Genomic DNA, 144179 nt, shown 5'->3' with positions numbered 1-144179 from the left:
ATGCATTATTTTAAGTGAAAGAAACCAGGCTACGTATTTATTATTTCTTTTATATGACATTCTGGAAGAGGCAAAACTATAGGGACAGACAATAAATCAGTGGTTGCAAGAAGTTGGGTATGTAGGGAGGAGTTGACTATAAAAAGACATGGGAAAATTTGGGCGTGAAAAAACTATTCTATATCTTGATCTCATGGGAAAGGAGAGGTATTGAATCTGAACTATTTAAGCATTCCAACTGTTTCTAATGTACAGCCAAATTTGGAAAGTTTGCACTAAGGCAATGGTTTTCAACTGTGCTGTTTCCTCACTTTGATATGTCATAATCAGGCATGTGTACTTTATCACAATTAATGTGTTACTAATAACAAGTTAAGAAGTTTATAGTTGATATTTTAATATTTAAATTAGAGATGACTCAAATTTAATTCTAAAATAATGTCTTTTGCTTTATTTTCTTTCTTCCTTTTCTTTCTTCCTTGCCCATAAAAAGCCATTTTCAGTGGAAAAGACAAAAAGCAACCATAACCCAAGAAATCTAGGTCTAATGTGCATGATAATAACCACTAAGCTATGCAGAATTGCCCTTTCCACAAGAACTTAGTGATAAGATCTAAATCTGCAACATTACATACAATAATAGCTAGCTATCCACAATCAGAAAAAGCATTTTAAAAACCTCTCATTTTATTTTATCCAAACTATGCATGTTTTGCAGAAACAACAAAATGTAAATATAGTGAGATGGCACATGAAGCATTCCTATCTAAATGTGTTTGTGGGAATATGTGGTATGCGAGATATGTCTGTATATATGGTATGTGGGGAGGAATGTGTGTAGTGTATATACAGTGTGTGTGTGTGTGTGTGTGTGTGTGCGCGCGCGCGTGTGTGTGTGTTAAGGTGAGAATCAGTATATCTCTTTTGAAAATAGAAAATATTAATGTTTCTATCTCAATTGTGATCACTTTTAACCTCTAGGTAATTTACTGAACAAACTATGACTGAAATTTGAAATAAAGAAAATAGTTTTTGTTTAAAAAAAACTTTTCAAAAAACATGAAGACAGAAACAGTTTGCTAAAATAAACCGAAAGGGGAATATAAATCAAAACTGGACATTTTCCAATGATACTAAGGAAAAATATTTTAAATTTTTTTTAGTGTTTATTTTTGAGAGACACAGAGAGTGATCAGGGGAGGGGCAGAGAGAGAGAGGGAAACACAGAGTCTGACACAGGCTCCAGGCTCTGAGCTGTCAGCAGAGTCCAAGGTGGAGCTCAAACCCATGAACTGCAAGATCGTGACCTGAGCAGAAGTCAGATGCTTAACCTACTGAGCCACCCAGGTGCCCCAGGAAAATGATTTTAAATTCACAGCTGAAAAATGTAGAGGGCCCCCCCAAACAAAGGGCCATTATTAGGTATAAAAATCATCAAAAAATTCTGTCTGTACCGTATGCTGTGGTATGTTGCCCAGATTCCACCTTCTGGATAGATGCACTCATTCTCCCAGCTGCTAGCAGTATTGGCTGTTGATAATTCACAGCTGAGTCTCTCTCCAGGAGTCAGTTGGCTGACTCAAGGTTATATCCTTGGATATTGCTAGCAAATGGGAATAAGCTAATGCAAACTCAAAAAGTGGTAGTTTCAACAGAGCTGGTTTGCCAAATGTGGTATTTCTGCTTCAGCAGATCTGCATAGCCTCATGGGCATTGTATGTTGCCCTTGATCTGGCCAATGCTATATTTTCCATTCCTATCCAAAAGAAGGATCAGAAGCGCTCTGCATACTCATGAGATGAACAACAAAATGCATTTACAGTGGTGCCCAAAGGTCATGTTAACTCTCTTAGTCTCTGCCATGATATAGTTCAAAGACTCCTGCATCATTTGAACATTCCACAAAATATTTAATCGGTACATTATGTTCAGGGGATCATGGTCATCAGACCAGATGAGCAAGAAGGGGCAAATATAATAGAGGTACTGGTAAGAATCATGCACTCCAAGATAAGAAAGATAAACTCTATGAAGATTTAGGTGTCCACATCTTTGACATTTGGGGGATGGGGAAATTTCAGTGTTCTGGGGCATGCTGACACATTGCCTCAAGAATAAACGAAAAACTGGGGCACCTGGGTAGCTCAGTCAGTTAAATGTTGACTTGATTTTGGCTCAGGTCATGATCTCATGGTTTGTGAGTTGCAACCCTGTATTGGACTTTGTGCTGACAGCACAGAGCCTGCTTGGGATTCTCTTTCCCTCTCTTGTTCTAACTCTCTCAAAAACAAATAAATAAACTTTGAAAAAAAGAATAAATGAAAAATTATTACACCTCAGAACTTTCATCACCAGATAGGAAACACAATCATCTGGCAGGCCTTTGGATGTTCTAGGTACAGCATATTTCACACTTAAAAATACTGTCTTAATCCATTTTCCAAGTACTACAGAGGCATATAGCTTTGAATTTGGCTCAGAGCAAGAAACAGTTCTGCATCAAGTCCAGGTTATCATACAAATAGTTCTGCTACTCTGGCCACAATTTCTGGCAGATCCTATGGGACAAGAGGCATCTATAGTGGGAAAAGATGCTTCGTGAAGCTTATGGCAATCTCCAATAGGACAATCACAATATAAATCTTCTAGGGATCTGGTGCAAGACATGTCATCTTCAGCAAAGAACTATACATCTTTTAAAACATCTTCCCTGTTGCTGAACTCTAGGGAAAATGTAATCTCTGATCTTGGAAGATCAAAAGGCCATGGAACTAGAGCTGCCCATCATAAGTTGCATACAGTCAGATATACCAAGTCATAAGTAGACACAATAACAATATATCATATGAGGAAACAATAAATCTAGACAGCATACTGGGCATGGGTAAGGCCAGAAGGTGGAAGTAAGTACACAAGCGGTGGTCCAGACTTCCATGTCATCCACCACTATTCTATTTGTGCCTAACAGCTCATACCAATGACAATGGGGAAGGGGGGGTGGAAAAGGTGCCTTTATTACCAGGTGATGAATGAGAAAACTGATCTAGGTCTTCTCAGTATGTGTAAGCAAACTGAAGGTAGATGGTTGCTGCATTATAGCCCCACTGAGAGGTGGCTTGAAAGATAGCAGTGAGGAAAATCCTCTCAATGGGCAGAGATGTGGGTATGTATCTAGTCAACCACTTTGTTGGAATACAAGTGACCAAAGTAAGAATGTACATGAACTCATGGGCAGTGGTGAATGGCCTTACTGGTTGGTCAGGGCTCAAAGGAGAAAGATTTGAGGATCAGAGATATGAGGTGTAGGAAAGAGCTTATGGAAGAACCTAGAAGAGTGGACACAAAAATATGATAATCATTGTATTGCATTGTAATTCCTCCTGAAGAGCAACCACCTTAAAAAAAACAATAATCAAATATACCAAATGACTCAACCAGTTAACATCAGTCAGATTCTATCATCAGTCACCCCACTGTCATTGTTAAAGGGATGGAAACTGTGAGCCCAGCAGCACAATTTCCCTTCCCCTAAGGCTGATCTAGCTATAGCCACTGCTGAATGTCCAACCTTTGAGAAGCAGAAACCAATTCAGCACAGATACAGTACCAATACAATACAGAGCCCTGATACAACACAATACCCTACAGAGATCAGCTGCCCACTTGATGGCAAGTTGATTATATTGAACCCTTTCTTCCAAGTGTGAGTTTGCCTATCCTGCTAGCAGGACCTCACTCAGCATCACTATCTTCAGGGTTACAGAGTATTAGAGCCAACAACACATTTCACTGCAAAATATTGTCTCAGACCAAGGGACCCACTTTACAGCAAAGATCTGTAGCAATGGGCACATGATGATGCAGCCTACTGGTTCTTTCACTTGTCACACTACTCAATAGCTTTCAGCATGAGATAGAAGAAGGACTTTTTGAAGATACAGCTGCAACTATAATTGCTCCTGACCCTCGGCACAAGGTAGAACTGCTATTACACAGTGGGGTCAGGGAAAAATTATTTGGCAGCTAGGTGATCCATCACGGCCTCTACTGGTACTTCTTTCCTAATTTTGCTAGTAAATGTACAAGTGCAGCAATCACAGCCTGAGAAGAATATAGTGACCAGAGACTCAGACTCCTCATCAATGACAATCTAAGTCACACCACTAAGTAATCCCCCTAGCCTGATAGAGATGTTAGCCAAGGTGATGGGAATCTAGAATAGAAGGTTGAGGAAGGAGATAATGTATATTTGTTGCAGTCTCAAGGGTATTTTCAGTAGGTGAGGCTATAATTCATCTCACTAACCTTCCTCTTATAAATTTTCCCAGAAAAAAAAGACAAACCAGAACCCTGGGGGAAGTTTTACCAAATGGGATGAACTTAGTAGATGACCCATACATATTTGCCTAGTGCAAAGGATAGACTATAGTGGTTGCTGTGGACTGAGACATTCATGCCTCCAGAAACCAGGAATATTGGCTACTGATGTGGATGATTACAACTGTTCTTTGCTAAAGGAAACTGTTTCTCCCAACGTTGCACTCCCTCCCCAGCCCATATTCAATAATTGTTCAATGCAAAAATACAAAGACCTGGTCCCTTTGCCTCAGTTCCTTGCAAATCTAAAGGGCCCTAGCTCCACACTTTTCTGTAGAGTTGCCTGAGGTTTCTGCTGCTATACCCAATTCTGCTGCCCTCACTCCCTTACAAGTGCTATATCTGAAAGCAATCCCCCAATAAAATTTCAAACCCAAAATTTTGTCTCAGAGTCTGTTTGTTGGGGAATCTGACCTAAGAAACTCTTACAACTGCAAATTTCTGCCCAAACCTCCAAAACTAGGATCAAGAAATCTACAATTTTAATAAACACCCCAGGAGATTCAGGTACAGTTGGCCAGGGACCATACTTTGAGAAACAGTGCATTTAGTATACCCAAACCTATTGATTACCTATAACATAGTACTGAAAAAATAAACTTTCTGTCATCCTATTACCAGAACCCATGAGGCTTCCTCTATATCCTTACATTCAACCTCCAGAAGACACATGCAGTGAAGTCCCAGCTATAGTGCCCAAATTAAGCCCATGACTTTCCTAGAAGAATGTGGCCTACTTGAGCATCAGAGTAATCCCACAACTCCCCCTGATTTCTATAACCATGTTTCTTCTGACCCGATGATAGAGCCACCTTCTCAGATGGAGGAATTCCAGTGTCAAAATTTGGACATTATTATTTATTATTTGTCTTCCCATTCACAAGCTACTGCGATTAGAGCTTCAGGTAAGCCAGCTAAATCCAAAATATAAAAACAGAGTTATAGTTATATGTCCCCATCTTTCATTTTCCAATTTACTTTCCCCAGAACACCTAAGAGTCTCCAGTTCCAGCCTACAAGGTCAATTACTGCCATTGACCCTTTCCATTATTACTGCTAAGGATCTGAAATATCAGCGTCTTAATTTGGGTCTATTAATATTGCTGTCTTTTCTTAGTCATTCATAAAGTAACTGTTTTTGTCCATTTCTCCTTCCTGGGACTCTGATCTTATGTCTTTTGTCAAAATTGAATAATCTCCATTCATTCTCACAAAATCTTAGTAGCTCAATTTATTCATACATTCCTGAGCAAAGAGGAGAAAAATAGGGTCCATCTTTAATTTCTGAATCCAAAGTTTCTTCAAGGCTATATCTTCCTAACATTTCATCCATCATGACATATTTGATTATTTAAAACAGAAAGTGTGAAACTATGAGTGAGCTGTTAGTGATTCCTTAACTATTCATTCCAATCCAAAAAGACTAATATGAGGAGAAAGAGAAAAGCTATCCAAACCACAGAATTCTCATTCAAGTCATCTTTCAAAGGGACAATCAGGGGCGCCTGGGTGGCGCAGTCGGTTAAGTGTCTGACTTCAGCCAGGTCACGGTCTCGCGGTCCGTGAGTTCGAGCCCCGCGTCAGGCTCTGGGCTGATGGCTCAGAGCCTGGAGCCTATTTCCGATTCTGTGTCTCCCTCTCTCTCTGCCCCTCCCCCGTTCATGCTCTGTCTCTCTCTGTCCCAAAAATAAATAAACGTTGGAAAAAAAAAAAAAACACTCAAAGGGACAATCATTCTGGATTGGCAACATCCATTTTTTTCATAATTTTATTTACTTCTTACTTACTTTTCCAATCTCTTGCTTATTTTAGGCAATGACCAGAGTGATACATCTCAGGTTGATCCATTCAACTCATGCTTTCTCTGGCTATAGTCTTTGTGGGAACAGCATACTGATGAGAAGTACAGGTTTTCAGGGGCGCCTGGGTGGCTCAGTCAGTTAAGCATCCGACTTCAGCTCAGGTCATGATCTCACGGTCTCTGAGTTCGAGCTCCATGTCAGGCTCTGTGCTGACAGCTTGGAGCCTGGAGCCTGCTTCAGATTCTCTGTCTCCCTCTCTCTCTCCCCCTCCCCCATTCGTGCTCTGTCTCTCTCTGTCTCAAAAATAAATAAACATTAAAAAATTTGAAACAAAAAAAGGTACAGGTTTTCAAACAGACAAAATTCAAGTCGCAACTGTGCCATCTTAGACAAGTTAATTAGTCCTATTTCCTCTTTCTCAAATGGAAATATGGTATTAGTATTTAGTATTAGTAAATAAAGTAATACATATAATGTGTGTACCACTGACATCTAGTATTTGGGTGTTTTAATAAATAATAGCTGTTATTATTGTCATCTTACAATACTTACATCTTGTCAATACTTACAGCATTGTCATCAAGAGAACACACTGTCAAAATTTCATTAAGGAATGAATGAAAATCACCTGCAAAGAAACTGGGACAAGATCCCTGAAATCATTTTTAGAATGTTATCAAAAGTGCTGCTGAAGTCTGTAGGGATGGTACAGCTTCACAAAAAAGTCCTAGATCCAGTTATTTTTTTTTATTTTTAATAGTTCATATATTGGCAGTGCTTTTCTGTCCCCATTTTACATTCCTATAAGAATTTTTAAATTGCAGTCATCAAAGATATGCCCTCATCTTTTCATACGTTTTGGCTTTTAGTTTTGTTGAGAAGAATAAAAGCTTTTAATTATTCATTTAAGATTGTCTTTAATGCAAGATGTATTTAATGAGAAACCATCTGAATCAGAGTGTCTAAATACTAACATTTTTTTTAGTAAGGTCTCATCTCTTTTGCTGGTTGGAAATTAGCACAAATTCAACCAAGAAAATCTAAGGCATGATTTATCTAGACATCAAGAACATATTTGATTCAGTACCACCCCAAACAGAATCTGCAAGGCCAGCAAGTCTATTTGGCCATAAACTACTTCAGTGAGTAACACACTCTAACGAAGGATGAAGATGAATTATCTCGGTTAGTGGTAATGCTTCAGCATGGAGAGCCGAAATAAGTACCACTACAAATGACTATTAAGCTCACTTTCTTTTCCCCACTTTAAGGGACTGAAGAAAATAAATATTTAATGAAAGAAGAAAATGGGACACTATAAAACCAAGCTGGGAAGCTAGCAGAGCTTATTGAGAAAAAGTATTGGGTTCTAAAATCAAATACAAGCCAAAGCAATTCACACACTGGTGAACAGGGGCCCTGTATTTTCAATATCTTTGTAGCTCTTATTACCACTAGGGCAAAGTTGTATAGGCATTCATCAAATCATGGACACTGAAGTTGGAAGAATCATCTGGTCTGGTATTTCTAAACTTTTATTATTCTATAGCAACTTTTGTCACATCTGCATATAATATATATTCTGATTTACTCAATATTTTACCTTAAATCGACCCTATTTTTTGTTTTTAAAAGTTTATATTCAAGAGAAAACATACATTTTTGTTTTGAATATAACATATAATATGTTAAGGTACTAGTTATTTTGTACTAATACACATTAAAGCAAACACTTAACATTTAAGATTTATCCATTCACAATCTACCTAAAATTATCATGTATGAAACAAGTGGCGCTTGTAATAGACATTGGAAAACATTGGTCTAGTTCAACCCTCTATATGTGTAAACTACATCAGACACAAATTTGTATAACTTCCCAAGTTCCCTTGGAGACACCTGTTTCTTAGGCACTCAGCTACTTGATCTACTTCAGCCATCACTGCTTATGCCCACGGGATTCTTCCACCCGAGACCAACAAGCCACATGCTCAGGAGTAGCTGCTTCCCACATTTGGCCACCTCAAAGCAACATGGCTGACCAACCCCACACATGGAGTTACTGACTCCAACACTTCCAGATTGAGAGAAACCTCACACACAAGGCATGGGATCTGACACTGACCAGCTTTTAGAGATGTTGCATGATAAAACCTAGAGATGCAGGGAAGTTAACCTATAGAGCAAATTTTGACCTATAATTCCTCTATTTTTTTTTGTCCCCACAAACTAATCTAGGCAAAAATTCTCTTTAAAGTCTATCTTAAAATTTTCTCACACAAAAGAAGACTCACTAGTAAGCACCCTACTGTGTCTTTTTGAGGTCTGTTTTGAACTTTTACCTGATTTCTCATTGCTTCACAGCCCTCCTTGCCTCACTTGTCTTTTTCCTCACCCTCACTCTCTGCCCTAGTTTGACATCTCAAAGCATTAACACTTTAACCCTTTACTTGAGGTCTGTTTTCTAGATTAAGATCCAGATTAAGAAAAATGCCCTTTCAGTCCTTCTTGGCAAGCCACTTAATCTCTGCTTGAAGATCTCTAAAGACATACAATTTATTGACACACAAGTGATTCTTTCCAATTCACACAGTTGTCATTAGTAGAATGTTCCTGTAGTGAAATGTAATCTATTACAATCTCATTGAGTCTTTTCTCTGAGTCCAGTTCAAGTGGGCACTGACAGGGAGAATGAGAAGAATTTGCTGTGGTATTGGCCCTCACAAAGCATGCTAGGAAGGCACAATAAGTTTACATGAAATCACTAAGGCATAATATTTGGCTAGTACCAGTCTGTAAAAGCTTGTCCCAGGGTGCCTAGAAAATGAGAAAAAAGTGTGGAGAGTTTTTTTTATAAAATTAAGTTTATTCTTTTGTAGAACTATCCTTTATTCTGAGATTATGCCCTTCCTGCCTTTTTGGTATTTATTTAGAGTGCTCTCTCTTTTATTAAATGATGACAATAATAGATAAAAACAGCTTAAATGTTCCTCACTGACTATATAAAAATTGTGTTTTTAAATTTAAGGGTCTTAATGACTGAATAGACTATTAAATTAATAAATTTAAAAGTAAAACAGAATGAAAGTTGAGATATCAGATAAGCCAAACCGGGTATCTTATTATTGATATTAATACCCACGGCTAAGAGATTAGGCTGGATGTTCTAGTATATGTTCTAGAAAGTCTTAGTTGATATTTTCCCATCTAGATCCTTAAATATTTACCCAGATGAGAAATATTTGATCATATGTCACAGTTTTATGAGCAAACTTCAGCCCTCCATTGTTACTTATACTGGCATTCCAGTTTTCTTTTCAGCTTCATTTAACACTTGTACATGTAAGACAACTGTCATATCAGATTGTCAACAGTACACTTGTTATCAACCTGGTAATCATTTTCATTACTCACAAAATTGCTGTTGAATTCCTCCAAGAAATGATTGACATGCTGCATCTTGTTTTGACATATCACACTAATGATGAAGGGAAACAGTGAAGAAAAAAATTTTACTGATGCATTCTAAATGATGGAAATGTAGCTGCAGGGCAATGGGAAGTGATTACTGGCAATATCTGCTTCAGTTTAGACTCAGGGCACATAGGCAGGTCAGAACTTCCTCCAAAACAGATTCTCCTGATGCCAGATACCAAGACAGTTTCTGAGGCTGATGAGGTAAGTGACCTTATCTAAAAGTACAGCAATGACAGGGAGCCTGACCCCAAAGGCAACAGAGTCCAACTGCACCCATCTAATAACAACAACATAATAATAACAGTAATTTATTTAGCACTTATTATGTGCCACGCCATGTAGTGAGTGCTTTACATGCATTATATGATTTAACCCCATTGTATATTGTCTATCCGCCTCATAACAATGTAAGTTCCAAGGAGCATGGACCTGGCCTACTTTGTTCACGATGTATCCTAGATTCCTATAAGAACATCTGACACACAGGATAGTCTCAATAAATATTCATTTATAAAATGAATGAATGACCATCCCTTTCTTTTTTAAAGTTAGCACTCAGGGTCTTCAGATAAAACTTGAGAATTCTGCAGAGAAATCTGAAAAACCACTGAAGAAACTGAAAACAGGTTAGACAAACTATGTTTTTTAAAAACCTGTAAAGCTATAAGAGTTTCCCATCAACCATAAAATCTGAATCAATAGTGAATTTACATTTCAAACTAATTGAAAAATATTTTATTGTTATTTGTCATTTACCCCCTATATGGATGCAAGAAGAGTTTTTAAACAAAGATAATCAATGATGTAATGAGAGCTGGGATCATGTAACAACAGTGGACAGAACAGCTGCATTTAAACATGCAAAGTTTTCCTAAAATTGTTTGAAGAAGCAGCCCATTTGTCCTAATTCTTGTGAGTAAGATGCTCAATATATATGGGTGTGAACGAGCCTGGCTGTCTCCCAGACCTTCTCTATAAAGAGTACAACCAAAGCTGCCAGTTTATAGACATTTCAGAACCAAGAAGTTACCTTTAGCAGTGTCATTGGGAGTATCACAGACAAAATGAAATCTTCATAAATGATTTTGATGATGAAAAACTAGAGCTAGTGGTAAAATTAGCCACACTTGTTTTCAGGATTCCCCTCAAGATCATCCGAAGGTTACTAAGGGGTAAACATTGTCAAACAATGGGGTTATATTCTCTAATTATTGGGATATCAATTTAACCATTTCTGCTAGAACATTTGCTGTCCCTGCCCACACATTCCCATTAGGCCCAGGAGCCCTCACCTGGAGTACAGGCATCTTGCCTCAAAATTGCTCTTAGTTCTATCTGCCAAAATGTACCCTGTGATCCTTCTCCAGTCTTGCCACCACCATAAGCAGGGAACATAGAAGCATATCTTCCACCTCAGTCAAGCTATCATGATTGCAGTGCTAACTGACATCTTGACTACCATCTCACAAGGGATTCAGAGACAGAACCACTTAGCTAAAGTCTTCACATAGCTTCCTTTCTGTAACAGTGGAATCTTTTTTCAATCCAGGGGAAATCCTTTCTTTCCTCCTCTCTTTCAATAACGAGCTGGTTATTCCCATGCATCCGACTCCTTTTTAACAACTCTGCAAATTCCCTGAAATTCTCCTAAACCTCCAGCTTTTGGAAACCAACAACCAAAAATAATGTGTTGGCTACGTCTATTCTCTTTGCCCCATATCCCCCTGAGGCAACTGGGACATAACAAAACATGCTTGATGGGAAACAATGGAGAAGGAGAAAGAGATACAAAGGGAAAATGTCTCACATATTGACCCAATCTGACTTTGTCAAATTTCTATTAAAATAGGTACATATAGTTAAGTTCTGTTGATTCTTATTATTTTTAATTTCTTCCCCCCTTTTCATTTTATTACCACTATGTTGGCTCAGGGCTGTATCATTTACCTGGAGTACTACAAAAACTACCTAGTCAGGCCTCCTTGGGCTAACTTTATCACTGTTATCAGAGTGGTCTTTTTAACACAAAAAATCGAATTGACCACATTCACTAGCCTGTCTGAAATGGTTCAGAGCCCCAGAGTGGCTCCTATCCAAACATGAGACTCTTCATGACCCGGTCTCATCTTTTGCTACTCCACAGCACATACTCTAACTCAAAGCTGTAACCAGGAAAGAATATGCTGTTCCATTCAGAGTCTTCCTGCATTTATCCACTCTGTTCCCTCTTTATCCATTCCATTCCTTCCAATGTTCTCATGTTGAGCTAAATTATTCTTTCAGACTTACTTTCCTCTGGGATCACTCTTCCAGTAATTTTTCCCTGACCTTCCCTCATCTGTGATTGGGAGCCTCTTTTCTGAGTACCTATAGCAATCCATGCAAGCCACACCATTGTAATTGTGGTTTGCTAATCTCTCTTCCCCAGTAGTCCCTGAGCTCCTTGAGGTCAGGAATTCTCTTTCATTTTGTATCTCCAGGACCTAGCACAGTAACCTAAAAATAGTTAATGCTCTATAAACCACTCATGAATTACTATGTAATCACATAATTTATGCTATTATGATAAGACTGGTTTCTACATTATGTATCTAGCACAGTAGATATTTGTGTCAAGCAAATTAAATGATAATAAGTTTTGCTGATCAATTCTAAAGTGTTAATATTTTAATTTTTTCTAAGAACATTATTCTCATATTAGCTTAAATATCTGGAATTCTTTAATTCATCTTTGATATCAGTAACATGTTCTATTTTCTGACATTCCTAGGGAAAAATACAGTAAGTAAAACACATATGAGCATAACTTATACGTTATACTATACCTTAGTAAAATCTTACCCCTTTGGGGGGCAGCTGATTGATTGAAAATTAAATGAGAATAGACATTTAAAGTTATACTAATGGGAAGTCAATGGATTGAAGACATTTTCATATCAGACTGTCCTTAATTGCGCAGGACTTTTTTAATCGTCACTACATTACACTTTTCAAATGGCATTGTGCACTGTATATTTTACTAGATGCAATACTGTGTGATTATAGAATTATAGAATGATCACGATTTGGTTAATTATTTCAGATATCATATTAGATAAGCTAAACAAAGAAATTCAAATGAAGGTCTTGAAACATTATCTACAAGATATTAAATTTAATTTAAAAATTAATTTGATCTCTTCTTACATCTTTTATTCTTTGTTTATTAAGCCTTTAAATTCATTATCCTTGGATTAGCTGTTAGATATTCCTAATTAAAGTTATCCCTAAGTATAATGCAGGTAGAATTTTCAACTCATGATATAGTAAAAGGAGTATGGCTTGTATTATACACATATCAGTAGCCTTTTAAGTATACACAGCAAATTTTCAGCATTATTGTGGGGGTCAGAAAGCATCTGCCATTAGACAGAGGCTGACACCTGTGTATAATTATCTAGTGTGATTAGTGAAGAGGGAGATCAAAGTTTCATGCAATTTTAATTTTATGCTCTGGGCTTGATGTGCAAAGGATTTGTACTGGGTAATAAAGGAATATAGGTTCATTCTTATAAGCATGACAAATGAATGTTTTAAAATGAGTCTGACTCATTAGCTAGGTGTCTATAAACCTGTGTGACCCGAGTGCCCTTGCAGAATTTGGGGATAATCTTACTGCCTAATTATTAGTTGTGTGATAATATTTCAACAAATTAGTTCCTTTATAAAAGGCAAATATACATACAACTATTCATGCTGAGGTATGACCAAAACCAAAATGCTTTATAAAGAAAAGCATCTTTAGAATCAAACGCTAAATAATATTAACAGCAATTTTCCACAAGGCTACATTTTTAACATCTACTATGGGCCTCTGTAGACACTTTGACAAGAACGACATTTTGGCAAAATTAACAAACCAGGGAAAGAATGTGTGCTCTAGTCGTGACATGAGTGCTATTGAAATAAAAACACAGACAACACCGGATGCTGTGTTCAGCTACAAATTGCATTTCTGAGTTGTTGCTGATTCAACTTGATCTCAAGGTCCGTATTATAACAAGCTGGTCTGGTGCCTCCAGAGAATAGTATGAAAGCTCAGTAACTTAAATTAAGATAAAGTTTTCTTTTAAATAAGATCCAACGGATCTCCACAGTGTGAAGGAGAAAATTAACAAAAACAAAACAAATACAATATGAAATTCTAAATAATAGAATATGGAGTAGGAAACAACTTCTGGAATTTTTTCTGAGAATGGTTACTTGGCATTTTTTGAAAATAAGTCTCTGGTTGTTTGTTTGTTTAAGGAAACTCTTTTTAAAAATCTTTTTCAAGTGAAATCATGATGGAAGCAGGGACTCAGTGATCAATAAGATTGTCAACATGTTCCAGATCACGCTTGACCAATGTCATTGTTTTTTAGTTTCATTTTGCAGCATATACACCTTCGGCACTTACACTATGCTAAGTGCTGAAGGAGTAATGTATGAACACAGGCTTCGTCTTCAAGAAGTTCAAAAACTGGTCAGGGAAAAGAAATGCAAACATGTATAATGAAGGGCGGTCATGCATAAGTGCTATGGGAAAGGAACTAGCTAAGTACTGTGAGAATCCAAGAACACAAAGGAATTAGCAATTAATTCCCAGGCTTGGCAGACAGGAAGTTTTGGAGAAGGTTTTAGGAAGAATATGCATTCATTCATTCATCAATGAAACATGTATTGAGTACCAATGGCCCAGGCCTCTATTAGGCACTGACTGTACACAAGTGAATGAAATATAATTCCTGCCCTTAGAGATATCACGGCTCCACTTCCATTCTATCAATGAATATTATTACTTGGCCTTAAAAAATATTATGATGAGACAATCAGGAGTACAGACCATGGAGTTTACAATCTGGAAGAATATACTGACAAGTAAAAGGGCAGTCCTGATACTAGGAGATAATAATACAGCTAACTAACATTTATTTTTTGCTTAAATGAATTAGCTCATTTAATACTCTACACTGACCACCTGAGATAGATACTATTTAAAGCCCCATTTCAGGAAGGGAAAAACAAGAACAGAGAGGATGTTTCATCTATTCAAAATCAAATATCTAGGAAATGGCAGGGCCAACATTTGAACACAGGCAATGTAGTGGCAAGGCCTATGCCCCAGCCATGATGTCACATCCGTTCTCCAAGTTTCATGGTGGAAGAAGTACATGTAGGTGTGGTACAGAGAGATATAATCTAGGAGTGTGTAGGGTGTTAAAGACTACCTGGAAGAAGAAACGTCCACGTTGAAACTTGTTAATAATAGTGACAAATGCTTTTTAAGAAATGAACACATGAAGCTAGTAGACAGTCCCTACTGCATCTGATCCAAGACTATAAAGGAGGAGTAGAATTTGGACAGACAGGAAAACAGAAGAGCATTCCAAACTGAAGGAACATTATCGGCAAATGAAGGGAAGCTGACTTGACTAGTTTCTCCCTTTGGTAAAGTTCTTATACTTGCTGTCAAACTGCAGAATAACTGAACTTGATTGTCCACCATAAAAAATTCTGTGATGTCAGATCTTCCTAAAGAAAATTGAATCTATGTAAATGGACTGTTTGATTCTTGAACACCTCAGCCCATCAGGATTCCAGAATTACTTAGGACTATTTATTGTAGCATTTTTCCACTGCAGAAGGCTCTAACCACAAAAAGTGGCCTCAAAAAATTTGTTTTTTTGGATGTAAACATAAAAGAAATAGCTAATACTTATTAAGCAATAACTATGTGTCTGGCTTATACTTCATCATTTAATTGTGTGGTTTAAGTGAGATATGTACTATTATTTTCCACTTTTTGTGAGTGAGGAAACTGAAACTTAGAATGATTAAGTAATTTTCCAAAGTCAAAGGGATGAAAGAGCTGGGATGGAGACAAGGTCAGATATTAACCCATGCCCCTAACATTATGTTATATGCAGCTCGGTTCCACAAAATTTTTTACCTAAACTTTAAGTTGACACTGATGAGTAGAAACTGTATTATTTATTCTTTTTCTATTTTTTAATAGTGTAGTAGAGAGTAAAGAGAAGAAGGAAATCTTGATTTGAGTCCCAGCTCCACAACTTTCTTCTCTGTGACCTTGGGCAATCATATCACCTCTCTGAGCCTCAGTAGCTCATCTTTAAATTTAAAGTATTTGACTACAGGGCCACCTGGTTAAGCAACCAACTCTTGGCTTCAGCTTAAGTCATGATCTCATGGTTAGTGGGTTCGAGCCCCAGGTCACTCTCCACGCTGATGGTGGCACTAATGGTGCAGACTCTCCTTGGGATTCTCTCTCTCTCCCTCTCTCTGCCCTTCCACTGCTTGCATTCTCTCTCTCTTTCAAAATAAATAAATAAATCTTTAAAAAAAACAAATAAAATATTTGACTACATGATGTCTAGACTAAGATCTAGAATTTTGCTTTTTTAAAAGAAAAGAGCCATAAAAATCACTAGCTATTCTCACATTTTTGAAAAGAGAATTTAAAAATAGGCAGGATATGTTGAAATCTTAAAGAATTAAAATTTAGGTTTTTTTTTGTAAATACAGGTTAAAATCATTTGAGGGGCTGACATAACATTTCCAATATGCTGAATTATTTGCTGCAGTATGTGAGGCTAAACATCCACCATATTTTTCACTCATAAGTCTGAGGGCTAGTGACACAGTTCATTTCCTCATTTCAAAAAGATTAATTTCATCCCCAAGAAAAGGTGCACTTGGAAAAATGAATGTTTATGGGAACTGGGAGCATCCATTCTCATTCCGTTAAAGGATGAACTTATGTTTCACTTAAGCCTTGCTTACTAAATTCAAGGTTGCTCAGTCTTTAGGATAACGTGTTCATAGAAAGGAACAAGCTGTCTATTTTAATCCAAGAATGAAATGTTCAGATTCTTCAAGTGTCAGTTTGAATTTTAGTGCTCATGATCTTAAAGCACTTGGATTGTGTCTGCTCAGGGCTATGCCTCCAAGAGCTCTCAGTACACCTAGGTCTGGAGTCATAGGAACAGCAAAATAAACCAGAAAAATGGTTGCCAGAGGTGACTCTTTGACTCAAGAATCACTTCAAGGTCCACTTCCCACCAACCTCTTCAAACTTGATTTCTTGTCAAGACTCTCTGTTTCATATACCTCAAGCCCTCTTTCAGAGGGTTTCATTAAACTGGAAATCAGATCGAACCCTTTCCTGAGATGCAGCTCTTTTTTTTAATGTTTATTTATTTTTAAGAGAGAGAAACAGAGCTAGCGGGTAAGGGGCAGAGAGAGAGAGGAAGACACAGAATCCAAGGTAGGCTTCAGGCTCTGAGTTGTCAGCACAGAGTCCCAGGTGGGGCTCGAACCCATGAACCATGAGATCAAGACCTGAACCAAAGTCAGGCATTTAACCAACTGACCCATCCAGGCACCCCCTGAGATGCAGCTTTTAACAGCTGCTTTGACATCACAAATTGCCAGCTAGAGCCATCGCCTGCTTAATCATGCCCCATGTAGGCTTTCAAGAAGGTAGTAGAAAGACAACAGATAAAAGCAAAGTATGATAAGAAAAAGAAATCAAGTGAATTTCTTCCAAAATATGTGGAGCAAATTATAATAATATTCTTACATTTATGAGTTGTTTTCCTAAACATGAGCTTTTCTGATTTTCAGAATTAGGCATTCACAAGTGCTTTTAGCCCAATCTTAAAATGAGAAAGTTGACATTCAAAGGAGTAGTATAAGCTCCTATTGTTTTGTGAAGGCTATTTAATTACTGTGGCTGCAGATCAAGGTCTCAAGCACAATTTTGAGCAATAGAACTAACAGGATTGTAAGATCTCATATCCTAAAATTCATACCAAAACTGATGCAACTTCGTTCTTATATTAAAGTTTATTTAATCTTATTCACTTAAATATTTTCTCAGCCACCAACTTCCCCATCCTCAAAGACAATACAGGCTAAGTCTAGCTTTCTGTCTACTTCTTTTTACTTGGAAATTAGTGACAGCTCAATGATGCTGAGTAATTGCACCTCCACTAGCCCAAAAGTTGACTTTGTACAAATTGTTATACACACCTTCTTTCAAGATACTTTGTGATATATGCCAGATTATCATAATAACACTCCGAATATGATGACCATAATATAAAGGGTGCCCCCTGGAGTTACACAAAATGCAATTTGCAGAACAGAACAGAACAGCTTTGCCTCAGGGAAGATTTCACAACTCAAGAAAGAAAACTGAAAGGAAGATACCTGTTCCATAGACAGATGAAGAGGGAAAGTGTGAAGGAATAAGCACAATCAAGGTGAGGCTAGCGCACAAGTGGACTTGAATACAGCAGCCAATAATACAAATAATGATATAATAATAAACATTATTCATGATACAATAAACATTATTTATTGAGCATTGAATATGTGCCAGTACCTATGTTTTCCATGTATTGATTTATTTAATCCTCAAAACAGTCCAATGATAAAATCAATTATTATGAATGAAGAAACTAAGGTACACAGAGAGTTTAAGTAACAGAGACTATGTAGAAGGTATCACTGACTTCAGTTGCTTTGTAATCTGTGTATAAAATTATTAATAATAAAGAACTGTTTAACTAGGCCTCCTCAGTTATCTGTTTATTTGGAATAAGTAATGGAGACAACAGAACTTTTTTTTCTTAATGCTTATTTATTTTTGAGAGAGAGAGAAAGTGAGTGGGGAGGGTCAGAGAGAGAGAGAGAGAGAGAGAGATACAAAATCTAAAGCAGGCTCCAGGTCTGAGCTGTCAGCACAGAGCCCCACACAGGGCTCGAACTCATGAAGCGTGAGATCATGAGCTGAATTCAGATACTTAACTGACTGAGCCACCCAGGCTCACCTGTAATTTTTTAATATTATATTTTTATCAACATTCATCACATTGAAAAATTATCTAGGCTGAAAATATCTATTTCAACAAGCTTATATGAGCAGACTATAAATTAATTCCTTTTTCTTTTTTTTTTTTTTAAAGATCTGATTGGATTTATTCAATGATTCTTGAATCAAGCAGATTTCAACTAGCGAGTAGAAAGGAACTCTGGGAATTGTACAGAATGGAGGGCTTTTATAGGTATAAGGAGGCAGAAAAAGGAAGTTTCTTTTTTTAATTACATAATTAATATTCATTTTATTTTCTTATTTTGTGCTTATGTATTTCTAAAAATTACACACCTCACTTTCATTATAAGAAAATTGAAAGAAAGAAAAAAATACATTCTACTATATTGTCCTTGCCTGAAGAATATAAACTCTTCCTGTTTTCTTTGTTTTTGTAATTATTATTATTATCTTTTAATTTACATCCAAGTTAGCATATAGTACAATAATGATTTCAGGAGTAGAACCCAGTGATTCATAATACCCAGTGCTCATCATAAAAGTGTCCTCCTTAATGCCCCTTGCCCATTTAAGTTACCCTCAGTTTGTTCTCTGTGTTTAAGAGTCTCTTATGTTTTGTCCTCCTCCCTGTTTTTATGTTATTTTTTGCCTCACTTCCCTTATGTTCATCTGTTTTGTATCTTAAATTCCGCAAATGAATGAAGTCATATAATATTTCTTTCTCTGACTGAAATTTCACTTAGTATACCTTCTAGTTCCAGCCACATGGTTGCAAATGGCAGGATTTCATTCTCTTTGACAGCCGAGTAATATTCCATTGTATATATATACCACATCTTCTTTATCCATTCATCAGTTGATGGACATTTGGGCTCTTTCCATACTTTGGCTATTGTTGATAGCACTGCTATAAACATTGGGGTGTATGTGCCCCTTCAAAAGAGCACACCTGTATCCTTTGGATAAATACCTAGTAGTGCGATTGCTGGGTCGTAGGGTAGTTCTATTTTTAACTTTTTTGAGGAAGTTCCATATTGTTTTTCAGGGTGGCTGTGCCAAGTTTTCAGTCCCACAAACAGTGTAAGAGGTTTCCTCTTTCTCTGAATCCTCACCAACACCTGCTGTTTCTTGTGTTGTTAATTTTAGCCATTCCGACTAGTGTGAGGCAATATCTCATTGTGGTTTTGATTTATATTTCCCTGATAATGAGTGATGTTAAACATCTTTTCATGTATCTGTTAGCCATCTGGATGTCTTCTTTGGAAAAGTGACTATTCATGTCCTTTGCCCATTTCTTCACTGGATTATTTGTTTTTTGGGTGTTGAGTTTGATAAGTTCTTTATAGATTTTGGATACTAACACTTTATCTGATATGTCATTTGCAAATATCTTCCCCCATTCCATCGGTTGCCTTTTAGTTTTGCTGATTGTTTCCTTCACATTGAAGAAGGTTTTTGTTTTGATGAGATCCCAGTAGTTCATTTTTGCTTTTGTTTCCCTTGCCTCCAAGACATGTTGAGTAAGAAGTTGCTGCTGCCAAGGTCAAGGAGGTATTTGCCTGCTTTCTACTCTAGGATTTTGATGGCGTCCTTGTCTTACGTTTAGGACTTTGATCCATTTAGTGTTCATTTTTATGTATGGTATAATAAAGTGGTCCAGGTTCATTCTTCTGCATGTCGCTGTCCAGTTTTCCCAACACCATTTGCTGAAGAGACTGTCTTTATTCCATTGGATATTCTTCCTGCTTTGTCAAAGATTAGTTGGCCGTATGTTTGTGGGTCCATTTCTGGGTTCTCTATTTTTTTTAATTTTTTAACGTTTATTTATTTTTGAGAGAGACAGAGAGAAAGAGAAGCAGAGCATGAGTTGGGAAGGGGCAGAGAGAGAGGAAGACTCAGAATCCAAAGCAGTTTCCATACTCTGACTGTCAGCACAGTCTGATGCAGGGCTTAAACTCATGAACCGCAAGATCATAACCTGAGCTGAACTTGGATGCTTAACCAACTGAGCCACCCAGGCACTCCTCTGTGTTCTCTATTCTGTACAATTGATCTATGAGTCTGGTTTTTTTGCCAGTACCAGACTGTCTTGATTATTACAGCTTTGTAATGCATCTTGAAGTCTGGGATTGTGATGTCGTCAGCTTTGTTTTGTTTTGTTGTTTTCTTTTGTTTTTTCAGGATTTCTTTAACTATTGGGGGTCTGTTCTGGGTCCATACAAATTTTAGGATGGTTTGTTCTAGCTGTGAAGAATGCTGGTGTTATTTTCATAGGGATTGTATTGAATATGTAGATTGCTTTGAGTAGTATCAACATTTTAACAATATTTGTTCTTCCAACGTTGAAAAAAAAATAAAAAAAAAAAGGGGCGCCTGGGTGGCGCAGTCGGTTGGGCGTCCGACTTCAGCCAGGTCACGATCTCGCGGTCCGTGAGTTCGAGCCCCGCGTCAGGCTCTGGGCTGATGGCTCAGAGCCTGGAGCCTGTTTCCGATTCTGTGTCTCCCTCTCTCTCTGCCCCTCCCCCGTTCATGCTCTGTCTCTCGCTGTCCCAAAAATAAATAAACGTTGGAAAAAAAAATTAAAAAAAAATATTTGTTCTTCCAATATATGAGCATGAAGTGCTTTTCCATATTTCTTGTGTCTTCTTCAATTTCTTTCATAAGCTTTCTACAGTTTTCAGTGTATACATTTTTCACCTCTTTGGTTAGGTTTATTCCTAGGTATTTTATGGTTTTTGGTGCAATTGTTAAGGGGATCAATTCCTTGATTTCTCTTTCTGTTGTTTCATCATTGGTGTATAGAAATGATTTCTGTGCATTGATTTTATATCCTGCGACTTTGCTGAACTCATGGATCAGTTCTAGATGTTTTTTGGCGTAATATTTTGGGTTTTCCACATACAGTATCATGTCATCTGCGAAGAGCGAATGTTTGACTTCCTCCTGGCTAATTTGGATGCCTTATATTTCTTTGTGTTGTTTGATTGCTAAGGCTAGGACTTCCAACACTATGTTGAATAATAGTGGTGAGAGAGAACATCCTTGTCATGTTCCTGACCTTAGGGGAAAAGCTATGCTTTTTCCCACTGAGGATGATATTAGTGTTGGGTTTTTCACATATGATCTCGAGGTATGATTCTTCTATCCCTACTTTCTTGAGGGCTTTTATCAAGAAAGGATGCTGTGCTTTCTCAAATGCTTTCTCTGCATCTTGAAAGGATCATGCGGTTCTGATTCTTTCTTTTATTATTGTGATATATCACATAGATTTATTTGCAGATATTGAACCAGTCCTGCATCCCACTTGGTCATGATGAATGGTCGTGATGAATAAGCCTTAATGTATTGTTGGATCTGGTTGGCTAGTATCTTGTTGAGAATTTTTGCCTCCATGTGTATCAGAGAAATTGGTGTGTAGTTCTTTTTAGTGGGACCTTTGGTTTTGGAATCAAGGTAATGCTGGCCTCATAGAATGAGTTTGGAAGTTTTTCTTCCATTTCTATTCTTTGGAACAGCTTCAAAAGAATAGGTGTTAAGTCTCCTTTAAATGTTTGGTAGAATTCCCCTGGAAATCCATTCGGCCCTGGACTCTTGTTTTGGGGGAGATTTTTTTATTACTAATTCAATTCCTGTACTGGTTATGTCTGTGTTCAATTGTGCTATTTCTTCCTGTTTCAGTTTTGGTAGTTTATATGTGTTAGGAATTTGCCCATTTTTCCAGATTGACCAATTTATTGGCATACAATTGCTCATAATCTCTTATTATTGTTTGTATTTCTGCAGTGTTTGGTTGTGGTCTCTCCTCTTTCATTCTTGTTTTCATTTATTTGAGTCTTTTCCTTTTTTCTTTTTGATCAATCTGGCAAGGGGTTTATCAATTTTGTTAAACTTTTCAAAGAACCACTTCCTGGTTTTCTTGATCTGTTCTGTTATTTTTTTAAATTTCAATATTATTGATTTCTGCTCTAATCTTTATTATTTCCCATCTTCTATTGCTTTGGGACTTTCCTTGCTGTTTTTTTTTTCCAGCTCTTTAAGGTGTAAGGTTAGGTTGTGTTTCTGAGAGCTTGCTTTCTGCTTCAGGAGGCCTGGATTGCTATATACTTCCCTCTTATGACTGCCTTTGCTACATCCCAGAGGTTTTGAGCTGTCATGTTATCATTTTCATTGGCTTCCATATACTTTTTAATTTTCTCTTTAATTTCTTGGTAAACCCATTCATTCCTTAGTAGGATGTTATTTAATCTCCAAGTATTCGTGGTCTTTCCAAGTTTTTTCTTGTGGTTTATTTCGAGATTCATAGCATTGTTGTTTGAAAATATGCACGGTATGATCTTGATCTTTTTGTACTTGTTGAGGCTGATTTGTGTCCCAGCATGTGATATATTCTGGAGAATATTCCATGTGCACTCAAGAAGAATGTGTATTCTGATGCTTTAGGATAAAATGTTCTGAATATATCTGTTAAGTCCATCCGGTTCAGTGTGTCATTCAAAGCCATTGTTTCCTTGTTGGTTTTCCGCTTACATGATCTGTCCATTGCTGTAAGTGGAGTGTGTTGAAGTCCCCTACTATTATGGTATTATTAACAATGAGTTTCTTTGTGTTTGTGATTAATTGATTTATATATCTGGGCATTCTATGTTGGGGACATAAGTATTTACAATTGTTGGATCTTCTTGGCGGATAGATCCCTTGATTATGATATAATGCCCTTCTTCATCTCTTGTGACAGTCTTTATTTTAAAATATAGTTTGTCTGATGTAAGCATGGCTACTCTGGTTTTCCTTTGGTGACCATTAACATGATAGATGCTTCTCCATCCCCTTACTTTCAATCTGAAGGTGTCTTTAGGTGTAAAGTGGGTCTCTTGTAAACAGCACATCAATGACCTTGTTTTCTTAGCCCTTCTATTACCCTATGTCTTTTGATTGCAGTGTTTGGTCCATCGAAGTTTAGAGTACTAAAAGATATGAATTTATTGCCATTGTGCTGTCTGTAGAGTTGGTAGTTTCTGGTGATGTTCTCTGGTACTTTCTAGGCTTTATTGCTTTTGGTCTTTTTTGTTTTGTTTTGTCTTTTCTCCGCTCAGAGATTCTCCCTTAAAATTTCTTAGAGGGCTGGTTTACTGGTCACAAACTCCTTGAGTTTTTGTTTGTCTGGGAAACTCTTTATCTCTCCATCTATTTTCAATGGCAGCCTTGCTGGATAAAGAACTCTTAGCTGCATATTTTCCCAATTCAGCACATTGAATATATCCTTGCCACTCCTTTCTGTCCTGCCAAGTTTCTGTGGATGGGTCTGCTGAGAACCTGATCTGTCTTCCCTTATAGGTTAAGAATTTTTTTTCCCTACCTACTTTCATAATTCTTTCCTTGTCTGTGTATTTTGTGAATTTGACTATGATATTGCCTTGTTGATGGTCAGTTTTGGTTGAATCTAATGGGAGTTCTATATGCTTCTTGGATTTTGATGTTTTTGTGTTTCCCAAGTTTAGGAATGTTTTCCACTATAATTTACTCTCATAATCCTTCTATCCCTTTTCTCTCTCTCTTCATCTTCTGGGACTCCTGTGATTCAGATGTTATTCCTTTTTAATAAGTCACTGGGTTGTCTAATTCTTATATCATTCTCTTTTGCCCTTGCTTCCCTCTTTATTTCTGCTTCATTATTCCCCATAATTCCATCTTCTATATCACTGATTTGCTTCTCTGCTTTATCCATCCTTACCTCTGTGGCATCCATTAATGATTGCATCTCAGTTATAGCATTTTCTTATTTTGTCCTCACTAGATTTTACTTCTTTTATCTCTGTAGAAAGAGATTTTATGTTTTTTTAACCCCAGCTAGTATTCTTATTATCATGATTCTAAATTCTAGTTCAGCCATCTTGTTATATCTGTGTTGATTAAGCCCCTGGCTGTCATTTCTTCATGTTATTTGTTTTGGGGTGAATTCCTTCAATTTGTCATTTTGGAGGAAGAAAATAAAATAATATAATTAAATTTAAAATTAAAAAAAATTTAAAACACAAAAAATCAAATAAAGGAAGCTAGATCCTAGGTTTGTTTTGGTCTGTTTGTTGAAAGAAGCTTGATAGAATAGGGGGAAAAGAAATAAAAGAAAAAAAAGTAAGAAAAAGTTTTTTTTTAATTTTTTTTCAACGTTTATTTATTTTTGGGACAGAGAGAGACAGAGCATGAACAGGGGAGGGGCAGAGAGAGAGAGGGAGACACAGAATCGGAAACAGGCTCCAGGCTCTGAGCCATCAGCCCAGAGCCCGACGCGGGGCTCGAACTCACGGACCGCGAGATCGTGACATGGCTGAAGTCGGACGCTTAACCGACTGCGCCACCCAGGCGCCCCAAGAAAAAGTTTTTTTAAGTGTATAATAATATAGAATAAAATGAAATGAAGAGAGTGAAATAGAATTAAAAATTTACCCCAAAATAAAAAACATGGTAAATAGGTTTTTAATTTTAAAAAAAGGAAAATAAAAATAAATTGTTCTCTCTCTGTGTCGAAGAAAAAGAAAAGAGAAAAAAATAAATAGGTGGACCAGCAAATAGAATGAAACCCGAATGAAATTACATCCAGTTTCCCCTAGAACTCAAACTATGAAGCACTTTACAGTCCATACACTAAGCAGGTGGAGAGACCTGTGGTGGTCCTCTAGAATGTGCTTGGAAGGGTACAGTTGGTCGGGGCTTGGTGTAATGGCTCCATTCTCCACCAGGTGGCGCTGCTTAGCTAACCGGGATCTATCAGTGTGGGGGGTGTGTGCATGCGTGTGTATGCACATGCGGAGGAGACATAAAGATGGCTTCTGCCACCTTCCTAGTTTCTGGCACAGGAACTCTCTCTCACTGACCCACAATCAAGCACCCTTCCTTTGTCTCAGGTTTCTGTCCACTCTTCACTTCTACACTGTCCGGTTCCAAGCTGTCAGCCTGCCAGGTGGCATCTCCCTCCCAAATTTCATCTCAGATGGGGCTTTGTTTCCAAACCCCTCATGCCAGAGAACCCTGCAGCTTGGACCTGAGAAGAATCTTCCTGAGCAATGGCCAGGTACCAACTTGCCCCAGAAAACATTTGTGTGATCACGCAGCTGAAGAGGTTCAGGTATTATGGCAAATCACAACACACAGCCAGCATCAGGTTTCACTACATTCTGGCATCTTTGTTCCAATACCAGCAAATATGGCTGTTCTCCAGGGTCCACAGAGACCTTTGCCTGTGGCAAGGCCATATGACCTCCACCAAACACCCTCCATGCAGAGGAATTGCTTCTCCCTGTGTGTCCCATCGACCCATTGTACCTCACTGCTTGCTCCTGGGATTTGCCCTTCTTCCCCACCCGAGCATTGCCAGGTATCAAGCTCCAGAATTTCCAACTGTGCACTCCCCAGTTTATAGAATCCTAATGGTATTTTTCCTTTCTCCCTATCAATGACTTTGGAGAACAGATTTCTTGTTCAGTCCCTTGTGAGTGTTTCCACTCTTTCTCTCCAGCTACTTTCAGGGGAGTGCTTTTCTTGTTCTCCAGATGCACTGCACTCTCCCTTCTTTCTCTGTCCTTTCTTTGCAAAAATAGTTCCTTACCCTCCGTGGCTTCTCTCCCCCAGTTCACCTCTCCAAACCATGGACCTGCCAAGTTCTGTGGCTCCAGTTATGCAGATTATTGTATTAATCCTCAGATCAGTTTTCTAGGTATGCAAAATGATTTGGTGCTGATCTGGCTGCATTTCAGGGACAAAAGAAGCTGAGAACTCCCATGTTCTTCCATCATCTTCACCATCTCACAGAAAAAGGAAGTTCTAATTTCCTTTAATGATAATTTTAGGTGACACATTTCAAAATAATCAATTTTCACCAAAAATTATTTGCTTTATACACTATTTGAATTCATTCAAACATTGGGAAACAAATATATATTTTTTTTTTAATTTTCAATATTGAGTGTTATAAGTTACAGATTGCCCAAATTATAAACCTTTTATAATAGTCCTACACCAAAAGCCAGATGATTCCATTAACATAGATGACTCGATACAGAGTTGTCTTGTTTTAATACGCTAACAAATATTTTGATAAATTTTAAGCCTTTTTTAATCTATTTTTAAATTTAGAAGGCAAGGAAAGGCAGTGTAATTTTGAAGTTTCTGCACTCAACAGGGCAGTGCTCCCTTAAAGCTACTATAATGGTACTAGTTAAATTTGTAAAATTACAATACTGATTCCTACAGACATTCCCCAAATTCTAAGCCTTCCTCTTCCCTACACCTCTGTTTACTGGGAAAGATTATCACTTTGTAAATCTTTCCTTCACAAAACCCAGCTTCAGAGATAGCACACAAGAACCTAAGAATTGAGCTTAATTTAAGGTGCTCATAGTATATTATTAGTTCTTGAAAATTAGAAGAATTTGCTGAATGTATCTACTTAAAAATATGCGTAAATATGTTGCAAACACTACTTGAAGGAACAAATGGTCAGAAATTGTAGGGTAGACTTAGTCTAAATATCTGGCACAGAATTTTGCCTTCAAGCAGCTAAAGTACCCTCTATTTTGTAAAAATGAAGGTTTTAATGCACTTTAAAAATGGATTCAATTGACTCTCTGAAAAGCTAGTAGCTATTAAAAACCAAGATTTTAATTATTTAATGGTAAATGAACCATACTTTTATTGACTTTATTGCTCTGTGAGGGCAAATAAAGTTAAAATTTAAGACAAAATGTTTTTCACGATTTATGAATCCACAAAGCTACTTAATAGGTACAGATATTTGGCAGTGGATTGACTAACCACCTGGAATCATGAGGTCCTATATCTGAGGACAGAACCTCACAGTACTCTTAAAACATCAGGGGCAAGTAATTATACTTCCAAATGTCATATTCTTTGGGAGTTTTTAGTTACAGAAATTATGGTTTAACTCAGAGACAATATTTCTTACAAGCTGCTTGATTCCTCCTTACTGTCTACCAACCCTACAGATCTGCACCCTCCTCCATTCACATACTGCATGCAATGGAGCCAACCCATGACCCAGGGCAACATACAAACAGTTAAGCCTTTTAGTTTTAAGTCAGGCTTACTGTCCCACTCTGGCCTCTGGCCTCCAGTCCATTGTCCATATTCCCTTCATCTGCCTTGGCTTTTTGGAATACTCCTCAATCTCTGTTGCTGGATCTTCTGTGGGCTATTTCTCATGTAGACCTTAGCCTGGGACTCATATTTGTGCAGACTAAAATAACATGGCTATTGGCCCTGATGTGATCCAAGTCATCTTTAGCCTATGTTTCCATTGCTCCTTCTGGTTATCTGCCTAGGGCAAATCTCTGCTATAAATTGGCATTCCAGGCTCAAGGCCTTAGGGCAAGTATCTTTATAAATGATTCCTAAGTGTGTTCTATATTTAGACTTCTGACACCTGAAATCTCAGCACTGGTTTTCCAAATCCAATGGGTCTCACTATGTGAGTCTCTGATGATGGTAGTATGAGGAGGGTTGGGCTTGTTTGGGATCTATTTGGCCAAATAAATTTTTCAGGGAGTAGTCAGGATTTGATTGCGTTGAGGTCCCCCTTCTCCTGAAAATGTTTGCAAGAAAGAAGGAGTGACAGTAGAGCATTCGGGAACAGAGGCAGATAGCTGCTGGAAGAATGTTATTAAGGAAAACGGACTAAGTTACATATTCATAGGGTTAGAGTATAAAAAGAGAGTGAACCTCCATCCATGTGCTCTTCTATTTTTATTAGGAATATATTTTTCTCTTTCTTAAACTTAGAGATACTCTAAGGATAAAGCCATTGTTTGAACTTTTTAGAGATTCTCTCTTCTATTCATGATGTTGTATTAGTAACATTAGTAAAGTGTTTGCATTATGGACTATAAGTTCCAAGGGTGCTTACTCATGCATTTTTGGGAGGTAGAAGTGGGGTGTAGCTAGTAAGAGGACCATAGATGTGAGAGCAAAAAGAGGAAATATAGAAACAGGACTCAGAGTCTTGGTAATAGCTTCTAATGGTCAGGAAGCTAACTCTTTAGTGGACATGAAGGTGGAGAATCTTGATATGGTTACAAAAGTATCATTCAGTTACAAATGTTAGGACAAATTATGAAAGACTTTGAAGTATGCAAAAGATCACTGAATGTCCTCATAATGAAATACTGGGTGTGGTCTAGCAAATCCTTTGGAGGTATCTGATGCTATAATGGTCTTTATTTTTTATTGTCTTTGACTAGGCAAATGATTCTTGTCTGAAAAATGCAATTATATTTTGTCTAGTAAGGATAGAATAAATATCAACCCTATAGCAAAAATGGTTCCAAACATTACCTTAGTGCCCATAGGATGTTGAGTTTTGCATCTGTTAGCAAATCCATTTCATCATTCTAGATTGCCTATAGAGGTCTGTTTGTGAGGTTCTCCTTTGAATGAGTTGTAACATTTTAATGGTTCCTTCATTAATTAATAAGTTTAATAAAATCTTGGCATGTGTTCATTTTATATTTATATAAGTGCAAGATTTTTTATATTTTGAAGACTATAGTTTTTTTTAAGTTTTTTATGTTTATTTATTTTTGAGAGAGACAGAAGCAGAGTGCAAGTGGAGGAGGGACAGAGAGAGAGAGAGGGAGACAGAATCCTAAGCAGGCTCCAGGCTCTGAGCTGTCAGCACAGAGCCCAGCATGGGGCCCAAACTCTCAAACCGAGAGATCATGACCTGAGCTAAAGTCAGCCACTTAACCAACTGAGCTACCCAGGCTCTCCTGAAGACAATAGTTTAACAAAAATATGACTATAGAATTACAGTACTGTAGGGAGAGGTGGAGGAGTTAAAGAAGAGATTTGTGAGTTCTGTTGGATTTTTATTACATAAAAAATTACATTAATTATGTAATTTTATTACACAAAAATTTTATTACACAAAATTAAAGAATTGAGCATCTTTTCATTTCAAAAGTCCAGATAGGCAGCAATCTGTTTTGGCAGTATCTTGCTATTCCCCTAATCAATCTCTACCACTATTTCTTACTATCTTGTGAAGGATGTTCAGTTGAGAGATATTAGAAATTCTGTTCCAACTAAAGCTGGGAAGAGAGTGGCCAGCTATTTTTCCACTATACTTTATCAGTATAACCAATATTTCTTTGCACATGCTTATTCCCAAGCAAAAAGAACTTGATACCAACTAGATTCTTGTAGAAACCATTTTTCTGGTGATAGCCAAGAAAGATAAAAATCAGTAGAGGAAGACTGAGTAGAAAGATGAGTTATAGTCCATATAATGGCAATTGCCCTAGTATAGTGAAAAGGTTGGAAAATATCACTTTGCTACATAGAAGGTAACATTGTTTAGGGTCTCACTGAATGTAGTTGAATTATAATCACACTGCTTGCCCTCAATGGAAATATCTTATTTTGGCTAAGGTGGACATCAGATTTAATCACAAAAGATGCTGAAGAGTATTAGACAGTAATGATTCAGCAAATTTTATTCAACCATCTTATTAATTATTTTTAATAATGAGCACAATTAAAAACAGGAAATAACAAAGGGATTAGAATAGTAAACAACCTAAATCAATACAATTCCTAATATACTTTTCTATCAATGACATTTTAGTGCACTACTGTGCACTTTGTTTAATTGAATCAGTAAAGAAATATGGATCACAAATAGTTATAGCCCATAGTATTGCTTGTTTCAAACTTTTCAATAGGAGGCAATTCATTAAGCACTTTGTTTTGTAGAACTTCTTTTTCAATGAAAAGCACGGATTTAATTTGTCTAAGTTATATTTTTCTAAAATTAAAAGGCATAAGTCACATTTCTATATTTCACAACCAATTCACCACACACATCCAACTGGGAAAGATGGAAGAAAGAATGGCACATTACAAAATAACTGGAATCAACAGAAATCTATTAAAAGTCATTATGAAATAAATAAAATTTTCAAATTAGCTAGCTGCTCTGTATGATCATACCAATTTCAAGTGCTTTTAAAGTACTCTCTTATTGATTTATATATCACCAAGAAGTGGCTAATAAAAGTACTAGACTAGTCTGAAAATTTTAGCACCAAGAAATACAAACCTATGCATCTCATAAGATGTAAGCTTTTTAAAAGCTTGACACTTTTATTCTCCTCCTAGCTCTGAGAATGTCTGATCAAGACAGAAAACGGAGGAGACGGAAGAATGTGGAACACTAGGGGAAATGAATGCCAGGCACTTAAGGTAACCCTGCAAAAATTATGCTTGTAGTGGTAAGTCAAAATTTTGAATAGCACTTTTTAAACTAAAATGTGCTTCCACTTTTATTATCTTGTTTTGTGCCTCACAAGTAGGTAAAGCAGGGATATTTTCTTCCCATTATAGAGATAAAAAAACAACTTTGGAGAGATTCAATGACATATGCTTCTAGTGGGGAATTCAGAATTTGAACTGCACCCATCTGAGTCCAGGTTTTTTCCTACTACACCTGCTGCTCCACCACCTCCCCCATCCCCTATACCCCTTTCAGAACAAATTGCCATTTGGTAAATGACAAAAAACTTGGTAGCAACTTGAACTGCACTTGGCACTCTAATAAATGACCCAGGCACTTAATTGGGATACTTGCCAAGGAACAGAGTTAGTGCAGTGCATTTCCAATGGCTCTAAACAGCAGATGAATTGCACATCAATTTATTTAAGTAGCAAGACTGCGAGCCTATTCATGGCCATTACCAGGTGCAGATTGATGCCTGCTAGCAAGGATTTCCCACTGTGAAGCCCTTTAGTCACTCCATGTGGCTTCCCTACTCCATTATGTCTGTTAAATGAATCAATCTTACCTTAATATAATTCGTAAATATTTAATGCCAAGTTATAATGCCGCCTTTCAAAATCAGTTGGTAAAATAAAAGCAAAGATTGTTCAGCAGGATGCACCCCACCTCCTCAGCCTCCACTCTTCCACATGATTATTTACTGGGGTGAGCTGTTTGCCCTGGGGGTGGGCCAATTAAAAGGATTTATTTGCTTGTGTAACAATCTAAGCAGCAACAAAAGGAACTGTGGTTACAAAAAAAAAAAAAAAAAAAGCAATTTAAGGCTTACTTTTCTGGTGGAATCCATATTTGTTGTAATGCAGAGTTTGACCCAGAAAATCACTTCCAACACTTTCTCAGTGTGCACTCCTTTGTGAGAATTATACTGGGCCCTGGGAGGAGAAAAAGAGACCTCCCTTTCTGAAAGAATTTTCAGCCCTGCTTTTAGGCGATGTTAGATATTCAAATGATTAAATTGCTGGACTTCTAGACAACAAATATACTCAAGCCAAATAATTGAAATCAGCTCAGTTGTTCCAAAGAGTTGATCTGTGATTCCACACGGGGATATGGAGCTCTATGTTATCTTTCCTTCTTTCTACTTTACATCTGGCATTATTGAAATATACTTTTCAAAGTCTTTGCCTCTGTGTGTTCATTTGCTCCTGTGATGGATAGAGCAGTGTTTTAGTTCACAAACCTTTCCAATCCTTTATTTCTAATTGTTCTCATTTCACTATTTTTTTCTTTATATTTTTATGTATTAATATTCGTGTAGAAGAAGGACACCTAGTTATAAAATATGGGTTTTTTTTTCCAGCTATGTGGTTTGCCAAAGATCCTACATATGTGGTTGAAATTTGTAATTCCTCAATTATTTTTCCTATTAACTAAGGCATTCAGAAGTAATCAAGCACCTTTTAGTTAAGGAAAATATGAAAACAGTTCTATCTTCTAAGAAAAAATGTTAATGAAGTAAAATTCTCCAACGATTATAATTCACACCCTTTAGCATAGGTAGTAAATTGGATACCTTTATAATCTACACATATTGAGACTTAATGATGTTAAGTTTTGGGGATATGACAAGGCGAGAAAGGATGTTATAAAGTATTTAGCAAAGAGAAACAGTAAATCTGGCTTTTAGTTTGGGTTCTATTGCCAACTATCTACCTGACTGTAAGCAATCCTTAAACACCTATAAACAAGGGGTTAAACTAGGCCCTTTTTAGTTCAAGTGTGGTCACCCTAGATCCTATTAAACATACCAAAGAACCTTGGGCCTCACTCAGATGCACTGTATTAGAATTATTTGTTTGGGAAAACCTTTATCTCTCCTTCTATTCTAAATAACAGACTTGCTGGATAAAGGATTCTCGGCTACATATTTTTTCTGTTCATCACATTGAAGATCTCCTGCCATTCCTTTCTGGCCTGCCAAGTTTCAGAAGAGAGATTAGTCATGAGTCTTATAGGTCTCCCTTTATATGTTAGGGCATGTTTATCCCTCGCTGCTTTCAGAATTTTCTCTTTATCCTTGTATTTTGCCAGTTTTACTATGATATGTTGGGCAGAAGATCGATTCAATTTATATCTGAAGGGAGTTCTCTATGCCTCTTGGATTTCAATGCCTTTTTCCTTCCCCAGATCCAGGAAGTTCTCAGCTATTATTTCTTCAAGTATACCTTCAGCATCTTTCCCTCTCTCTTCCTCCTCTGGAATACCAATTATGTGTATATTATTTCTCTTTAGTGCATCACTTAGTTCTCTAATTTTCCCCTCATACTCCTGGATTTTTTATCTGTCTTTTTCTAAGCTTCCTCTTTTTCCATAACTTTATCTTCTAGCTCACCTATTCTCTCCTCTGCCTGTTCAATCCGAGCCGTGGTTGTTTCCATTTTATTTTGCATCTCGTTTAAAGCGTTTTTCAGCTCCTCCTGACTGTTCCTTAGTCCCTTGATCTCTGTAGCAAGAGATTCTCTGCTGTCCTCTATACTGTTTTCAAGCCCAGTGATTAATTTTATGATTATTATTCTAAATTCACTTTCTGTTATATTATTTAAATCCTTTTTGATCAGCTCATTAGCTGTTGTTATTTCCTGGAGATTCTTTTGAGGGGAATTCTTCCCTTTGGTTAGTTTGGATAGTCCCTGGAGTGGTGCGGACCTGCAGGACACTTCCCCTGTGCTGTGGTGTATAACTGGAGTTGGTGGGCGGGCCACAATCAGACCTGATGTCTGCCCCCAGCCCACTGCTGGGGCCACAGTCAGACTGGTGTGTGCCTTCTTTTCCCCTCTCTTAGGGGCGGGATTCACTGTGGGGTGGCGTGGCCCGTCTGGGCTACTTGCACACTGCCAGGCTTGTGGTGCTGGGGATCTGGTGTATTAGCTGGGGTGGGTAGGCAAGGTGCACGGGGGCAGGAGGGGCAGGCTTAGCCCGCTTCTCCTTCCGTGATCCACTTCGGGAGGGGCCCTGCAGCAGCAGGAGGGAGTCAGACCCACCAGAGGGATGGATCCGTAGAAGCACAGCGTTGGGTGTTTGCGAGGAGCAAGTTCCCTGGCAGGAACTGGTTCCCTTTGGGATTTTGGCTGGGGGATGGGCGAGGGAGATGGCGCTGATGAGCACCTTTGTTCCCCACCAAACTGAGTTCTGTCGTCCTGGGGCTCAGCACCTCTCCCTCCCTTGTCCTCCAGCCTTCCCACTCTCCAAGCAGAGCTGCTAACTTATAACCTTCCAGATATTAAGTCCCACTTGCTGTCGGAACACACTCCCTCTGGCCCCTCTACTTTTGCCAGCCAGACTCGGGGGCTCTGCTTGGCTGGGGGGCCGCCCCTCTGCCCCGGCTCCCTCCCGCCAATCCATGCAGTCCATGCAGCGTGTACTGCCCCTCTGCCCTTCCTACCCTCTTCTGTGTGCCTCTTGTCTGCCCTTGGCTCCAGAGACTCTGTTCTGCTAGTCTTCTGGTGGTTTTCTGGGTTATTTAGGCAGATGTGGGTGGAGTCCAAGTGATCAGCAGGACAAGGTGAGCCCAGCGTCCTCCTACGCCGCCATCTTCCCTAGGTCCTGTATTAGAATTAGAAAGTGATTCACATAGCTAAATTAACCAAATCAGGAGGTCATTAGACCGATGTGACTCTAATGCTGTTGTGACCTCAAAGTTTCTAAATCAAAAGGCTAAGGACAACCGATCAAAAACAGCCATCTTGGCTTTAAGCTATAGCCAATCAATAATTTCCTGACTCTGCTTCCACCTTTTCTCTATAAAAGTCCTTCTTCAAGCTCCTGTTGATAGAACACTCCTAACCACATCCAGTTTTGGCACTGCCTGATTGGAATTGATTTAGGGTCAAATAAAGTCTTGAAATTTTAATATGCCTCAGTTTATCTTTTAACAACATGCATGGAAAGTCTGAGAAGCACTGAACTCCAAAGCTCTGTCCTAAATCTAAAATTCTGGGTTTTTTTTTCTCATTTTAAATTAGTATCTTAAATATTGTTGTTGATGTTTGCAAAACCAATTGCTTGTATCTTTGGAAGCATACCCATGAAATGCCAAAATATGACTCCAGTGACCCCAGGTGGACCTGTACATGTTAAAGCCACCTGTTCTGTGAGATTCTTGTCTGGAGGTATTCAGAGTCATGAAACTTCCCATGGGAATACTGGTTCATTACAGCTTCCCAATTCAACAGAGCTGCCTTAGATTTGGAGACATGATGATAGCATGAGAGTCACTGTCTGCACCAGCTGCTGACTTATAGAAAATGTTTCTCCTCTACAGGTTCAGTCTGAGGAGGACTCTGGGAGCCAGGCTAAAGAAGTTCCCTTCTGCTCTCCTTACTATTTACTCAGTCCCACTGGGAGAATGGGCTTCTCCTGACACCTAGAGAAGACTCAGGCAGAATCATTCTTCAACTGCAAAAGTTCAAGGTGTCATTCCAAATACTTCCAATAAATCAGAACAGCAGAACTCAAGGGAAAAAGAAAAAGGAAGTTCAAAAATCACACACATACAGAGACTGCAGATTTATTATCCAGAGGTATGACTAAGGAAACATAACAAGGAGAATGCAATCAAATCTGAAACTCAAGATAGAATTACTTTGATTGACATGATGGGAAGGTCAACTTGACTTTTCAGAAAGTGAGATGCAGTTGTAAAAGAAAACTGTAAATTTTTAAATTTGTAAAAGAATGATGTTTGAAAGTGGAATTTGTTTCTTAGAAATTATTTTTATACATTCTTTCTTACCAGTTCCAAGTTTAAGAATGCATCCAAAAAGAATGCACAGAGGGATTTATACCACAGTGGGATAATTTCAATTTGGTTTTGCTCTCTTTTTAGGTAGACTTTGTTCCACTTGCTTATTCAGACATTGTGCAAGCAGTTTCTTCTATTGTTTTTGATAAAATCTAATGTTTCTCACTTTTCAGAACTTGCCAATGCAAAGCATGCTCTTTGTCTTTGCCACCTTTTTAATTCAAATGTTGTGGCTTTATATTGGTGTCTAGTGAATCTCCTGGTTATGATTCCACTTATGTATGGTCCGTTAAATTTCACTGGAATCCATTTTCTGAATCTTTAGTTTGGGAGTATCTGGGAAGTATCTGTATCAGAATGTGATTCTTTTTTCTGAGTGACCAGAAAATAGTTAATTTTTTCCCTTCACTCTCAGTTGGCACAGAGCTCTTATTAAACAGTACTCATAGACTCAGGCCAGCAGCCTGCACTGACATGGTTTTCCATTGCCCAGAGTTCTGTTTGTGTTTTACAAAGAGTGGGAAGTACTTTCTGAAACATGACAGTAAATCAGCATCCTACATATGCCAAACAAAAAAAAATATTGTTAGTCATATTGTGGATATTTTTAATAGTTTTTGGGAATAAGAATATCTCAAAGTTGATGAGTTCTTTTATTTGCAGATTCTGTGACTGAATTCACCTAGAAAGATAATAATAATAAATGAAATGTTATAGCTATGAAAACTGAAGCTCACCAAAGTATTTTGGCAACCATAGAGGTTTAGGACCTTAGGTGTCCTCTACTCCAATTATCTGTTTTTACAGATATGGAAATAAGTCCATAATAAGCAATTTAGGCTAAGCAACAAAAATAGGTTTTCATCTGTTTTGGCACATTGCTTTCTCTAGCTTCTGAACAACTATTATATCTGTTATCTGTACCTCTAGAATGTAATTACAGATAAAGCTTTGTGACACTTTTTGTTTGTGAATTGTGGCGAGCTGGCTCTAAAACTCATCAGCTTCCCTGTCCCTACTTCACAATTGTGATCCCCAGTTCTTAGTACTCATGCCCCTGTGTAATTCCCTTCTGTTGAGTAAGAACAGGACTTGTGACTTGTTTCTAACCACTGGAATGTAGCAAAGATAACAGAATATCATTCTGTGATTTCATTACATAAGATTGTAATTTCTGTTCTGCTAGTAGACATTCTTTATTGGTTCTCTCACGCCAGCTTTGATGAAATAAGTGTAGAGAAAAGAAAAAAATGCTCTCTATTCTCCTAGGTTTCCCAGCTGGAGCCCTATAAATTACACTGACAAAAGACAGATTAACAAGAGAAAAACAAACAAGTTTATTAACACGTGTATTGTACATACACATGGGAACACTCTGATAAGTAACTCAAGGGAGTGGTTAGAATTGGGGCTTATATAGCATTTTAACAAAAGAATAATATTTTTTTAGAGAAATGACAAGATAGAGGAAGATGAATTAGAGTTTCCAGAGGTGGCAAATTGTGGGTGGTAAATGCATGAAGGAACTAATGGAAGAAAAGGGCTAGTTAGTAGGATTTGTTATGTAGGTTTCTCTGGTGCCACTTTTGAGTTGATAAAGGTCTAGAATTCTTTATGGTTTTTTACTTCTAACTTTACTGGTAGAGAGGAGAGGAGACGACAACTTTACAAATTTATGGTCTTCTTTTAGGCAAATGGGGGAGGGAGGAAAGCTTTTCTTGTATCTCCTTTACAATTGCCTTCAGCTCAGAATAATCCTTATGCTAACATGGCATAGGATGGGGTGAGGGGTGTGTGTTTGTGTGCATATTTTTGCTACCCTTCATTAGCCACCAGACAGAGAAGACAGTGTGACAAGGAACTGAGGGTGACCTCCAAACAGCATCTGGAAAAGAGAGTAGTCCTTCAGTCTGGCAGTTCACAAGGAACTTAATTCTACTAACAAACACATGAGCTTAGAATCAGATCCTTTCTTATTCAAGCCTCAGATAAGACTGGGTTAAAATCTTGACTGTAGCCTCATGAGAGGCCTCAAAGCTGAGAACCAAGGTAAGCCATGTGCAGGTTCCTCACTTGCAGAATGTGTACAATGATGTGAGGTCTCAAGTGAACTGTCAAGAAAGAATTCTTGGGACACTTTTGGTGCAAAAAAGGTGTTTTTATTATAATAAGCAAGGGGACAGGACCCAAGGGTAGAAAGAGATGCACTTTTGCCATAAGAAGCAGGTAGTTATATGCTTAGTGTTTAAGGGGAAGGAGACATGCAGGAAGTATTAGATCATAAATGTTTTCTTCAAATTTCTACTCATAAAACTACTTTCACAAGATTTCTTTGGTTTCTATCATTCAGTTCAACATTAACTATCAGCGAGATGTCAGGCAGTCAGGAGACCCTATAAGGATTGTAGGAGCCAGCACATATTTGACCTTTATTGAAACTATGCAGGCTATAGGTCAGCCTTCTAGGCTAAAGGTGAACATTTTTTGGCTTCTATCTCTCATCATATCATAAATGTGTTTTAAGCTGGTAAATTTGTGGTAATGTGATAACTAACAATAGATAACCAATAATCATAGAATGATTTTTATCTAGTCAAATAATCTTTTCAGGGAGATAGCACTGCATAGAACTTCTAAACCAAAACATGAGATTAAAATAATTAGGCTCAAGATCTTGGATGCATCACTCTTTACAGCACTCTGTTATATAAGGCCTTTAAAGGTAAACTTCTGTATTACACTTCTTTGATCCCTAAGTACTTAGCAATGTTTTCTCAGAACATGGCAGCCACGAAAGGGATATTTTGTTAACAAATTAATTTATTCTCAACCAGAGTAATGTGAAGTTACACACTGAATACTCTTGAATAACTTGTTTTAAGGAAGATTACATTAAATAAAAAGAAACACATATAATATAATAAAGAAAAACTGAGACATTATGAATATCCATCAATGAGTTAGAAAAAGAGTTAAATTGTTATACATCCATACCACAGATTATCATGTCATCATTTCAAAGAATGAGAGAGCTGTTAATCTACCAACAAGATATATTATTGAATTTGGGAAAAAGGAATGGAATATTTTGTACATATGATCTAATTTTTTAAAATAACATTTCACATATATGTATACACACATAAACTGACTAGGAGATACATGCCAAACTGCTTACAGTGTTAGTAGGGAAGACAGGGGGAGGGAGGGAATTACCATTTAATTGTATAAAGATAAAAAAATACTCAATTTTTAAATGTATCTATATTATGATTGTAATTTTTAAAAATCAGCAAAAACTAAATTAAAAAAACCCAAAGCTCTGTATTCTTCTGATGTGCTTCTTTGCACTCCCCTCCATACTACAGAATCTGGAACAATAGACTGTTTCCCCCTACTTTGCATGGAACTCTTGGAAAGAAGTGAGAAGGAACTATATTCTGTGAGGTAGAAGCTATAAACATAAAAAAAATGTTACAAGCTATTACAAGCTATTCTTTGTTATATCTGTGTACTACATTTAACTAATACAATTTTTATTTTTTGGAAAATGTTTGGAAAGTGAGAAGTAGGCAGATAGTTGAAGTCAATGGTTTATAATAGCTATTTTTAATATGGTGTGATTGATTATATGATTTCTGGTTTAAATATAATACTTCAAGTTCTTATTTAAAAGTTACATGCTATTGGCTTGACCAAGTGGAAGTCATCTAGCAACAAAACAAGATCTGATTGTGAAGTGGATAAAATCTTACCATTTCTCAAAAAAAATGCACACAATTCTTTCGATTGAAGGTTAACAAATCTGACTCACTATTATAATAAGTAAATTTCAGTGGATCTTCTGCAATTTCATAAGATATGAAATTGTTCAAATAAAAACTTTGAATAAAAAACCCAAGGTTGGGCTAGAAGACCTAAAAGTTTTCAGCTGTGACACTCTGTGCTTTCTTGATTCCACAATTCTGTCTCTATGGTGATGTATTTATAATGTAGATCATGATTCCACTTAGGTGCTCCTGCACTTTTGACATACACAACCAAAGCTCCCAAGTTTCCATGGCTACTAGTCCCCAGTCTATAGTACACTATACTAAAATTAAAACATTTAGATTTGTTATGTCATTAAATAAGAGGTAATAAAGACTGGGGACTGTCCTGTTGCAAATTCCAGACTCCTCTCTATGTAAATCATTTTTTTCAAGTTTTTATTTAATTCTATTTAATTAACATATAAGGTAGTATTGGTTTCAGGAGTACTATTTAGTGATTCATCACATATATGTAAATCATTTTCTTAATAACACTAGTATAAAACACCATCTTTTATGCAACAATTGATTCAAATGCCATCTTAAATGAACCAACTTAACCATATACACGAGAACTTCATGAAATGTAAAATCCCTAAGACAGCTTTTAAAAGTAAACACAGTGCAATATATATTTAATTTATCTAGAAATGCATGGTAGAACAACTCTGAGACTAGTATTTTCATTGGCACAAACTGGGTACAGATGAGTCAATATTAATAAGTGAGAGTTAATATACCTACATAAAGCTACTGCCACTGGAAAAAGGGGGCTATTTTTAAGATCTTCAGCTAAATTTTTGTAATAAAAAATAGTTATTTCCAATGATATTTACAGCTTGAGCAAATCATTTTTATATGGGAAAAAAACCAAAATCTAAGTTAACATAGTTGCTAAGTTGAAATACCAGAAAAAAAAAAACTCTTATATTTTAGATGCAAGGATTTCATTGGAAAATATTATATCTCTGTATTTAATCATAGGTTAAATACTTTGTGACACTTTTTGTTTATGAATATTAGTGAGTAAATTCTAAAATGGCCCCGAGAAATCCACACCTCATTCATGCCCCTGTTTAATCCTCTCCCCTTGACTATGAGTAGGACTTGTGACTTATTTCACAATTGATTTTGTTGCTTATGATTCTAACTTCTGTCTAGTTAAAACAAACTAGTAAAATGTAAAAATGGATACATCATTCACATATGCCTTAAGTGCAGGAAATCATCAGCTATTGTGGTAGTATAAGGAAGTCACTGGAAACGCTTATTATTATTATTATTATTCTGCTTTGCAGTGTAATTTTTAAATCACTCAATAAAATGAAAACAGGTAAACTAAAGTTAGAAATGTTATCAGGATAACACCATGCCAATATCTATAAAAGAGCATTATTAAAATACATTTTGGTGTTAATGTAAAAAAAATCTAAAATAGAAACAGACTTTTAAGCTCACAAACATGATGAAATATCCCTTACTGGAGGGATTTTAAATAAGGAAACTTTAAAATCAGGGTTTTTTAGCCCATAGGAACAGGGAAAAATAATTTCTTATTAGAGAGTCTCATTTTTGTGTAATTCTTTGAGACAACACCATCTGCCAATACCTGTCCTTGAAGATGATATCACAGCACCAGGAATCAACCTCATCTGGTATTTTTGCAGTGGACTTTGGCACAAGTTGTAATAATTTTTTCGCCTATAAGCTCTCTTTATTTTAAAGTTAAATGTCAACCCCCTGAATTGTTAGATCCTTAGGTTTAAACTGTAACGAAGCAACAGATGCTTACAAATGGAACTGAAAGTGACTGGAAGATTGCCTGGTGACCTTGCATCCTTGGAGTTTATGAACCTGCTTTGTGAAGGATATTTGACTTTTTTTTTTTTTTCAGCATAACCTACTATTGCTGTTCTATAACCAAGCAATGAACTAGGAGAAAAGAATTTTGCACATTTGAATTTCTGACTTAAAAGTTAATTGGGAATAAGAAGCTCTTAAATGTTGCAATCAGAGAATTTCAGAAGAGGACTTTGAAGAAGAAACTGAAAATTTTAATTGTGGGAACACATGTAATTCATTTTATCTTAGAGGAAAATATGACCAGAGAAGTTAAGTGATCTGTTCAAGATAGCAATGCTATTATGTCAGAAAGCTATGATTCCAGCTTAAATATGACTCTAAAACTCTAAAACTGCCCATGACACCATTTTGCCTTTCATAAAAATCATCACAAGCAAGGATATGGCTTACAGAGATCCAAGAAGAGAGCTCTTTAGAAGAGAGACTAAAAAGACCATGTGTCAAAAATATAACTCATTAATGATGGAACCAACAGGGTGGGGAAGCTGGTTCAAAGAGCACTTGCAGAACAGAGGTTTATACAGTCAGTCAGGAATGTAGTGATGAAACAAGTCTATAAATTAGATTTTTGAAAACTGGTTGATGTCCTAGAGGGCAATAAAACCATAATCTCTTGGTGGTTTTTTTCTCCTGCTGGAAACAACACATTACATTTCTACTGGTAAAAATCATTTGTAATTTATCAGTCTTCTAACTATACAGAGTTCAGGCTCTAATTAATAGCAAATAGTAAATCAAACAAATGTATATTTCTCTAGAGAGTTAGATAATTATTCAGTAAACCTGATAGATAACATTCCAGAATGATAGTGAAATAACATATAATCATCATTTTGCCTATTTCTAAGCTTTGATAACTTTTTTTTTCTTTTTTTAAATGTTTATTTATTTTTGAGAGAGACAGAGCAGAATGTGAGTCAGTTAGGGTCAGAGAGAGAGGGAGACACAGAATCTGAAGCAGGCTCCAGGCTCTGAGCTGTCAGCACAGAGCCTGACACAGGGCTCGAACTCACCAGCTGTGAGATCATGACCTGAGCCAAAGTCAGTCGCTCAAACGACTGAGCCACCCAGGCACCCCTTGATAACTTTTCTTAGCAGGCTTCTTTGCCTGGGGACCAGAGACTGCTGAAGAGGGGAAGTACTGCATATCTATGGGCCATAAAGAGCAGCCCAGGTCCTAAACCCAGAGAAAAATGAAAGTACTTGGAAAGAGTTTGAAATGATGTCAACCCAATGTTCTTGTGCCAGAAAAAGCTTGGTTCAGTACCCCCTCCTCGCATGGCAAAAAGGATTGAGGCAAAAGGCCTGAATCAATCAAACTAACCAGTTATTATCTTTTATTCAGAAAGAACATATCTGATCTGATTATGCCAACATACACACTACACAGCCAGCACCTTAAGGAAAACAGTTAATTCAATAAAAGCAGTTCTATAGGAAGCCAAAGATAATGGTCGAAGAAATTACTCTTTGATGCAATGATAATGCAGAAAAGGATTTTAAGTTTCTATTTATGTGTAGAGCATGTCCTTCTGGTACTCCTCAGAGTTTTTGTTAGCTATCTGGAAACTGTTAATATTTCTTGAGCAGCACTTGAGGTAGAATTTTTTTATGTCAATTAAGTATAGAGCAAAGTATACTGATAATTAACTGTGTTGAGGATGGAGTTGACCTCATAAATGCTGTGGAGCTAAATAAAGATACGGACCATGCTACCTCCTGCCAGAGATGATCCATAGAAGCAACTTCACACAAGGCCATAAATCTGCTCTAAAAGTAATTTCGTGCACAACAGAACACAGTAAGTTGGAATTTAGCACCTGATAAAAAGTTCTGGGAACCCCAACACTATTTTCAGGGAAAATTGGTCCTTTTACTCAATTTCCGTCTTGTTTCTTGCCTTAAAATCTGTTCTTGCATTAAACAATCTAATCTCTGAGCTTTTCTCTTTACCCTGATTCCTAAATGAGGCCCTTGAATCTCCTAGCAGATTTGACCTACACTGTTTAAAATCATAAAGCTTGAAGGAAGAAAAGTCATCCTTTCCTTTTACCTCAGCCAAGACAAGATTGGAACTTTTCAAATGGAACATAAATTGTAAAGTAAAAGAAAATCCACAAAACCATACCAAAGAATGTTTATAAAGCATAGTCAATTTCTGATATGGCTTTAATTAACTTAAACTATAAATAATATTGCTCTTGGGAATGAAAGCCCCTTTTCCCTTTTCTCAGGTTTATCTGGGGGACACTGCCTAAAAAATAAAATAAAATAAATCAGTTCCTCCATCTTTACACTTTTCCCTTCCCCATTCCTTTTTCTACGTCCTATTCCTTTTCCCTAGCATGGTTTCAAAGAGGCTCCAGTGACCATTCAACTGTCTTGTCTTCTTTTCATAGTTAATACATTCAAAGGAAGTCACTAGATTCATTACTCTTTATTAATGTCTTAGATGAAAAAGAGAAGTAAATGCAAACTCCACATACATGTAACTATTCAACTGCTCTTCTAAAACTAGTGTGACTCTCTATACTACCAGTAGAATTGGGCCCAATAATGGTAATCGCTCCTGAAAAGCAGACTGACAGAAGTCTATCTAAACTTCTTAATGACTTCCTATTGCCCATCCATGTTCTAACCTTTACAACAACTAGAAAAGATAAATATCTATTTCTAAAAGTATACAACATAATGACTGAGGAGTTTGGAGAATTGAGACCACTGATCAAGATCCATTAGTGCCCTGAGGCACCTGGGTGGCTTAGTTGGTTGAGCTCAGGTCATGATCTCACGGTTCATGAGTTTGAGCCCCATGTTGGGCTCTGTGCTGACTTTCAGAGCCTGGAGCCTGCTTCAAATTCTGTGTCTCCATCTCTCTCTTCCCCTCCCCTGTTCATGCTCTCTCTCCCTCTCTGAAAAATAAATAAACATTTCAAAAAAATCCATTAGTGCCCTAGTAAACATTTATTGGCAGTAAATATAGTAGCAATCTTAAAACTTGATAGAATAGGGCACAGACCAAACACAGGCAGTCACACTTGAATTTCAAGGCAATTAAATGGGTAAATTTAAGTTTATAGCCCATACACAAAATGTAAAAGAATCTACATATGGTCTCTTTTCCCCCTGGAAATTTTTTTGTGTGTCTTAATAGAAAATGAACTCAACCTAGAGACTTAATACATCCACTTTTATTTGCCTATAAATATTAGTTTAATTCAAAATGGTCTCCCTGTATCTTTAACAAATTGAGTGAGTAAAAAAAAAAATAAATGAAAAATATGACAAGTCATCTACAAAAAGCTGATATGTTTACAAGATCTTCCTTCTGAAGTGGCAACTGTTAACTAAATTTTTAGTGAGCTTTTAAATTTTAATAAAAGGTGTGTATTTTTTAATGTTTATTTCTTTATTTTGAGTGAGAGAAAGCATGCAAGTAGGGAACAGGGACAAAAGGAGAGACAGAAAGAGAGAGAATCCTAAGCAGGCTCCACACTCACCATGGAGCCTGACACATGGCTCCATCTCATAATCACGAGATCATGATATATGCTGATATCAAAAGTCAGACACTTAACTGACTAAGCCACCCAAGCGCCCCAAAAGTGTGTAATTTTCATGCTTAATTTAAAATATTTGCAAAATACAGAAAGTTTAAAAAATCTTTTTTGAGGAAACAATTCTCAATCTTGCCTTCTTTATTACTATATTGGTCAGTGCCCTGCCTCCTCCCTGGCATTTAACCCAATAAATGTCCCACATTGTAGATTCTTCCAGCTGGAGAATCCCCAGAGAGTTTCTAAACTAGGGTTACTGTTTGATTCTTGGTTCTTCTTACACCAAAATTAGTGAGTCCTAGACAATATACTCATCCCAAAATCTCATCTTTTATGTTTGTTTGTTGGGAATATTTCCAGGCCCTGAATAACATTTATTAAGTTAATGAAATTGCCAAGTCCATAAGTTTCTAATATCTTTTCTTGCTACAGCAATGTATAATTCTCTTTTTAATGGCACTCTATTTCTCTGTAAGTTTTTCTCTCTTGTTCATGCAGTTTCAAATGAATGTTTTTGTTTTTGTTTCTTTAAACTTAAACTTGCCCATTGGAGAGCAACACCTTTTACTACATCAGAGTATATTCCTGTTTCTCTTCATATTTCCCATAATACTTATGTATTCTGTTTAAGATGTTCTTGGTATCAAACACCAAAAACAGGCTCCCTAACTTAAGTGGAAGGAAGATTTTATTGAAATGATCCTGGGGTATCTCACAGAATTGAAGGAAGAATTGAACAATTAAGACAGTAAATCAAGGAATCAAGACCTTCTCTGGATTACCACGTTTTGGATCAAATAGGAAAACAAGTCACTGTGCAACTGAAAAAGATATATTAATAAGAGGAGAAAAGAAGCTAAAAACTAGAATATACAATGAACCCAGTTTTGAAAAAGAAATAAAGAATAGTGTTACCTTAAGTGAACAGCATATAGAGTAATGGCTTCCTTCATTACATTTATTCTCAAAATACGTATTTTTGTATAGTCTTAAAAATTTTAAATTAATTTATTGTGGGATTAAAAATAAATGACTTACTGAAATTAGTCAGTCAGAGGAAGACAAATATCATATGACTTCACTCATAGGAGGACTTTGAGACAAAACAGATGAACATAAGGGAAGGGAAACAAAAATAATATAAAAACAGGGAGGGGGATAAAACATAAGAGACTCATAAATATGGAGAACAAACAGAGGGTTACTGGAGGGGAAGTGGGAAGGGTGATGGGTTAAATGGGTAAGGGTCATTAAGGAATCTACTCCTGAAATCATTGTTGCACTATATGCTAATTTGGATGTAATTTTTTTTAAAAAATTAAAAAAATAAAATAAAAAATAAATGACTTACTTTCCAAAAGAAAGCCAGAGCAGCCATACTTATATAAGACAATCTAGATTTTAAAAGAAAGACGGTAACAAGAGATGTAAAGGGCATTATATCATAAATAAGGGGTCTATCCACCATCTAACAATTGTAAACATTTTTGTTCCAAACATGGAAGCATCCAAATATATAAATCAATTAATCACGAACATACAGAAATGATTGATAATAATACCATAATAGTAGGGGACTTCAACATCCCACTTACAACAACAGAAAGCCCACCTAAACAGAAAATTAACAAGGAAACAATAGCTTTGAATGACATACTGGACTAGATGGACTTAACAGATATATTCGGAACATTTCATCCTAAAGCAGCAGAATACACATTCTTCTTGAGTGCACATGGAACATTCTCCAGAAGGGAACACATACTGAAACACAAATCAGCTCTCAACAAGTATAAAAAGATCAAGATTATACTGTGCATATTTTCAGACCACAATGCTATGAAACTCGAAATTAACCACAGGAAAAAATTTGGAGACTAAAGAACATCCTACTAAAAAACGAATGGACTAACCAAGAAGTTAAAGAAGAAATTAAAAAGTCATGGAAGTTCATTGACATGGAAGTCAATGAAAATGATAACACCACAGCCCAAAACCTCTGGATGCAGCAACCTCTGGTTTAAGAGGGAAGTATATAGCAATCCAGGCCTTCCTAAAGAAGAACGAAAGGTCTCAGATACACAGCCTAACCTTACACTTTAAACAGCTGCAAAAAGAACAGCAAATAAAACCAAACACCAGCAGAAGACAGGAAATAATAAAGGTTAGAGCAGAAATCAATGGTATTGAAACCAAAAAACAAAAAACAAAAAAAAACAAACAAACAAAAACAAAACAAAAACAAAAACAAAAAACAAACAACAACAACAACAACAAAAATACATTAGACCAGAGCAATGAAACCAGGTTCTTTGAAAGAGAAAAAAATTGAAAAACCCCTAGTCAGTTTGATCAAAAAGAAAAAGGGAAGGACCCAAATAAGTAAAATCAAGAATGAAAAAAGAGAGATCACAAACAATATTGAAGAAACACAAACAATAATAAGACAATAGTATAAACAATTATACATCAATAAATTGGGCAACCTGGAAGAAATGGACAAATTCCTAAAACATGTAAACTACCAAAACTGAAACAAGAAGAAATAGAAAATTTGAACAGATCCATAGCTAGTAAAGGAATTGAATTAGTAATGAAAACTCTCCCAGGGTGCCTGGGTGGCTCAGTTGGTTAAGTGTCCAACTTCAGCACAGGTCATGATCTCACAGTTTGTGAGTTTGAGCCTCTCATCCAACTCTGTGCTGACAGTTTGGAGCCTGTAGTGTGTTTCGAATTCTGTGTCTCCCTCTATATCTCTGTCTCATCCCCACTCATGCTCTATCCCTCTCTCAAAATTAAACAAATGAAAAAAAAAATCTCCCAGGGATGCCTGGGTGGCTCAGACAGTTGATTGTCAGACTTCAACTTAGGTCATGATCTCACAGTTCATGGGTTCAAGCCCCACATCAGGCTCTGTGCTGATGGCTCAGAGCCTGGAGCCTGTGTCGGATTCTGTGTCTCCCTCTCTTTCTGCCCCTTCCCTGCTCACACTTTGTCTCTCTCTCTCAAAAATAAATAAACATTAAAAAACATATTCCCAAAAACAAGAGTCCAGGGCCAAATAGCTTTCCATGGGAATTCTACCAAACATTTAAAGAAGAGTTAACACCCATTCTTTTGAAGCTGTTCCAAAAATTAGAAATGGAAGAAAAACTTCCAAATTCATTCTATGAAGCCAGTATTACCTTGATTCCAAAACCAAAGATCCCACTAAAAAGGAGAACTACAGACCAATTTCCCTGATGAACATGGATGCAAAAATCCTCAAGAAGATACTAGCCAACCAGATCAACAATACATTAAAACAATTATTCATCACGACCAAGTGGGATTTATACCTGGGATACAGGGCTGGTTCAATATCTGCAAATCAATCAATGTAATACATCACATCAATAAAATAAAGGACAAGGGGCACCTGGGTGGCTCAGTCGGTTGAGCCTCCGACTTCAGCTCAGGTCATGATCTCACAGTCTGTGGGTTCCAGCCCCGCATCTGGCTCTGTGCTGATAGCTCGGAGCCCGGAGCCTGCTTCTGGTTCTGTGTCTCCCACTCTCTGTCCCTCTCCCCCTCATGCTTTGTCTCTCTTTCTCAAAAAAAAAATAAACATTAAAAAATTTTAAAGAAAGGACAAGAACCTCATGATCCTCTCAATAGGTGCAGAGAAAGCATTTGACAAAACACGGCATCCATCTTTAAATTTTTTTAACATTTATTTATTTTTGAGAGACAGAGTGAGACAGAGCATGAGTGGGGGAGAGGTAGAGAAACAGGTGGGCGGGACACAGAATCCAAAGCAGGTTCCAGGCTCTGAGTTGTTAGCACAGAGCCCAGCGCAGGGCTCAAACTCAGGGACAGCGAGATCATGACCTGAGCGAAAATCAAACACTTAACTGACTGAGCCACCCAGGCGCCCCTCCAGCATCCTTTCTTGATAAAAACCCTCAAGAAAGTAGGGATAGAAGGATCATACCTCAATATCTTAAAAGCCATATATGAAAGACTCACCAGTAATATCATCATCAATGGGGAAAAACTGAGAGCTTTCCCCTTAAGGTCAGGAACAAGACAGGGATGTCTACTCTCACCACTGTTATTCAACATATTATTGGAAGTCCTAGCCTCAGCAATCAGATGACACAAAGGAATAAAAGGTATCCATATTGGCAAGGAGGAAGTCAAACTTTCACTCTTCACAGATGACATGATACTTTATATGGAAAACCCAAAAGATTCCACCAAAAAATAGCCAAAACTGATCCATGAATTCAGCAAAGTCACAGGATATAAAATCAATGCACAGAAATCAGTTGCATTTCTATACACCAATAATGAAGCAACAGAAAAATCAAGGAATCGATCCCATTTACAATTGCACCAAAAACCATGAAATACCCAAGAATAAACTTAACCAAAGAGGTGAAAAATCTATACACTGAAAATTATAAAAAGCTTATGAAAGAAATTGAAGAAGATACACAAAAAATGAAAAAAACATTCCATGCTCATGGATTGGAAGAACAAATATTGTTAAAATAAAGCAAATCTACATATTCAATGCAATTCCTAACAAAATAACACCAGCATTCTTCACAGCTAGAACAAACAATCCAAAAATTTTTATGGACCCAGAACAGACCCCAAATAGCCAAAGCATTCCTGAAAAAGAAAACTGAAGCTGGAGGCTTCACAATCTTGGACTTCAAGATGTATTACAAAGCTGTAATCATCAAGACACTATGGTACTGGCACAAAAACACACACTCAGATCAATGGAACAGAATACAGAACCCTGAAATGGACCCACAAACATAAGGTCAACTAATCTTTGACAAAGCAGGAAAGAATATCCAATGGAATAAAGACAGTCTCTTCCGTGAATGGTGCCGGGGAAACTGGACAGCAACATGCGGAAGAATGAACTGAACCACTTTCTTACACCATACACAAAAAGAAACTCAAAATGGATGAAAAATGGGTAAACGTATGATAGGAAGCCATCAAAATCCTACAGAAGAAATCAGGCAAAAACCTCTTTGACCTTGGCTGCAGCAACTTCTTATTCAACACATCTCCAGAGGCAAGGTAAACAAAGCAAAAATGAACTATTGGGACCTCATCAAGATAGAAACTTCTGCACAGCGAAGGAAACAATCTGCAAAACTAAAAGGCAACCAATGGAATGGGAGAAGATATTTGCAAATGACATATCAGATAAAGCGTTTGTATCCAAAATCTATAAAGAACTTATCAAACTCAACACATAAAAAAACAAATAATCCAGTGAAGAAATGGTCAAAAGATATGAATACTCATTTTTCCAAAGAAGACATCCAGATGGCTAACAGACACATGAAAAGATGCTTAACATCACTCATAATCAGATAAATACAAATTAAAACCATAATGAGATACAACCTCACACCAGTCAGAATTGCTAAAAGTAACAACTCAGACAACAACAGATGTTGGCAAAGATGCAAAGAGAGAGCCTCTCTCTCTCTCTTTTTTTTTTTTTTTATATTGCTGGTTGGAATGCAAACTGGATCAGTCACTCTGCAAAACAGTATGGAGATTCCTCAAAAACTTAAAAATAAAACTCACCTACAACCTAGCAACTGCACTACTAGGTATTTATCCAAAGGATACAGGTGTGCTGTTTTGAAGGGGTACATGTACCCCAATGTTTATAGCAGTACTATTGACAATAGCCAAAGTATGTAAAGAGTGTAAAAAGCCTAAATGTCCACCAACTCATGATTGGATAAAGAAGATGTGGTATACACACACACACACACACACACACACACACTGAAACTCTCTGGAGTATTACTCAGCAATCAAAAGGAATGAAGTCTTGCCATTTGCAACTACATGGATGAAACTAGAGGGTATTATGCTAAGCAAAACTAGTCAGTCAGAGAAAGACAAATATATGACTTCACTCGTATATGGAATTTAAGATACAAAACAGATGAACCTAAGAGAAGGGAAACAAAAATAATATAAGCAAAAATAATATAAAAACAAAGAGAGGGACAAAACATAAGAGACTCTTAAATACACAGAAGAAATTGAGGGTTACTGGAGGGTTAGTCAGTGGGGGGGATAGGCTAAATGGGTAAGGGGCATTAAAGAAGACACTTGTTGAGATGAGCACTGTGTCTTATACATAGAGGATAAATCACTAGAATCTACTCCTGAAATCATTATTGCACTATATGCTAACTAACTTGGATATAAATTAAAAATAAATAAACAAACAAAATTTTTAAAAAAGAGTAAATGACCTACTGAACACATTGTTCATCATAACTGTCCATGAGTGTTTGTTAACTTTTGGCTGGTGACCCAATATTATTTTAGACAGAGAGGAAAACCTCTGCTGTGTGCTCCTCTGTGATGCACTCACTCACTGCAGCTTTTGCATTGTCTGAAATTTGAATAAATTTCACTACCACAGGAAAAGCCCTGTCTCTTTTTTCTGCCCCTCTTTCCTGCTGCAGAAAAAAACGGAATATTATAGCATTCTATTTTCCATCCATTATTCTGCTATTCTTTCTATGTACTTTTCACAAGAACTCAGTTCTAGAGCACCCAATTTCTTCTCTAACATCTTTTTTTCAATCTTCAGTGGGTGTTATTGCCTGTCATAGGATGGGAAACGGAATAAGGACTGCCTTAACAGGAAAATAAAACTTTACAGTGGGTAATATTCATTAAAGAATGGCAAAAGAAACAGCACACAGTTTTGAGTGCAATTCAAATGATGCCAGGGATATGATATTATCAGTCCATTATTGAGAAAAAGCATGATATAAACAGTATATACACGATGATTCCATTTGTGAAAATATATTTATATTACTATCTTTCATTTGAGTCACCATAAATAAGTTTTTTATTTGTTAATCAGTATTTCCTAGTTTATCATTTTTTTCTTAGTAAACCTGTTATTTGTGTTATTATAAACATTAAAAAGGTAAAATGATGACTTCAGGTGGATTATACACTGGCAGGAAGAGACTGCATACATATAAACACCCTGCTGTATTTTCCCAAGTTACCAGCCAAGAATTCAGAAACTGTGAAAGTGAGATAACTACACAGAGCAGAAACAGACGCAGCCGACCTTGGCTTGGCTTTTCCCTACTCCTAGGTTCCCTACAGGGTATACACCTGGCCTGCAACACTTACTGGCCAGACAGAACCTTAACAGAACTGGGGGAAAAATAAAAAGTAGATTTTTGCTGTGCCACTGCCACACTTGATGAGATTTTGATTATTACTTTGGTCCTAGGATGTGTTTGAGAAAGCCATTTCCTCTAGTAACACTGAAACTGAGTCCAACAGCTCCCTAAAGTTTATTATGATTATTGTGGTTCATAAACATATATATCTTAACTTTTATCTAACATATCTTAACTAATATCTTAACTTTTGTGTTAGCTAATACCTTAAAACTACCATTATCCTAGCCAATGTAAGTGTTCCATTAGTCTCAAAGTTGGTACACAACTTTCTAAACTAGGTAAAATGGGGATAGGATGATGACTTTGTCATTCACTACTCCAAAAACCTACTCTTTCTTCAGCTTAGGGGATTTTAGGCTTTGAGTAAAAACCCACTACACTCAGTGAGCCCCAAGATTCCCCTTATTTGCCATATTTCCTGACCTGACTCTTTCCAGTGTTCTGTTCACTATAGTGTTCTTCTACCTGTTTAGATGCTCAAATTGGGCTTTAAAACATCAGCATGACCCTGGAAGATAGAGCAGTCTTTTCTTCAGTGTACACATAGCTGGCATGACTTGTGACAAATGATGGCAAGTGAATTGTAGTGATTGGCTGGGGGCAAGAAGTGAAAATATGTCTGCCAGTTCAATTCAGAAAAGAAAATGTCTTGAAAAGTCTAATTAATAGCGGGGAGGGGGGGACACCACCACAGTAGTTGTGCACCTCAAAAATGAGGCCATCAACAGCATGCTACAGCTTCTCATTTTGGAAAAATCTGAAGGTCACAGTACGACCTGCCATAGGTAAATATCTGTGCTTTTATGTAACAATATAATAAATAATTATTATCTTTTTTCCTATCTGTGTTTTCTATTTTTCTTAAATAAACCCGTATTCCTTCTGCCATTTTGAATATCTAGAAGGTAACATCATACTTTCAAAAGTGAACTTCATATCAACCCTCCTTACTATTAACTAATACTGGTTATTGTTAAATAACCTTATTAAATATATATCAGTCTTTACAGTGCTTAGAAAGTATGCCCTACTTCAGAACACGCACAGCAGCATCTACACCAGGAGCTGTGGGGACTGGGGTAAATAAAGAATAATCACCCTGTGCCAGGTGTTCATATAAACTATCTTGCCATCCTTATTTTAAAAATTCCCGTGGCTTAAGTACTAAACAGAAAGCCCTGTTCCCTTCTATTTCTCTTTCCCAATGAGCAAGTCCTACTCCCCATCCCACCCTCCTTTCAAGTATTCAATGCTCTCTGATGTTCTTCCACAGTTTCTTGTAGTTACAGCTGCGGTTTGGTTTCTTCTAGCTTCCACACGCCCCTTTAGGTGGTCCCATTCTTTCTCTATGCAGAACCAATGCTTTTTATTGGATTCTGAAGCCATATCAAATTGTAGTGGCTGACCAGAGGCATGACAGGGAACTGTTTCTTCTATCCTGAAAATATCTTAATTCGATTAGCTGAGATTGGAACTGACAGTTAAGTAGAGACATCACCAAATTAATAGTGTTCTTCCCCAAAACTATGCCACAGAAAGCATATCCACAGATTAGTAATATGGGAAAAACCAGGACACCAATAGCAAGAATTTGTCATCACATTTTATAAAAAGAGATACTTTCACACTTCTTCAAGCAAAGAGACATATGAATGGATTTAATCTCATTTTGATTATGGATATTTTTAATTACTCTCAGATAAATATGTATTATAGATGGTTTTATATTTTTATGGTGAAATATTACCTCTGAACCAGAGCATATTGCATTTGGTTAAAATCACAATCACAAATAAATTGTTGAACAGATCACCAACAACAACATCCATTAACCTTAGGTTGGTGGCAAGAGCTGGGTGCCCTGTTGCTAGTGGGGCCTGGGAATTCCACACCATAAGCTCCAACAGACTCCCTTTTTCTCAGCTTTCAAATTCCAAGCTTCAGGTAACTTCTACCACCACAGTGAAACACCAGACTTCCTTTTACTACCTCTTTTCATCTGATAACTAACCAGACTCTCTTTTCCTGGTTTCCCATTTCCTCCTGAGTTTCTCTTACCATTTCCACACAGGTATACTCTTATTTTCAAATGTCAGCATATTCCTTTAGGTGAGACCTAGTCCTATTTGCCTCATGTAAGGCTAGCACAGTTTGATCCTAGCATAAAATGAATGAAAATGCCTGCTTTGAGCTAGAAAGAGAATTGCCCCCTAATTTTGCTTCAAGGGGGGGAAGAAGCCTGAATATGATTAAATTTTGTTACAGCAAAACATAAAAAAGTACTATATTAGTAGATAATTCTAACCAAATGCATCTGAAATATACACAGCTCATTGCTTAGAGAAAAAAGCAGAACAAAAACTGTGCTAATATGATTTCATGTTTTGTAAAAAGAAATATCAACAATGGTATCTAATTTATGTGGAAATAAATTAACTTCTTTTTATGCCCATCTCTGTTTCCTAACTTCTTCAAGCCAACATGTGTCATATTATAATGTTTAGTATTTTAAAGGAAAGAATGTCACTAGCAGCATTCTATGTTACTGGATGTGGGACGAGACATATACTGTCCTATGCTTACTATATGCTCAATTTTATTTAGCCAATGATACAAACTTAACAAAACCACACAGAGATGGGGAAAATGCAATAATTCTTGGCCTAGCTTTTTCCTCATGCCTGGCTTCTTCATGGGACTGTTGGTCACTCTGATCATCATGGAGAAAATAGTCAAATTTCTATTATCAAAAAGACAAGAGATAAGTGTTGGCAAGGATGTTGAGAAAAGGGGAACCTGTATACTGATGGTGGGAACACAAATTAGTACAGGCACTGTGGAACACAATATGGAGATTCCTCAAAAAAGAAAAAAAAACTAAAAATAGAGCTACAATGTGATCCACAGGATCATATCCATGTGTACATATCCATAGGGAAAAAATTCAGTATCTTGAAGGAAAAAAAATCAGTATATCTGCATTCCCATACTCACAGTACCATTATTCACAGTAGCCAAAATGTTGAAACAACCTAAGTGTCTCTCAGTGGATGAATGGATAAAGAAAACATAATGTATATATACTTTGGAATATTATTCAGCAGCAAAAAAGAAAGAAATCCTGCCATTTATGACAACATGGATGAAACTGGAAGGCATTATTATAAATGAAATAAGACATACAGTAAGACAAATATTATATAGTACCATTGGATGTGGAATATAACAAAAAGAAGAAGAGGAGTAGGAGGAGGAAGAAGAGGAAATAAAACTCACAGAATCAAAGAGTAGGGTGGTGAGTGTCAAAGCCTGTAGTGGGGGTGGAAGAAATGGAGAGATATTGATGAAACAGTACAAAGTTTCAATTATAAGATGAATAAATTCTGAGGATCCAATATACAGCATGGTGACTAGAGTTCATAATATTATATTATATACTTGAATTATGTTCAGAGAACAGATCTTAAAGCACTTTGACCAAAAAAAAAAGGGGGGGGGAACAATGTGAGGTGATAATGTTAATTGACTTGATTGAGGTAATCATTTCACAATGTACACATATATCACATATCATAACATTGTACACTTTAAATATATACACTTTTATCTGTCAACTATACCTCAATAAAGCTGGGGGTTGGGAAGAAAACAACCAAATTCTTGGTATGCCATTGCTCATTCACACACAGATGTAATGTCACTTACACTAAGAAATAATAATCCATGTTTTATCAGTAGACTCTATTTTATTTTTTTAATGTTTATTTTTGAAAGAGAGAGAGAGAGAGAGCACAAGCACGAGAGGGGCAAAGAGAGAGGGAGACACAGAATGTGAAGCAGGTTCCAGGCTCCAAGCTGTCAGCAAAGAGCCCCATGCAGGACTCAAACCAAAGGACTTCGAGAGCATGACCTGAACTGAAGTTGGACTTTTAACCAACTGAGCCACCCAGGTGCCCCAGTAGACTCTATTTTTAGAGCAGTCTTGGGTTTTTGGAAAAATTGAAAACAAAAAGTTCCCAAATCTTTGTATTTTTGTTTAAAAAAATAAACATATCAGATTTTCCTAGAGAATTGGATTTATATGTTTACATAAAATGTGTGCACAAAGATGCATAACAGCATGATTGATTATAGCTAAAAAGTAGAAACTACCCAAATGTCCATCAACTAATGAATGGAAAAGCAAAATGTGGTGTATCTATGGCGTATTATTCAGCCATAAAAAGGAATAAGTTCTGATATGTGCGACAATACTGAATGAGTCTTAAAAACATTATGCTAAGTGAAAGAAGCCAGACACGGAATACCACAAATTTTATTATTCCATTTATATGAACTGTCCAGACAAGGCAAATCCATGGAGACAGAAATGAGATTAGATGGGAAGAGAAGGGAAGGGACAGTGCTAGCTATTGGGTGTTTCTGGAGTGATGAAATAATCAGGTGATGACTGAACAACCCGTGAACACATTGAAAACCACAGATATGCATAGTTTAAAAATAAATCAGATTCTCTATTTATTAAAGCAAAGTCTGATCAATGAGGTCACTTCCCCACTGGAGTTGGAGGAAAAAAACAAAGTCCTTGGCCAGAGGTCCCTAAGGAGCAACTCTGCCTCCAGCAGTACAGTGGTTGATACAGTCCAGGTCTCTCCCGGGCACCCCTGGCTCTGATTTCATAAATTTATACCAGAGCTTACTGTTAAGACCACAGAAATTAATTTGTTGAAATCCAAATAATCTCTCTGAATGAATGTCATTGACAGGAGGAGCTGCCTTTTTCCCACTCTTGGTATCTGTCTCCGTGTGAGGAGAAAGCAAACTCCAGGCCTCCCTCTGCATTTGTACCAGGGGCTTGGAGCAGGAGGAAGGTGGTAGTTGTGCTATGTTCTTCATGGTGCCTCATGCTCTTGCTGAAACTCAGCTTTCCTGTGAGGTTTTGCCATTCTTTTACATATGTACTTTTAGCTGGATTTTAAAACTTAACTTCCCTCTTTAGGTGAACTCATTTCTTTTCTATATCTCATGCAGAAGTGACACTGTTTGCTGGATCCCAGAGGGATAATAAATGGTAGTGATTAATTAGGAGCAGGAAGGAACTACCAAATTTAGTTTTTAAAAAATCTGAAGATTAATCTTGGTTAGAGTAGAGCACAAGAGATAGGCATTACATTAATAGAGTACTTCTAAAATCATGCCACAAAAAAGATGTTCATAGTTTGTCACAAAAGAAAAAACAAGACACAAACAATATGTACAGTGTGATCTCATTTCTGTACAAATAGATATCTATTTTCTATATCCAATTAGTACCATAGTGAAAAATCTTCTTTTTAACATATCTGTTTTCTACTCTTTTCTAAATTGTACACCTATGTCTTACATAATTCTTAAATTTCAAAAGCAAAATGGCACCAACGGAATTTCTCAGACATTTATAATGTTACAAATAAATGATTCTAATCTGATCATCATAGACAATCATTTATTAACCTCAAAGTGGATATATAATCCTTCCTATATACTTGAAGGTAGTTGACAGGCACTAGAGACACTGAGGGGAAGGATAGGCTAAAAGTCACACAAGAGTGGGCACTGCCTTCCAAGTACTCATGTTTTGAGAAACTGATGCTATACTTTAGAGACAGGGCTAATGTTAGGTCAGACTCTGCTGTGCATCATTTAATTAAGTCATTCTATTAAGCACAATTTATTGAATGACCACTTCTGAGGACATTGTCCTTGTTTTCAAGAAACCCAAAAGAACATTTGTTTTTTCTCTATTTTTCATGCTAAAGCAAGACTTTACTTGCTTTTATGGGGGTTAATGTCCCAGTCCCATCTTGCTTATTTATTTATATAATGCTATTAGATCCTGATAAGCTGCCAGACCTGGACATGCTTTTAAAAGTAAGTGATCCTGGTAGAGAATGAAGACCCAAAGGAAAAGAAACCCCATAAGATGCATATCCTAAATATCCCATTTCTTCTGTAAGCCCTCAAAGACAGGACTAGCCTCATATTTGTTCAGGAATAAACCTGCTTGTGTTCTCCCTGTCTAGCTTTCTCCACTGTCGATAAGATACTTTGATCACCTCAATACTGCATATACCCTAGTGTCCCTTAAGGAAACTCAGGCTACTAAAAATGTGTTGTTTGGACCAATTTTGTCTAAATTTAATTTTTAACACTACCCTGGGAAATATTTGATATTAGAGGAAATTCATAGTGTCTCTTCTATAAAGCAAAAAGCTATTTTTTGGACAAGTAATACTCCAACCCCAATTAACTAATTTACTCAAGCTGAATTGTATAGGAGTTTTTTCAAAGCGACGTTCATTCAGGGCTGAAACAGCAAAAGGGTAATTATAGAGAGCTATGTAAACCTCTACATGATAATAGTGTGGAAGTGCACTGAGACATGCATAGGGGATGCAGAATAAATGAGTAATTTGAGCAATGTTCTTTCTATGTGTCCCTTTGGAATATAATCCACATCTGCCAAGAAGCAGCTTTAGTGTGGACATTTAGTATTTAGGCGTGTTATCCACTTGCAGGAGAAAGCAGTGGAATCTGCTGAAAATGCTAAGGGTCAATTATTCATTTCTCTCCATCCTACTCTCTCATAAGATAAAAATGTAATCCCAAAATGACATTTCCCCACACAGATTTATTTCATAGACATTCAGTAACTTAAACATACATACACAATCTCCAATGTAAATCGTTTCCTCACTGTGGTATTTCATTCCTTATTCCTCTAGAAAATAGTATAGATGTCTTCTTCTGGAAAATAAAATATACTTCAAATTTTAAAATTTAAGTCTTCAAGAATACACAAGCTCTTTGACATAAAAATATAATTCAAGGAAATTCAAGAACTTTCAGGCAGTAATGTTCTTAGACTAACATTTCATGCAAACTTTTCAAATATTTTAGACACTAAAAAGTAGCTCTAGAATTGATGTGAATTTGAATGTCAACTAATTACATATGCATTTGCCTATCTATTATTAAAAATAACAAAAGTTATGTTTTGATCACACCACATATGAAAGTGTTGGTGCAAGACCACTAAACTTTGAATGCAAAACATTCAAGACTGGTCAAGAACCAGTGTTACATCCTTGAGCTAACCACTCACCCTCATCCTATAAAAGGAGTTGGGATCACTTGGCTAAGAGGTGGAAATGACAAAAGATTTTGTGAGAATTTTCATCTAACATCTACCCATGGAAGGGATCAGGGTACTTATTTCCTTGAAGCCCAGTGCAGAATGGCTTCTGGAACTAAGTATGTCTCCTAGAGTTTGGTAGCCATGGTGTATTGGTATCCTATTCATGACTAAGAAAGCTAAACAGTGAGATGCTGATTGGATTGACCTGCAGCAGTGCAGTCTCTAGAAACATTTTGAGAATAAGTGAACTCCCATTTACAATAGGTCAAAATTGCAGATTTCCTAGGGCCATGTGAGAGAATGAGAGAACATAGTTATAATTTCTTTATGATTGCATCTGACAATTTCTGCTATTTCAACATGCTAGTTGATAGGTATACATATATCCCTGTCCAATCTCCGGGTCTTTTCTGAGACACTCTTCCCTTTGGAATCTATCATAAATAAGTAAGCCTTCAATTTTCCTCTAATCCCTGGTTGACTGGTTCTCTGAGGCTAAATTTAATGTGAGATTGGATTGGATGACATTACCTTCACTCCCTCTCTCCACTGGTTCTTGCTATCCTTAACCATCCCACCAGAAGAATGAACATTCCCCAACAGTTCCAAAATCATCTTTTTCTCCATGTATTTCTGCAACTCAAACCTAATTCAATCCTTTCTCATCTCTTTACACTGCAGTGGTCAGCTGCCTCCTGCTCTAGCATTTGCTGAGACATAAGCTATGGCACTATGCATTTGCTCTTGTTAGTGAATCTGTCTCAGAGTTTTTTACCAAGAACTTTATGCTAGGTACTTTCCAAGCCTATTGCTTCAGAGATGAAAGGTGTTTCCTCAGCCATGTGAGTTCTCCAGACTTTGAGACATATTTTTCAGTGAAGCACTTTTCCTTTTCTAATATTTTTCCTGCTGTAGCAAGAACAGACTCTCCTATGGTGTTCATTTTCTATGGATGTGACTTTGCCATTTTCTCAGTTTTAGGTAGGTTTTGTTTTTTCATTTCTACTTGACTCATTAGGCAATCCTATTCCTTTTCTACCAAATATGAATTAACCCTTTGCTGGATGGAAGTATCCACCTCTCTCCCCATTATTTTATGTATTAATTAGTTAATACTTATTTGCCACAAGCTTAAATTCTTCTTTATATTTTAAGAGAAAAGAAGTATTATTTTAGTAGGTTACAGAGTATTCCATAATATGGAAAAAGAGTTGAACAACCAAGGCTTGAGCTTCTCTGGGATCTTAACAGCAGTTAGTTGTTGTATGTCTATCTAAGCTCCCCCCAGCACCCACTGGGAGAAAATTTATGCACAAAGAATTTCAACACAAAGGTATCTGCACTTGAAGGGGGAAGGGAAAATATGCACAGTAACCTCTACTGGTTAAGTAAGTTATTGCAACTGTACATATGAAACATAGTGTGGCCATTTCAAATGACACTTATGAAAACTGTAAAAACATGGAAATGCTTATGGTAAAATACAGTGAACCACAATTTGCAAATGTATCATACCTGTGGACATTCACTGTAAAAACATATGCCTAAGGTGCAAAACTATGCAGAATAAAGCTATAATTTGTGTTAAAATGGAGAAAGTACAGGGATGCCTGGGCGGCTCAGTTGGTTGAGTGTCCAACTTTGGCTCGGGTCATGATCCCACGGTTCGTGAGTTCAAGTCCTGCATCCCGCTCACTGCTGTCAGCACAGAGCCCACTTTGGATCCTCTGCCCCTGCTTGTGCATGCTCTCTCTCTCTCTGTCTCAAAAATAAATGAAATATTTTTAAAAATGGGTAAAGTACACATATTCATATGTATTTGATTATACATAAAAATATCTCCTGAAGGATAATAAAATATTAATAGGAGTAGTTATCTTTTGGGGTTGTGAGTGGAACTGAGCAGATGGGGCACAGAAATGGGCAAAATGCTTTCACTATATACCTTTTTGCATTTTGAACCATATGGATGCATTACTTATTCAATATAATAAATAAATTCATATATTGTATTGAATAAATATTTATTAAATAAATTTATATACATATTTGAAGACAATATACCAAGATCGTAATATAGTGGCTATTTTTCTGTATTGACAAATGGTTTATTTTCTGCTTTATACATATATCATTCAAATTTCCTCTAATGAATAAATTTTCTTTTTACGATTAAAAAAGGAGAGAAAATCAAACATTTTTGTCCAGTTTTTTTTAACCAATTCCTTGCCAGACAGCCTAAATTCAATAAAATTTCAAGAAGGAAGAAGGAAATAATCACTTGAGGAATTACAAAAAAGTGTCAATAATATTACAACGATCTCACTTGTTTTTCCCATGGTAGAACCAGCCAGAGCATTAGAAAGGAATCTAAACAGAATACTGCTTCCATGAGGCTCTTTCATATAAGATTAAGATGATGCTGCTCAGATTTTAGTCTCTGTACTAGTTACTTGGGAACCTGGTTAAAATGCAGATTTCAATTCAAAAGTTCTGGGTAGGGCTTGGGAGTCTACATTTCAAACAAGCTCCCAGGTGTTTTGGAGGGTGATGAACTGAAGACTACACTTTGAGTAGCAAAGATTTACTGCAACATAAGCCAGGCTGCTACTAGCACAACTCAGAGTCACCACCTTCAGGGTAGGCTCTGAACCATGGAGTAGCCAACAGATAATTTTTCTGGTAGAAATGATTAGCAATATTGTATTATTTATTGTACTTAGAAATTATTTTTTTAATTTTTAAAATAAATTAAAAATAAATAGATAAATAAAATAAGTAAATTTTTAAAATATAATTTATTGTCAAATAGGCTTCCATAAAACACCCACTGCTCATTCCAACAAGTGCCCTCCTCAATGCCTGTCACCCACTTTCCCCTCTCCCCCACACCCCATCAACCCTCAGTTTGTTCTCAGTATTTAAGAGTCTCTTAGGTTTGCCTCCCTCCCTCACTGTAACTTTTTTCCCTTCCCCTCCCCCATGGTCTTCTGTTAAGTTTCTAAAGATCCACATGTGAGTGAAAACATATGGTATCTGAATTTCTCTGACTGACTTTAAAATAAGTAATTTTTTTTAAATATTGTGTTTAGAAATAAAACAAATATAAAAAAAAACAGATGGGGAAGATGGCAGCGTGGGAGGATGCTGAGCTCACCGCATCCTGTGGATCACTTAGATTCCACCCACACCTGCCTAAATAACCCAGAAAATTGCCAGAAGACTAGCAGAACAGATTCTCTGGAGCCAAGCATAGACAAAAGGTCCACAAAAGAGGTAGGAAGGCCTGAGAGGTGGTGCGTGCGATAGGGACTGGCGGGTGGGAGCCAAGGTGGAGGGGCAGCCCACTGGCAAAGCAGAGCCACGAGTCTGGCTTGCAGAAACGGAGGGGCCGGATGGAGCGTGTTCTGACAGCAAGGGGGACTTAACATCCAGAAGGTTATAAGTTAACAGATTTGCTCGGAGAACAGGAGGGCTGGAGGACAATGGGAGGGAGAGTTGTTGAGCCCCAGACAATAGAGTGCAGCTTGGCAGGGAACAAAGGTGTTCGCCAGTGCCATCTCCCTCGCCCATCCCCCAGCCAAAATCCCAAAGGGAACTTCCTTGCACCGCACAAACACCCAACGCTGTGCTTCTGCAGATCCATCCCTCCGGCGGGTCTGACTCCCTCCCGGTGCTGCAGGGCCCCTCCTGAAGTGAATCTCCAAAGGAAAAGCAAGCTGAGCCTGCCATCCCGCCCCTGTGAACCTTGCCAATCCACCCCAGCTAATACGCCAGATCCCCAGCACCACAAGCCTGGCAGTGTGCAAGTAGCCCAGACAGGCCACACCACCCCACAGTGAATCCCAACCCTAGGAGAGAGGAAGAGAAGGAACACACCAGTCTGACTGTGGCCCCAGTGGTGGGCTGGGGCAGACATCAGGTCTGACTGTGGCCCCGCCCACCAACACAAGTTATTCAAGACAGCACAGGGGAAGTGCCCTGCAGGTCCGCACCACTCCAGGGACTATCCAAAATGACCAAACAGAAGAATTCCCCTCAAAAAAACCTCCAGGAAATAACGACAGCTAACAAACTGATCAAAAATGATTTAAACAATATAACAGAAAGTGAATGAAGAATAATAGTCATCAAATTAATTGCTGGGCTTGAAAACAGTATAAAGGACAGTAGAGAATCTATTGCTACAGAGATCAAGGGACTCAGGAACAGCCAGGAGGAGCTAAAAAATGCTATTAATGAGCTGCAAAATAAAAAGAGGACTACCACAGCTCAGATTGAAGAGGCAAAGGAGAGAATAGGTGAACTAGAAGATAAAATTATGGAAAAAAAAGAAACTGAGAAAAAGAGAGATAAAAAAATCCAGGAGTATGAGGAGAAAATTAGAGAACTAAATGATGCACTAAAGAGAAATAACCTACACATAATTGATATTCCAGAGGAGGAAGAGAGAGGGAAAGGTGCTGAAGGTGTACTTGAAGAAATAATAGCTGAGAACTTCCCTGATCTGGAGAAGGAAAAAGGCATTGAAATCCAAGAGACACAGAGAACACCCTTCAGAGGTAACTTGAATCAATCTTCTGCATGACATATCATAGTGAAACTGGCAAAATACAAGGATAAAGAGAAAATTCTGACGTGCTCTAACATATAAAGGGAGACCAATAAGACTAGTGACGGATCTCTCTACTGAAACTTGGCAGGTCAAAAAGGAATGGCAGGAAATCTTCAATGTAATGAACAGAAAAAATATGCAGCCGAGAATCCTCTCTCCAGCAACTCTGTCATTTAGAATAGAAGGAGAGATAAAGGTCTTCCCAAACAAAAACTGAAGGAATTAATCACCACTAAACCAGCCCTACAAGAGATCCTAAGGGTATCCTGTGCTATGAACTACCAGAGACATCGCTACAAGCATGAAACCTACAGACATCACAATGACTCTAAACCCATATCTTTCTATGATAACACTGAATGTAAATGGACTAAATGCGCCAACCAAAAGACATAGGGTATTAGAATGGTTAAAAAAAAACAAGACCCATCTATTTGCTGTCTACAAGAGACTCATTTTAGACCTGAGGACACTTTCAGATTGAAAGTGAGGGAATGGAGAACTATTTGTCATGCTACTGGAAGCCAAAAGAAAGCTGGAATAGCCATACTTATATCAGACAAACTAGACTTTAAATTAAAGGCTGTAACAAGAGATGAAGAAGGGCATTATATAATTATTACAGGGTCTATCCATCAAGAAGAACTAACAATTATAAATGTCTATGCGCTTAATACAGGAGCCCCCAAATACATAAAACAATTACTCACAAACATAAGCATCCTTATTGACAAGAATGTGGTAATTTCAGGGGACTTTAATACCCCACTTACAACAATGGATAGACCATCTAGACACATGGTCAATAAAGAAACAAGGGCCCTAAATGATACATTGGATCAGATGGACTTGACAGATATATTTAGAACTCTACATCCCAAAGCAACAGACTATACTTTCTTCTTGAGTGCACATGGAACATTCTCCAAGATAGATCACATTCTGGGTCACAAAACAGCCCTTCATAAGTATACAAGAATTGAGATCATACCATGCATACTTTCGGACCACAATGCGATGAAGCTTGAAATCAACCACAGGAAAAGTCTGGAAAACCTCCAAAAGTATGGAGGCTAAAGAACACCCTACTAAAGAATGAATAGGTCAACCAGAAAATTAGAGAAGAAATTAAAAAATATATGGAAACAAACGAAAATGAAAATACAACAATCCAAACACTTTGGGATGCAGCGAAGGCAGTCCTGAGAGGAAAATACATTGCAATCCAGGCCTATCTCCAGAAACAAGAAAAATCCCAAATATAAAATCTAACAGTACACCTAAAGGAAATAGAAGCAGAACAGCAAAGACAGCCTAAACCCAGCAGAAGAAGAGAAATAATAAAGATCAGAGCAGAAATAAACAATATAGAATCTAAAAAAAAACTGTAAAGCAGATCAACAAAACCAAGAGTTGTTTTTTTGAAAAAATAAACAAAATTGACAACCCTCTAGCCAGGCTTCTCAAAAAGAAAAGGGAGATGACCCAAATAGATAGAATCATGAATGAAAATGGAATTATGACAACCAATCCCTCAGAGATACAAACAATTATCAGGGAATACTTTGAAAAATTATATGCCAACAAACTGGACAACCTGGAAGAAAAGGACAAATTATATGCCAACAAACTGGACAACCTGGAAGAAATGGACAAACCCACACACTTCCAAAACTCAAACAGAAGGAAATAGAAAGCTTGAACAGACCCATAACCAGCAAAGAAATGAAATCAGTTATCAAAAATCTCCCAACAAATAAGATTCCAGGACCACATGGCTTCCCTGGGGTATTCTACTGGACATTTAAGGCAGAGATAATACCTATCCTTCTCAAGCTATTCCAAGAAATAGAAAGGGAAGGATTTTCCAGACTTGTTCTGTGAAGCCAGCATTACTTTGATTCCCAAACCAGACAGAGACCCAGTAAAAAAAGAGAACTACAGGCCAATATCCCTGATGAATATGGACGCAAAAATTCTCAATAAGATACTAGCAAATCAAATTCAACAGCTTATAAAAAGAATTATTCACCATGATCAAGTGGGATTCATTCCTGGAATGCAGGGCTGATTCAACATTCTCAAATCAATCAACATGATACATCACATTAATAACAAAAAGATAAGAACCATATGATCCTGTCAATCGATGCAGAAAAAGCATTTGACAAAATTCAGCATTCTTTCTTAATAAAAACCCTCGAGAAAGTCGGGATAGAAGGAACATACTTCAACATCATAAAAGCCATTTATGAAAAGCCCACAGCTAATATCACCCTCCATGGGGAAAAACTGAGAGCTATCCCCCTGAGATCAGGAACACGACAGGGATGTCCACTCTCACTGCTGTTGTTTAACATAGTGTTGGAAGTGCTAGCATCAGCAGACAACAAAAGGAAATCAAAGGCATCAAAATTGGCAAAGATGAAGTCAAGCTTTCGCTTTTTGCAGATGACATGATATTATACATGGAAAATCTGATAGACTCCACCAAAAGTCTGCTAGAATTGATACATGAATTCAGCAAAGTTGCAGCATACAAAATCAATGTACAGAAATCAGTTGCATTCTTATACACTAACAATTAAGCAACAGAAAGACAAATAAAGAAACTGATCCCATTCACAATTGCACCAAGAAGCATAAAATACCTAAGAATAAATCTAACCAAAGATGTAAAAGATCTGTATGCTGAAAACTATAGAAAGCTTATGAAGGAAATTGAAAAAGATATAAAGAAATGGAAAGACATTCCGTGCTCATGGGTTGGAAGAATAAATATGGTTAAAATGTCAATACTATCCAAAGCAGTTTACACATTCAATGCAATCCCAATCAAAATTGCACCAGCATTCTTCTCGAAGCTAGAACAAACAATCCTAAAATTCATATGGAACCACAAAAGGCCCTGAATAGCCAAAGTAATTTTGAAGAAGACAAAAGCAGGAGGTATCACAATCCCAGAATTTAGCCTCTACTACAAACCTGTAATCATCAAGACAGCATATTATTGGCACAAAAACAGACACATAGACCAATGGAATAGAATAGAAACCCCAGAACTAGACCCACAAAAGTATGGCCAACTAATCTTCGACAAAGCAGGAAAGAACATCCAATGGAAAAAAAGACAGTCTCTTTAGCAAATGGTGCTGGGAGAACTGGACAGCAACATGCAGAAGGTTGAAACTAGACCACTTTCTTACACCATTCACAAAAATAAACTCAAAATGGGTAAAGGACCTGAATGTGAGACAGGAAACCATCAAAACCCTAGAGGAGAAAGAAGGAAAAAACCTCTCTGACCTCAGCTGCAGCAATTTCTGACTTGACACATCGCCAAAGGCAAGGGAATTAAAAGCAAAAATGAACTATTGGGACCTCATGAAGATAAAAAGCTCTGCACAGCAAAGGAAACAACCAACAAAACTAAAAGGCAACCAACGGAATGGGAAAAGATATTTGCAAGTGACATATCGGACAAATGGCTAATATCCAAAATCTATAAAGAGCTCACCAAACTCCACACCAAAAAACAAATAATCCAGTGAAGAAATGGGCAGAAAACACGAATAGACACTTCTCTAAAGAAGACATCTGGATGGCCAACAGGCACATGAAAATATTCTCAACGTCGCTCCTCATCAGGGAAATACAAATCAAAACCACACTCAGATATCACCTCACGCCAATCAGAGTGGCCAAAATGAACAAATCAGGAGACTATAGATGCTGGAGAGGATGTGGAGAAATGGGAACCCTCTTGCACTGTTGGTGGGAATGCAAACTGGTGCAGCCACTGGAAAACAATGTGGAGGTACCTCAGAAAATTAAAACTAGACCTACCCTATGACCCAGCAGTAGCACTGCTAGGAATTTACCCAAGGGATACAGGAGTACTGATGCATAGGGGCACTTGTACCCCAATGTTCATAGCAGCACTCTCAACAATAGCCAAATTGTGGAAAAAGCCTAAATGTCCATCAACTGATGAGTGGATAAAGAAATTGTGGTTTATGTACACAATGGAATACTACGTGACAATGAGAAAGAATGAAATATGGCCCTTTGTAGCAATGTGGATGGAAGTGGAGAGTGTGATGCTAAGTGAAATAAGATGTACAGAGAAAGACAGATACCATATGGTTTCACTCTTATGTGGATCCTGAGAAACTTAACAGAATCCCATGGGGGAGGGGAAGAAAAAAAAAAGAGGTTAGAGAGGGAGGGAGCCAAAACATAAGAGACTCTTAAAAACTTAGAACAAACTGAGGGTTGATGGGGGGTGCAAGGGAGGGGAGGGTAGGTGATGGGCATTGAAGAAGGCATCTTTTGGAATGATCACTGGGCATTGTATGGAAACCAATTTGACAATAAATTTTATATATTAATAAATAAATAAATAAATAAATAAATAAATAAATAAAATTTAAAAAAAAGAAAGAAAACAAAAATAAAGATACCTAACAAAAAGATGTATTTCTTAAAGTCCTTGAAATATTTTTCTTCATACTCCTTAGTATAAGTTGACTGCTTTGGACGAGTGAGTGTGCTGCACTTCATTGTCCCAGCCTGTTCTAGTTCTTTAACACGACTTAGGTTGAAGAAGATAATCCTGGATCTTCTGAAATTAGGTGTCCTTTTCATCCAGAGACTGTGCCAATAGGACATTTGGTTTCTAGTCTTAGCTCAGTTATTTAGGAGTAGTATTACTTTGGGCAAGTCATTTCAGCCTTCAGGTGAATTTCAGACCTCTCATTTGTAAAGTGTGGCTGATCAGCCAGTGGTGATAAGACCTGGGCCACAACATCTGAGGCTGACTCCATTAACCAGGCAAGCTGCAGATGTCTGCCATGTTTGCATTCTGTACTCAGAGCCTTGGGGAGCTATTGAAGACTTAGAGAAAGGAGCATCATATAATGCTACAAAGCAGGACTAATACAAGGGGACAGAAAGAAATCCCACAGTTTGTTTGCCTAACAATTAATCAAATGATGTTTAACTCTGTGCAGCTGCCTGATAAAAGACAAATTTCAGCTACTATCACTAGCAGAAGAGAATCATTCCTAAAAGCAAGACCAGAACTCTGTTTGCACTTCAAGCAAGTAGTTGAGTTTAGCAAACAAAACCTTCATTAGAGATCGTTAGAATATCCATTATTACAAGTATTTAAATTTTTATAGACATGCTTTAATTTTATTCCATAAGAATTCCACATCTGTGAGAAACACTCTGGTCTTTTATATGCAAAGGCCTGTGATCAAAGCATAAAATCTGATTCTAATTACCATTTCCCTCTTGAAATTAGTAATAACTACTATTATTTATTAAGTAATCTCTTCTGTGCTAGGTGCTTTACATGCATTGTCTCAATTTACTCTCAAAGCAACTACAGTGAGATAGATATTACTATCCCCATTTATAAATAAAAAAGCAGGCTCAGGAGGTTAATTAACTTGGCAGAGGTTATACAGGTGGCTGAACTGGATTTTGAACTCTGCTCTGAATGATTTCTTGGCTCTTAACTTCAAACTCACTTAATAGAAAAAGAAAAGACAGACACAAATTTGCCAGTTGTTCATCATTCAGAAGTCACATGATATTCATCCTTTAACCATTACACATGCACATTAAATATATAAACTCAATATGTAACCACCCATGAATGTATCACATACTTGGTAAGAAGAGTCGCAATGTAACTGACATGCCATGTACTTTTAGGGTATTTGTCTAAAAATGAATAATCTTGAATACAAGCATATATATATATACCGTATTTTATATATATAAAATATATATATAAATATATATAGTATTATATATAGTATTATATATATATATATACATAATGTTTTATACTTCCTTTTGGATGTATATTATTAAGATTTCAATATACATCCAAACAAATATGTTTGCTTTCATATGTATGTAGTAAATATTAGATACCTATAAACTCACTTATCTCCTATGTGTGCTTCATTTCAGGATCATGTGCCTATGTATAAATCTTTTTCAATTGTTTTTTAAAAATAGGGTCACAGACAGATAAATAAATCTATGAATATATTTCATAGGTACCATAGTGACACCTTGTGGGAAAAGTGAGTTGAATTGCATCTGTATGTTCCTAAGTATTTCAAAACTACTTTCTCTATCTACAAAGTGGAAACAGTCATCAGACACAGTTTGAGTATTGACTACCGAAATATAGTTTGGTCCTATATAAATTTAAGATAGTGGGGTTGGTATCAATTTCCAGTATGTTGAAAAATAATAAATATTTCTGAATCATAAGTAGTCGAAATTGAGAGTTGTGAGAAGTGACCCTGATGACAATACTGCAAGAGCCTTAACTCAGTAGACTTTTAAAATTGTTATTGTTGCTTCTGTTTTTAAAATATAAGTGAAACAATTTCCTCTGGGAATGATTTTGAAATAATTTAATTTGAAAGCAGATAAATAATATTAATTTTCTCCATGATAGAAATTCATATTTCCCCAGCATAGCTTTTAAAAGACTCAATCAAGATTTATTAATAGAAGATTGTTTACAGAGTACAAAATAAATAAATAATTATTTATTGAGTGTTCACTATGTGCAAAGCATTATGAAAGCTTTTTTTCCTCAGTAAAAGCTACCGGTTTGATCAGCTGGCTAGAGCATATTTGTCCACGAGGCTGAGGGTTGATTGTATTCACATGAGGATGAGTTTTCTTATTCTGCTTCATGGGAAGTTGACATTATGAAATTATGACATTATGGAAAGACATTGGCCTTTTAAATTAAAAAAATTAAAAACATAAATGTTTTTTGTCTACTTCTATCTTTATTTTCCTTTTCTATATCTTAAACCAATTCTCAGGACACACACATTTGTTTAATTATTCCCTATACTTTATTCATTATGTATAAGTGTGTGTGTGTCAATATTCTTTTACTATTATTTTTAATATTACATTTAAAAAGGATGTTACATTTAAAATAAAATACAAAGAAATTACTCTATATTTTTAATTATATTTTATGTATATAATAATTAGAACAGATGTGGTTACTGATTGTAAAAAAAAAAAGCCACTACTGGATAAATCCACTTTGTTTTCACTTATTTTTTTAGTTACTATTTATCACCACTAGAGGGCATCAGAGGACTGAGCTAAGTACAATGCAATGCTGTGAATGAAACAAGCTTCTATTAAAACAAGACTACATCTTCCATCAAAAAGTTAATTGTATTTTGTGGCTTACATATTCAAAAGCTACTTGATGATAGTTCTATAATTAAGTTAGTAAATATGCATAAACTTCCTATTAAAGTGTTAAATTAAAATGCTTTCTTTTCAATACAATGAAATAGCTAATTCTGTAATTAGAATTAAATTTGCAAATGCCATCTGTAGTAATGGAAATTATTCATCAGATTGTATTTTCAACTACACCTCCCTACATTTTAAAAGTTGGTATGCAGTTAAAAACAAAACTATTAAATATCTGGAAAAGGATGGAAAATTAGCTAGGCAAAACTGGTCTTAATTATTATAAATCTCTAGCATGTAATCATTTTTAGTATTTGTCATCCAACAACAATGTTTAAAGTACCTACTATGTGTCAGGCATTATCAGTGTTCTGGGTTCACTGTCAAGGAGTTCCATTTGGTAGAAGAGATAGACAAGAAGACAGATGAGATGGACTATAATAACTAGTGTGCTGCTGGGACATGTGCAGCACAAACTGGAAATCAGAAGGAGGGAGAGCTCCAGCCTCTCCAGGTAGTTTTCTTTTGTTGGTAGGTACATGTCTCTGAATATAAAGATCTAGGCAAAAGGATAAGTGCTGACACACAAACGTGGTTTCCAATCCTTTTCCACATTGTACTAACTCTACGACCCTAGGCAAGTCTTTTAGCCTCTCCAAGCTTTGATTTCCCCTCAATAAACCTGTAATAATAAAAAATACAGGCTACCATAGAGGACTGTTGGGAGGAGCAAAGATAATGCCTTAATGTACTCGATGCAACAGTTGGCACATAGTGTATGTGAACTATCATTATTACTATTACTACTTTCATGTTATGACCAATAGACCTGGAATGGATTCCATGGGCTCAAGTTGGAGGCAACCAAGAATGCACAGAGAGTATTTTCTTTCATTGTGTCAATGAGAGTCCTCTGAGGTAAGAGAGTTGGTGATTACCCCAAGAACTTAGCTCCAATCTCTTCACCATACTAACCAACACATTTTTGTGTTTTTTCTCATTGCTGGGTTTCTCTCTGTGTGTCTCTCTTTTTTTCTTTCTTGCTACCCATGTCATTGCCACAGAATATCAAGGTGAGGTGTGAGGTGAAATAATCATTTTTCTCTGTTGAACATGGCATTCAAGAATGAAACATGTTCATTCTATGTCTGGTTGGGGTATTTAATACATGAGTCCTTAGTGTAATATCATACTCAGTCTGGATTTCCTAAAATACCTATTTATTTAGAGGGTTGGAAAGGATGAGATTCACAAATCATATTGTGTTTTTATTTTCTTAATATTCTTTTTTTTTTTACATTTGCTCAGGACTGGAGAGGCAACCACAAAACCAAAACCAGATGGGAAAAAGTAAGCCAAAAGAAAACAAAATTCTGATTACTAACAACTATTTATATCATATTTTATCCACCTGTGACTCAATAATAATGAGCACATATTTGGTGAGTATAATATCTCAGAACAAGCTTCTCTCTCTAATGTCATAGATATTTGTATCATGACAGAGAATGAAATAATCCAGCAAATTAAGGTGGAAAATTTATAGCTATTTTTCTCCCAGGTCTAGTAAATTAGTATCATGTGTCCCCTGACTATGTATAGAGTCACAAAACATATTTCTCCTTCAAAATCTTCTAGAAGGAAAGGACCTGCAGGAAGGTCTGACCCTCTTTTGTCTTAAATTGACATAGCATGGCTATATTTGGGAAGCAGCAAAACAGAAACAAAAACAAAAAAAATGTGGGAGTGATTTTGGCTTTCAGCTGGTGTGAGGATCAGGGTCTGACCTGTTTTAAATGGAACCCAAGTGAAAAGTTATGACAGACATCAAAATTATGATGTCTTTCTTCTGTCTCCATGTTAAATATCATCCTAGTCCCTATCTTTCTGATTAAAGACAAAAGGTTCCCAACACTCTTCTGATCAAATAGATTTATTTTCAGCTAACATATTCCAAGTTGATCAAACAGCTTCTTTGGTCAAAAAAACTGTGTGCAAAGAGATTGTGGGTTGAGCACAAAAGGGAAGGAAAGCTGGGTCAGGAAGAAAGAAGAGGAGAGTGTTATTTGATGATTTCTTTTATTGTTTATTCTTTCCCTGTAAATACAGTTGTAGCTAAAGCTATGTCCCTGTCTTAATGTATAAACTAGCTTTTCACAGGCAGTTTTATTTTAGTCATCTACATCAGGAATTCATTTCTGGCAGGAGCTGAGCACACCACCTCCTGTTAAGACTGGCTGCAGAGAAAGCAGGCCAGAGCTTTCTATGACAATGACAGTGACTGGACAAAAAATCTGGGTGGAAATGTCCCCAATGCAGCATGTTTTCCGTTCCTTCATGGGATACAGGAGAGGGTCATGGAATCAATAACTGTCTGGCAGGGAAACATACAGGCAGTAATTGTTCTGAGCCTACTACTTTGGGAGCCTTGCCTTGCTGTATAAAACCACAAGGGGGCCAAGCTTCAACTGGAAAACTTTGAGGATGGTAATCCTCACACTGGCACCTCTGTGATTTACTCTGTCTCATTATACCTTTAAGTATTTCTTTTACCCACATCACTCTTTAGAAGCTTCTTTGGTTTCTGATATCATCCAATCTTTTCCTACAATCAGCAGAATCCAACTTCAGAAATTTAGGAATCCTTTCTTTAACCAAAGACTGCTTCTTTTTCAGTCTTTCTAGTCAGCTGGCTGAGATCTAAGAGAAAACAAGTAGTAGACTTCAATCTATAATCACCCTGCCTTTGCCCCAACAGCCCTCACCTCACCTCAGCACTCACCTAACAACTCTTCTGTATACATCCTTAATTAAAAAGACATGTCTTTCTTGCAGTGTAGCTTATCAAACATGATCTCTCTATGCCAGGCAAGACAGTAAGCACTGCAGGGATACAGAGGTCACTATCACAGTTCCAGACAATAAATGGCATTCTGTACTGAATGCCCATTGGACAGAGTAGAGGAACTTAATTTGGGAGCCTAAGAATGGGATTCAATAGAGCCAGAAGGCATGAATCTCCTAAAATTGTGTGTGTGCCTGTATGTGTGTGTATATGTGCACACGAGTGCATATAAGCATTCTTCCAGGGAGAGGGTCTCTATCTTTAATACTGTGTAGGAGAAGATTGCCATGAAATACCAGATATGTCCTCTGATGTCTGGAATGTAAGGAAAAGAACCAAAACAGTGATGAGTAGGAGACTTGGCAGAGTCAAGGAGATGGATTTAAACATTAAGTAGAGCTATTATTTAAATACATAGTATTGCACTAATACTTAATCTGTTTCTTTCCTTATCTTCTCCCTATCATTTTCTCATTGCTGTCAACAGTTAAAAGAAAATAAGAAAACATTTGACAAAAACAAAATTCCATTTTTATGTAAAAATATTGTATAGGCATATAATTAAAAACAGATGTTACATTTATGTTTTGTTATACTTAATGCCTGGCAGCTTTTAAAAATGTTTCATTATGCCATTATGGCTTAAGCTATTTCTGGAAAAGATGTTTCATATAGCACTCCCCAACAAATGAGCACTTCATCCTCATTTAGACACCTCAGATACCTGAGGAAAGTGAATGATACATATAGCAGCAGAATTGTAAAGAATTAAAAATCATATACTGTCTCTGTTGCAGCATATTTAGGAGAACAAAAATAAATATTTAATTAAACCTTAATTCCTTCAGAAAAAAAAAGGTGAATCAAGACCTACCTCTGTTATGAGGATATTTTTCTAGCTCCATTTCAAGTGGCAAAGTTGGTTGGTAACATGCCTTTTTCTTTTGAGCCAAAATTATGTTTTAGTTGGACTGGCCTTGAAGCAAAAGGCTGGACTCTGAGAGTTTTACTGGGTTTGCACGTGGCAACATTCCCAGCGGTGTATGGAGCTCTGGCCTGATCTGCTGACTGTGATTCATGAGTCTTCCTTCCAGAACACTTCCTGAAAGGTGAAGCTAAGTTGACACAAAACTACTTCTCAATCTAGCAATTGATGTGTCATTTTTTTTTGCCTGGTCTCCTTCCTGACAAAATGTTTGCTTACTACCTGTAGGTGTCAGAGAAGGCATCCTGTAGGACTTGAAGCATGAGTAACCCACTGAGCAGTGCTTTCTCTAAGGTTGAATTCTCATCATCTTACACATGTCCACCTCCACCTCTTAGGGAGCTAAACATTTCCTCACCATATTTTGTTGAGAACCCTGAGTCCATGACCATCCTCCCCTCACCAACTGCAGCCCAGCCTTCATCCTGTTTGGACAGTAAGTCCTGTTGACCTCATGGATTCCTCCTGTTACTGTAGTTGTAGAACTCCTATAACTCCACCTAAAATGCAAACTTCTGGGATCATCTCTTCTTTCCTCTTATTGCCCTGTGCTGCTTCTCTCCTGAGTCTTCTTTCTATTGCCCTTCATTTCCCCCAAGACTTTCTTTTATCTACAGAATCACTTAATTGTAAATAAAACGCCCTAAACTTTGTCAAATGTTGCACAAAATGTTGTCTTCTCCTCCTTCATTCTTTAATAACTCTGACAGTTCCTTCCCAGTCCCACTATTACCTTGGAGATCTCAAGCAGCTTCACTTCCATCCCTTGTTATGTGAACCCTATGGTCTGCCCTTCAAACAGTCTTACAGCGCTCTCACTCTCCAAGCCACCTCATTTCTGCCCTAAGACTACTCTGTAAATTCCCAATCTTGGATTAACCCAAGTATGTGTCTTCTCCACTCTATTTCTGCTAAATATGTCTGGAGAAAATCGCCTATCTTTTTATATTATAACCATTATAAAACTAAGGTCTTTAGGGGCACCTGAGTAGCTTAGTGGGTTAAGCGTCCGACTTCTGCTCAGGTCATGGTCTCACGGTTTGTGAGTTCGAGCCCCGCGTCAGGCTCTGGGCTGACAGCTCAGAGCCTGGAGCCTGCTTCCAATTCTGTGTCTCCTTCTCTCTGCCCCTCCCCTGCTTGCACTCCGTCTCTTTCATTGTCTCAAAAACGAATAAACATTAAAAAAAAAAAAAACGTCTTTAGCCAGTTTCACCAAACTTCATACTTAACCATTCTTCTCAAGCTCCCTTCTCCTAGATTAATTTGACCTCCTAATACACTAAGAAAAATAAAAACTATGTGATTCATATGCCTTCAACTATTTGTAGCCACATTGTTATATGTTAGTATAGAACCTTACGCTCATCTCTGCCCCTACAAGCTCCAAGAAAGGAGTGTCCTTTAAGGTTAACCCATTTCCCTGTACTCTGATCTTCTCTCCTACCTCCTTAGAGACTGTTTGGTTATTTATTTCCCCCCTCTTCCTATAACTATAAACACTCTCTGTCAACTGGTTGTGTTATGGCAACTCATGACTGTATTCTCTTTCCCAGTTCTGTGAGGAAAACATTGTAAATTTTATCAGTTTCTATATGGTTCTCCCACTGGTTGCAATCTATTCCATTCCTTCAAAGTAGAGCTTCTTAAAAGAGTAGATATATGTTTATCACCTCCACATCCTAAATTCTCTCTACTCTTTAACCTGTTGCAAACCACATTCTGCCATGGGAATCCCACTGACACCGTCTTCATTGAGATCAATCATCCCCTCTTTGCTAAGTAGAGAGGAGTTGTCAGAGTCATCTTATCCAATCTCTCCATGCTTTAAGACACTGTTATTTATATCCTTTTACTCCCTTGATTTCCATGATGTTACTTACCGCTTATCTGCAACTTACTCTCTAGTCAATCTTTTTCAACCTCCTTTAGGAGCTACTCTTTTTCTACTATCCTCTCAAATGTTGGTGTCCGCAGGTCAGTGCCTTCTAATCTGTTTTACCTAATAAACTACATGGATAATAAAACTATTTATATAACATACTAGAATAAATTACACACTGTGTGGAAATGCCTAAATGGTATTGGTGAAAAAAAAAACAATTGCCTTCTCTTTACATTGCATAATTTATAAGAAAAACAAAATAACTAGAAGAGGTATTAAACTAGAGCTGAATTTGTTTAAAATTCAAAAATATTTAATTTTTAAAATTTTGCAATGGCTAGTCACAATTACTTGTCAAGACTTTATAGTGATGATTTCTTCCTATTCCTGATAGTCACAATCAACAAAAAACTTTGTTGTCACATATAGATGATAAAAATATTTCCTTAATTTTGACATTCAAATGTTTACAACAGTTGACATTATATTTCCAGAATCTAATAGCTCTTTCTTTTCTTTCATTGATAAATGTAACGTTGACATTTCTTGTGAAAATATAAATTTCTAATTTCATTGAACATTTTCATATCAAGGATTTCAAAATGGTGATTCCCATCTGAAGTACTTGCAGTATTATAGGTAGTCTGGATACCACATTGACCACAAACTGACAGATCTGTTGATTGTATGTGAAATCAGAGATGTAAGACCACTATCTGAAGTGCACCTACTCTTCCTGCCCTTCCTACCACCCTCCCACCTTCCATCTCACTCAACTGGCCACACTCAATGCTTCTTGGATACCTGGACAATCAGTTCACCAAGCAACACCACAGGTGGCCACTTATGTTCTGAAAAAAAAAAGTCCAGAGTGAAGTAGGTGTTGAGATGGTAGATTATGTCCTTGATGATATTCTGAGTTTTGCAGCAATGAAAATGACAGAAGACCTTCATCATGTTAGCCTACTTCAAGGAATGCAATATAAACTATTAGAAATACTATAGCCAAACATTCCACTGAATGGCTACAACATCTGGAAGCAAATAGCCCAGTGACTCTTGACACTGCTACTCCCAATCAGCTTCTCTAAATTTGAGGGTATTATTGTCTTATGGAAATCAGTACTGTCTTACATCGGGCAGGAAACCCTTCCATTTGATTCTGTCTTTAGCCCTCTTTCCACCATATATATACATTCAGAAAAAGGACATTTGCTTCAATAACCACAAAAGTGTCTGATATTTTGACAATTCCCTGATGTATATGTCTGTTTTCTGAACTATGGGCCTATATCTGGATATTTCCATTTGGATGTTCCATAGACCTAGGATGCCCAAAATTGAACTTACTACCTTCCCCCTGAAATCTACCTTTTTACTGAATTACCCCTTACAGTAAATGGAACCATCACTACCTCAGTTACAGAAACTCAAGAGTTGCTTTTGGCCTTTCTCTGTCCTTTATCATCTACATCTATTCAGTAATCAAGTCTTGTAAATTTCCTCTCAAATTTGTACTCCTTGATCTTCAGGGTCTTAAAATCTCTTTATTGGATTATGGAAATAGCCTCCAAACTGACCCTGTTGTCTCTAGATTACCCCTTCAAACAGCTACCAAAATATTTCTAAAACGTAAATCTGACAATGTAAGTCCCCAGTTTGAAATCTTTAATGATCCCTCATTGCCTATGCTATAAAGGCCAAGTTCCTTAGCATGAAATATAAAACCCATTAGAGTTGGCCCCTAAATCATCTCTCTTCCTAATTTTTACCACTCTTTCCTCATATCCTACAATAAGCTGTTTGTGGTTTTTGAACAAGTCCTGCTAACTTAACTCCATGCCCTGGCCCATGGTGATAACTCTTACAGGAACACCATTCTTCTTTTTTGCATTTCCTTATTGAAGTTATTCCCAGCTGTCTTTCCAGGTGCAAATCAGCTTCCCCCTCCTCTAGGAAATATTCTCTGATCATTTTAATCTCAGTTGCCTCTGCCAGAAGCACCCTTTATACTCTGTCCTGTCATAGAACTTATTATATCATCTGCTTCCTTGAGTGTTCTAAGGAAAATTATAAAAATATACACTCCTGGCACATAATTTTTATCACCAAGACCCTACAGCATAGTGTTTGGCCCAGACATCTGGGCATTATAGAGAATAATAGGAAAATCTTAAACACGAACATGAAGACAGCTTTATTTAAGAACTAGATGCTCAGGGCAAGCATACAGCAAAACTGGAGCTGTCTTTTCTGCATAACCAGGATGTGAATCAGCTGCATGTCCTGGTGTTCTTCACCCAGATTATCCATTCACTGCCCCCACCTTGTGCCAGCCCCTAAATTAGACCACTGTCCACACCCCAAGTCGGTCTCCCTACAACTCTCAGTTATGCTCCTATACAAAAGTCACTTTCCTGTGGGTAGGTCGTTGCCATAAATAGTGCAAGGAGTTTATGCTTCCTAGGAGCTTCTGGGTCAGTTGAGACCATGCAATCATCATAATCTTGATACCTGTCTTATGAAGGGATTCTAACTATGGTCATTCTCTGCCATAGTTGGTCAGAGAATCACCAGAAAGCACTTCCACCACACAGCACTGACCAATCTCACTTTACCATTTAAGCTCAGAACATAACATAACTTGATAACATTCAATATCCATTTAACTTCTGTGTCTTTTTGGCTTCAATACCTTTCATTTGCTAACCAGAGTAGTAGTCAGTAAATGTTGAAGAAATGAGTGAGTCTTTTGGCTAGTCAAGGTTGCGGGTAGGTTTTGTATTTTGAGCTAGAAAAAAATAGGAATAAAAAGTAGATTTGGATGCATAAATGGCATCAGTTCACAGCACTGAGGACCTTCAGTGCCTCTATGATTCCCACACCAGCAAAAGAGCCTAACCATAAGCCTAGAGATGTAACACCAAGGAAGGCTGACATTTCCCAGGTAACCATTGCATAATCTCCCTGAATAATAAGCACTTAACCTACTGTGAACTTTAATCATGAGTTAAAGAAAAACCTACATTTAGAGTTATCCAATAATGGAAGGGCCCATTTCCTGCTGTGTGTTGATATGGAAGGTGGACAATTGATTGCTCAGAAGGATGGAAAAGGGAACTCTCATACTGAGGACAAGATTAAACTCAAAAATTGTATGACCCTGTAATCATATCGTCTGGTAACAATAGGCTATATTTCTGGCTAATCTTATAACCCCTGCATACTCACAGGACTCTAAACAGGAAGCAAAAAGTAAATTTTCCCGACTTTTGGCTTGATTTAACGCTGACATCACATGACTTCAACATTCAGGGCAAAGGAGTGGGAATGGAGTGCAAGGAAGCTTTATAACAATTTCACTAAATGGTTCAAAAGACTTTCTTGAGCATTAATCAATTGTTTCAAGACAATAATTTGATGATTTAAGAGTAAGTAAAACAGAAGCATATGGATTAAATTTTCCTTGAAGTACCTTTGAGTTCCAAAGTAGGAAAAAAGACATTTGGCAAAATCCAATCTGCCTTTGCCAAACCAAAAGTGTTTGAAAAATAATTTGAGAGGTTTTGCCAAACCCCAAATGCCACTGTGTCCTTCCATCCCAATAAGTTCTCCAAAAGTGCAAAACTAATACATCTACTCAGCATTTCAAGTTTGGTGGGTAACCAAACTGCTTCATTTAGAGCCTCAAAAAAGCTCCTTAACATTTTTAGAAAAAAAATTAATGTGATTGAATGGTCTTTTACTTCCCATTTCTATTCTGACTTCTAAAATCTCCATCTCAGAATTAAAAAAAAAATTGTTCACTAGGCATGTTGTAAAATTATTTTGAGTCTTTAGAAGAAGAAATTTTGAGCAGAAAAATTACTTTTAAATAAACTCTGCAAAAATGCAGTAATGTCTTCTTATTGGAATATTGTATGCATGTGTGTTTCCTTCTTTATGTTTTCATAGTGCTGACAACCTAAACAATGGTTTTTATTTAAATCATCTCTGAACTAAAATTAAATTTGTGGGGCACATGGGTGGCTCAGTTGGTTAACATCCAACTCTTGGTTTCAGCTCAGGTCATAATCTCACAGTTGTGACTTTGAGCCCCACATCGGGCTCCGTGCTGACAGCATGGAGCCTGCTTGGGATTCCCTCCTTCTCCCTCTCTCTCTACCCCTCCCCTGCTCATACACATGTGCTCTCTCTCTCACCCTCTCTCTTTCTCTCAAAATATATAAATAACTATTTAAAAATTGAATTTGCAATTAGAGCTGTCAATAGGCAATCCTCCGGGGCCTGAATCAGGTCACAATTGAACCAGTAAACAAAACCTTTGTGAAATCAACTGCATGGTTTGCAATGTGGGTGGCACAGGCAAGTCTTGTCCTCCTGCAAAAATAATTCCTTATTTTCAGCAGTAACCTCAGCTATGTTGACTTTCCTCCATTCAAGGGGTGTTTTTTTTTTCTGGAAGATTGCCAGTAAATGTCTAATATACTTTGCATTTGCAAAATGGCATTCCACCACCTAACAACTAGGAATCAATGCAGCACATCTGAGAGGCACACAGGGCTTTCAGTTCCCAGGGAAACTATTCACAAACTTTTTATTCTGGGACTAAAGCATTTAATTTTCTTTTTTTTGGTTTCTTGCATTTTATTTTTAATTGTAAATAAAGTTCTTGAAATTTTTATGGGTACTTAATATTATATTTCTCAAATATTTATCATTTATTGAAATTTAAATGAAAAACCTTAAAAACATTTTGATTATTCAGAATTATATGGTTTGAATCATTTTTTGTTGAAATAATTTATTTCCACAGAATATACAAATGTTTAGAACACATTTTACTCAAAAAAAGATTTTTCTATTTTCTCTAAACTCAGCTATTTAATGAATGTTCTTCACCTTGGACTTATCCTTTGAGGCTCTGCAGGAATGACTTGCTTGTTAGGGGTTAGCTTGCTATAATAAGAAGTCTTGAGTTAAGAATAGATCCATGCATGTAGTACCATCTTGTGTTGCAAGAACTAGTCTTGCTGAAATGTGAACCCAAGGGCATTTGTTTCTGTTCCACAGATGCTGTTATATAGTAGAAAAGAGGGATCAGCAACAAGGCCCTGGGATGCTGTCTTACTGGGATCATTTGATACAGAGTTCCAGTCTAAGACAGCGAAGCCAAAAGACCATGAATTCACCTTCTCCACTGACATACCAAATCTATACCTATTTAGAGAGTACAGATTCTATAGAAGAACTGAGGCCTGACTGAACAGCTTCTGCACAACAAAAGATAGAGACCACATAAAGAACAAGAGAAACAGACATGGTAAGGAAGGGAAACCCTACCCCTACACTAGGAAACACAGTGGGGAGGGATAGTACTGAGGGACCAGGGAACAAATTTGTCTTCCCTGGGGCACAGACGAAAAAAGCTGTGGTTTAAAATAGGAACTAGAATATAGAAGAAACAGCTCTAGAACAGAGCCGAACAACAGGGTAGCTGCTAGAAATCCCTGGTTAAGAGGAGCTGGAGAACACTACAGTTTACACTTCCACTCCACCTTGATGTGCAGGCCAAAGCAAGGTACAGGCATCCTAGTGAGCCCTGGGCCCTTAGCCCAAACCAGTCAAAGCCTTCCCACCAAAGCAACCTCAGTGTGACACACACTGGAGTATCCCTGGTCAGTTCTTACTACAGTTAGGCATCTTGCCAAGGTGACACAGGTGCAAATCATTCCAGAACTCTCCAGGCTCACACCATTTTGACTCTAGCTACCCCACCATGATGCCCCATGGTGCCCCACTGCACCATGAAATGCCCCAGAAACCCCAGGCCCTTATCCCACCTCCAGCCACCCTGCTAGGACACCCCCTATAGAGAAAGCCTGGGGACTCCAGTTTGTGTCACTCTGGATTCCAGCTGCCTTGGGCTCCAACTGCCCTACTAGGTCACCCTCTGCAGGAAACACCTTGGGACCTCTGCAGCTTTCACCCACTTCCACTTCAGCTGTCCTTCTGAGGCACGAGACCTCTTCATGGAGAGCCCTGGGACTTCCCTGACCCATACCTACTTCACCTCCAGCCATCCCACCAGGACAATGAGTATGTACCTATCAATAATTAGGGACCATTTGGTTGCAAGGAAGAGGAAACCATTCAAATTAGCTCAAATATAAGTGGAGCGATTGGAAGAACACAGTAGAATCTCACAGAACCCAAATGTAGAAAATAGAGTTGGGCCCTTTTAAAAACTAAGGTCTTTAGGTACTCCCCCACCACCATTTCTCATTCTCTCTGCACCTGCTTGTCTCCACAGACTAACTTTCTCATGTTGGTTTGTTATAACTGAATATAGTCACGGGTCCTGAAACTAGATGATGGTACCAGGGTTTGCTGCCATCAGAATACTAATGTCCAGAGATAAGACTCCCAATTATCATGGAGTAGGGCAGAAGAGGAAATGCTTCAAAAGGTCCCAGTGGCCTACAGAGCCCATAAATTGGGATGTATGTTATCATCTCCCATTGTGTATAGTGTTTCTATTTTACTGGATCCACACAATTTGCAACATACTACTCACAGGGCAAATAGAGTCATATTCCTTTATTTCACCAAATTTGGTAAAACAAGCCTAAGATTTCATCTCTGGGTTGACAGATATGTTTGCTACTTATTCTATAATGTAGTGCGTACTAAGGTGCTGGGTGGCTCAGCCAGTTAAGCATCCAGCTCTTAATTTTGGCTCAGATCATGATCCCAAGGTGGTGAGATTGAGCCTAGCAATGGGCTCAGTGTGAAGCCTGCTTAAGATTCTCTCTCTCCCTCTGCTCTTCTCCTCTGTTTGCACTCTCTCGCTCTAAAATAAATAAATAAATAAATAAATAAATAAATAAATAAATAAAAATTTAGTGGTTACAAAACTTATAAACATTTATTACTTCATAGTTTTTTTGGGTCAGGAATTTGAGGGTTGCTTAGCTGCATGATTCTTCCTCAGCACCTCTCATGAGGTAGTACTCAAGATGCTGATCAGAGTTGCAGTCATCTGAAGGCTTGACTGGAACTAGAGGATCTGCTTCCAAGGTGGCTCATTCACATGGCTATTGGCAGGATGCCTCAGTTCAGCTCCTTGCTGACTACTGGCAGGTAGGCTTAGTCCCTTGCCATATGGACTTTTCTGTGAGGCTGGTTGAATATCCTAACGGCTCAAGAACTAGTGATCCAAGAGAGAGAACAAGGAGAAGGCCACAATTCCTATTATCACATAGTCTCAAAAGTCACACAGCATCACTTCCACCATATTTTTTTCATGAGAAGCAAATCACTTAAGACAGTACACACCCAAGATAAGGTAAATTAGGTTCTACCTTTGACATATTTTTAAACTACCACATCAGAAGATCCATTTTTATCTTCTTCTTGCCTGCCTTAAAGTCCCTGACATCACATAGTACCTCAAAAGGACTCAATGCAATATAAACATGAAGTCCAGTAAAGTTCTACTCCAAATTGGGAGAAACTCTGGTAACTCCCTGGCTACTGGGATAGTTATCTCTGCTCCTCCAGGCTTTGCAGAACCACTGTTGGATGTCAGACTGAAAACACTGGAGCATGCACAGCATCATCTCATTGTCCCAGGTTTCTACATAGCTACCTTCAGCAAAACTGACTTTGTCACAACCCACTCCCTCCACATTAATTATGATTCAACAGGCTCCCACAAGATTCTCCATCCTCTTTGTCTCTCACATAATCCTTTTCCTCCAAGTACCCAGTGTGCTCATGCTCAGATTCCTAAGATTCTATAGGTGCCATCTGCTCTCCCCTGGGACTCTCAGCCTCTATCTAATTTTTAGGTTCCTAGGGTTTCTAGGAGAAAATAAGATTCATTTTCCATACTAAAGCGTGTATTGAGTCCCACAAAAGTAACATATCTCAGTATTTAAAAGGAGGAGGTGTGAATTTTACACTTTGCTGAGCTAGGTAATAATTTGTTCTTTGGGGAAAAAATAAGTCTTTTGTTTAAATGATAGGTGGCTGGGATTGTTAATGTGTGTTTTTTGGAAAATTCCACATAGACAAGAGAGAAAGGACAGGATCAAACACTAAGATGAGAACCTAAAATTTTTTCAACCAGGCAGGAGTTAGATTAAAAACCCCATGGTTTCAGAGGCACTAGCACTGAGCCATGAATTGATTCAAGACATCCCCTTATTGAAGTGATACATCTTTAGTACTTGCATTAAAATATACTGACTAGCTTCAGCCTACAAGTTTTTGGAATTATTTTTAGAACTGCTACCCAAAAATTTAAATCACAAGATTAATTTGGGACTGAGAAAGAATTTAAGAATCATCTGTTTTCATTATTTCATTTTAAAGATGATATCAACTACATTAGTTATTAAGCTGTCGTTATCTGCTATGCACATTAATTCATGACTTTACAGTGTGCGTATACTTTATATTGTGGCCAACATGTAGAATGATCAATTGTCCTGGTTTGCCCAGGACTGAGGGATTTCCTAAGTTATGGGACTTTCAGTATTAAACCCAGAACATTAGGGGGAAAACGAGATAATTTAGTCACCCTACTAACATATTGTATTTGTTATCAATTGCTGTGTAAAAATACACCAAAACATAGTGGCTTAAAACAGCAGGTATTTATCTCTCACAGTTTGTAAGAGTTAGGAATTCAGGAGCAGCTTACCTGGGTGGTTCTGGCTCAGGGTTTCTCATGATATTGCTGTAAAACTTATGGCCAGTGCTGCAGCCATCTGAAGGTTCAACTGGAACTTAAAAGAGTCATTTTGAAAATGGTTCACTAGGGGCGCCTGGGTGGCGCAGTCGGTTAAGCGTCCGACTTCAGCCAGGTCACGATCTCGCGGTCCGGGAGTTCGAGCCCCGTGTCGGGCTCTGGGATGATGATGGCTCAGAGCCTGGAGCCTGTTTCCGATTCTGTGTCTCCCTCTCTCTCTGCCCCTCCCCCGTTCATGCTCTGTCTCTCTCTGTCCCAAAAATAAATAAACGTTGAAAAAAAAAATTAAAAAAAAAAAAGAAAATGGTTCACTAGTATAAGGCTTCAGTTCCTCACTACATAGACTTCTTTTCATGATGTGGTACCAGCTTTCCCCCAGCACAAATGAGCCAAAAGAGACAGAAGCCACAATATTGGAATTTGCTTGTTTGCTTTTTATGATCTTGCCATGTAAGTGACATACCATCACCTGTCACATATTCTATTGATTACACTGACCGCTCCTGACACAATATGGGAGGAAACAGCAATAGTGGTAACTTGAGTGATGTCAGAGCCCAAAAGGTGTCTGTACAGGAGGAGTGTGGAGTCAGAGTAAGTAAATAGGTTATATACAGGAGAATCTGAGGAATTGAGTAAACATATTTAGTATAATGGGAGCCAGGATTTTCGGTGTTGTAAAAGGGAGTTATAAATCTGGAAAAGAAAAACCATCTAACATTATGGTGTTAGATTGAAAATACCACTATGAAATCATGGAGTTTTATTTTTTTATTTTTTGTTAATGTTTATTTATTTTTGAGAGAGAGAGAGAGAGAAAGGGGAGAAGCAGAGAGAGAGGGAGACACAGAATCTGAAGCAGGCTCCAGGTTCTGAGCTGTCAGCATCTGTCTCAACCCCATGAATTCGTGAGATCATGACCTGAACTGAAGCTGGACCTTAACCAACTGAGCCACTCAGGTGCCCTGAAATCATGGTTTTCAATAATATAAATAGATGCATAGATAAATGTAGATATAAATGGAATTTTTATAAACTCCTTAGACCCATCCAATGAGAGGGTATGGGAACAGCAGTACCCAATGGCAATGAACATAATTAACATAAATGATACCACACCAGCATAACGAACAAAATACCATAAATACCATTCACCATTAAAATGAAGCAGGACTCCACAGAGAAATGACTGACCCCAGGGCTATAGCAAGGAAAGTATAAGATGAGCTTGGAATATCTTCTTGTTCCAGAAAGGAAGGAAATGCTCAAAAGGTGACATGGACTGTTAAAAAAAAAAAAAAAAAAAAAAAAAAAAAAAAAAGCAAATCAATAATTCAGATAAAAAAGCTTAAATTGGCTAAATATTGGGCAATCTGTGCACCAAAATAAATAATGATAGTAGTAAGATTTAACCCATAACTTAATATAGAAAACTACCTTGATTGACCTACATGCATACATACATACAAGGAAATTTTGTTGAGAAACAAGGTATTACATTGTCTCAAAATACCTCTCCAAAAATTTCTTAATTACAAGGTGGGAGGAAAGAAGTAACTTTAGAGAAGCCTGGTCAACACTACCTTAGTTAAGTAATGAGCACTAACATCACCAATAATGGGACAAATTAAAATCATGTGTCAGCTGATAAAACACAAATATAAGAATTCAACATTGTTTCTGTGATATTCCTGTCAATCTAATCTAATCTTAATCATGAAAAACATCTTTCATACCCAGAAAGGAGAATATTATACTAACCCCCCTCCACCCTCCCCCCCCAAAAAAAAAACTGACCCATAAATCTTAGGAAGTATCAAGATCATGGAAATCAAGGAAAGACTGAAAAACTGTTACAGATTGAAGGTGACTAAGCAGCCATGATGACTAAATGCAACCTGTGATTCTGGACAAAACGATTTTCTGTAAAGAACACTATTGATTAATTGGTGAAACTTCAATCGGGCCTGAGGATTAGATAGCAATCTGAATTAATTTTCTAGTTGTCTATAATGTGTTGTGTTGGAAAATATCTTTGTGTTTTTGAAATACACAATAAAGTATTAGAGGTAATGAGGCATTCTATCAACAATTTACTCTTGAGTGGCTCAAGAGTATTCTTTATATTGTTCTTTATATTGTTCTCAAAACATTTCCATAAATTAAGATAAATTATTTTTCAAAAGTAAAATATTTCTACAAAATCTTGTTTCATCTCTATCATGACTGATTTCTTTAGCATCATGCCAACACATCGTATCAATTTTTGATATTCTTAGGCTGTTGGGAGGTACACTTATTTATTCATTCATCTGTTAAATAATTATTGACCTCCTATTGTGTCCCAAGTAACTTGATGGGCACTGAAAATTTAACTATGAACAAGATCTAACATAGAGATCTAATGAGCTTTAGACTAAGGGGAGATAGACAAACAGGTAATCATCATATTTAATGTGGCATGTGCTATGTTTGAGAAAATACGAGGTGGTATGGGAGAACACAGGAGAGGCATCTTAGGATGTGCTCAGGGAATACTTTCTAAAGTGAGGTATGTCAAAGCTGAGACCTGAAGGAAAATTCAGAATTACCCAAGAAGAAAAGTTCAACAGGTGTGGGGACAGAGGAAAACATGCAGAGAGGAGCTGGAGAGGAAAACAGGAGCATGGTGTCCTATAGATACTGCAGGTAGCTGAGAATATGTAAAAGGAAGTGTCAGGCCATGAGCCCAGGGAGCAGGGAGTCCAGAGGGTGATGTTTCAGAGACATCTAAAGGACATTAGCACTTGCTACAACTCTGTATGACCAGGTAATACTACCAGCTCCAGTAATCTAGTCACAGAGCTTGCTGCACCCACATGTCTACCCATACACCTTCCAAGGAAGTGACTGAAGAAAGCATGGTTTAGCCGGCTCAGGGCTGTTGATATTAGCAAAGAGAAACACATCATTTGCAACAACTCCTTTGACAATGTTAAGTTTCTTAGCCAAGTTTAGACAAGTGTTTGTTGAAAAGAGTTATTGGCATACTTGTTTGCATATAATATTTCATCCCTGGATAGAACTATATTTACAAATGATGTCTGGCAAAATAGAACTGGATATTTTTTACTTTCCCTAAAATACTTACTCTATTCTAAACAGCCTATCACAGTGCATCTCTCCTTGGCAACTTTGTGATTCCCAAAATACACACATCTAATTACCCCAGTGTTTGCTATTGCACTGTGGTCTGTTTTCAATTTGGGTGGCAGGCCTTAGTTCCCTGCTGCTCTCCCAACAAGACATTTACTAATTCCAGAACTCCTTGGAAAAGAATTTTTCCAGATTAACCATGATCTTTATTTTTAGTGTAAAAGATGTTTGCTTAATAGAAAGATTACTTCATCTACTTACGGTCGTTTTAGTAATGAGAAAGAGACAATACTTGGTGAATTGATCCCTCAATCTGGTTAGGGTAGGATTATTCCCTGTGACAAATTGGCCATTGTCAACCATAAAGCTGAGTGAAATGAAGCCCAGACTATCTATTCATTAAGCTATTTTTGAGTGGTAAGTGTAGACCCCTCCCTGGATAAACACTAGCACTGAGCAGTGTGCACCTGACATCCTTGCGGTGCATCCATCCAGCAGTTGTGCTCAGTTGCTTACTGGATCCAAGTCCAGATTATAAACAGAGTGTCTTGGGTTTCTTCCAGTTAAGTTTAAAACACATCAATACTTTCTTTCTGGCCTACCTAATTGCTATTTAAGCCTTACAGTGTTACTTAAGTTTTTTAAGAATAAAAGTACAGAATATAAAGCAAATAATAATGGCTACTCTTTACTGAGTATTTACTATGATTCGTGCTTTTTTAGGTGATTACATCATTTACAATAACAAGTCTGCAAAATAGTTATTATCCTTATTTTATAATCAAGGAAATATAACCTCAGAGGTGTTATGCAGCTAGTCTAAACACAGCTATTAGTGTGATTAGAAGCTGTGATTTAAACTCAGGGCTTCCTAACTTTAGACACACACCATTTCCTCTCAAAGATAGTTACCATTTGGCAGCTCTCTCCATTGTTTACTTTATATATTTTTAATCAAATATTATTGAGCATTTACTACATAATGGTCTCTAGTCCAAGATACAAAGAAATTTCAAATATAGTTGCTATGCCCAATGATCACCAAACTAAACGAGGATGAAAACAACCAATGAAGGAACACAAAATATGATGAAGTCTGTAAAAGTTGTGCATATTACCAGAGACAGTCAGAAATGAGAGAGTTCTAAGTGAAGTGATCAGAGAAGTTTTCTAAGAGAGAGCATTTGAGGTGTATCTTAACTGTTGTATATTCAGATGGTAAAAAGAAGGAAATCCTGGTAGAGGCATAAGCAAATGTGCAGAGGGAGAAAAAAGCAAAAGTTCTCTATCTAGGAAACAGCAATTCCATTCAGGAAACAATAACCATTAACGTGGTTGGGCTATAGAAGATTCCTTATCTGGCACTGCTCTGGCTCACTTACTACCTCTCAGTTTCTCCATTTCTTTTGTAGATGCACTGTAATGGTCACCACTGTTTCTGCCTGTAGACCCATAGCTTCTGATAAGCCTGAAAAATGTGAATGAGTTGAGAAACCAACATTATGGATGATAAATGAATAACATAAGAAATGGGAGTTAAGGAAACTACTGTCAGATCCCTTTCTTGGTATTCTCCTAGTCTTTAGGGTCTCTATTAGGCAGTTGAACCATTAAAAAGGTTTTTTAAATCATGCTAAAAAGTCTTGTATGAATTCATGCTAGCTGATCCCAAATAAGCCCTTTCACATGTTTCATGAGGCTGTCAGTCATCACTCACTCACTCCCATTCATATCTCCACAACTACTAAACCAAAGCATTCCCATGAGCATGAAGTGTCATCCTCAGGAAATGCTCACATGAACTGCTTTGACTCCTTATTGTTCCACCTCAAAACTCCTCTGTAGTCACACTCTTCTACCCATATAAAATTCATTTTATTCTTCTCACATGATCTTTTCCTTCCCTCCTATCTTAGAGATATCATAGTCATTGTTCCCAAAACTCACCATTTTTATTATCCTCTCCTTTTCTTCCTAATTCTTCTGGTCCCTTGTTCTTTTAACTATTCTGATTTTTTTATCTTTAATCTCTTTCTTTATACTTCCTCTCAGTCTACAAACATACTTAGATCTCATTTATAATTTTCAAAATTAATTATAATACTTCCCTTTACCCTGCTATTCCTCCCATCAGCCATTATGTTTCACCATCCTCTCTCTGCCAAAAGTCTAAAAGTAAAACTGGTCTAGGCCAAATTTTTCCACTTCCTGTCTCCTACTCACTCCTTAAAGCCCTTATAATTTGGTTTACATTCCTCCCTCACTTCACTGAGGTCACTATCTTGAAATTCTCTAGTGGCCATCGAAACAAGGGGCCTTACCTCATCATTTTCCTTAACTGCCCTTCTGAAAATTTGGCCATGCTGAATCATGTGTGGCTCTTTCATCAGTTGTTTATCTTCTAGTTGCAGCAGTATTTTCTCAGTTGCTTGAGACAGAAACCTAGTGTCTCTCACTCCTTATACTCCTGGAACCACATTTCTCTTGAATCCTTCCATTCTCTCCATTCTCAATGACACTGCAGTTGTTCAAAACTCACTATTTCTTGTTTAGATTATTGCAACAGTCTCCTAATTACATTATCTGCTTCTTGTCTTAGCCTCTAATAATCCACTGTCATAAGGGTTACTGCAATGATCTTTGGAATATACATGTAGAATCATGTCACATCTCTCCTCTGAATCCTTTATAGATTCTCCATACTCTTCAGAAACTCTTGAGCATGGCATATCAGGAAATTTGTATTCTTTTTTTAATGTTTATTTATTTTTGAAAGAGAGAGAGAGAGAGAGAGAGAGAGAGAGAGAGGTAGCATGAGTAGGGGAGGAGAGGAGAGAGAGGGAGAGAGACAGAATCCAAGCAGGCTCCAGGCTCAGAGCTGTCAACATAGAGCCTGACATGGGGCTCAAACCCACAAGCAGCAAGATCATGACCTGAGCCGAAGTTGGACACTCAACCAATTGAGCCACCCAGGCACCCCTAGGAACTTCATATGCTGACCTATCACATCCAGTTCAGTCAAGTCTCATTTATACACCCCCTCCCCAACTTCACATACTCTACTCTATACCTGAAATTGCATCTATCTGAAAGTGCTATGCTCTCTCATATCTCTAAGCCTTTACAATTCTGTTGTCTGCCTGAACTGTTCTCCCTAATCTCTTTCAACTGAGTGATTCGCACATATTCTCTAATAGTCAATTCAGACATTACCTCCTCTAAAATGTCTAACTTGATCCCCACTCCACTCTGTCCCAAAGCCTCAGAAGGGAGATACCAGTCCTATGGATCCACAGATCCATTGGCTATATCTGTTCATGTAGTCATCACCCTGAATTTTGATCATTTGTAAAGGCTGGCAGTCAATGGCATGAATAATTGGTAAGAATGCCAAAAATTAATTTAAAAAGAGATTTGGAGAGGATAGTTTTGAAATAATGGACTGTAACTGGTACTAGATTTCATCTACCCAATCCAAGCTCTCTTACAGATGTGGCAGGGCAGGGAAGAGATTATCCATACCCATGATTACATTCTCAGGTGGAGCAAAGAAGGCTAATAGACCCAATCTAATATCTAGACTCTACTGTGAAATTAGTACATATTTCAAGTAATGTAATGGATCATTCTATCTGGGTTCTTTTTATCTATGTTTCTTGCTATTATACTTTATGCCCATTTTTTAAAGTGCTGAAATTCTTGCAATAGATTTTTCCTACAAATTAGGCACCTAAGTCATAACCCCTACTACATAGAAATTGTGTTATATGTATGCATATGGTGACTACTTGCTAAACAAGCTAATGTTGGTACTTTTTATACCGGCAGACAAGTGGTGAGACCACCTGTGTGTATGATCTTCTGTGATTTTTTGCATCAAATTCAATATTTCTTGTGCATATCCCACTTTTGCTAGCATAGTAATGAGCTTATGGAGAGGCTTAATAAATGATTGGTGTTTGATTTCAAGTACCACCTGAAGCAGGAAATGCATTTTGTCAGCAGATTGTACTCTGAATGCAAACAAGAAGATGGAATCAAAGTAACCCCAAGGTTTCAAACTTGAGTCACCATGAGAAGGATATTGAAAAAAAATAGAAATATCTGATAGAGGAGTGGTTTTCAGGAATGAAAATGATGAGTTATGACTGTAGAAATATTGTATTTGTTGTACTGATAGCACTGATAGGATGTTCAGGTAAAGGTGTCAGAGATATAGAAAATTGTTTTTCTTCCTTTTTTTAATGTTCATTTATTTATTTTGAGAGAGAGAGAGAGAGAGCATGAGCAGGGGATGGGCAGAGAGAGGGAGAGAGAAAAAGAATCTTAAGCAGACTCTGTGCTACCAGCACAGAGCCTAAGGCAGGCTAGAACTCACAAACTCGTGAGATCATGACCTGAGCTGAAATCAAGAGTCAGATGCTTAACTGACTCAGCCACCCAGGAACCCCATAGAAAACTGTTTTTCTACTCACAACACATCCAACACCAAATGTGTGGAGTTTCCACACCAAACAACTCTCTATTTCTCTGTAGACACCAATTGGATGTCCTATAATTTAATTCATTCTGAAAGTGACTAGCTGGAGTTAGTGCATACCCCACAGCTTAAGGACTTAGTACCACAAGACTGCCCCCTACTTGAAATGAAAATCCCAAGTAATGGTTCCACCAGGTTACCCACATTTCTTTCTGACTTGGCTACAAATTAGAGGTTCCCATAAATCTCTCTCAGGCTTGATTATTATAATGATTCACAGAATGAGGGAAAACATTACTTATTACCAATTTATTTACTGTTTCTCATTTCTTATAAAAGATACTAATGAACGACCAGATGAAAATGTATGTAGGCAAGGTCCAAAGGAGTCCTGAGTACAGGAGCTTCTGTCCTCATGGAGTTTGGGGTGCACCACCCTCCTGGCATGTGGAAGCTGTCACAATTGCTTTGTTTAGGGCTTTAATGGAAATTTCATTATGTGAGTATGATTGATTAAGTCATTGGTTTTTGGAATTAACTCAGGGGATGGGGAGAAAGTTCTAAGCTTCTAATCACTTTGTTGATTCCTTTGGCAATCATTCTTTCAACAGTCTCCTCACCAACATAAACTGATTTATGGTTGAAAGCGGCTTATTATGAATAACAAAAGATGTTCCTCTCACACTTATCATTCAGGATATCTTAAAGGCTTTAGGAGCTCTGTGACAGGAGCTAGGGACAAAGACCAATTATATATTTTTATTATATCACAATATCACAGGTGGCATTTGTAACAGATGACAAAGTCCTAGGCATGGATGAGATTCAGAAAGCAAAAAAGCAAAATATTGAGGAAGCAGTAATCAATAAGTCCATGTTATTAGATAGGGAATAGACGTTTGCATGGAGAGCCAGAAACATTCAAAAAGCAAAAGTATAGAGGATGAATCCAGATTTTTCAAAAGTGGAACATAGGTATATGTTCATGTCCATGAAGACATTTTTTAAAACTTTTCACAAACATGGATTTTTAGGGAATAATATAAAACTGTACCCAAAAAAAGTCAGAAGATATAAAAGATTTCACAAATTCAAAGTCAGAAGTTTTAACCAACTGAACCACCCAGGAGCCCCCAGCAAATTAATTTTTTATTATCATCCCATTGTTACCAGAAAATTTTATAATTTTTCCCCCCACAATGTCAATAAGATGTTTATAAGTTCATTGCATTTTGTAACAAATCGTACAACTAAGAGGCATTTTTCCTGTTTCTGGTTCTCCATGCAAACGTCTGTTGCCTATCTAATAACATGGACTTATTGATTACTGCTTCCTCAATATTAGCTTTTCAAAGTAATCCCCTATATAAGTAAATCATACTTGGATTACAAGGGATGTGAAATTCCCAAGGTTGTTGAAAGGTGTACTGACATAAAAATAATACACTGGAATTTCAATCAGGAAGACTTCTTAGAAAGGATTGTTGCCACATTGAGTGGCCTGGTGCTAGTCATTGATCAACCATGATTAATCAATAAGAATAGTGATATTTAACAGACTGAACTAAACTCTTCTATAAAACTATAAAAATGAGAACTATAAAACTAGAATTATAAAAATGCTCATGGGTCAAAACTTGAATTTTGATTTTGGATTTACATCAGTAGATACAGTACTCAGTTTTGAGTTCTATAAATTTTTAAGAAAATACACTTTCAAAGACCATATTAGTTCAAACATCTCTTGGTTTTATCACATAGTCAGAAACTCCAGTTGAATCTAGAATTTCATAAACTTTGTCCCAAAATTTGATAAAAATTTTCTCTTCTTGATGAATAGAGTTCTCCTTCACCTCTCAGATTGCCTTGAAAGTAAATTATGCTGTTTGAAAATGTATGGTAATTCAGGAACATCTAGAGGATTACAAAATAATCAAAAAGTATGTCTTTTATTCTTCAAAAACTGTGAATAACTTCTGAAATTGTAACATTATATTCATCAAATAATTCCATATTAGTTTAAAATCCATGTTTCTTTAGAAGACTTACCAAATGAACACTAAATATAATTTTTAATTGTTACTTGTTCAAATCTACATGATCAATGTGTGTTTGAATATGTTCACTCTCACAAGTGAATTATTCAGTGTTCTTTTTTTTAATGTAGCATATAAAGGCATTGTATCAAGACTGCAAATATAGGAAAAGTCAAATCACAGTAACTAAAACAATATGTGGAGTTCATTATTCATTATGTCATATAAATGATATATAACAGGGCTCTGGTAAATGCTGGGCTTGATAGCACTATCAAGTATTTGAATTCTTCATATTTTAAACTCTGCCATTCCCAGAGAATTGGCTTTGTCCTCAGTCAAGCTCAGATAAAATAGCTGTACCATTTCCAGGAGTGGAAAAGCCTGGTTCTTTCTACAGGTGTGTGTGTGTGTGTGTGTGTGTGTGTGTGTGTGTGTGTGTTTATGGAGGAAAGCATTTAAAAATGAAATTAAAATTAAAAATATATTTTTTAAATATTTTACTGAACAAAATTATATCACATGCCCATCACTAATACAAACATTGGCAAGGTACTGGCCAATTATCCTAAAATAATTAGGATTTATCCCTGAGTTGGGAGTAGGATCATCTTCCTTCAACAAAAATCTTGATTTTACTAATAAAAACAAAAAGTGAAGAAAGGATGTATGTCAGCTACAAGTGCCTTGACACGTCATTTGAGCCAATTAAGATCTAACAAGTTGAGACTCTCAAAGCACCTTGCTTAATTTCCTTGACATTATTTATTTATGAATGTTCACTGAATGGCTGCTTTGTGCCATACTCTGCACTAGCCTTGGACCTAACACGAAGACACATTAAGATAAACCAAATTCTTATACTCTGATTCAGCTGCCTCCAGTTACACCATTAACTCCTTATGGTTATATGTACAAATAGAAGGAAACATTACAATCATGATTCCTTCCTTCTTGTATCAGGTGGTAAGGGTCACACACAGAAACCATGGTAACAGCTGAGAATAATGCCAAGAAAATTTGAAACAGAGCTCTTCTTCTCTGAAAAAAAACAAAAGTAAAAATAAAAAAAAAAAACTCTTGGAACATCTTTTTGTTTCTTTGTAATTTTCTTATATGTGGCAAAAGAACTGATTTTTTTTATGTTTTTACCAAAAGCCTCCAATTTCTTACCATTAGGTAGTTAGGTTGGACTAATTAATAAGGGCTAGCAAATCTTGTAAAACATTTTTTTGCCAAAAATCTCAGACGATTCACAGCATTGGTTTACATGAAGTACACCTGACTTAACTTACGCCCTTGGAACAGGGAAGAGAGATATATTAGGGCAGGAATCTAGGGAAAGTACATCTTCACAGACAATTTTTCTGCAAGTAGAAAGAGAACATCCAAAAGCTTCTTGCATAGCTATTTCTTACAATTAAAAGCACTAAATACTTTGTAACTTTCATAATTAGACTTGGCATTTTTCTTCTCCTAAGATGTCAGACTCATGGAATCCCTGAGATCATCTGGAAAAATACATCACACAAAAAAGAAAATGACAAATGTTTTTTATCTTAAAAATAAACATATTACATATAAACAATTCTAGAAAGGAAAACATACAAGCTGGCTCAAAGTTTTCCCAAACATCTGACAGTTTAACTGAGAATAAACACTAATAGGTTCTACATTATAAAAGAATATTACTAGTTGAAAAAACTCACAACTTACCAATGAAGTTCAGAAAATACCTGTCTTCTGTACATACAAAGGAAATCTATGAAACTATATAAAACAACAAGTACTTTATACCTTTGACATGAAAAGGTCTCTAAAACATATCGCTAAATTAAGAGAGGGGAAAAAATGATCAGTATACTGCATATAGTAGGCCACCTTTTATGCAAAAAGGAGGGGTAAAACATAATCTTTGTCTTTTTCTTATATATGCATAAAGAAATACTGAAAAGAAACTGGGTGACAGCAAAGTAGAAATAGGACAGAAGATGAACAAGAAAGAAAGAGACTTTTCATTATGTAATTTGTTATATTTTGCTGGGGTTTGTGCCATGTAAAAATACTACCTATTCAAAAATTGAATTAGAAAATTCTTGACTTCAGCTTCCACAAAAATGAAGTACATGTATGGTTCTCTATTCCTCCCCCGGAGTACAACTAAAAACTCTGGATATTATATGCAAAATAGGAAGACCCTGGAAGATGGAGAAAGGAAGGCACATCAATTATGATAGTGACAATGGGAGGAGAAGATCACTTCTACACCCATCAGAGGAAACAAGGCACCTCTTCCCCTCCTTACTGGAGTGTGTCAGAGGAAGTCTAATGTAGAGTCAGACTTTCACTCTCAATCACTGGTAACAAGGCCATGTCTCTCTTTACCCAGTAAAAGTATCCAATCTGAATAAGAGAAAAAAAGAATGAAACCAAATGAACAGGGATCTGTGGAAAATAACAAAGGATCTAACATATCAGTAATTGAAGTCCCCAAAGAAGAGGAGAGAAAATGGCAGAAAAAAATATTTGAAGAAATAATAGCTTTAAAATTCTCAAGTTTCGTAAATGATATACATTTATAAATTCAGGAACTTCAGTGAAGCCCAAGTAGAATAAGTGCAAAAAGTGATATACTTAGACACACCATAGACAAACTGCTAAAAAAAATTAAAAATCAAAACTAAAGAGAATACCATGAAAGTATCTAGAGAAAAAAATTATAGATTTCATTTAGGGGACAACCATTTGCATACCTACTAATTTCTCATCAGAAACAATAGAGGCCAAATAACAAGATAATTAGGTGTTGGAAAAATCCATGCAAACTGTTTTTTGTAGTTAGCTGAGGAAAACCAAGTCTTGCATTATCAATATACTATCAATCATATGTGAAAACACAGTGTTTTTTAATTTCACAAGTTTCCAAATCTCACAGTACAGAGGTATAAAATTGAATTCAGCACACTTCTAGGAGCACAGGCAAATTAGTAGAATTTCTCCACATCAATCTCCTTTCTTTGCTTAGGCTATAGCCTCTAAATAACATGTGTCCTTTTTATTGTCAACATTAAAGTTTAATATTTACATAAGACCCTAAGAGCTTGCCAGATCACTTCTAGATTTTCTTTACTGAATTCCCCAGCACTGTAACTACACTAATTATGCTAAGCATTCCCTACCTTCAAGTCCTTTTCCTTACACCTCCTTTCACTCTCAGTTCTTGATCTAATTCCTCTATCAAGAAATTAAGGAAGAAACATATTAATTTATTCAGCTTTTCCCACTTGTTCATTCTATAATTTAATAAATATTTGCAATAAATTCCAGATGGATGGGGAAAACTACAGAGAGCTATTAAAACTGGGAAGTGTGGGGGTGCCTTGGTGGCTCAGTTGGTTAAACATCTGGTTCTTGATTTCAACTCAGGTCATGATCTCATGTTTCATAGGTTTGAAACCTACATTGGGCTCTGAGCTAATGGTGCAGAGCCTGCTTAGGATTCTCTCTCCCTCTCTCTCTCTATTCAGTCTCTCTCTGTTAAAATAAATGAATAAACTTTAATTTAAAAAAAAGTAGGAAGTGTAATAAGGAATATAGAGTTTATAAGAGAGACTTCTGCTAGTAGCTCAGATTGAGAGATTGGCACATGGGTAAAGTTTAAGCTAGAGAAATGGATATGATCACACAGAGAGGCTGTCTTTATTGAAATAATGGTAGAGGGGCGCCTGGGTGGCGCAGTCGGTTAAGCGTCCGACTTCAGCCAGGTCACGATCTCGCGGTCCGTGAGTTCGAGCCCCGCGTCAGGCTCTGGGCTGATGGCTCAGAGCCTGGAGCCTGTTTCCGATTCTGTGTCTCCCTTTCTCTCTGCCCCTCCCCCATTCATGCTCTGTCTCTCTCTGTCCCAAAAATAAATAAACGTTGAAAAAGCAAATTAAAAAAAAAAAAAAGAAAGAATGGTGGAAATCAACATTTATAAAGACTAGGAAGAAATGTCCAGATAAGGTAGGGAAATTTTTGAGAAGAGTGGTGTATTGGAAACCAAAGGAGAGTGCTTTAAAAGAGAATAAAAAAAAAAAAAAAACTCTGCAATTCTGAACATCTGTAACTTCCAGATTGCAATCTCCAAAATACTTAAAAATAAAAATAAAAGCTTCCTGGGTAAATGGTTAATCCTGGGCTCAGACAAAATATGTACAACGTGGACCTAGAAAGTTTGTCACACTGGAAAACAAAACAACTTCTAATGATTATTGGGGTAGTAGCAGGAGGATAAGAGTCCAACTTGAAGCATTTCCCACTGGCCAAGAATGGAATAATTTGAACATCAAAAAGAATAATAATTTCAATGGATTAAAACACAGTTTTAAAATCCATATTAAAAACAACTTCAGTGCTCACTTTGGAGAATGACAGGGAACCAATTAATTATTCTGTACACTGTCAGATAAAAGGAAAGGATCAAGATTAAAGACATTGAAAGAGGAAGACAAATCATTGGCTGAGAGGATGAGGCAGATGTGATGGAAAAGAAGCCCAAGAAAACTCTAGACAATTTGAAAAATAGGTTTTGGGAACATAGGCAATGTGAGAGGAGCTTAGCAGGGAAAAATAGGACAATATATGTGGTTGACTGTCTTTATTCTAATAAGGTTTTGGTTATTTTGCTCTACTCAACAGCCTTGTGTAGAAGCTGAGCAAATATGTGATGGGATTTTGCAGGGCAGGTATGCCAGAGAAAGGCAAGAAAGCAAAGATTTCTCAATGGAATAAGCAACTGAAATTTTATCCTCTTTATTTCAGCAAAACTCTGATCTTTACTTACACTTTTATTGACATCCTATCAAGTAGATATCACCCCCATTTCAAAGGCTCACACCTCCTGTTATTGCTCTCTTCCTTTTATCCTGCTCCAGACCACAGCTCCCTTTATTACTCCTTTGTGTTCATTTGCATCTTCCAGTTGGCTGACTCCTGTGGTACTTTTCTCTGAGTTTATACATGTGCACCATTTTTCTCCATCCCAGGAAAACAAAAAGGCTTCAACCTACTGCTTTCTCTATATACCATCTTTTCTCACTTTTCTTTTGTTGCCAAGTTTTTCAAATTAATACACTACCTGTTGCTTCCACTCACTCTCCAATTCCTCTTACAATCTGATTCTGCCCTAATTATTCTGATTATCATCAAATCGAATGACTTCTTTTCTTTGTCTTACTTCAATTTGGGATGGGCTCCCAACCCTCAGTATTATTGATAGCTCTTTCACCTTTGAGTCCTCTTTGCTCTGAGAACTTGAGACAGTAAAAAAAAAAAGCCATCTCAACTACTTACTAATTTTGTGACTTTTGTCAATAAGTTAAAAATATTATGATATACAATGAATGCTTACTAAAGACTTGAATAAACAGTTTAGACATTATATTTCAATTCTTTAACAAGTTTTTTTCAATATATGAAATTTATTGTAAAATTGGTTTCCATACAACACCCAGTGCTCATCCCAAAAGGTGCCCTCCTCAATACCCATCACCCACCCTCCCCTCCCTCCCACCCCCCATCAACCCTCAGTTTGTTCTCAGTTTTTAACAGTCTCTTATGCTTTGGCTCTCTCCCACTCTAACCTCTTTTTTTTTTCCTTCCCCTCCCCCATGGGTTTCTGTAAAATCTCTCAGGATCCACATAAGAGTGAAACCATATGGTATCTGTCTTTGTATGGCTTATTTCACTTAGCATCACACTCTCCAGTTCCATCCACATTGCTACAAGGGCCATATTTTGTTCTTTCTCATTGCCACGTAGTATTCCATTGTGTATATAAACCACAATTTCTTTATCCATTCATCAGTTGGTGGGCATTTAGGCTCTTTCCATAATTTGGCTATTGTTGAGAGTGCTGCTATGAACATTGGGGTACAAGTGCCCCTATGCATTAGTACTCCTGTATCCCTTGGGTAAATTCCTAGCAGTGCTACTGCTGGGTCATAGGGTAGGTCTAGTTTTAATTTTTTGAGGAACCTCCACACTGTTTTCCAGAGTGGCTGCACCAGTTTGCATTCCCACCAACAGTGCGAGAGGGTTCCCATTTCTCCACATCCTCGCCAGCATCTATAGTCTCCTGATTTGTTCATTTTGGCCACTCTGACTGGCGTGAGGTGATACCTGAGTGTGGTTTTGATTTGTATTTCCCTGATAAGGAGCGACGCTGAACATCTTTTCATGTGCCTGTTGGCCATCCGGATGTCTTCTTTAGAGAAGTGTCTATTCATGTTTTCTGCCCATTTCTTCACTGGGTTATTTGTTTTTCGGGTGTGGAGTTTGGTGAGCTCTTTATAGATTTTGGATATTAGCCCTTTGTCCGATATATCATTTGCATATATCTTTTCCCATTCCGTTGGTTGCCTTTTAGTTTTGTTGGTTGTTTCCTTTGCTGTCAGAAGCTTTTTATCTTCATAAGGTCCCAGTAATTCATTTTTGCTTTTAATTCCCTTGCCTTTGGGGATGTGTCGAGTAAGAGATTGCTAAGGCTGAGGTCAGAGAGGTCTTTTCCTGCTTTCTCCTCTAAGGTTTTGATGGTTTCCTGCCTCACATTTAGGTCCTTTCTCCATTTTGAGTTTATTTTTGTGAGTGGTGTAAGAAAATGGTCTAGTTTCAACCTTCTGCATGTTGCTGTCCAGTTCTCCCAGCACCATTTGTTAAAGAGACTGTCTTTTTTCCATTGGATGTTCTTTCCTGCTTTCTCAAAGATGAGTTGGCCATACGTTTGTGGGTCTAGTTCTGGAGTTTCTATTCTATTCCATTGGTCTATGTGTCTGTTTTTGTGCCAATACCATGCTGTCTTGATGATGACAGCTTTGTAGTAGAGGCTAAAGTCTGGGATTGTGATGCCTCCCACTTTGGTCTTCTTCAAAATTACTTTGGCTATTCAGGGCCTTTTGTGGTTCCATATGAATTTTAGGATTGCTTGTTCTAGTTTCGAGAAGAATGCTGGTGCAATTTTGATTGGGATTGCATTGAATGGGTAAACTGCTTTGGATAGTATTGACATTTTAACCATATTTATTCTTCCAATCCATGAGCATGGAATGTCTTTCCATTTCTTTATATCTTCTTCAATTACCTTCATAAGCTTTCTATAGTTTTCAGCATACAGATCTTTTACATCTTTGGTTAGATTTATTCCTAGGTATTTTATGCTTCTTGGTGCAATTGTGAATGGGATCAGTTTCTTTATTTGTCTGTCTGTTGCTTCATTGTTAGTGTATAAGAACGCAACTGATTTCTGTACATTGATTTTGTATCCTGCAACTTTGCTGAATTCGTGTATCAGTTCTAGCAGACTTTTGGTGGAGTCTATCGGATTTTCCATGTATAATATCATGTCATCTGCAAAAAGCGAAAGCTTGACTTCATCTTTGCCAATTTGGATACCTTTGATTTCCTTTTGTTGTCTGATTGCTGATGCTAGCACTTCCAACACTATGTTAAACAACAGCGGTGAGAGTGGGCATCCCTGTCGTGTTCCTGATCTCAGGGAAAAAGCTCTCAGTTTTTCCCCGATGAGGATGATGTTAGCTGTGGGCTTTTCATAAATGGCATTTATGATGTTTAAGTATGTTCCTTCTATCCCGACTTTCTCAAGGGTTTTTATTACGAAAGAGTGCTGGATTTTGTCAAAGGCCTTATCTGCATCGATTGACAGGATCATATGGTTCTTCTCTTTTCTTTTATTAGTGTGATGTATCACGTTGATTGATTTGCGAATGTTGAACCAGCCCTGCATCCCAGGAATGAATCCCACTTGATCATGGTGAATAATTCTTTTTATATGCTGTTGAATTCGATTTGCTAGTATCTTATTGAGAATTTTTGCATCCATATTCATCAGGGATATTGGCCTGTAGTTCTCTTTTTTTACTGGGTCTCTGTCTGGTTTAGGAATCAAAGTAATACTGGCTTCATAGAATGAGTCTGGAAGTTTTCCTTCCCTTTCTATTTCTTGGAATAGCTTGAGAAGGATAGGTATTATCTCTGCTTTAAACGTCTGGTAGAACTCCCCTGGGAAGCCATCTGGTCCTGGACTCTTATTTGTTGGGAGATTTTTGATAACCGATTCAATTTCTTTGCTGGTTATGGGTCTGTTCAAGCTTTCTATTTCCTCCTGATTGAGTTTTGGAAGCGTGTGGGTGTTTAGGAATTTGTCCATTTCTTCCAGGTTGTCCAGTTTGTTGGCATATAATTTTTCATAGTATTCCCTGATAATTGTTTGTATCTCTGAGGGATTGGTTGTCATAATTCCATTTTCATTCATGATTTGATCTATTTGGGTCATCTCCCTTTTCTTTTTGAGAAGCCTGGCTAGAGGTTCATCAATTTTGTTTATTTTTTCAAAAAAACCAACTCTTGGTTTCGTTGATCTGCTCTACAGTTTTTTTAGATTCTATATTGTTTATTTCTGCTCTGATCTTTATTATTTCTCTTCTTCTGCTGGGTTTAGGCTGCCTTTGCTGTTCTGCTTCTAGTTCCTTTAGGTGTGCTGTTAGATTTTGTATTTGGGATTTTTCTTGTTTCTTGAGATAGGCCTGGATTGCAATGTATTTTCCTCTCAGGACTGCCTTCGCTGCATCCCAAAGCGTTTGGATTGTTGTGTTTTCATTTTCTTTCGTTTCCATATATTTTTTAATTTCTTCTCTAATTGCCTGGTTGACCCACTCATTCTTTAGTAGGATGTTCTTTAACCTCCATGCTTTTGGAGGTTTTCCAGACTTTTTCCTGTGGTTGATTTCATGCTTCATAGCATTGTGGTCTGAAAGTATGCATGGTATGATCTTAATTCTTGTATACTTATGAAGGGCTGTTTTGTGACCCAGTATATGATCTATCTTGGAGAATGTTCCATATGCACTCAAGAAGAAAGTATATTCTGTTGCTTTGGGATGCAGAGTTCTAAATAGATCTGTCAAGTCCATCTGATCCAATGTCTCATTCAGGGCCCTTGTTTCTTTATTGACCGTGTGTCTAGATGATCTATCCATTTCTGTAAGCAGAATGTTAAAGTCCCCAGCAATTACCACATTCTTATCAATAAGGTTGCTTATGTTTATGAGTAATTGTTGTATATATTTGGGGGCTCCAGTATTCGGTGCATAGACATTTATAATTGTTAGCTCTTCCTGATGGATAGACCCTGTAATGAGTATATAATGCCCTTCTTCATCTCTTGTTACAGCCTTTAATTTAAAGTCTAGTTTGTCTGATATAAGTATGGCTACTGCAGCTTTCTTTTGGCTTCCAGTAGCATGATAAATAGTTCTCCATCCCCTCACTCTCAATCTGAAGCTGTCCTCAGGTCTAAAATGAGTCTCTTGTAGACAGCAAATAGATGGGTCTTGTTTTTTTATCTATTCTGATACCGTATGTCTTTTGGTTGGCGCATTTAATCCATTTACATTCAGTGTTATTATAGAAAGATACGAGTTTAGAGTCATTGTGATGTCTGTATGTTTTATGCTTGTAGCGATGTCTCTCGTACTTTGTCTCACAGGATCCCCCTTAGGATCTCTCTTTAACAAGTTTTTAAGGGTAATATTACTATCCTTGTTTCACACCAGTAGTGATAACATGTGCCTTTTTTTTCCTTTTTGCCTTTTATGATACAAAAAGACCCCTTAGTTAAATACATTTAATCCTCCTCACTCATATCATCATAGTAATTCTACATTTTGTATTGTTTCTCTAGTTTCTTCACTTGTTCTTCCTCTTTCTGCTGCCACTGAATGTGATTATGCTCCAGAAGTCTGTTCTTGAATGTATTCTAGTTCCTCTATGTCAATGACATCAGTGTATCCCGAGGCATATATTCTCAAAGTTTGGTCCCCAGATGAGCAGCATTACCGTTTGCCTTTTTAGGATGGTAAATTACCTGGCCCTGAAATTTGCTGCATCAGAAACCTTGTGGGTGAGACCCAGCAATCCAGCTTTAACAAGGCTTCCAGGTAATTCTGATGCATGTTAAAGTCTGAGAACCATCAGTAGGCACAGACTGCCTACATCAAAATTATTGAGGGTGTTAGTGGAAGATATGGATTTCTAAGCCTCATCCTAAACTCACTGAATCAGAATCTCTGAGGTCAGGGTCAGCAATTCCAACATGTTCTCATTCCCACTAAAGTCTGAAAATCTGTCCTGTATACCTTCTCTCTTGGAGATCTACTAAGAAGGCTTCGGTTATAATTTCTGGACAAGGGGAGCCTAACCCTGTACCTACAGACTTTATTTTCAATTTCCAACCAGACATATCCACAAAAAAATGATGCCACTATCCTAAAGTCATATACTCTACTACTATGCTCATTATTCCTCTCTTACCTCCCTCAAATGACTTCAGACTTTATTTCTGCTCCCAGTCATTCTTGCCTGAATTTCTTTAACCAACAGTTGTATTTGTCAAATACAACACTCTGGATCACAAATTCAATTCTTCTATGATGTTTTGCTTAATAACTTTCTATACTACCTTTTGCTTTTAATGAACACTGCTATTACTCTATTTCTCGGCTAGAAATTACATCTTACTTTCTTTCAAGAATATTTTCTGGGAAGACAGTAAATATAATACTAAGATTTTGAGTCAATTTGACCCAATTGGACTTGGATAGAAACTATGAATTGTTGAATCTAGGACTGAAACCCAGGTCTCAGCTCTCAAATCTCAGTTTTCTCCTCAGTAATACATGCCCTGCTAAATGTTTGATTTTGGAGATAATTGCATTTGATTCATTATTTGATGTAGAGCAGAATCTGGTATAAAGTAAACCTATCTTTGACCCTATCCATGGAGATTTAGTAATTGCACTATCAACTAGATCTCAGAATATTCTTCCACAAGAAATGTTAGCATATATTATTAGTGGCCAGAGCATTTTTAAATCTGAATATAGTACTGCATGGTGATTAAAAAATAAAATGAGTAGATTGCTGCATAACAGTTTTGGAGGTGATGGGAAGAAAAAAGCCTCCTGTAGGTATAAGAAAATTTATCCTCATGGAGAGTTCTGCAGCATTCATGATGTCACTGTAGGATTACCACAAATGCACTTCCTACTTTGGGGCAGCTTTCCTTTATCTCTCTCACTACTGTTATTTTCCTATACATTCCATGTTTGTTAGAGTCACAAATGTCAGAGATGGGGGCACCTGGGTGGCTCAGTCAGTTAAACATCTGACTCTTGATTTCAGCTCAGGTCATGATCTTGGGGTTCGTGGGTTTGAGACCTATGTCGGGCTCTGCAGTGACAGTGTGGAGCCTGATTCAGATTCTCTGTCTCCCTCTCTCTCTGCCCCACTTTCAAAATAAATAAATAAGCATTTTTTTAAATGTCAGAATTAAAGAGTACCTTGGAGATCATCTATTTCCTACTCCACATTGTAGTGATGAAGAAAACTTAGAGTAAGGAAGGTAAAAGGGCTTGCCCAAAGTTATGCAGCTAGTTAGTGACAGAGCCGAAATTATAAAAACCCAAGTCAGCCTTCTGCTTTATTGGTGTTTCTTTGTGAGCAGGCAGGAAACATGACAAACACAGAGGGCAGAGAGGCATGATGGAAAGGTCAGCAGGAAAAGCTGTGAGGCAGAGTGAAGGACTGGATAATTAGAGCAAGGAAGAAAGGAAATGGTGTTGCTTAGGTCATCAAGTATAAGAATAGAGTTTGAAGAAGGGCAATACCTAAATCTTCAACAGCTCTGCAGTCAATTTCACAAAGTAAATAGATAAGACTACATATCTCAATCACATGCATTTTTCGAATTGAAAGCTTTATATGCAATATCTAAACTTCAACTTTAAAAGCCAAGACATTTCCTCGCATGTGACTATGCATATTTGACAGAAGTGATGACTACCACCTACCCTCATCTTTGTACTGTGACCAACAGAACAAAATTAGATTAATAATTTGACCTTCTACAGTTGGCCTCAAAGGGGCTATTACAGGTAGTCCAGGAAATAATGTATGTAATTGAAAGGTTATAATTATAGTGTTCCTTATAAATAATATGTACATTTTAAAGCCTAAACTTATGCCTAGAGTAACACAATATAATTGTTAGATACTTTGTTTTCCCCATATGTACACAGATTAGGTTTTCCAATGTTCTTCAGTTTCCCAAATTAGATTGGAATGGCAACTGACTATATCTTTCTCTCTCTGCTTTCTATCAACTCCTTCAGTACACGGAGATATACAGGAGACTATTCACTACCTGTCCTTCTCCAAATACTGTAAATAGCAAACAGGGTTCAGATGTTCAGTATCTGCATATTCAATGTCTCACACACACACACACGCACACATACACGCACATTTGTCAATGAACATACTGACAAGACTCCTTAAAGACATTGTATGGGTTCAATAATAACAACCCTGGACATCTTTCTGAAGGCAAGTGTTTGCTATGCAACCTCTACCATATATGCTGTATAATGGTAGACTTAGGAATTAACATTAAGGCCACCATATCTCTTTCCACTGCTCACTGCAGAATGCCTGGGAACTAATAATTTCCATGCCAGGACTGTGAGGGAACATTATGAGGAAAAGTTCAAAGGCAGGAAATTTGAAGAAATATCCAGTTTCTTTACTGGTCTACAACCACTTACAATTCACCTTCAATTTTGCTACTGAAGTTGCCTGTTTAAAATACAGATTCACTGCTCCCTCCCCAAAGTCAAAGTGAAGTGTTTACTTTCTGAATTTGTTCCAGTGACTTTGTTATGAATTTATTGGCACATACCCTCTACAGTCTTCTCTAAGATACAGCTATTCATAGTTTGACTCTTGTTGTTGTATCTGTGTATGTTCTCATTTTATAGTACACTTGCATGTATTCAAAGTGTGACTGTAATGAGGCTAATTTAACAAAACTTAACACAGTTGACTCATTGTTACAAAAACTCTGTTGTGTACATATTTAATGTAGGCAGTAATATATGTCTGGTCCCATGTTAGCTATTTTCAATGTCAAATTTCTAGAACATGGGAATGATGACCCATTTCATTTCATAGTACTTGTTCGGTTGAACAGCTAAAAAAATTTTTGCCAGTATATAATAAAAGAAATGTTTAAAATTAATAAAATAAAATAAAATAAAATAAAACAAAACCCAGATTCAATTAACTATGTCTTTTCCATGTTCAAAAACTTTCAATAACTCTCCACTACTTACATAGTAAAGTTCTACTTACTGACACATCATTTTAGGTCCTCCTAGCCTACTCTGGGTAGTTGTCTCACCAAATCCCTGCCAGCTTCCTTACCACACTCACAATTGTCCCCCTCTTTTACTCTGCCCACATCTTATATACACTCTCTCCCTTCCTTCCCATTTTCACTTGCAAGGCTGGTAGTTTAAGTTCTTCTTCTTTTATGAAACTATCCCACAAGTCTCATCTTTATATGCATCCCCACTGCTTTTTTAAGAGTTTTTTTAATAATATATGCCAGTGTGTGCATCTAAGCCTGGGAAACCCAGGGGAGAAATATGCAGACTTCACACCTGTGGGCTGGGATGTCTATGCACACATATGTGTGTAGACCATAACTCATAGTATGGGATGGTGCCAAGAATAGGAAACAAAACTAATGTTTTTTAGTTTGAAGATTTTATTTTAAATATTTAGGCATATGGTACATGGGCTTCTTGACCTGGGCTCCCAAAATGTTAAGGGCAGGCGGGAACAAAGTTTGGAGTTTTGGAAAACTAGTAAGTTCATTGATTCTTCAAGTGTTCAAGCATAGATAAGGCAAACATTAGGCTTGATTTGATTTATTTCTTCTTCTTAAAACTTTTAAAAATATAAATTCATAGGGACTTAAAATTCTAATTGAATTTAGAACTCTCACACTCCTCTGTTGTCCATGCTGAAATACAGCAGCATGAGACCTGGCCCCTGGCTCCCACACCCAGGCCTATAGATATGGTTAGTCTTCATTTTCTTTTCACTTTGGCACCATCCCACACCACATATGTGCCCTGTATATATGTGTTCATTATTGAAAATTTCACATAAGCATAAAAATTACTTGTAATTCCATCATCCATAAATATATGTACACGAGTACTTATTTAAATTCTTTTCTCATAGTAAAACATTAGGAACAACTAAATATGTATAAAAGAGTTCACCAAATGAAGAAGGTTACAGCTACACAGTGGAATATTATATTAAAATTTTAAATGTATATTTGATATAAAAAATATGCATATTATTAAATTAAAATGTTGGCTACATATAATATGCATAATATGATCCCATGCTTATAAAATACATATTTAGCATAAAAATAGTTTTATTATATTGTTAAATTAAAAAGCTGGTTAACTAGAATGTGTACAACATTATCTCATGGTTGTTATGGTGTAGTAGTAAAGGCATAGGCTTTCGGATCCATCAGACTTCCTTAGTTCCTCTACTTAATTAGCTATGTGTAACCTTGTAGGACTCTCTTTAAGCTCCAGTTTATTCATCTGTAAAATGAAGATAATCATATTTACCTCATAAAATTTTGTGAATATTTCAAGAGTCGACATATGTAGAGTCCTTAGCATAGCACCTGTAACATCAATGCATGATGTTATTGTATGTAGATATTTTATATATGATCGAAATTCTCTTCCTCTCCTTCTCTCTCTCTCATACACACTCACACACATTTATAATACCTGGTAAGACTGACCAAAAAGTTTAATAAATATTGTCATCGCTGGGCAATGGGATTTCAGCATTATTTTTCTTTGTTTTTGCTTAACTACATTTTCTATTTTTTATGATAAACAATTCTAATTATTTAGAAAAATATATCTTTAAAGTCAAATATGAATCATTATACACAGAGACTATTATGATTATTTAGAAGTGGGGTCATGAATGTTTGAACTAAGGCTGTGGCAATGGGAATGGAAAATAAGGGTAAAATGTGAAAGACACATTGCTTAGAAGTCAGTGAGTGTGAACGGAAGGAACAAGGATGATTCCAAGCACAGTGGAAAAATTGACTTGAGAAAATGGAGACTTAGTTGAGAGTGATGAAAATACTAGTTTTGGTTATGAATGTATTGGCTTCATTGGATGACAGAGAACCAAAAGAAAATGTATACAACATGATTTGGTTGAGCATTAGAGGTGGTGTCACACTGGAGATATAGACTCACAAATATACAGACATATATACAATTATATATAATAGTATACTTATATATATGATATAGATATATATGATATAGATAGATATATCTATATCATATATATCTATATATCTATATATCTATATCTATATCTATATCTATATCTATATCATCTATATATCTATATATATATCTATATATGATATCTATATATATCATATATATAACGTTTTATATAGATTTCTTAGTGGAGACCCAAGGGGCAAAGAAAACACAAGCCTGAAGCCCATATTTTGACCCTGAGCCCAAACTTGTAGGAAGAGAAATCAATGAAGGATAAAGAATAGTAATTCACAAACTGGTAACCCAAAGGGAGAAAAAAGTTCTGTATTCAAATAATAGGATGAGGGTGGGTTAAAAAAAAATAACACTTGGATGTACAAAATGATTAACAAATTAACAATTTTTTTCTAATTTTTTTATAATCTTCCACTTAACTAAGCAAATGGGGTAGAATAGGGATGAAAAGAACATAAACTTGCCTATTAACAGGACATAACTGAGTCTCTTCAGATCAATGTGCTTTCAGCTTTTACTTCCTCCCCCCCGCCCATCCCTTCTCAACTTGGAATCCAAGAATAGCTTATGTGTAATAGTGGTGTTTACATGAAGTCTGAAACAGTTATATACATCTTTTCCCAACTATGTGCTCAGTGATATCATGCTGGTACCTTAACATCAGGTATGGTATATTTATACACAGAGTTGTCACATGCTATTAAGTCAGAACGTTTTGGGGGAGGGGAGAGCTGGTTAAATGTTTACTATCACATTACTCTTTACATGCCTGATGGCAGTGAACAGCAGGAGCTTCTCTTGTTGTCTTCTGAGTCTTCTGATCGCCTCAGAGATATCTCTGGCCTTCCCGGTCACTGATAGCTTGCTAATAGCCACCGATATCTACAGCTGGTCAACACAAGACCTGACCTCTTGGCTTAGTCAGGACCCAGGTGTCTTCCTTTACTGACTCATCCTTACCTCATGCTAATTAGTAGTAAAGAAATTCCAAAACAAGTTCATTGTTTTTTATTGGATCTCCTCCGATGGCTTCTGAGGTGGGTCACTAGGTACCATGGCCTGCTCCATACATCTTCAGCAGTAGGTCTATGAACTCTATTCAGCTTTTTTTCTCCTCTCCAATAGGTCTTACAAAAACATATGGGACAACTAAAAGAGGTTTAAAATTGCTAACTTAGACTCAATACCTGCCCAGATGTTCCACACTGCCATTTTTACTCTAATGCCACCCCTCCATTTGGTGCAGTTAATGTAATGGTGTTCATTCAGAGTTGTGTTACACAAATTGTGCAAAAGACCATTTGTTTTGACTTTTTCTCTCCACAGATTTACCTACCAGTTCTCTGCCACAAGATCTTAGCCTAAAGGTGAAGCCATTGCACATATGTTCCTCTTCATTTCAACTCTCTTTTTCCCACACTCCTCCATCCAGAAGACTCGGGCTTTCTTCCTTAAGTCAAGAACTACCTCATATCATCTCTTTATATTTCTCTACCTGTGTCATTTAGTATTCTCAACTTTCAATAAAGCCTGTTGCTCAAAACTATTACCTTTGTAGGGGCCAAGAGCAAATGTAATTTGATGGCCAGAACTGAGAAATGCTTTTATCATTCCAGATCTCTTCACCCTTCTCTTGAAGCACCAAAACTCATTGCTTCAAAAGATGGAGACCCTGGAGCAACAATATTTACAGGTATAGAAAAACATCTGGAAATATATTTTAATATTGTCTCATTACATAAGCTTTGGAAATGAGCTAATAATTAAACAGATTTCTTTAAAATACAATGCTTTTAGGGTGGTTAATATGCTCATGAGCCTTGTAAATTCCCAAGACAGGGATATAATATGCATCACTTCCCAAACTTATTTGATTAATGAAAAATGTTTAAAGATCACCTTGTGAAGAGGGAAAAGGGCAGAGTAGGAAGATCCTAAGCTTACCTCATTCCATACCCACATCAGTATAAATAACCCAGAAAATGACCTGAAGACAGACACATCAGACTCTATACAGCTAAATGTAGAGAAGAGGCCACATAGAAGTGGGTAGGAAGGGCATAAACAGAGTCAGGAGCTAAATGGATCCATGTGACTGTCCATAGGAGGGAAGGACACCACAGGTATGGGAAGTAGAGAGAAACAGACCTTCACACTAGGCACCCCAGGCATGTGGCACCCCCAGGGGCAAGACAGCATCCCACATTTGGCTTTGAAAACCAGAAGAATATAACCTCATAATTCTTACAATCAGTTGGCTTAACACTTGGAACTTTAAAAATCAGTGGACTTGACTCTCCCAGAGCTGGGAGAGTGAGAGAAAACTGAGTCTCTGCCATTAAAGAGACAACACAATAAACAGCCCCTCAGAAGTACAGTATAGAAACATCAATTTGAAAATTATCTGGGATTTATAGAAAGGAGATTTATTTACTAATCTCAGAGTGTGTGCTGCAGAGGCAGAGATCTTTGGGAGACTTCTCCAGGAAAAAAAAGGAGTGGCAGGCACCTTTTGCCTCCCCCATCCTTCTGCTTAGACACATGGGCACCTGCAGGAACCAGTGCAAAGCAAACACTCTCTACCTATCTTACTGGTAATATGCTCCCCCCACCATGTTCTCCTGCATACATGTGCCCTCCAGCCAGGCCTCCCCACCCCAGGTTTCCACCCACAACAGACCCACACAAAAGTTGCCAACACCAAACACACTATCCACTCACTCCCCTACACACTCACCCCCTCTACCCCTGTGGCAGGAGTTTTCTAATGCAGTTTCTGGTCCCCTCCCACAAAAAAACCTGCACAAACTAAGCTAACACCATGAAACCCACACCTGTGTTCTCCTATAGACCTGCTCCCTCCAATACGACTTTGGCAGGAGCCCATCCAAAGTAGTGCCATAGGCTGGCAGGGTATAAGCAGCTCCAGCAGGGGCAAGCACCACTCCAAAGTGACTCTTGCCCTGGGGTAGGGAAAGATAATCACACACACCAGTCCCACTGTAGCCCCAGCAGTGGGCTGGAGGCAGACATCTGGTCTGAATTCAGACCCCACCCACCAATGAAAGCTTCTCAGGGGACAACATAGGGAAAATACCCTGTAATTTGGTGCTATTTCATCTCTGGTAAACATCTGTCTGATTCAACTCAAGCCCAAGGAGGCTCCAGACTAGCCCAGTAACAACAGAAATACCAAACACTGCCCCCATAGGCAAAGAGAACCATTGCTGATGATTGGACTGATGACAAAAGCAGTTCCATTACAACAGTAGTGCAGGTGCACAACACACATAGGAGACACCCTTTAAGCACCAGGTTCTGGTGTACAGGGGACATTGCACTACAGGCACTATAGGACCTCTTTTTCATAAGGCTGCTACTTTCAAGAGCAGAAGATGTAGCTGTTTTCCTAACACATAGAAACAGACACAGAGAGTTAGACAAAATGAGGGGACAGAGGAAGATGTACTAAATGAAAGAACAGGACAAAATCACAGCAAGAGAGCTAGCGAAACAAAATGGAGATAAGAAATATGCCTGATAGAGGGGTGCCTGGGTGGCTCAGTTGGTTAAGTGTCCAACTTCCATTCAGGTCATAATCTCATGGTTTGTGAGTTCAAGGCCCACATTGGGATCTGTTGTGACAGCTTGGAGCCTGGATCCTGGAGCCTGCTTTGGATTCTGTGTCTCTTCTCTCTCTGTTCCTTCCCTGTTCATACTCTCTCTCTTTCTCTCTCAAAAATGAATAAACATTAAAAAAATAAAAAAAAAAGAAATATGCCTGACAGAAAATTTAAAGTAATGGTCATAAAGATACTCACTGGACTTGAGAAGGGTGAAAGATCTCAGTGAAACCTTAAACAAAGACTTAGAAAAAATTTTAAAAACCAACCAGAGATAAGGAACTCAATAACCGAAATTAAAAATAAGCTAGATGGAATTAATAATTCAGAAGGGGAAGTGGAAAAATGGATCAGTGACCTGGAGGATAGAGTAATGGAAAGCAATCAAGCTGAACAGGAGAAAGGAAAAAAATAAATGAAAATAGACTTAGGGAACTTATCTACACTGTAAAGCATAATAACATTCACATTATAGAGATCCTAGAAGAAGAGAGACAAAGATGGCAGAAACTGTATTTGAAGAAATAATACCCATAAACTTCCCAAATCTGGGGAAGAAAACAGACATCCAGATCCAGGAAGCATAGTGAACCTTCAATAAAATCAGCCCAACGAGGTCCACACCAAGGCACAAAAAGAAACGATAAAGAGAGAATTTCAAAACAGCAAGAGAAAAGGAAACAGTTACATACAAGAGAAACCCCATAAACCTACCAGCTGATTTTTCAACAGAAGTTTTGCAAGCCAGAAAGGAGTGGCATGATATATTCAAAATGCTAAAAGAAAAAAAATCTGCAACAAAGAATATTCTATCCAGCAAGGCTACCATTCAGGATAGAAGGAGAGATAAAGAGTTTCCAAGGTGAACAAAATTTAAATGAATTCACGATCAATAAATCAGTCTTCAAGAAATGTTAAAGGAACTTTTTGATTAGAAAAGGAAAACCATAAGTAGGAGTAAGAAAAGTAGGAAACAAAAAAGCAGTAAAATTAAATATATCTATAAAAGTAAGTCAAGGAATCTACAAAATAAATGCAATGTATGACACCATATACATAAGATGTGGAAGAGAAGAAGAGTAAAGAATGGGTTCAAATTTAAATGACCATCAACTTAATATAAACTGGTATATGTAGAACATGTTATATACAAATTGAATGCTAACCACAAATCAAAAACCAGTAATAGATATGCAAAAAATAAAGAGAAAGTAATCCAAAAATATTTCTAAATAAAGCCAGGAAAACAAGAGCAAGAGAAAAAAAGTAACAGAGAAGAATTACAAAAACAACCATAAAACAAGTAAAAAAAAATAACAAGTGCATACCTATCAATAATTACTTTGAATGTAAATGAACTAAATGCCCCAATAAAAAGAAGACATATCTGTATGCTAGAAAACAAGAACTATCTGTATGCTACCTACAAGAGACTCATTTCAGACCTAAAGACACATGCGAATTAAAAGTGAAGGGATGGAAAATATTTATTAAGCAATTGGAAATGAAAAGAAAGCCAGGGTGGCTAAACTTATATCAAACAAAATAGGCTTTAAAACAAAGACTGTAACAAGAGACAAAGAAGGGCACTATATATCATAAAAGGAATAACTGAACAAAAAGATATAACAATCGTAAATACTTGAGCACCCAACATGGAGGCATCCAAATACATAAAACAGCTAATAACAAACATAAAGGAAGTAATCAATAGTGATACAATAATAATAGGGCATGTTAACAATCCATTTACATGAATGGATAAATCATCCAAACAGAAAAACCAATACGGAAACAGTAGCTTTGAATGTAACATCAGACCAAATGGATCTAACAGATATATTCAGGATATTTCATCCAAAAACAGAAGAATACACTTCTTTTCAACTGCACATGAAACATTTTCCAGAATAGATCATATATATGGCCACAAAGCAAATCTCAACAAATTCAAAAAAGATCGAAGTCATACCATGCATCTTTTCTGATCACAATGCTATGACACTAGACATCAGTCACAAGAAAAGAAATCTGGAAAAAATACACATACATGGAGGTTAAGTAACATGTTTAACAATGAATGGCTCAATAGAATAGAAATCAAAGAGAAAATTTTAAAAAAACACATGAAAATGAAAACACAACAGTCCAAGATCTTTGGGGTAGAGCAAAAGCTTTTTGAAGAAGGAAGTTTATAGTAACACAGGCCTACCTCAAGAAGTAAGAAAATTTTCAAATAAACAACTTAACCTTACACATAAAAGATTGGGCAAAGAACAAACAATACCCAAAACCAGTAGAAGGAAGGAAATAATAAAGACTAGAGCAGAAATAAATGAAATAGGAACAAAAAAATAGAATAGATTAATGAAACCAGGAGTTGGTTCTTTGGACTTTTAGCCAGACTCATCATTTTAAAAAAAGGAAAGGAATCAAATAAATCACAAATGAAGAAGGAAAAATAACAACTGACACCACATAAATACAAAGGATTATAAGAGAATATTATGAAAAATTACATCCTAACAAACTGAACAACCTAGAAGAAATGGATAAATTTCTAAAAAACATATAACCTACCAAAACTGAATCAGGAAGAAATAGAAAATTTGAACAGACTGATAACTATAAAATAAATTGAATCAGTAATCAAAAAACTTCCCAAAAATGAAAGTGTAAGACCAGATGGCTTTACAGGTGAATTCTACCAAACATTTAAAGAAGAGTTAATACCTATTCTTATCAAACTATTTCAAAAAATAGAAGAGGAAGGAAAGCTTCCAAATTCATTCTATGAGGCCAGCGTTACCCTGATACCAAAACCAGGTTAAAGACCACAAAAGAGAAACTATAGGGCAATCTCTGACAAACATACATGCAAAAATCCTCAACAAAATATTATCAAACTGAATCAAACAATATATTAAATATATTTTTTAAAATATTATTCATCAATGAATAAATCAAGTGGAATTTATTCCCAGCATGCAAATGTGGCTCAACATTTGTAAATTAATCAACATGATACATCATATCAGTAAGATAAAGGATAAAAAACATATGGTCATTTCAATAGAAAAAGAATTTGACAAAGTACAACATCCATTAATGATAAAAATGCTATACAAAGTAGGTTTAGAGGGAGCATACCTCAATATAATAAAAACCATATATGAAAAACACATGGTGAACATTATACTCAATGGGGAAACTAGGAGTTTTTTTCCTAAAATCAGAAAGAAGACAAGGATGTCCACTCTCACCACTTTTATCCAACATAATACTGGAACTCCTACTCAGAGCAATGAGACAACAAAAAGAAATAAAAGGCATCCAAATCAATAAGGAAGAAGTAAAACTTTCACTATTTGCAGTTGACAAAATACAATATATAGAAAACCCTAAAGACTCTACCATAAAGCTACTAGAACTGATAAATGAATTCAGTAAGGTTGCAGGGATACAAAATCAATATACAGAAATTTGTTGCATTTCTATACACTAATAATGCAGTAGCAGAAAGAGAAATTAAGAAATCAATCCTATTTACAATTGCATTAAAAAGAACAAAATGCCTAGAAAAACTTAATCAAGGGGGTTAAAGATTTGTACTCTGAAAACTATAAAACACTGATGAAAGAAATTTAAGATGACACAAACAAATGAGAAAGTACGCTCATAGATTAGTACAATAAATATTGTTAAAATGTCCATACTACCCAAAACAATCTACAGATTTAATTCAATCCCTATAAACTACAAAGCTCTAGTAATCAAAACAATATGGTTCTGGCACAGAAATGGAAACATAGGTTAATGAAACAGTATAGAGAAATAAACTCACACTTTTAAGGTCAATTAATCTTTGACAAAAGAGGCAACAATATGCGATGGGGAAAAGACAGTCTGTTTAGCAAGTGGTGCTAAGAAAACTAGACAGATACATTCAAAAGAATGACACAAGACAACTTTCTTACACCATGCACAAAAATAAACTCAAAATGGATTAAGGACCTAAATATGACACCTAAAACCTTAAAATCCTAAAGAGATTTCTGACATTGGACTTAACAATGTTTTTCTAGATATGTTTCCTAAGTCAAGGGAAACAAAAGAAAAATAAACTGCTGAGAATACATCAAAACAGAAAGCTTCTGGGGCACCTGGGTAGCTCAGTCAGTTAAGTGTTTAACTTAATCTCAGCTCATGTCTCAATCTCAGGGTTGTGAGCTTCAGACCCTGTGTTGGGTTCTGAGCTGAAAATGAAGTCTACAGAAGAAAGAAAGAAGAAAGAAAGAAAGAAAGAAAGAAAGAAAGAAAGAAAGAAAGAAAGAAAGAAAGAAAGAAAGAAATGAAGGAAGGAGGAAAGAAAGAAAGAAAGAAAGAAAGAAAGAAAGAAAGAAAGAAAGAGCAAGCTTCTACACAGCAAAGGAAAAAATCAATAAAAACTAAAAGGCAGCCTAGTGAATGGGAGAAGACATTTGTAATGACATATTCAATAAGGGGCTAGTATTCAAAATATGTAAAGAACTTACACAATTAAACACTCCAAAAACAAATAATCCAATTTTTTAAAAGGGCAGAAGACATGAACAAACATTGCTCCAAAGAATACATACAGATGGCCTAAAGACACATGAAAAGATCCTCGACTAATCATCAGAGAAATGCAAATCAAGACCACAATGAGATATCATGTCAGAATGGCTAAATTCAAAAACACAAGAAACAAGTGTTGGCAAGGATGCGAAGAAAAAGGAACTCTCATGTGCTGTTGGTAGGAATGCGAACTAGTGTGAACACTATTGAAGACAGTATGGAAGTTCCCCAAATGATTAAAAATAGAATTACCCTATGATATAGTCATTTCACTACTGGGTACTTACCCAAAGAATATGAAAATACTAATTCAAAAAGATATATGCACCTCCATGTTTATTGCAGCATTATTTTCAATAGCCAAATTATGGAAGCAGCCCAAGTGTCCATTGATAAATAAATGGATATAGGTGATTTGGTATATATATATATATATATATATATATATATATACACACACAATGGAATATTACTCAGCTATTAAAAAAATGAAATCTTGCCATTTGCAACAACATGTATGGAGCTAAAAAGTATGACACTAAGTGAAATAAATCAGAGAAAGACAAATACCATATGATTTCCCTTGCATGTGGATATTAAGAAACAAAAAAAAATGAACAAAGGAAGAAAAGAGACAAACCATAACACAGACTCTTAACTGTAGAGAAAAATTAATGGTTTCCAGAGGGGAGGTGGGTGTGGGGAAGGGTGAAATAGGTGATGGAGATCAAAGAGTGCACTTATCTTGATGAGCATTGGGTAATGTACAAAATTGTGAATCACTGTATTGTACACCTGAAACTAATATAGCATTGTATGTTAACTATACCAGAATTAAATTTTTTAAAAAAAAGATCACCTTGTAGAACTAAAATTCTATGTACCAAATTTTTGGAGACACTGAGTTACTCAGGAGAACCAAACATAATCCAGATAGAAATAACGGGAGAATTTTCTACTGGAAAAAATAGCTTTTTCTTGGTGACCTCCATTTGTATCCATCTTTGTCTCAAAAACCAAAATTATTGGGGAACCTGGGTGGTTCAGTCGGTTGAGCGTACGACTTCAGCTCAGGTCATAATTTCATGGTTCATGAGTTTGAGCCCGGTGTTGGGCTCTGTGCTGATGGCTCAGACCCTGGAGCCTGCTCTGGATTCGTGTCTCCCTCTCTGTCTGCCCCTACGCCGCTCCTGCTCTGACTGTCTCTCTCTCTCAATAAATAAATAAATAAATAAATAAATATTAAAATAATAAATCAATAAATAAATAATAACCAAAATTATTTAGAGAAGCTAAACTGACATTGATTAAACAGATCCTCCAAGCATACACATACATGTGTGTTATCTATAACAATGTTAAGGGTAGCTTCATTATTGTTTTTTCTGCCATAAGGACTTAACAATTTAGCAAATTATTCCTATGAGCATTAATAGTAACTTCACACATTGATTATGCTAATAGAAATTTAAAAGTGCTAACTTTAATCCTATTGAGTAACTTAAGCAATGGGGAAATCTGAAAGAAGGCAAGTCTATAAAGGATTAGACTAAACTCTGCTCTCTGCTTTATGGATTACTTTCCTGGAGCCAGGATCACTATTTGGCATTCAGCTTCTCTGACTTTCTCATGTGCTCATTATTAATGGTAACCATATGTTGCTATTAATGGCACACTTTTATTTTAGTAACTGGAAGCATTCTATTATGCTGCTGGCATTCAAATTTATCCACACAACTCCATGGTCAAACATGGCAAGTCTGGGGCCACGTAGGTTCACTGGTTTGGTAGTGTGATCATGATGTCCCCAAAGCCAAAGTCAGGGTGGTGCTTTCACTGAAATCCCGACTTTACTATTCCACCAGGTCTCCTCTTTACTTCAAGGAGAAGTACCAGAGCCATGGTGCCTGCTTTCCTGGGACCTGAGCTCTTTTGGATGCCTCAGACTGACCTGACATTGTGCAGCTGCCTGTCATGGAGCATGTCCCCAGAGGGTTGTCCTAAAGAAATATTTTGTCTATAGGCCCAACCTCATTCAAAGGGACATTTTAGACAGCATTGCAAAGCTTTCTATAGAAAAGGAAACCTTTTAGCATACAATGTATTCCTTGCACAAAACACTAATTTGTTTTTTAAAGAATCTTCTCATTGCTTATTATTACTGGTATTCAATACATTCAAAAATGTCAGCAGAGTATCAATAATTATTTATTTCTGATACATCCTTTGGCCAGCTGAGAAACACTGATCTTTACTGGTAGTTCAGCCACATAATTTTTATGCAGATAACACAAATATGACATACATATATTACATACAACATCAAAAATTTATAAATATAATATTTGTCTTTCTCTGACTGACTTATTTCCCTTAGTGTAATACATTATAGCTCCATCCACATTGTTTCAAATGGCAAGATTTCATTCTTTTTTTATGGTTGAGTAATATTGCAGTATATATATATATATAATATAGTATTTATAGTAGTATTTATAGTAGTATAGTGTAATAATATATATATTATTTAGTGTAGTAGCATAGTAGTATTATTTATAGTAGTATATATAGTATTTATAGTAGTATGGTAGTATTTATAGTAGTATATATAGTAGTAAAGTAGTATATATTATTTATAATAGTAGTATATAGTATTATTTACAGTAGTATATATAGTATTTATAGTAGTATTATATATATTATTTATAGTAGTATATATATTATTTATAGTAGTACTATAGCAGTATAGTAGTATAGTAGTATTATTTATAGTAGTATACTATAGTAGTATTATATATAGTAGTATAGTAGTATTATATATATATATATAATTTATAGTAGTATAGTAGTTTAGTAGTATTTATAGTATTATTTATAATAGTAATATACTATATAGTATATATATTATTTATAGTAGTATTTATAGTAATATATATATATATATATATATATATATATATATATATACACACACACTACTTCTTCTTTATCCACTCATCAGTCTATGGACATTTGGGCTCATTCCATAATTTAACTATAGTTTACAATGCTGCTGTAAACATTAGGGTATCTGTGTCTCTTCAAATCAGTATTTTTGTATCTTTTTGGTAAATACTCTCGTACTACAATTGCTGAGTCATCTATAGGGTAAGTCGATTTTAACTTTTTGTGGATGCTCCATATTGTTTTTTACAGTGGCTGCACTAGTTTGCATTCCCACCAACAGTGTAAGAGGGTTCCCCTATCATCAAATCCTCACCAACACTTATTGCTTCCTGTGCTGTAATTTTAGCCATTCTGACAGGTGTGAGGTATTATCTTACTGTAGTTTCGACTTGTATTTCCCTGATGAGTGATGGTGAGCATCTTTTCATGTGACTGTTAGCCATCTGTATGTTTTCTTTGGAACAATGTCTATTCATGTCTTCTGCCTATTTCCTAACTGGATGATTTGGTTTTTGGGTATTGGGTTTGGTAAGTTCTTTGTAAATCTTGGATACTAACATTTACCAAATACGGCATTTGCAAATATCTTCTCCCATTCCTTCAAATGCAACTATTTTGTGAAGAATTCATGAAAAGTTTTTACATGAAGAAGAGTCTTGTAAAATGATAAAATGAAAAGTGATTTCAATTTTCTTATTTTCAGTTGTCTTTATTTTGTTGATTGTTTCCTTCACTGTGCAGAAGTTTTTTATCTTGATGAAGTCCCAAGACTTCATTTTTGCTTTTGTTTCCCTTTCCTCCATAGACATGTTTAGTAAAAAGTTACTGTGGTTGATGTCAAAGAGGGTGGTACCTGTGTTTTCTAAGATTTTGATGGTTTCCTATCTCACATTTAGCTTTTAGATCAATTTTGAGTTTATTTTTCTCTGTGGTGTAAGAAAGTCCTGTTTCATACATCATTTGTTTAAAATTTACATCGAAGATAGTTAGCATATAGTACAACAATGATTTCAGGAGTAGATTCCTTAATGCCGTCTACCTATTTAGCCCATCCCCACTCCCACAACCCCTCCAGCAACCCTCTGTTTGTTCTCTATATTTAAGAGTCTCATGTTTTGTCCCCCTCCCTGTTTTTATATCATTTTTACTTCCCCTCCCTTATGTTCATCTGTTTTCTAACTTAAAGTCCTCATATGAGTGAAGTCATATGATATTTCTCTTTCTCTGACTGACTAATTTTGCTCAGCATAATACCCTCTAGTTCCATTCACGTAGTTGCAAATGGCAAGATTTCATGCTTTATGATTGCTGAATAATACACCATTGTATATATATACCACTTCTTGTTTATCAATTCATCCATCAATGGACATTTAGGTTCTTATCATATTTTGTCTATTGTTGATAACACTGCTGTAAACATTGGGGTGCATGTGCCTCATCGAAACAACACCCTGTATCCCTTGGATGAACACCTAGTAGTGTAATTGCTGGGTCGTAGGGAAGTTCTATTTTTAGTTTTTTGAGGAACCTCCATATTGTTTTCCAGAGTGGCTGCACCAGCTTGCATTCCCACAATGGTGCAAAAGAGATCCTCTTTCTCCACATCCTCACCAGCATCTGTTGTTGCCTGAGTTGTTAATGTTAGCCATTCTGACAGGTGTAAGGTGGTATCTCATTATGGCTTTGATTTGTATTTCCCTGATGATGAGTGATGTGGAGCATTTTTTCATGTGTCAGTTGGCCATCTGGATGTCTTCTTGGAGAAGTGTTTATTCATGTCTTTGGCCCATTTCTTCACTGGATTATTCGTTTTTTGGGTGCTGAGTTTGATAAGTTCTTTATAGATTTTGGATACTAACCCTTCATCTGATATGTCGTTTGTAAATATCTTCTCCCATTGTGTTGGCTGCGTTTTAGTTTTGCTGATTGTTTCCTTTGCTGTGCAGAAGCTTTTTATTTTGATGAGGTCCTAGTAGTTCATTTTTGCTTTTGTTTCCCTTGCCTCTGGAGACGTGTTTTGCAAGAAGTTGCTGCAGACCAGATCGAAGAGGTTTTTGCCTGCTTTCTCTTCAAGGATTTTGATGGCTTCCTTTCTTACATTTAGGTCTTTCATCCATTTTGAGTTTATTTTTGTGTATGGTGTAAGAAAGGGGTCCAGGTTCATTCTTCTGCATGTCACTTTCCAGTTTCCCCAACACCATTTGCTGAAGAGACTGTTTATTCCATTGGATATTCTTTCCTGCTATGTCAAAGATTAGCTAGCCATACGTTTGTGGGTCCATTTCTGGGTTCTATATTCTGTTCCATTCATCTGAGTGTCTGTTCTTGTGCTAGTACCATACTGTCTTGCTGATTATAGCTCTGTAGTATAGTTTGAAGTCCAGGATTGTGATGCTTCCTGCTTTTGTTTTCTTTTTCAAGATTGCTTTAGCTATTCAGGGTCTTTAATGGTTCTATACAAATTTTAGGATTATTTGTTCTAGCTCTGTGAAGAATGCTGGTTTATTTTGATAGGGATTGCATTCAATATGTAGATTGCTTTGGGTAGGGTAGACATTTTAACAATATTTGTTCTTCTAATGCATGAGCATGGAATATTTTTCCTTTGTGTGTGTGTGTGTGTGTCTTCAATTTCTTTCATAAGCTTTCTATAGTTTTCAGTGTATAGATTTTTCACTTCTTAGTTAGATTTATTCCTAGGTATTTTATGGGTTTTGATGCAATTTTAAATGGAATTGATTCCTTGATTTTGCTTTCTGTTACTTCCTTATTGGTGTACAGGAATGCAACTGATATCTGTGCATTGATTTTATATCCTGCAACTTTGCTGAATTCATGGATCAGTTCTAGCAGTTTTTTGGTGGAATATTTTGGGTTTTCCATGTAGAGTATCATGTCATCTGGGAAAAGTGAAACTTTGACTTCCTCTTGGTCTATTTGGATGTCTTTCATTCCTTTGTATTATCTGATTGCTGAGGCTAAGACTTCCAATACCATGTTGAGTAACAGTGGTGAGAGTGGACATCCCTGTCTTGTTCCTGATCTCAGTTTTTTCCCATTGAGGATGATACTAGCAGTGGGTCTTTCATATATGGCTTTCAGGATCTTGAGGTATGATCCTTCTAACCGTACTTTCTTGAGGGTTTTTATCAAGAAAGGATGCTGTGGCTAGGGGGCCAACATGGTGGAGAAGTAGAGGGATCCCATGTTCCCTCATCTCTCAAACAAAGCAGTGTTGAAACTAAAGGACTTTGAACTCCAAGAGTCTGGGAGGCAAAGAGACAGTTGCTTCCAGGGACCCACTGGGACAACCTGACAGGCCATAGGTGTATGATTGTGAACTAGAAGAAATAAAACAAACGGAAGAAAGGGAGCCCTTCATGCAGAAAGACAAAGGGAAGAGAGAGTCTGGGAAAGCATAGGACTGTATCTGGACAAGAGAAAAAAAACATGGACTGGGACAGAGAAAGATCTAATCTCTAACTAAAGGTTTTTTCCCAGACTCGGGCCAGCTGCCCTGATCACACACCTGGGGAGGAGGGGAGCTAGGCCCAGTCTCGGTGGCTAGGTCAGGGGTGTAGTCTGCAGTAGGAGAATGTGATCTCCTCCCTGGAGTGCTGTGGGACAGGACAAAGTCTGCCTGCATCCGCTAGCCAGAGACCATATATTGGGCGGTGTAGAGCTGCACTCTCCCAGTACCAGGGCACGCAGAGCAGGAGTTTGAATCCCAGCCATGTGCCTGGGCATGGGAGTAGGCAGAGTGGGACAAACAACCTCATTTACACCCATGACACAGTGAAAACAGCTTGAACAGAGTGGTTTGGGACACCTGGTCTTCAAGGATAGACTGGGGTGTTGCCATTTTTCTCCCCACTACAAACAAGGTAGGGCTTCAGGACAGAGGGCCCAGAGAGGAGGCCAGACCCATCTACACCAAACCATGCCCTTCTATGCCTGGTAACTGCCTATCTACTGAATCAGGAAGGACGCTGAGAACAAGACAGCCCCTCCTCCAGACCAGTGCTGTTGCATTGCCTGGTTTAATTCTCAGACAATTCTTATATAGATATAGTCTTCCTTCCTTTTCTCCTTCTTATCTCTTCCCTCCTCTAGTTTGGTTACTCTGGTTCTTGTTTTGTTTAAGCAGACATTTTTAATCAATTCTCTTGATACATGTTCCTCACCTCCTTCTTTATTTTCCTTTCTCTCTCTCTGCATTTAGCCCTATAGTTTCTCTTTCCGGTCAATTTTATTTTTTTTTCTTTTTCCCTGCCCTTGTCATTTCTCTCTTTGTATAGGGTAAGGTCTCTTCCATCAGTACTGCCTCCACCCTGTTGTTTACTTGTAGCTGGTGTTTCTGTTTTTTCTTTTGGGGTTTATTTTTGCTTGTGTGTATGTTTGTGTGTTTTTGTTCTCTGTTTGTTGTTTGTTTTCCTTTCCAAGGCTATTTAAACAAACAAATCAAAGCACATTGAATGGAGGGTTCAAAATATCACTATGAGTAGGGAGATAGAGTAACCAAAGTCACAACAACAGAGAGAAACTAACACTCTCCAAAAAAAAACAAAAACAAAAACAAAAACCTCCTGAAGGGCCAGGCCCTGAACAGTGTATGACCCCTCTTTAATATAATAGTGCTCACAAGTACAGGGCATATAACTAGCTTTTAAAACACATTAGGACAGAAATCTAGCCAAAATGATGAAATAGAAGAATTCTCCTCAAAAGAAATTCCAGGAAAAAATGACAGCTAAAGAATTGCTCAAAACAGATACAAACAATGTAACTGAACAAGAAATTAGAATAATACTCATATGATTAATCACTAGAGTTGAGAAAAGGATAGAAGACAGGAAATAATCTATTGCTACAGACATCAAGGATCTAAAAAATAGTGAGGATGAATTAAAAATGCTATAAATGGGTGCAAAATAAACTAGAGACAGAGAAAGTGACAATCGAAGAGGCAGAGGGAAGAATATGTGAAATAGAAGATAAAATTTGGAAAAAGATAAATCTGAGAAAAATACAGATAAAAAAATCTGGATTACAAGGGGATAATTAGGGACTAAGTGATTTAATGAAAGGGAACAATATCCATATATAGGAGTTCCAGAAGAAGAAGAAAGAGAGAGAGAGAAAGGTAACAGACAGTGAAATCCAGGAGGCACAAAGAACTTCCTTCAGACTTAACATGAATCAATCTGCATGACATATCATAGTGAAACTGGAAAAATATGAAGATAAAGAGAATTCTAAAAGAAACAAGGGATAAACATGACTTAACCAACAAGGGTAGAAACATAAGGGTAGTAACAGACCTACTTACTGAAACCTTGCAGGCCAGAAAGGAATGGCAGGAAATTTTAAATGTGCTAAATAGTAAAAATATGCAGCCAATAATCCTTTCTCCAGCAAGCCTGTCATTCAGAATAGAAGGATAGATAAAAGTTTTCCCAAACAAACAAAAACTGAAGGAATTCACCACCACTAAACCAGCCCTACAAAAGATCCTAAGAGGGATTCTGTGAGTGAAATGTTGCCAGGACCACAAACTACCAGACACATCACTACAAGCATGAAACCTACACATATCACAATGACTCTAAACCCATATCTCTCAATACTAACACTGAATGTAAATGGACTAAATGCTCCAGTCAAAAGACATAGGGTATCAGAATGTATAATAAAAACAAGACCAATCTATTCACTATCTACAAGAGACCAAATTTAGACCTGAGAACACCTTCAGATTGAAAGTGAAGGGATTGAGAACTACCTATCATGCCAATGGAAGTCAAAAGGAAGATGGAGGAGCCATACTTACATCACAAACTAGATTTTAAACTAAATACTGTAATAAGAGATGAAATAGGGCATTATATAATAATTCTGGGGTCTAACCATCAAAAAGAGATAACAATTATAAATGTTTATGCACCAAATTTGGGGCATCCAAATATATAAAACAATCACAAACTGAAGCAATCTTAGTGGAAATAATGTGATAATTGTTGGGGATTTAATACTCCAATTACAACAATGGACAGATCATCTAGACAGAAAACCAATATAGAAACAATGGCCCTGAATGATACACTGGACCAGATGGACTTGACAGGTATATTTAGAATTTTTCATCATAAAGCAGCAGAATATACATTCTTTTCAAGTTCACATGGAACATTCCCCAAGACAGATCACATACTGAGTCACAAAAAAACTCTCAATAAATACAAAAGAATTGAGATCATGCCAACAAACTTTCAAATCATAATGCTAAACAAGAAAAATTTGGAAACTCTTCAATGCATGGAGGTTAAAGAACACCCTACTAAAGAAAGAATGGGTCAACCAGGCAATTAGAGAAGAAATATAAAAATATATGGAAACAAATGAAAATGAAAATACAACAAGCCAAACACTTTGGGACTCAGCGAAGGCAGTCCTGAGAGGAAAATACATTGCAATCCAGGCCTATCTCAAGAAACAAGAAAAATCCCAAATACAAAATCTAACAGCACACCTAAAGGAAATAGAAGCAGAACAGCAAAGGCAGCCTAAACCCAGCAGAAGAAGAGAAATAATAAAGATCAGAGCAGAAATAAACAATATAGAATCTAAAAAAACTATAGAGCAGATCAACGAAACCAAGAGTTGGTTTTTTGAAAAAATAAACAAAATTGATGAACCTCTAGCCAGGCTTCTCAAAAAGAAAGGGGAGATGACCCAAATAGATAAAATCATGATTTAAAGTGGAATTATTACAACCAATCTCTCAGAGATACAAGCAATTATCAGGGAATACTATGAAAAATTATATGCCAACAAACTGGACAACCTGGAAAAAATGGACAAATTCCTAAACACCCACACGCTTCCAAAACTCAATCAGGAGGAAATAGAAAGCTTGAACAGACCCATAGCCAGCGAAGAAATTGAATCGGTTATCAAAAATCTCCCAACAAATAAGAGTCCAGGACCACATAGCTTCCCAGGGGAGTTCTACCAGACGTTGAAAGCAGAGATAATACCTATCCTTCTCAAGCTATTCCAAGAAATAGAAAGGGAAGGAAAACTTCCAGACTCATTCTATGAAGCCAGCATTACTTTGATTCCTAAACCAGACAGAGACCCAGTAAAAAAAGAGAACTACAGGCCAATATCCCTGATGAATATGGATGCAAAAATTCTCAATAAAATACTAGCAAATTGAATTCAACAGCATATAAAAAGAATTATCCACCATGATCAAGTGGGATTCATTCCTGGGATGCAGGGCATCCCCATTCCTGGGATGAAGGTTCAACATTCACAAATCAATCAATATGATACATCACATTAATAAAAGAAAAGATAAGAACCATATGATCCTGTCTATTGATGAAGAAAAAGCATTTGACAAAATTCAGCACTCTTTCTTAATAAAAACCTTGAGAAAGTCGGGATAGAAGGAACACACTTAAACATCATAAATGCCATTTATGAAAAGCCCACAGCTAATATCATCCTCCATGGGGAAAAACTGAGAGCTTTCCCCCTGAGATCACGAACACGACAGAGATGTCCACTCACACTGCTGTTGTTTAACATAGTGTTGGAAGTTCTAGCATCAGCAATCAGACAACAAAAGGAAATCAAAGGCATCAAAATTGGCAATGATGATGTCAAGCTTCACTTTTTGCAGATGACATGATACTATACATGGAAAACCCGACAGACTCCACCAAAAGTCTGCTAGAACTGATACATGAACTCAGCAGAGTCTCAGGATACAAAATTAATGTACAGAAATCAGTTGCATTCTTATACACTAATAATGAAGCAGTGGAAAGACAAATAAAGAAACTGATCCCATTCACAATTGCACCAAGAAGCATAAAATATCTAGGAATAAACCTGACCACAAATGTAAAATATCTATATGCTGAAAACTATAGAAAGCTTATGAAGGAAATTGAAGAAGACACAAAGAAATGGAAAAACATTCCGTGCTCATGGATTGGAAGAATAAATATTGTTAAAATGTCAATACTACACAAAGCTATCTACACACTCAATGCAATCCCAATCAAAATTGCACCAGTATTCTTCTCGAAGCTAGAACAAGCAATCCTAAAATTTTTGTGGAACCACAACAGACCCCGAATAGCCAAAGTAATTTTGAAGAAGAAAACCAAAGTGGGAGGCATCACAATCCCAGACTTTAGCCTCTACTACAAACCTGTAATCATCAAGACAGCATGGTATTGGCACAAAAACAGACACATAGACCAATGGAATAGGATAGAAACCCCAGAATTAAACCCACAAAAGTATGGCCAACTAATCTTTGACAAAGCAGGAAAGAATATCCAATGGAAAACAGACAGTCTCTTTAACAAATGGTGCTGGGAGAACTGGACAGCAACATGCAGAAGGATAAAATTAGAACACTTTCTTACATCATTCACAAAGATAAACTCAAATGGATAAAGGACCTGAATGTGAGACAGGAAACCATCAAAACCATAGAGGAGAAAGCAGGAAAAAACCTCTTTGACCTCAGCCGCAGAAATTTCTTACTTGACACATTCCAAAGGAAAGGGGATTGAAAGCAAAAGTTAACTATCGGGACCTCATAAAGATAAAAATCTTCTGCACTGCCAAGGAAACAATCAACAAAACTAAAAGGCAACCGACGGAATGGGAAAAGATATTTGCAAATGACATATCGGACAAAGGGTTAGTATCCAAAATCTATAAAGAGCTCACCAAACTCCACACCCGAAAAACAAATAATCCAGTGAAGAAATGGGCATTTCGGATAGTCCCTGGAGTGGTGCGGAACTGCAGGGCTCTTCCCCTGTGCTGGCTAGTGTAATTTGTGTTGGTGGGCAGGGCCACAGTCAGACCCGATGTCTGTCCCCAGCCCACCGCTGGGGCCACAGTCAGACTGGTGTGTACCTTGTCTTCCCCTCTCCCACGGGCAGGACTCACTGTGGAGTGGTGTGGCCCCTGTCACACCAGGGCCAAGTGCGCTACTTGCACACTTGTAGGCTTGTGGTGCTGCTTTGATGGGATCTGGCCTATTGGCCAGGGTCGATCTGCAAGGTGCACAGGAGCGGGAGGGGTAGGCTTAGTTTGCTTTGCCATGGTGGTCCCCTGCTGGAGGGGCCCTGCAGCACCAGGAGAGAGGCAGACCCATTGGAGGTATGGATCCACAGAAGCACAGAATTCCCTCTGGGATTTTGGCTGGGGGATGGGAGAGGGAGATGGTGCTGGCCAGTGTCTTTGTTCCCCGCTGCTGACCTGAACTCTGTCTTCCAGGGCTCAACACCTCTCCCTCTCGGTGTCCTCTCACCCTCCCACTCTCTGAGCAGAGCTGTTGACTTATAACATTCCAGATGTTAAGTCCCACTGGCTGTCAGAACTCATGCAGTCCGGCCCCTCCACTTTTGCAAGCCAGACTCAGGGGCTCTGCCTTGCCAGGCAAGCTGCTCGTCCACTGCCCGGCTCCCTCCCGCCAGTCTGTGTAGCGTGCACCTCCTCTCTGCCCTTCCTACCCTCTTCCGTGGGCCTCTTGGCTATGCTTGGCTCTGGAGAATCCATTCTTCTAGTCTTCTGGCAGTTTTCTTGGTTATTTAGGCAGGTGTGGGTGGCATCTAAGTGATCAGTAGGACACGATGAGCCCAGCGTCCTCCTATTCTGCCATCTTCTCCCCTGGATCTTGTTTTGTTATCCATTCTGTTTCCCTATGTTTTTTCTGGAGTATCTAGTCCATTGACGTTTAGAGTGAATACTGAAAGATATGAATTTATTGCCTTCATGTTGCCTGTAGAGTTGCTTTGGTCTTTTTGTTTTCCTTTTTTCTTTCTTTTTTCTTTCCTTTTCTTTCCTTTTCTTTTCTTTTCTTTTCTTTTCTTTTCTTTTCTTTTCTTTTCTTTTCTCCTCCTCCTCCTCCTCCTCCTCCTCCTCCTCCTCCTTCTTCTTCTTCTTCTTCTTCTTCTTCTTCTTCTTCTTTTTTGTCTTTTCTCCCCTCAGAGAGTCCCCCTTAAAATTTCTTGGAGGGCTGGTCACAAACTCCTTGAGTTTTTGTTTGTCTTGGAAACTCAATATCTCTCCTATTTTGAATGACAGCCTTACTAGTAAAGAATTCTTGGCTGCACATTTTTCCAATTCAGTGCATTGAATATATCCTTGCCACTCTTTTCTGTCTTGGCAAGATTCTGTGGATAGGTCTGCAGCGAACCTGATCTGTCTTCCCTTATAAGTTAAGGATTCTTTTCCCTTCCCACTTTCATAATTCTTTCCTTTTCTGTGTAGTTTGTGAATTTGACTGTGATATGCCTTTTTAATAGTCGGTTTCTGTTGAATCTAATGGGAGTCCTCTGTACTTCCTGGGTTTTGATGTCTGTGTCTTTCCCCAGGTTAGGAAAGTTTTCTGCTATGATTTGCTCACATAAACCTTATCACCCCTTTTCCCTCTCTTCATCTTTTGGGACCCCTATGAATCTGATGTTATTCCTTTTTAAAGAGTCACTGAGTTCTCTAATTCTTAAATTGTGGTCTTTTGCCTTAGTCTCCCTCTTTTTTTCTGCTTCATTGTTCTCCATAAATTTGTCTTCTGTATTGCTGATTCGCTGCTCTGCTTCATCCATCCTTGTGGCCTTGGCAACCATTTGAGATTGCAGCTCAGTTATAGCATTTTTTATTTCATCCTGACTAATTTTACTTCTTTTATCTCCACAGAAAGGGATTCTAATCTATTTTCAACCTCCACTAGTATTCATATTATTGTGATTCTACATTCTGGTTCAGACATCTTGCTTGTATCTGTGTTGATTGCGTCCCTGGCTCTGATTTCTTCCTGTTCTTTGTTTCAGGGTGAATTCCTTCATTTTGTCATTTTGAAGGAAGAAAAGAAATTAATAAAGTAAAAAAAAATTAAATTAAAAAATTAAAAACAACACAAAAACATCAAATAAAAGATGCTATATTCTAGGTGTGTTTTGGTCTGGTTATTGAAAGGAGCTTGATAGATTACAGAAAGATAAGAAAAGAAAGAAACAGAAAAAAGAAAATGGAAAGAAAAGGAAAATGTTAGAAAGTTGGAAAAAATGAATACACTAAAATAGAATAAAATGAAATTGTGAAAGTAAAATAGAATTTAAAAATTTTATAAAAAGGTAAATAATATAGTAGAAAAATTACAGAAAAATCATTTTAATAAAAATGGAAAATAAAAATATTTTTTTCTCTTTCTGCATTCAAGAGTAAGAAAAGAAAAGGAAAAAAATTGAATAGATGGACCAGCAAACAGACTGAAATATGATTGAATTACTTCGGTTTCCCCTAGTAGTCAAACTATGATTCACTTTATAGTTCATAAACTAAGCAGGTGGAGAGTTGTGGTGTTCCTCAAGAGAGAGGTTGGCCCAGTTAGGCAGAGCTTATTGTAACGGCTCTGTTCTCAATTAGATGGCGCTGCTTAGCCTACTGGTGTATGGACATACATGGGAGGGGTGAAAATGGTGTCACCCAGCTACCCAGTCTCTAGTATCAGAACTCTGTGCTCTCCTCATCTGGCAAACAAGCACTCCTCCTTTGTCTTCCACTTCATTCACTCCCTGTTCTTACTGTATGTGACCAAGCAATCACACCTCCCCTCTGAGTTTTATCTGAGATGCAACTGTGTTTCATAACCGCTGACTTCTCAGGGACTTGGCTTTGACCTATTCTAACCCTCAGGGGAAGGGTCTGGCTGAGCATTGGCTGGGTGCTGACTGTCCCCCAGGAACGTTCTCAAGACTGCGCTGCTGCTGATGCCCAGAGACTGTGGCTGGGTTCCAGCCCGCGCCAGAAAAAGTTCAAGCGATTATGTAGCAGCAGTGTTTCAGGGATTAAAGTAAATCACAACACACATCTGGCCAGAGGCTTCATCCTTAATATTCTTGTTACAACACCAGCAAATGTGGTTGTTTTCTGGGGTCCCCTAGGAACTTTGCCTGTGGGGAGGCTGCACTGCCTCTACCAAATGTCCTCCCAGGAGGGGAATGGCCTCTCCCCATGTGACTTGTGGACTCTGAGGACCTTGCTCTCTGCTCCTGGGGATTCACTGTTCCCACCAGAGCACTGCCAGGTATCAAGCTGTGGAGTTTTAGACTCTGCATTCCTCTTGTTTATAGAGTCTTAATGGGATTTAAACCCTCTCCTTTCTCCTTCCTCCTTGTTTTGTTCAGCTCCTTGCATACTCTTCCTTACTCTCCAGCTGCTTTCAGGGTGAGGGTTCTTTTCCATACTCTCCCCCTGTCTCTGTCCTCTCTTTGCAAGCAAAAACAGCTCCCTGTCCTCCGCAGCTTCTCTCTCTGGCTGGTCACCTCTCTGCACCACATACCTGCTGAGTTCTGTGGTTCAGGTTGTGCAGATTGTTGTGTTAATCCTCAAATCAGTTTTTTTAGGTGTGTAATATGGTTTAGGGTTGATCTGGCTTCATTTCAGGGAGGAGGGATGCAAAAAAAATTTCCATGCTTTTCTGCCATCTTGGCCCCTCCATTTCTGTTTCATTCTTCTGTATGTTACTGTTTAGTTTTCCCAACACCATTTGTTGCAGAGACTGTCTTTTTCCCATTGAATATTCTTTCCAGCTTTGTTGAGGATTAGTTTACCATATAGTTATGGGTTCATTTCTGGGTTTTCTATTCTGTTCCATTGATCTATGTGTTTGTTTTTGTGCCAGTACCATACTGTCTTAATGACTAGAGCTTTGTAATATCGCTTCATGTCTGGAATTGTGATGCCTCCAGCTTTGCTATCCTTTCTCAAGATTTCTTTGACTATTCAGAATCTTCTATGGTTCCATACAAATTTTATGATTGTTTCTTCTAGCTCTATGAAAAATGCTGTTGGTATTTTGATAGGAATACCATAAGATTTCACTCAAATGTGGAATTTAAGAAACAAAACAGATGAACATGAGGGGAAAAGAGACAGAGGAAAACCATAAAACAGACTCTTAATTATAGAGAACAAACTGAGGGTTACTGGAGGGGAGATGGGCAGGGGGATGGATTAAATGGATGATGGGTATTAAGGAGGGGACTTATTGTGATGAGCACTGGGTATTATATATAAGTGATAAAACACTAAAATCTACTCCTGAGACTAATATTATACTATATATTAACTAACTAAAATTTAAATAAAAACTAAGAAAAAAATCAGGGGCGCCTGGGTGGCGCAGTCAGTTAAGCGTCCGACTTCAGCCAGGTCACGATCTCGTGGTCTGGGAGTTCGAGCCCCACGTCAGGCTCTGGGCTGATGGCTCAGAGCCTGGAGCCTGTTTCCGATTCTGTGTCTCCCTCTCTCTCTGCCCCTCCCCCATTCATGCTCTGTCTGTCTCTGTCCCAAAAATAAATAAAAACGTTGAAAAAAAAATTTTTTTAAAAGAAAACTAAAAAAAAATCAAAGAAAAAAATTATAAATATATGCATGACTTATCCAAATGGTATATAGATATAGGTATTTAAATGCTTGTCTGGTTCTTTAGACTTTACAAATCTCTAGCTCAATTACACTATATTGCATAAAAAAGAAGGAAGCTAGTCGACACAGAACACACAGAGGTCCCCAAGAATAGATGTTTCCAAATTCAAAATGCAACCTAGGAAAGATATTCTGTCATATATGCACTACTATTTTTCAAGAGTATAGGTAATATAATCATGACAAGAAAGTATAAATTTATTTAAAAGCATTCCTGATATCCAGTATTTTGTGTTCATTACATATTTTTTGATCAAGATACTTACAATGCAACTATTTTATGAAAAATTCATGAAAATTATAGAGCCTCTTGTTCTACTTTATGACTTTCACTGACTTGCCCCCCATACTCTCCAATCCCCCCACATCTCCAGGGTACCTCTCTCTACTCACCTCAGGCACTAAATTTAACACTCCTGGGAATCCTCCAGGAGCCAGGACCCTCCCCTTTCTGGAACACCACATCCAGCATTTTCACCCAACTGGAGCAGCACAATTCCAAGAGCTCTCTGAATAGTGGGACAAATGGTCTGGAGAGCAGAAGCCAAGAAGGTGTTCTAAGCAGGTTGTCTATCCTGGAAAACAGATCAAAGAGGGAGAGGATATGACTGTGTCTCAGACAATAAACTTTGAGCAAATACTCTGAAAAATACCCAACTTTTCATTAGTGGTAGAGGTGGAAGTGAGGGTGGTGGTGGAGGTAAGTATAGGATAAATCATTTAAAACCAGTAATTTCCACTAATCCACCAAATAAAGTTAGATGATACGATTTCACATCACTTCCTTTTTTACCTTTATTCTTTTATTCATTCATGCATTCAGAAGGCATTTAATGAATATTGAATATCACCCATAAAACACAAACTACTGGGGCACCTGGGTGGCTCAGCTGGTTAAGCGTCCAATTTTGGCTCAGGTCATGATCTCGTAGTTTGCAAGTTCGAGCCCCGCATCAGGCTCTGTGCTGACAGTTCAGAGCCTGGAACCTGCTTCAGATTCTGTGTCTCCATCTCTCTCTGCCCCTCCCCTGTCTCTGTCTGTCTCAAAAATAAATAAAACATTAAAACATTTTTTAAAAAATACAAACTACTAGCTAGACACGGGAATGGTTAATTAGACAAATGCCTGGAAACAGTACTCCTAAGTGACTTTATTTGTTAATGCCTATTCCTTTCTCTATAATGGCAGCCTTAATAAATCACAAACATATTCTTTAGATTTTCTCATATACCAAATGATTGCATCTCTGCTTGGATGCATAGAGTGTATAATAAAGGGGCACCTGGGTGGCTCAGTCAGCTAGGTGTCTGACTTCAACTCAGGTCATGATCTCACAGTTCATGAGTTCCAGCCTCAGTCTGTCTGGGCTGATAGACTGGAGCTTGCTTCAGATTCTGTTTCTTCCTCTCTGCCCCTCCCCCACTAGCACGTTCGCTCTTTCTTTCTCTCTCTCTCTCTCTTAAAAATAAATAAACATTTAAACAAAGGGTGTAATGAACATTAAAAAATAAAGTGTGCCTCCACAGATTGGCCACATACAGTGATGAAGTTATGCACTAGTCAGATTTGTAGTCCCACACATATCGTAGTCTATGTGATAGAGTTAGGAAGTGCATACCCTGCAGGATAAACCATGAGGAATTTTCTGCAAGAGGAAGTGGATATCTTGATGAACCAAAAAAGAATTAAAGGTAAAGTAAAAAAAGAGAGAGAGAGAGAAAGACAGAGAGAGAAGCAAAGTACTAGACACTATACTACTTTATGAAAAATAACAAATCTTTTTTTATTTGCTTAAGCGCCTTGCATGTGGTAGGTCTTCAGATAGTGGTTAAATAAACCAAAGAAGCCATATACAAAATGCATTTCATTACATAAGTCCCAAGGAAGTTAGGTGCAAGCAAAGGCAAGGATGTGGGAGAACCCCTAATTGACCAAAATTATGTTTCTGCTATTAAAGAGAATAGTGCTTGCAATAAAAAAAAAGTTGAATTTCTTGCCTCCTGATATTTTGGAATGAGATTTATACCTGCTACCACATATTCACATATATAATTTCATTCAATCTTTATAGTAACCCTGTGAGGAAATACGACAGATATTATTACTACAAAAGAAAAAAACTGAGATTCAAGGATTCAAATCTAGAATTTCTGTCCTTTCTCGCCTAGCTGTTTACTTTTTTTGTCCTTTTCTCGTCATCTGCTTCCTCCAGGAACTGAACCTTTTGAATAGAGTTTTCTTTCGTGAATGCTCCCCAGCCTAGCCCAAGTTCTCAGTTTCACCTCTGGATCTCTAAAAAAAGGAAGGTGTTCTATTTTGTTTACTTTGTTTTGGCTTGGCTTCAGTGGTTGCCCTGTAGTAAGTAGGAAGACTTACCTATTAGCCATTTTTAAATGTCAGTGTCATAACCCAAAGGGAAGGCAGAAAAGACCAGGGCTGAATATGCAATAAGCCTAATTATAGGTACAGAGAGGCATGGGGACCTTGTCCTTGATTCTATCTGCTATCCATATCCATGGGGATTTGTTCTGGTGACCAGACCACAGCAACAAACATCTCTAGGCAGTGGACCAGTTGAAGTCATACAAGCTACAACCTCAGAGTTTCAGAGATCCATTTGTTGGAAATAGGACCTCAGCTAGAACCAGGGAATATACAGATTAGAGTCCAGCCATGCAAATTAGAGAACTGCTTTGAGGTTATCATCCTGCCAAGTCCCCAGGCAAGTGAGTTGATACTCAGGACAATGTTGTAGTCCAAGCAGGGACAGGGTACTCAGCAAGGAAACAAGTAGCCTGGACTAGACCCCCACGGTGGGCACCTAGGGCTAAGTGTTACTGACACATAACACTAGTCTTTTAGCAGAAGAATTCAAATTGCAAAACGAAAAAGAGTGGCCAAAATAAACAAAAAACAAAACAAAACAATAATAAACACTACTGAGAAGATGGGGGTCAAAAGTGGGAACAGTAGAAGAACGAAATCCTTATTTGCCATGACAGGAAATAATTAGATATTGTCAAAAAGTGATAAATCGGGGCGCCTGGGTGGCGCAGTCGGTTAAGCGTCCGACTTCAGCCAGGTCACGATCTCGCGGTCCGTGAGTTCGAGCCCCGCGTCAGGCTCTGGGCTGATGGCTCAGAGCCTGGAGCCTGTTTCCGATTCTGTGTCTCCCTGTCTCTCTGCCCCTCCCCCGTTCATGCTCTGTCTCTCTCTGTCCCAAAAATAAATAAACGTTGAAAAAAAAAATTTTTTTTAAAAGTGATAAATCAAGAATTAGAAATACAAATATTGAGAAATACAGAGGTGAAAAGAAAACAAAAAAAGTAACAAATGATTACCTCTAGAAAATAGAACTGAAAGATGGGAAGATATATGGAGTTGGTAGTTTTTATTATATGCATTACAGTACTATTTTTTATTTGTGGTAAAATCTATATAACATAAAATTTACCATTTTAATGGCACAATTCAGTAGCATTAAGTAAATTTACAATGTTGTCAAATCTTTATCACTATTCATTTATGCAACATTTTCATCATCCCAACCAGAAGCTCTGTACCCTTTAAATAATAACTCTCCATGTACTGCCTTCCCTCAGCAACTGGTAACCTCTATTCTACTTTCTGTCTGTAAGAATTTGCCTGTTCTAGGTACCTAGTATCTCTGGATTCATACAACATTTGCCTCTTTGTTTATTTATGCTTATTTCACTTAGCATGTTTTCAGAATTCATCCATGTTGTAGCATACACCAGAATTTCATTGCTTTTTATGACTAAATAATATTGCATTATATATCCACATTTTATTTATTCATTTGTTGATGGACACTTGGATTGTTTCTACCTTTTGTCTAATGTGAATAACACTAGTGAACAAGTATCTATTTGAGTATCTGCTTTCACTATTTTTTTTTAACATATGTGAAAGACTTTTCACTTAAAATTTCTTTTTCAAAGAATAGTTAAGGAAAGAAGGAAAGAAGGAAGGGAGGAAGGAGCTAAGTAACAAAGCAATAAAAGACCAAAGGAATAAATGAAAGGGCTGAATCTGGAAAGGAAGGATCCAGATTATCAGGTCAGACTGTCACAGTGTGTTGGGGAGATCTGGCATTGGTGACCTACTCTCCTTAAAGTCACAGTACCTTAACTACACACACAGCATGTCACTAAAACCAGAAGATAAGATATCTCAGTTTTAAATTCACTTTCTTCATTTGGTAAAATATTTATTTGTTTTGTTTTTGTTTTTGTTTTGTTTTGTTTTGTTTTATGCCAAGCCTGTATTCATACCTCTCTTATATTTCTTACTTTTAATACAAACAGACATTCAGAAATTCTGTTTGCCTTTACTATGGCTAGGTTCTAGAGAGAAGAAAATGAACAAATAAGGTCTATGATGTCATTAGAGCTTACACTCTGGGGGGAAGAATATTGCACAGTTATGTGCAAGAATACATGTACTGGGTTTAAAAGACACATCACTCAAGGATAGTCAAATCTACCCTGGACTGCCATGTGTTACATTGAACATAATGTTGTTTCCATCCAATGTGTGCTCTGATTGGATAATGCCCATGCTGTACCAGCTGTTAAGTTTAGCATTTTGACTATCACCAATTTCACCAGTGCATTATTGAGAAAGATATCAGACAAAGAACACGAGTAGAATTTTGAAAGCTAAGTGTCACTAGCAAGACAAGGAGAATTGTCTAAGAGGACACCTTCCAAGAATAGAGAGTGATAGTATTCTGTACAGTTTGAACACTCAGTCAAGAAACAAAGTTCACCAAAGGAGGTTGAAGAAACAAGTAAGGACCAAGTATCCATCATGAACCACCTCATATGCCAAGTTGAGTCCTGAATATTCTCCTAGAAAGTGTAGAGGACTTTGTGAATTATAGAATGTCTGCTGAAAAATAAGGGCAACTAGGGATGGCTGCAGGAGTTCAGGTAAAAGATGGAGGATCTCTGCTACCACTAGAAAGAAAGCAATAAGGGTAGCAATCATCGGACCCCTGAAAAGAGTGCACTGGGTCTGGTAATTACAAACTCATTGTTGACCTTGGCCAATGGCAAAGCAGAAGATGTATTGCTGAGGGCTGAAGATTAAATAGCTCAAAGCCCATATTATTTGTTCAACCCTGGGTCTCTTCTAGTCTTTCAAGGATTCTCAGAGTGGCATACATGTTTCCTATTAATCTTAGTTCTAAGTACCTGCTTGTGTTGAAGAGTTCAATTTATAGATCTTTTCATGACTCTGCACACACTTTCATGCTAAACTAAACTTCTGATTCTCAATAAATTCTTATTTTGCTCACCCTTCTACAAAACAATACCACAGTTATGTTTAGATAGTATGCTTCCTTATTGTGGTAAGCAATAAACTCAGCTCTGTCTTATCAACAGATTGTGTTAGTGATATTTCAGGACACAAAAGTTGACCACACTAACCCAGCCATAGAACTCAGATCTTTTTCTTTTATTCACATGCACGCATCACTAATATGTGGTATTTATGTAAATAGCTGACATCACTAGGTTTGTACTTTATTTCATAATACTGCTCAGATACCAACCAACTCAAAAGCCTTCCCTACTTATCCTGAACTCTTGAGGACAAGCTTTCCCCTTGTACTCAAATTTTACTACCAAAAGCAAAGAAATATCAGTCTCCATCCCCTCTACATCAGCACAACCACTGTCAGCTGTCTCAGGGTCTACCTTTGCAAACGCAGGGAACTTTTTAAAAATTAAGAGCCCTGCCAAACAACTGACCTCTACCCTTTAGCAACCCAGATAATATGTCAAGGTCTTAAAATTTCTGTCTTGAGCTTCCTTATAAGGGAAAAGAATAGCATGGATGCTTATTTTCTCACTGTGATTTACCAAATTCAGTGAAGGTCCTTAAGCAGAAGTGGCTACAAGTCATTTTAGGCTTTAAATTGTGAATTTTATTTTTTTCTGTTATGCTACTCAGTATAATTGCTCTAATAGGATGTGTACAGGCTCAAAGAAGCATAAAAAATTATCCAAGTTGATCTGTCCAGAGGAGCTGAGATGTGAAAACTGAATTAACCATTTGTAGCAGAGGCAATAGTAGGGTAAAGGAATAGAGGTTGAAATAATAATAAATTCTAATACTTACCAAGCACTCCAGAGTTGGATGCGGGGCTCGAACTCATGAACCTTGAGGTCATGACCTAAGCTGAAGTTGGACACTTAACCCGCTGAATCCCCCAGGCACTTCCAGGATTGTTATTTAATGCTAACATGGGGAAAAGGTTCCCATACAAGCTGAGACCAGGCAGAAAACCTGCCTAATGGCGGAGAATGGACGGACTGGGAGTTTGAAGACTCAGTGCTGAAGCATGGAGCCAGCTTTGTGACTGGATGGATCTCTTAACTCTGGCCTGCAGTTTCCTCACAAAAAGGTAAGGTATGGAGCTCAATGATATCTTAAATCCCTTCAAGTTCCAGGTCCTATTGAAACTGCTATAGAAATGTAAAAATTGTTGGCAATTAAGAAGGACACATCAATGTGTCAGCAAGGCTTGACTTAAAACTGAACAAGTATTTCTCTTCCTCATTCTCAAAGCCTCCCCCTCCTCTAAACTTGTTTTTCTGTAGAATCCTTTGTTCCAGGAACTCAGTATCTATGTTGATACTTAGAGACTTGGATGGCCAGTGACAACACAACCTTGAAGACATGACAAATGCAGCTGGCAGCACACACCAGATTCCTACTGAAATTGCACAGATCTTGTACTTTTCTATAAAACCCGCAGTCTTTTACCCTGGGTGGGCATGCAGTCTTGGAAGCATTAGCCTGCCCCTGCCCCCTTTGCCTGGTGAAGTAATAAACTATCATATTTTTTCATACCCAAACTCTGTCTTTTTGTTACATATTTGGGCTCCACAGCACAGAGGTCAGTTTTCGATGACACTGTTGCCTCCTCCCAGCTTGCACTTGGACCTCTTTCCCTGCCTGCTGTCAGCTGAGTTTTCCATGTTTGTTCTTTCCTATTTTCTTCTCCCTCTGCTTTATCCTATCTGCTGTCTCCCACTGTTCTGGCACCATCTGTTATTTTCATATGTCTTGATAGCTCAAGAATGTGTTTTTATATGGGAGGTTTCTCCTATACAGGATTAAGCTCTTCAGAGGAAAGATACTTTATTAATTAAAGAATTATAAATGTATTCTTCCATCATGGTCATTTTCTGTCCTTCAATCTCAGTTTTTATTCATTGTAGTGTTTATGGTATTAGAAATAAATATATGTGTCTAAAAATTTAGAAATTATATACAAGGAAAAAAATTTGTATGTTTCCTTCTAGACTCATATACATTCTTTACTATCTTTTGTTTTCCAATTCCAACTCCTGAAAAATTTGCTAAAGCTTTTGTATTACTTGTAAGCAGAGTTGCTTCTGCGAAGATACAAGAATTAAAAAGAAAAAGCCATGTGCCTGGGTGGCTCAGTTAAGCATCCGACTTCAGCTTAGGTCCTGATCTCATGATTATGCGTTCAAGCCCCACATCCAGCTCTGTGCTAACAGCTTGGAGCCTCGCCCCTGCTTCAGATTCTGTGTCTCCATCTCTTTCTGCCCCTCCCCTGCTCGCACTCTGTCTCTCCCACTCTCAAAAATAAACATTAAAAACACTTAAAAAAAAAAAAAAAGCAAACAGATAGAAGAAATGCACAGAATCTTGAATAAAATTTTTTTCGAAGAGAACAGATCAAATTTTGATCTTAGAAACTCATGCTTCACTTTACTCCTTATTTATTTTAGTCTTGTAAAAAACTAAAACCATGCAGTAATTATGCATGAATACCCTGTACCGCTTCCAAGATGCAAAGTACAGTATAGATACGATCTCATTACTTTCCATCATAAACTCATGGAGTCGTGTATAGAAGTCCTGTTCTCCACGTTTTAGAGGTGTGTTACTAACCTAACAGTCATCAAACCTGTTCATGGTCTAACATTTTATACAATTTGGGATTAGAAAGAATCTAAAATTCTGTTCTCTGTATTGTTAACATAACTATATGCTATCACTCTTTTGAGGGAAATAAATTCATGGGAACTGCAGGACAAGGAACAGATCACAGAAACATTCCAATTTTATTCCTATCTCATGGAATACAAGCAAACTATGAATGTAAATGTCAGTAAAACATTCTGAGGTCCTTAGATGAGAGGTGTTAAATAAACACGTTTTTAACTGAGCCTGAAAAATGTGTTCTCACAAACTGTCTGTACAATTCTGACCACTTTCCAGGAAGCAGACTCCTTTCATCACCGTGAGGCTTTCTCCAGAGCCTGCTTGTTCTTGTTTTTCAGCTCTCTTGACATGTGACCCACTCTTTTAAAAGGTTGTTTGTTTATGCTATGATGCATCATTAATTTCCCCACCGCAAAGGCTACCTCTGCTCTCATGTGAATCAGAGATTGTTGAACCGCCCCTGACCTAGAAGTCCACACATTGCCCCTGCCCCAACATCTCCTTAATAGAACATTTGTCCTTTTGTTTTCTTTGCCTTTCTGTCTTGCCTTCTCCACCTGTGCTCTTTCTTTAGTACTAAACTTCTCTACAGCTTTAACCACCTTTAATCGTATCAGGAGAAGGGAGGAGGGGCCAACATGGTGGAGAAGTAGGCAGAATCCATACTTCCAGTGTCTCTCAAAGAAGTGTAGAAGCCAAAGGATTTTCAACACCAGAGCCTGGGAGGAAAAGAGACTGAATCTACTAGGAAGAAAATGGGAAAGCTGGAAAAAAGCTAGGTGGGTAACTGCGAACTGGGGGAGATTAAAAAAAAAAAGGCGGCGTGGGCACAGAGGGGAAGGACCCCCCTTCTGCAGAGAGACAAAGTGAAAAGAAAGAGTGGCTAGGGAAGTGCAGGACCGTATCTGGACAGGAGAAAGACCTCGGA

At 37.2% G+C, this 144179-nt stretch overlaps 1 long non-coding RNA gene across 1 annotated transcript; it reads right to left on the bottom strand.

Moving 5' to 3' along the window:
* Positions 1 to 85815: 85815 nt before the first annotated feature.
* On the bottom strand, positions 85816 to 141991 carry LOC123380433. Its single transcript, XR_006586178.1, has 3 exons — positions 141389 to 141991; positions 135631 to 135812; positions 85816 to 86910 (listed from the first exon to the last, which is right to left on the bottom strand). It is a non-coding gene; the product is annotated as an uncharacterized LOC123380433 (long non-coding RNA).
* Between the last annotated feature and the right edge of the window lie 2188 nt (positions 141992 to 144179).

Source organism: Felis catus, chromosome D1 (genome assembly GCF_018350175.1).
Source record: "Felis catus isolate Fca126 chromosome D1, F.catus_Fca126_mat1.0, whole genome shotgun sequence".
NCBI classification, from domain to species: Eukaryota; Metazoa; Chordata; class Mammalia; order Carnivora; family Felidae; genus Felis; species Felis catus.
The sequence above is the reverse complement of the archived record's forward strand: the minus strand, read 5'-3'. Positions and strand labels throughout refer to the sequence as shown.